Source organism: Cuculus canorus, chromosome 2 (assembly GCF_017976375.1).
Source record: "Cuculus canorus isolate bCucCan1 chromosome 2, bCucCan1.pri, whole genome shotgun sequence".
NCBI classification, from domain to species: Eukaryota; Metazoa; Chordata; class Aves; order Cuculiformes; family Cuculidae; genus Cuculus; species Cuculus canorus.
In genome coordinates, this window is record NC_071402.1 from 63478835 (window position 1) to 63623013 (window position 144179).

General features: G+C 43.6%; 2 protein-coding genes and 1 long non-coding RNA gene across 4 annotated transcripts; 2 read left to right on the plus strand and 1 right to left on the minus strand.

Annotated features, from left to right (window-relative positions):
• The first annotated feature begins 4479 nt into the window (after positions 1–4479).
• Positions 4480–9396, plus strand: LOC128851293 (uncharacterized). The gene is made up of 2 exons (XR_008448618.1): positions 4480–4708; positions 8355–9396. It is a non-coding gene; the product is annotated as an uncharacterized LOC128851293 (long non-coding RNA).
• Positions 9397–13740: 4344 nt separating this feature from the next.
• Positions 13741–21098, plus strand: GMNN (geminin DNA replication inhibitor). Its single transcript, XM_009564223.2, has 6 exons — positions 13741–13804; positions 15594–15692; positions 16065–16203; positions 17351–17433; positions 17509–17619; positions 19611–21098. The coding sequence occupies exons 1-6, from the start codon at positions 13748–13750 to the stop codon at positions 19806–19808; spliced, it is 687 nt and encodes a 228-aa protein (XP_009562518.2). The 5' UTR covers positions 13741–13747; the 3' UTR covers positions 19809–21098.
• A 5701-nt stretch (positions 21099–26799) lies between these two features.
• On the minus strand, positions 26800–97910 carry RIPOR2 (RHO family interacting cell polarization regulator 2). Of its 2 annotated transcripts, none has more exons than XM_009564222.2 (22): positions 97753–97910; positions 62416–62542; positions 60814–60969; positions 60148–60226; positions 59905–59928; positions 58798–58851; positions 55842–55991; positions 55285–55348; positions 50646–50689; positions 49230–49355; positions 47686–47834; positions 46103–46232; positions 43498–44187; positions 40302–40372; positions 38720–38888; positions 37101–37236; positions 36009–36170; positions 34869–35027; positions 33622–33824; positions 32085–32168; positions 30155–30245; positions 26800–28703 (listed from the first exon to the last, which is right to left on the minus strand). In XM_009564222.2, the coding sequence occupies exons 1-22, from the start codon at positions 97811–97813 to the stop codon at positions 28603–28605; spliced, it is 3030 nt and encodes a 1009-aa protein (XP_009562517.2). In that variant the 5' UTR covers positions 97814–97910; the 3' UTR covers positions 26800–28602. The 2 variants fall into 2 exon arrangements, with proteins under 2 accessions (XP_009562517.2, XP_009562516.2); XM_009564221.2 differs by lacking the exon at positions 40302–40372 and adding an exon at positions 40733–40917 and having other exon boundaries at positions 97753–97909.
• Between the last annotated feature and the right edge of the window lie 46269 nt (positions 97911–144179).

Genomic DNA, 144179 nt, shown 5'->3' on the forward strand with positions numbered 1-144179 from the left:
CTTGGAAAACATGGGAGAGTTTTGCTCCTGCTTTTCTGGCAAAACAGGTTTTAGGTATCAAAAATTTGGCGAGGTTTGTTTGGTTGTTTTTTTTTTAAAAAATAATTGCAAGACTAAGTTGCAATTTCAAACCTCTAAAACACCCTCCCCTCCCCCCAAAAAAAGCAAACCCCCAATTATCAAGTGATTTTCTTCCTCTCTCCAAACATTTTTTTCCCCACCCCAAGGTGTTTGATTAGTCAGGGTTAAAAGTTTTTAAGTTAGCAAATCTGGGTGACCGGGTTAAGAAGAAGGAAGGGGAAAAATATTTCCCCTCACGTTCTCTCTGGACAAAAAGATAACAGAAACAAACCAAAAAGGAATCCCTCCCTAAAACGTTCCCCCCACCCCTGTTGAGCTTAAGCAAGAGACGGAGAGGCTCGGGCGAGAGAGACCGAGGCGGTGTGGCGCTCGCTACCCGCAGCCGGCGGGCGCAGGAGGAGCAGAGGCGGCGGCGGCGCTGCTGGCAGCACGGGCAGGGGCCATGTCAAGAGAACGCCACCAAGCCGCCAAGCCCCCCCATCCCCGCCGCTGTGGACACGGTGACCGGGCCGCCCGCGCTGCCGCTGCTCGGCCCCGACCTCGTCCCCATAGTCTATCTCAGCGCCCCGGCGACGGGGAGCGGGGAAATGATGGCGGAGAGAGGAGGAGAAAGAAGCGACGACGACGGCGGGAGGAAGAGGAGAAGGACGCGGCAGGTCCCTGCGCTACAGAGGCTCCTACGGCGGGCGCGGAGACGGCGGTGGATGAAGAGGCTGGAGGAGAGGCGCTCTTCGCCCAAGCGGTCGCCCTGGAAGGTGGAAGGCAGGAGGAATGAGAAGGAGCGGGAACGCCTCGGGCTACGCCTCGTCGCGGAGAGCGAGCGCGGGCGAAAGCTGTGCGGCGTCTTCACGCACGGCTCAAAATGGCAGCGCCTGAGTCACGCGGGCGCCGCCCTGCCTGCACCGCGCGCGCGCCCCGCCGGCGCGTACCAACGCCGGGGGCGTGGCGGATCTGCGAGTATGAACGACTCTTTTCCTCCTTGCAGGAAAGGTCAGCGGTAATTTCGCTACGCACAGACACTCCCTTTTTAGTGAGAATAGAGTGAGAGTACAATAGGATCGGAGGACAGCCGAGTTTCCACCACGCCAAGAATCTAGGTCGCGCTTCTCCCCCCCACGACCCCCGGCGCTGTCACGCCTCTTGTCACCGCCCTCGCGCCGCACGTGATGCCGAGCTGGGCACTGCCCGGGGTCGCTGGAGCCTCCCGGGAACGGGGCGGATGGGGGGGGGCAGGGATGGGAGCGGCGCCCTAGGGCTCTGCCTCGGGGGGGTCAGCCTGGGACAGCCCCTCCGTAATGGCTCTTTCCCAAACGCAGACTTTCCGCTCCCTGCTGGGGTCGTGAAGCAGATAAATAAAACTTGGTTTGATTTAGCGTTGTGGTGTTTGCTGGGAAATCGGGATTTTTCAAGTGTTGCGGTGGAGCGTTGTGTTTAATTTAGTTCGCTGGGGGTTGTATTCGGCTCAGCATAGAATATTAGCATCGTTTGGTCGGAAGGGACGGTAAAGATCAAGGAGTTCAAGCCCCCTGCCATGGGCAGGGACACTTCCCGCTAGATCAGGCTGCTCAGCCTCATCCAGCCTGGCCTCGAACACCTCTGGGCATGGGGCGTCCATGAATTCTCTAGACAAGCTGTTCCATTGTCTCACCACTCTCACAGGAGAAAATTTCTTCCTAATATCTAACCTAAATCTCCCGTCTTTCAGCTTAAAACCATTACCCCTCATCCTATCCCTGCACTCCCTGGAAAAGAGCCTGTCCCTAGCTTTTCTGTAGCCCCCTTTAAATACTGGAAGGCTACTAGAAGCATATGTATGTTAAGTAAACTGTAAATAATAAAATAATCCAACATTTGCCTAAAAGAGCAGAGGGCAATGGTCAGCCTCCAGGACTGATGGTGCAGCAGCAACCAGCCTAACAATGTCTGCTCCTCCGACGTGCTCCTCACGCTTCTGCAGGAGGCTGCCTCATTCTAATGCATGAGGAATTGCTATTCCAGGGATACAAACCTAATCAGAGGAGAAAAGTCAGCATTTTTATTTCTGTGCTACACAGAAGAGCTCGTGCCTCCTTCCTTTCACATCTTTTACAGCAACAGAGAAGCCAGGACATGGGTAACCCTTAGCTGGGTTCTTTATATTGGGCAGCCAGAGGGGAGTAGGAAGAATCACCATCTTCAGTGCCAGACCCAGGCATTTGATGGCCCACTCTTCCTGTTTTCCCTGCGGTGTGTAAGGGAAAGCTTCACTGTCCACAGTTCCCAGAGGGAAGGTGCTGCTGAAACACAGGTTGGCTTAGTGCTACCCTAGAGCTAAGAGGATGGATGTTGACTCGTTGCTTTGTGCTACAGTGGGACACGGGCTGCCAGGGTGGATGAAGGCAAAGGCGTCTCTCCCATCTTCCCTCAGGAATCCAGCACCTGTGACTCACCAGAGCAGCAATGATATTGAAAAGATTGCAAGTAGAAGATAGGTACTGGTACCGTCTATCTCACTGGATTGCGTTTCAAAGCCGATGGTGATGGCACTTTAGTAAACTGCAGTAGGTATCGGTCTCTTTTTTTTTTTTCCTCCTTGGTCTCTGCTCTTACTTGTCTCTGCTGGTTTCTCTCCTGACGTTTGTATTAGTTATTTCCCTGTAGCACACCTTTGCTTTACACACTTCCCCTTGGACACTTTGTCAGCTCTCTTCCTACCTCTCTTGCCATAGGCAGCTGCCATGGCTCAGCCCTTTGACCTTGTTGTCTTCACCCGGCGTTAGCCAGGCTCTTGGATGCAAACACTCTATCTTGCCTTCCCTATCACAGGCACTGCCCAGAACGCTCCCCTGTTGTTTGAACAGGGACAAAGTAGAAACAGATAAACTACCCAGTTAGAGACTGCTGTTCACTTCTAATGGCAATGCCTATTGAAAATAACCCCGTATTTGGAGGCAAAAAGCAAGGCATCTAAGTAAGAATATCACATTTGCTCTGCCCTGCTGGGACTACTTTAGAATGCCAACATTTTTTAGCTGTAATATCAGTCTGGCCTTAACGAGACCTGTATTTTGATACCTGCTTTTTTTTTCAAAGTGGTTTGGTTTGCCGTGCTGCCCTGTACGGCATTTTATGCTGCAGTCTGAAATTCTCTCTTGTGCCTGCTGCTATTTTAAGCCGTGACTCACACTTGGCCTGTGACCCTCTTTGTGCCAGCACAGCCAATGCAAAGAAGGCCAGGCGTGGAAGGCCCTCGGAGGGAACTGGCGCCTTGCCTGCCTGCAGAGGAGAAAGGAAAGAGTTTTCTTCCAGCCCAGTAACTCCAGCTGCCCTCCTGAGTGCAGGGATGCAGCTACTGCCCTTTTGTCACGAGAGATTGGGCAGCTGCCCAGCCCCAGTTTGAGGAATGCATCCCAAAAATATTGTAAAATATAGTGCTGGCACAAGAACAGTTTTTCTTCTGCAGGACTTTCTAGAAGAGCTATGAGGAGAGGAATATATATATATATATATACACACACACTCTCCTAAGAGGAAACTGTATATATATACTTAAAAGAAATGGGTACAGAGCATTACATGTTAAGCAGCTACCAGCTGTCTTCTGCAAATTCAGGCTGCTCAAATCCTTTCGCAACATTTCAGAAGGGGACAGGGAACTGAAATCACTCCAGGTTCCTTGTGTAAAGATTGCTGCTCCTCCTTATATAGGCAACTACCTCCCTTACCAAATGCAGAGAAGATTTTTTTTCTTTTTGCTTATCGGCTTAGCAAAGAAGATATCCTGACAATATTTATGCAAATGAGTACATCAACCAACCAAAGTATGTTTATTATGCATATATGTTCAGAAATACCTGCATTATTAAAGCCATAATAGCTATCCTGTCCTACTTTTATACAGTTGTGCTTCTTTTCCTCTATTGTGCACAACGATGAAGCTCATATACTAGAAAAATATCAGCATCTTAGTTAAAAGATATTAGTAAGTAACATCTCTTACTGAATGGAGAGTTAAGACAGCAAAATAAATGTTTATATGCTATTGATCCATAATTCTCTTAAATAGGTAATTTTGCATTATTGTTATGCTGCTTACTGGTTATGCAATGTTATATCATTTATAAAAGAGGCTTGAAGGCCTGAAAGCTGGTGTGTATTTTACAGTTGTAACACTTGGTCTAATGACAGACTGCTCTTCTTCAAATCCAGTTTAAAGCAATATAAACTTTATCATTAAGGAGAGAGAAATGTGAGTGGTATACAAAAGAAACCTGACAAGTAGGTTGTAGTAGTATAAGCAAAATACGTAATAGTTCTTTTTTTAACCTTTAATCCCATTAGCACAGCAAAAATAGGTCTTTCTTGTGCATGATAAATCCAGGCTGAGCAAAACAGTCAGTAGAGTGGGTCAGCTTCTGCTTGGTTAACATAGCACAGACAAATAAGCTGGTGTTCTTTAGTCTTTCTCCCACTCAAAGTGAGGAGGACTTCGTACGCTACTGTGTAGCTGTACTCTTGTAATCATTCAGGAATCAAATGCATGCGTATCTCTAGGGACTTTGGTCTCTCCAGCGGGGGGGTGACACTGTTCAGCTGACATCTCTGAGAGATACAGCATCAGGCAGCATGGGCAATAGCCCATGTGAAGGTAGGAAAGACCTTGTCACAAATATGTATTCCTTGGGAGATAAAGCATTTGAGTAACGTAGTTTTGAGAAGATTGTAAGTTTAGAATGTCTGTTTGCTTGTATATGTTTTACTTTTCTGCTCTGAAAAACCTGTGTTTACTGTTCACCATTTTATTGTTTCCTTGCTGGTTTCAGTGAAGCTAAACACTATTTTTTTTTCATATTTCAGTTGCATAACAAGTTCGGTTACTTTCTGTCAATTTAAAAGTATTTATAACTTTATAGAAACAACTTAGGGTTTGTTTTTTTCCCCCAAATTGATGTGATTTCAGAGTCTAACTCCTGTTTTCAGAATTAAATATTTACTCATAAGCATGTTGGCAAGACTGTATTCTAGTGCCCCTGGTCTTAAGTTCCAGCCTAATAATTACTTAAAACTTAATAATTTCTAGTTAATAATTAGGTTTTAGTAGTGTAGCAAACTGATATGTATGTTATAGACACAGTTAGGAAGAGATGAGATGGATTCTGTTATCTTTCTTTATATTTGCCATGCATACTGTACTGGCTATGTATGTTAGGAGTAGTATCAGCCCTGAAGCTACTTGCTTCAAAAACAGAACTATGATTTATTCAGTGCCAAATGTTTATACATCAGACAAAAATAAATTAGCATTCCTTTCTAAGTTCAGACAAGACAAATTAGGTGGCAATTAAAACTCTTTCATACACTTCAGAGTATACCATGATTCACTCTTTCTGCCTTCAGAGCAAATATTAGTTTCCCAGGCATAACAGGAATGTTTTTGTGTAGAGAAATGGTAATGTTTAATGTGGAAAACATTCCTTGCAGCATGCTGTGGACAACCATACATCCACTGCACAGCTATCGCTACACTATTAAGCTTGATTCATCACTCCCTATATCCTGCCTTCTGGTTGTAGGTCTGTGGTCGTAAAGCAGACCATATGTTCTTTAGCACAGGATCCTGAACTTTGGCTGCACCACACTGGCTGTCTTGCTGGGTTTGTTCCATCTTAATAATTATGTGTGTATAGATATTTATCTGTAAATACACTAGATAGTGAGTGTTCTCATTTTTTGCTTCTCCAGGTTTTGCTTTCTTGACTTGTTTAGGAGTGCTGAGTATGTGCAGTTCTGATATCAAAAATAGCTAAAAATTCTCAGTGCCTTCCCTGAGGAGATAGCTTTCCCAAACACTGACACCCAATCCATTGTCTCTTTGAGTACAGTACTCACAATTTGTTGAACAGCTTGCCCCTTTGTATGGTATAACAAATGCACGCCCTGTCTCTAAAACTTTGCATTGACTCTGCATGTGTGTCAAATGCACGTTGCCAGCAATTTGTACATAAACCTACAATTCAAATTCCATTGGACAAAATGTTTTGGTATCAGGAAGGCTATGGACTCTTTGTCACTGTGCTGCTTCATCTTTAAGTTTTCGGTTAATGCTGTGCAAATGCATTTTTGCACCATATCCTGGACTGCATCCGAGGAAATGTAACCAGCAGGTTGAGGGAGGTGATTCTGCTCCTCTACTCTTGTGAGGCCTCACCTGGAGTCCTGGTTTCTTTTCTGGAGTCCTCAGCACAGGAAGGGCATGGATCATTAGAGAGAGTCCAAGGGAGGGCCACAAAGATAGTCAGAGGACTGGAGAACCTCTCACATGAGGACAGGCTGAGAAAGTTGGGTTTGTTCAGCCTAGAGAAGAGAAGACTTTATATGGAGACCTTATGGAGACCTTATAGCAGCTTTCCAGTACTTAAGCGGGGCCTACAGGAAAGCTGAGGAGGGGCTCTTTATCAGGGAGTGCAGTGATAGGATGAGGGGTAATGGTTTTAAGCGGAAAGATGGGAGATTTAAAGTAGATAATAGCAAGAATTTTTCTACTGTGAGGGTGGTGAGACACTGAAACAGCTTGTCTAGAGAAGTCGTGGATGCCCCATCCCTGTAGGTGTTCAAGGCCAGGTTGGATGAAGCTCTGAGCAACCTGATCTAGTGAAAGGTGTTCCTGCCCATGGCAGAGGGTTTGGAACAAGGTGACCTTTAAGGTGTCTTCCAACCCAAATCATTCTATGATTATATAATTTGCCTTTATAGACATATCTGACCTATCAAACCCAGGAACAGTTGTGTTCCAATGTAGGTTTTGTGTTTAGTCAACAGCTCATTTTATTTATTTAGTCTTCAAGTAACATTCTAAATACTTGTAGTCAGCAGAATTGGAAGGAGCTTTACATTAGGAGTTTCTAGCCTTTACAGAGAACGTTTAATTTTTAAATCTAAATGCACTACACAAATAATGGTTTTTTTTTCAAGATAATTCCATAGCTGAGAAGGTTAGGACCTAACTGGTTTAAGGGATGTCATAGTGACTCACAAGGTACTTAACTAGGGAAGAATTTAGGTGAGATGTAGATTTTTCTCTTAACCTTTCACATCTGAAGCACTAAGGATCACCATTCAGAGGGAAATCTTTTATTCTAATACACAAAAATTCCAGACTGTCTGGAGACTTTTAATTAATAACAGTGGCCATCTTAGAAAACTGGATTTTGTTGGGTACATAGTCCTTTATTTGGACAAAGTTTTATAAACATGCAGTCCTCCGTGATGAGCGGCCCAGGAAAACGAAGACAAATCATGAACACACCGTAACACTCGTCTATACTACGTAATACCCCAGAAACGAACGAGATGCGGAGGGAAGGAAAGCACGAGCCAACGTGATGCCACGCTGCCACCTAGTGTCACCCGGTGGGTTGCGGGGAGCCGTCTCATCCCTGAAATAAGTGGCCTTTTTATTAGAGAGAAGAGTCCAGAGAAAAGCAGCACGGGATCCTGAAAACCACAGTCCCTGATTATTGATTCAGGGACCCCAAATACAGCCTTCCTTCTCTTGGGGCCTATAGGAAAGCTGGGGAGGGACTCTTTTATCAGGGAGTGCAGTGATAGGATGAGGGGTAACAGTTTGAAGTTGAAATAGGGGAGATTTAGGTTAGATATTAGGAATATATTAGGAAGAAATTTTCTGCTGTGAGGGTGGTGAGACACTGGAACAGCTTGTCTAGAGAAGTCGTGGATGCCCCATCCCTGGAGGTGTTCAAAGCCAGGTTGGATGGGGCTTTGAGCAACCTGATCTAGTAGAAAGTGTCCCTGCCCGTGGCAGGAGGGTTGGAACTAGATGATCTTAAAGATCCCTTCCAACTGAAACCAAGCCCTTTTGCAGGGCTTGGTCTCACAGCAGGGCTGAGATAAGACATTCACATGCTTCAGAGGCATAACACTGCACTGCGTCCCTTGGCCCTCTCCTCTTGCAGTTCTCTGCATCTAAAATAGTTACAATAATTGCTTATCTTAAATACTAATAGATAACAAAGTATTTATTATATTTACATTAATAATGTAATTCACAAATACAAAGTTACCATGTATTTTACTTGCATGTAATGTAGCACAATAAAAATAAAGAGTCCTTAAGCACCCCAGAGCTATTATATCATTATCCGTGATTTACAATAAAGGCTTTGGCAAAAGGTACAATGTGACTGTCAAGTAGAAATACAGTTTTGCTAGTACTTGATCCAGATAGCCAAGTCCAAACTCCCTCTGTGTAATGCTTTGTAAGTTTCCACACACAGGTGTCTGAACAGGACTGGACTCGAGTCATCGGAGACTGGGCAGTGCCTTCCCACCTATTCCCACGTTCCCAGGCGCGTGAAGTCCTCTGAGAAGCTGATTTTCTTATTTGATATAAAAACTGGTAACATTTGTCAATAGCAGTGGATTATAGAAGCTTTAAAAAGTACGCATTCTCTACTGCCATGAATAACACAGCAAACTGGCTGAGCTGTGTGGGAAACCTTGGTGTGTTTGCTTAGGCTCACTTGAAGTGCAAATAGTCATAAGTATTCATGACAGAAAGTTTTATTTTTTATGAAACAAATGAGCTGAAATGCATTGTGTTGCACTGTATCTGAAGACACAGATTCTGCTAATTCGGGGTGGACAGATTTTTACATGTGAAAATGCCAGAACCTCTATTTAAATTTATCTTTCAGCCACAAAAATGGGAATTATTACAATAAAGTAACCTGAAACCTTGTTGTGAGATTTTTGTATAATTATACTGGTTTCCCACAGTTAAGAGTATGAATAAGCTTCTGATAATAAGTTCTCAGTGTTCTTTCTGATGCGGTGAAGGGATTCTTTACGAACCTTTCAAACTGAAGAAACTACTGAAGGAAAACTCTGAGACACGGTGGTTCATAACAGGATGTGTTCTTCAGCTGGATAAACTGAAGGAGTGGCACCTCCAGATTGTATCCCTCCAGTAAGGAACACATTAAAAGGAAAAACAAACAGAACTGTCACATCAGAGCCATCTCCCATTACGCTAGCTCTTTCCAGTTATCAGCATTTTCAAAAGCAGTTATTCAGCTTCTGAACTGTAAATCGACCTGAAAACTTTTTGTGAATTAAAACTGAATTTTGAACAGGTAATTTTTGATAAAGTTTCACTTGATAACATTAGTATTACAAAAATTGTATCACAGCCATAAAAAATACATATTGACATTTATGTATATCAATCTATGCATGCATAGAATGTAAATGTTTTGTATAGTGTATTTTATATCTCATGTTTATATTGTTTTATAACAATAAAAAATCATAAAAATATTAGTGGTTTTATACTGTGTTTGTGTATACAGTACCTGTATCTAGACCTTTCTGAAAGAAGATTTAATTCTGGTTAAATTTATATGTATGTTTGACCAGATTTTGATCAGAGTTTAGTGTATCTGCTAGTGTTTTGGAAAATGGAAATTTCAAATTTTCTTCTAGAATCAATACTAGAATTAGTATATACTAGTATATACTAGTTCATACTCAAGACCATGAACATTTTTTAGTAACAGAACAATAGTAATTTAGATAGACATCCCTGCATGTGTTATTTTCATTTTATTGATAGAAGATAAAGTTTACCAAGGTGACAGCTTGCTGATGACACTGTATTATTGAAGAAAATAGAGAGAGATAAGAAATTGCAGAAGGGCATTATGGAATTGAGAAACTGGCAAATATAGCAGTTAATGAAATTCAATTAAATTGAACGTAGATAAACATAAAAAAACATACATAGGAAAAAATCTTAATGTCACATAACAGACTTTGAACTGACTATCATTCAAGAATAAGATCTGAGTCACGACAGACATTTCCACAAGAATGTCAGCCTGATATTTGGGAGCAGTTAAAAACGCAAATTAATTGGCATACAGTTCATGAAAGAGCAAAAAGGTGTAACAGCTTTCATGTAAGGGATGGCCAAGTGGTTCTGGAAGACAAAATGAGAGTGGAATCTGAAAACAGTGGCTTAGGTGAGGACCAATTGTTTGTTTCTTTCAGTACAGGGACTGAGACACCAAATGAAGCTATGGGAATCGGGTTCAAATGAAATATAAAAAAGAAGAGGGTGTTCTTCAGACAACAGCTATTTGAGCTCTAGAAGTGCTTGCCAAAGGATATTGTGAACAATGAAAGTTTAAACGGGTCAATGGGAGACTGAACAAGTTTATGCAAGAGAGATCAGTTTTATTTCCTTATCCTTGTTTAAAGATTTCCTAATTCATCTCTTTCTTTTTATGTTCTGCCTTTCTTTCTTTCATTGGACCATGACACTCCCCTTAAGACATTCTCATAAGCACCATGCAGTTTATTTCCAGACAGAAGAGCGACAAAGTGGTGTGCTAAATAAACACTTCTCTCTGTAATTATCCTAATTTCTAATGGCTCCATCATATTGCTTGGAAAAAGTGTTGATAGCTGCTCTAAGCTAGCTAAGAGACCTTGATTGCAAGGAATGTGTCCTTCACAAACATCTATTCACTAGTCAGCAGAAGATAGTATTAGCATAAATAAAGGATAAATGTGTAAATATTTGCAAGAACATAATTGTAAAGTGGCCTCTAACAAACTTAACAACATACCTTACGCATAATTAATGGAAGTTGTAGTTGCCGTTGTATGTAAAATTATTGTTGTGTATCAGTTGGCATGGCCTAATGATGTTGTTTTTCTTCCCCAGTCTTGTAGAACGTACTGTATTTAGACAGGAGTGATGACAACGAAGTGGATACATTATTTAAATTTCATTTAGCACAAAATCTTTATAAAATACAGCAAGTAATGGAAGTGAGAAAGCAGTCAGAGAGGTCTTCTATCTAGTTTCAGGGAGATTTTGAATACGGAACCATAAACTTCCAATAACAGGCCAAATGAGCACCAGGCAATGCTTGTGTGCTTCATTTCCTACAGCTTCAGTTCAGGTGCCTCCTTCAGGTGTCTAGAGGAAACTGGGTGTATGTGTGTGTGAAGGTGCCAGGAGTGGGGGCGGTGGAAGGCCATGTGAGGCTGGCATATGCAGCTAAGGTGCTTTGTATTCCTGTGCTGTAGTCCCCTATACTCCCGGAGTTTTCCCACTCACCTTCCTCAGTATAAAATCTCTCCCCAGGCCACCTGAAGAGGTGTTGCCTGCCTGGCCCTGCATCCCAAGGCTTTTGGCTCCCTCAGGACCACTCAGTCCCCTCAGGCTGTTCCTCAGGTCCCTCATACCCTCTGAGCACCCTCAAGGCCCTTTCAGACCCTCTCTTGGGTCCCTCAGTCCCCCCATGTTTTCTCAGACCCCTCAACCGCCTCTGGCCTTCACAGCCCTCATAAGCACCCTTGGCCTGCTCAGGCCACTCATTCCACTCAGGTCCTCTCACACCTCCTCAAAGATCTTCTCAGCCCCTCTGGCCCTGTCAGGCCCCCTTATACCCTCTCTCAGGTCCCTCCACCCCCTCATGCTTTCTCAGTCCCCTCAGTACCTCTCAGTCACACCCCAGCCTCCTCAGATCCCTCAGTCCTCTCTGGCCTTCTCAGCCTCCTCAGACCTTCTTTTAGGTCCCTCCACTCCCTCATGCCTTCTCAGGCCCCTGTCAGCCCCTTCAAGGCCCTCTTAAGCCTCTCAGCCCCCTCTGGCCTTCTCAGCCTTAATAGTCACTCACTCTCAGCACCTCTGGCCTTCTCAGCCCCTCAGTCTGCTCAGGACACTCACCCCCCCTTCCCTCAGCCCCTCTCATGCCTCCTCAAAAACATCTTCTCCGACCACTCTGGCCTTCCCCACCCCCTCCGGCCCTGTCAGGCCCCCTCAGCCCCTCTCTCAGGTCCCCACACTTCCTCATGCCTTCTCAGCCCTCTCATGCTCCCTCAGCCCCTCTCTCGGATCCCGGGTCCTCGATCTCCTCAGCCATTCTCAGCCCCCTCGGCCTCTCTCTCGGGTCCCTGACACCCCTGACGCCTCCTGAGGCCCCTCAGGCCCCCTCCCGTGTCCCTGACGCCTCCTGAGGCCCCTCAACCCCCTCCTCAGCCCCTTCCGCCCCCCCCCGCCTCAGCTCTAGAGGAGCGCTGGGCGGCCATTGGCTGGGAGAGCTGCCAATCCGTTACGTGACTGTGCGCCCCGCCCGCGCTCGTTTATAGCTGCGCGCCTGGCGGGAGAAGGCGGTCGGCTGGGAGCGTTCGCTGAGGGGAGCGGGCGCAGGTGAGCAGGGCGGTGGGTTTTGGGAGGAGGAAGGAGGAGAAGGCGGCAGCGTGCGAGCCTCTTCTCGCTTGAGCCGTTGGGGTTGGTGTGGTTGGTGGGGGGGTGAGGAGGGAGCGTAAGGCTTTCACGGCCGCATTTGGGTCTTGGCGGGCTCGAGCCTCGCTCGCCCATTGGCCGCGCGCGCTGGCGGGGGCGGGGCGATGGCGCTCGGCTGGCGGGAGCGCGAGGGGCTCCCCGCCGGCCATCTTGGGTGCGCGTGGCTCCCCGGCCCCCCCCTCCGGAAAAGCGCGGCGTGGGCCGAGGGGCGGCCTCTGTGGTGGTGGCGCTGAAAATGCTCGTGAATAAACTGTTACTTGAGACTCCTTTTGTGAGTTTTAGAAAGCACGGGTCCTTTATCAGACCTGGGTAACGCGGGGGAGCGATCCCCATCCATCCTGTGCAGGGATATCCATCCTTGCATGCATAGGGATAAATTTTCCCAGAAGTCTTATGCATATTCTATTTCTAAGGACTGATTATATTATTATTACGAACTTCATAACTGTTAAAACCTTTCCTAATTTGGAGCCAGCTCTGTGCCCGACCATGCATTTGAGATGTGGAAAGGCTGCAAACAGATGTGATTGCAGAAGACACATCTGTTCAGGACAGATAACACAAGACGTTATCATATGCAAAGAATGAACGCTCCCTGGAGAAACAGTGTTTGAAAGAAAACGTGCTATTAGAGGGACATTCTGTCTTAACTTCAAAAAAAAATACAATTGCTTAGATGATATTTTACTTTAGCTTAAATAAAAAATATTCGACTTACTGTAATAGTAACTGCTTGTGTCAGTGGAGTAGAATGGCCACGACACAGGGTGACCCCGTAAGGCTTGACCTTTCTGGTGTCAGAGTCTGCTTGCAACATGTATCTGGGGGGGGACCCTGAGGGGGGTCCTCCACGGGCTTTGTCCACAGACAGCGTGATTAGTGGCTTAATCCAAGGGCTAACGGGTGTAAGTTGCTCCTGGGGAGATTCCAGTTGGATTGCAGAAGAAAATATTCTATCACAAGAAGAGCTGGGGCCTTGAGCAGCCTGGTCTAGTGGGAGGTCTTGAAGTTGGAGCTGGATGATGTTTAAGGTCCCTTCCTACTCAAATCATTCTATGATTCTATGAGACATTGGAATAATCTCCCCAGGGAAGTGGTAGATTCCTCTATACCCGATGCTTGTAAGACTCAGCTTGACAGGGTGCTGGGCCATCTCATTTAAACTCTGTATCACCTACAAAAGTTGAACCAGGTGTTTCTTGCAGTCCCTTACAACCTGGTATTCTATGATTCTATGATAATAGTTGGCAAGTTGGAATTGTACTACTCCAAAACTGGTGTCCCTGAACTTGAGTGGCAGCTGGGCATTACTACATTTCTACTTTTTTTTTTTTTTTTTGCAGTGATCCTATGAATTCCAAAATGAAACAGAAAGTGAACACAGAAAAATCATCAGGATCTCTGCAGGTATAGGCTTTAAAGTCTTAAAGCTTGAATATGGGAACAGATAAGTTTCATCTTCTGTTTTCTATCCTGTATCTCGAGCACAGAATTTTTGTTCAGAGGTTTATGCCCTGTTCTCTGGGAAATGGTCCCTCTGTCTTACAAATTTATTCCCTCTGAAGGAAAACAAAGGGATCTGTTGCAATGTGCTTCCACCTGGCTTGTGTCCTGTTGGCTTGAGTAACCTCCTGGCAGGCAGCATGGTTTGGGAACATTCTGTCCTGCTTGGGCATATGTGCTTATGACTACTTCTTATTGCTCAGCAAGTCCTTTTTAGTTTGACAGAGTTTGCTGTTGTTCCATATGATTTTTTTTTTTAGGTGTTGGCTACCTGCCTCAGTTTAATTACTGTATCAGCCTATCTGCTAAGGGGTTGTAGAGTAGGTTCTGTAGCCTGTCCTTTATAGGGATGAACTTACTAAGAGTTAAATTTGTCTTGAGTATTCTTTAATTGAAGTATTCAAGCAGGCACTTCTGTTTCTGAAGTGACCCTCCTGAACCATAGTTGCCTTGGAGTTGGTTGAAATGCTTAAAAGGATTTAAGTTTTTAAGAGATGACTAAGTTACTAAAGTTTGTACTTATTCCAGTTTTGGTACTAGACTCTTTTTATTAAAACTCTTAATGAAGTAACTCAGAATTATACAAATACCATATAAAGTAGAGGCTAGTAGACCTCTGTCATGAAGGGATAGTGATTGTCAGGAAAATTTCTGGTATTAATGAAAATTGCCTATCAATAAATTCGACTTAGACACATGGTAGCTTTGTCCTATAGTGACTCTAGGGCATAAAATCCTCACTGTAGCCCTTTCAACGGGTTAACTCAAGTATTGGTCAATAATTTCTTGGCAGAGTATACTTAACTCTGACCTTCAATAGCAACAAGCAGTGTCTGACATGGTATGATTCTTGTTCCCACAGCAGTTAGTGTTTGTCCTTCAGTTCAACAGTAAGGTAATTGGTGGCAGAAACTGCCGTGGGAAAGGCGAACTCTTGTCATATGAAGTATGGTGTGAATCAGTAACTTTCTCACGGTGGTGTGGCATTATGTTCTGGCTATTCTTGCTTGGTTGTCTGCCATTGTTTGCTATCCCATTGCAGTGTAACCAACCCAGTCAGAAAGCTTTAATGAAGGAAGTGAGTATTTATGCATGACAGGAAAGGTGATAACCATACTGTTTATAGAAAATAATAGCCTGTCTGGATCGAAGCAAGCGATCTTTAGATCCTTTCTGATGGATAATTGAAGCAACACATTTGTTTAAATGAACGCTACTTGAGGCCGTGTTCACAGGTAACAAAATAGGTACTGCCTGAAGTGATGTGTGTGATTTTTATCTAGTAAGCTTGCAATTGCCGTAACTCCTATCTCTCCCCTAGAGTCTAATACTAATGTTGTCAAATCTCACTTGGGGAGTTTCAGCTAGAGTTTACACTTGTTCCTGCGTTGTAACTGGCCTTGAAACCTAGTCAGAAGGCTTCTGCTGTAAGACCTACTTGGGTTCCTTTATGAAGGGTAAGGATTTTCTAAGAGATAGGGGCTGAGCATAGCTTTGTGTGATTAAGATCCATCTCTGCTACAGATTAACTACATCCCCTTCTTTGCACAAGCCTTAACGTAAACTAAAGTATCATCTTTTTTTCTTGTCAAGAAGAACCATAGGTTGCCTTAATGGAAGCATGACAGACCTCTAAGTCTCAGTTTACGTAGAGAGGAGTGGCAGTGATCTGAAGCTGTATTTGTCTTTTTAGAAGTACCTCACAGACAGCACATGCAGTACTGCCCCAAGACGGACTCTTAAAATGATTCAGCCTTCAGCAACAGGTTCTCTGGTTGGCAGGCGTAATGAGGTAGGAATTGGAAGAAAACCTGTGGATATGTAATTATTTTTACTTGCAGTGAAATGCTTTTGAGCTTTTAACTCTAACATTTGAAAAAATAGGGAGCCTGGTAATTGGTGTGACAATTATTTATTTTAGTAATAGTAATTATTTTAGTAGTAGTATTAAATCTAGCAATTTTGGAGTACTTCAGGAAAATTCTTGAGAGTTTTCTTTGGTTCAGCTTCTGGGTATTGAAGGTGATGTCTATAAACTACAATGTCCAGAAACTGGGGCTTAAAGACTTACTTGTGGTCACTGGTGAGCAGACTTAGTTTGTACTGTTTGGGGAAAAAAGTGCCGAAACATTGCTCTGAAGCTAAACCTGTCTGTTTTATGCAGAAGAAGTCTTCAGCCAAAAGGAAACTTTGGAATAACAAGTTCACCTCAAAGGCTTGTAAAGCAGGGGTGTCTGTGGGCAAAGAACAAGAAAATGAGAATATGAATGATGGCATTCAAGCTGTAGATCTCATGATAAAAGGTATGTGGTAATTCCTGAAATGATTTTTTTATTTTACATTTAAAATGCTGTTTCTATTGGAAAATAAAACTCTAAACGCAGTTCCTTTGTCAGTTAGATAAGGGCTTAGTGTTTTTATGCAATGCCTAATAGGAATTGATGATACTTATCCTTTGTGGTCTAGTAAATACAGTATACACACTGTGCAGCAGTGTTAAACACCTGTAGTTGGTTACTTTGGTTTAGCTACAAGCTTTCAAGTGACTGATTATGTTGAAGTATTTTGGCATAGTGTGCTGCATGTGTGGCTTCCTAGAACCAGTGTGAGGGTGTCAAGTTCAGCAGGAGACTTGTTAAGCCCGATGTGTGGACAGTGACTTGAGAATAAGACTTCAGTCTTCCATGAAGTGTGTATCAAGACTGGCAATCGCAAATGTGGCTATCATTTTGCAAAGCCTGCTGCCATGCTTGAGGCAGCTTCTTGGTGACACTGCCTTTATAGCCATTAATACACTTCCATTAATGTAGGATTTTTTTGTAAAATTATTTCTCTAGTTGTGAATTTGTAACTAATCTCTGGGAAAACACTATACAGAGTGAGTCCTCAGTGCAGGCAGGACAGATCTGTTGGAGTCCAGATGAGTGCCACAAAGATGATATGGTTGGAGTAACTACTATGTGAGGACAGCCTCAGAGACTTGAAGTTCTTAAGCCTAAAGAAAAAAAGGCACTGGAGGGATCTCATAGCAACTTTCAAATATTTAAAGAGGACCTACAGGAAAGCTAGATAGGGGGCTCTTTATCAGGGAGTGCAGTGATAGGATGAGGGGGAATGTTCTTAAGCTGAAAGAATGGAGATTTAGATTAGATATTAGGAAGAAAATTTTTCCTGTAAGGGTGGTGAGGCACTAGAACAAGAGAAGTTGTGGATGCCCTATCCCTGGAAGAGTTCAAGGCCAGGAGGTGGGGTGAGGCTTTGAGCAGCCTGATCTAGTGGAAGGTGCCCCTGCCCACGGGAGGGGGGTTGGAACTGGGTGATCTTTAAGATCCCTTCCAATCCAAACCATTCTATGATTCTGCGATTATCAGGCTTTATAGAAAACTTGTATGACAGTTGGGTATCTTCAAGATGATAGCAAGAATACTTAACTGTATCTTCTTACTTCAGGAAGCCCTTCATCTCTGTATTGGAAAGAAGTTGCGGAAGAAAGGAGGAAGGCTCTGTATGAAGTGCTTCAAGAAAATGAGAAGGTAGCTAATGAAGGACAACTGATTTCTTTACCACCAGCTATTGTACTCCTGTTCTAACACTTCTTTTGAATTCAGCTGCACAAAGAAATTGAACAAAAAGATGGTGAAATTGCCCGCCTGAGAGAAGAAAATGAAGAGCTAATGTCCCTTGCTGAACATGCTGGTCATCTGATGAACATGATTGAGGTACTTGAATTTTCAATGTTGTGTATGTTCAGTTAATGCTGACGAAGTGAGAAACTAGCAAGGATGTCTTTAATCACGGTTTCTGTTGTGTGCTCACACAACTCTGTTTTAAATTACTGTCTAAAATGTTTCCTGTGGGATTGCTCTAATCCAGAGGCATAAAGCCCCTTCTAGGGGATGAGCTTTTCCAGCTTAAAATCCACAGGAGTAATTAGAAAGTACTGAACAGGGATGCTTTCTTAAGGGAAGGTTCAACCTGTTGTCTTAACAGGCTTTGTGCGTTAGAGATGGTGACGTGGGAAGGAAAGATTAATTTGCACTTTCCCAAGGTGACTCAAATTCAGGTGTTTAATAGATTGTGTGAGGTTGCTGGGTAAATGAAGCATTTGTGCTGGCTGTGTCCTCTGAGGAACTAAGCTTGAAATGGGGACCCATAAAGTGAGACAGTGAGAGGGAGAAGGGAGCATCTGTGCTGCTTTGAAGTCAAGATTTCACCAGAGGAACTGCCACTTTTGTGGCCCAAAAAGGGTTAATGTACTAAGCATTCATAAACCTGTAATTTTGAAATGGCTTCCTCTGAGAATTCCTTGGGGGCAGGTAGAGTCACTGATTTTATGAAAGCAGGAGTAGATTGGCTGTAACAGTCTCTGAAGCTGTGACAAATGTATAGACATGGAACCTTGATACTGAGATGGTCATCCAGGTTGTTTTTGTACGAATTAAGTTCTGGGATGCAATACAAAGCTACGAGAACTTGATTAAGCTAATTTTTAGTGCAATTACTTAGACCAGTCTTGAAAGACTCCTCTATTTTACTACACTTGATTTTTTTAATTTTTTTTTTTAGTATTCAGGGAGTGCTGCTTGTTAATGGTAAGCCCACAGGCAGAAATTAAAGGACTTACAGGACTAATGTTGGGAGTTTTCCCCTGCAGTTCCTCAACAGTTATGTTCACTTATTAGTTGTAAGCTGCTCACTTCTGAGGCTTTAATGTGGCTTGAGTGAAACATCAAACAACCAGAAACCTCAAAAGCAGCCTCTTACAGTCCTGTTTTTCTTCCTAAGATCAGGTTAGGTGAGGAACTTTTAGTTTGATCATCACATGCTAGGAACTGCTGGATCTTCTAGTTCATCTAGACTTAAGGTAGCTTATTATCTCTGATTAAAAATTATGAACTCTAATCTGCTGCACAGTAACTTTTCTAAAATTAAACCTAAATAGTCCTCAAGTAGTATTTAACTTGGAAAGCTTTGTCCCATATCTATATTGGCTGAGAACTTGTCCTATTTTAGAATCGAAGGAAGACTTACACCACACCCAGTAGCCATCTGAGTTTAACTCAAGTGTCTTAAGACTTTTGTGACTGAGGAATGTTTTAATTGTATTGACAATCCCTAAATGAAGATAATTTGCTTAATTCAGTATGCACAGTCTTTACCTCACAGAATCACAAGGTTGGAAAGGACCCATTGGATCATCGAGTCCAACCATTCCTAACACTCCCTAAACCATGTCCCTAAGCACTTCATCCACCCGTTCCTTAAACACCTCCAGGGAAGGCGACTCGACCACCTCCCTGGGCAGCCTGTTCCAGTACCCAATGACTCTTACTGTGAAGAATTTTTTTCTGATATCCAACCTGAACCTCCCCTGACGGAGCTTCAGGCCATTCCCTCTAGTCCTGTCCCCTGTCACTTGGGAGAAGAGGCCAGCTCCCTCCTCTCCACAACCTCCTTTCAGGTAGTTGTAGAGAGTAATAAGGTCTCCCCTCAGCCTCCTCTTCTCCAGGCTAAACAACCCCAGCTCTCTCAGACGCTCCTCGTAAGACTTGTTCTCCAGCCCCCTCACCAGCTTTGTTGCTCTTCTCTGGACACGCTCCAGAGCCTCAACATCCTTCTTGTGGTGAGGGGTCCAGAACTGAACACAGTATTCAAGGTGCGGTTAAGTAGGGTAAGTATGAAGTTAACACTGTTTTGTTGTTTTCTCTAGAGTCTAACTGAGCAAGCCCCTAACAATCTTGAGACACTGAAGAATTCAGCTGTAGAGGGATCTGAACAAGAAAATGAAGAGCTTAACTGTGGAGATGATGCAGACAGCTCTTCTGAAGGGCCAGCAGAAGTATTGTATGGCTCAAGGGAGAGTGTATCAGATCTTGCTTCAGAGGAAACAAATTTGCAACTGGAATGACCATCTTCAATAGGCTTATGTATGTGGCTTTTAATTGCAGACTTCCTTTTGAAGGATATACTAAAACTTCTCAGGTATAGAAACTCTTGTGTAAGCATCACAGATTTTTTTTGACTGGAATTATGTAGCAGTGGGATTATCTAAATACTGCTTAGAAAACTTAACTACAGGCTGCATTTAGTTGCTTGTATCGAATGCAAATACTGTGTATTTTAAACTGTTCTGTAAATATCAGTTGGTCTGACATGATAAATGCAAATTGATAAATAAATATTTGCCTTATCAAAACAGCCTTTTATTGGGTGGGGAATGGCTAGTTCTAGGTTTGTGGGTCAATTGTGACTGCTGTAGAAGAAACTTTTCAGCTTTTAGGGAGTGCTTAGACAGTTTTTAACTCCTATAATCTACAGAATTCTGGAGAACACTGGTTTTAATGGATAGGTAAAGCAAAATGAAACTTGTGTGTTGTTGGTGAGGCTTCAGAAAGACAAGAATGGGTAATAAGAATCAAGATATAAAGTTTAGATTTATGCTTTTCGGGTGGTGTGAAATAATTGCCTCTGTCTTAAGGGAGCCTTTTCCAAGTTATATTGAGAGAACTTAAGTGTACAGGGTATCAGACAATCTGTTTTAGAAAGACTTTTATTGACTTAAAAAGAAAAGGTGGGGTGTTCTTGCTCCTCATAGCAGGTGTACTGAAAATTAAATGGAGACAAGGCAACTTACACTTCGGAGCTATTTTGAAATGAAACTCAATGTCTGTTTTCAAAATGCTGCTCTGGTATTTACTGAGTGATAAGGTACATTATTACTAAGGCAGTAACATTGTGAAGGGCTTACAGGTATACAAAGCATTCTTTAAAACTTTGAGCAGCCTATCTGGCATCCATATGGGGTGGAGAAATGCTTGCAGTTGAGAACACTTGGGTAGGAGGGAGAATAAGCTGAATACAGGTTTTCTGTTCCTGAGTGAACTCAGCAGTTTTTCTGTAAGTAACGTCTTCCCAAGGATAGGCTTTAAAAGATGATGGACATTGTGATGTCTGGTGAAAAGCTGAAAGTTGAGTGGCTTTCAGGAGGCAGAAATAATTGGAGGGATTCTGGTTTATGGATCTGTCAGGCCATAATGGCTGCTTCAGGGTATGTGTAAACAAACTTGTGGAGCATCAGATTGGCACCTTTAGGTTCCTTCCTTTAGGTTCTGACATCATAATTGATGTCAGTTGTGATATTTGGGGAATGTCAGAACCATCGTAGGAAGTAATATTCTTTGTCTCCATTTTGCCTTGAATCTGGTGATGGCAAGGCGAGGCATATTTTCCTGGGAGCTTCGTAAACAAAGATAACACCTTCCAATTTGTGCTCTAGATGGTGCTTAGATAATCCTTCCTACCATAGTGCAGGAATAGTGACAGAGATGTGCCTAAAGACAAACTACTGGATGCTGGATAACTACTTTGTAGAACAACTTTGGTGTTCTGTTCAAAAGAAATAGCTAATGCTGTCAAGTGACTTAAACTTTTCCTATCTCAGATTCTAAGCAATTTTCATGTCAAAGTAGTTACTCCAAAGTAATAAATGTGGATATGTAAAAAATAACTGATTACAGTAGTCTTTATGCAGTGCAGCTTAGTTTAGGTTATTCATAGTTCACAGCTCTTCAGAGATGGCTTTGATTTTAAGCATCAGGAGGATTTTGCATTTGCAGAAGCCATAGAAGGGAAGAAAGTGCTGCTGTGTAATTATCTGGTCAGGCAGACCAACCCAACTGAGACAGCAAGTGCAACTTTCCAGCACTTCACCCCCTGCCCTGTGCACTGCTGTAACCCAGGTGCTGCTGCTAGAACAAAGAACTGCCAGAAAGTAACACATCCAGAATTTACATGAGTTATCTGCATCTGGCTCTTAATTATTTTCATCAAGGTGGTCAAGAAGAATGCTTATTAGATTTAAATGTGCTTTTTCTTGATTTAATTTATTTAGATAACGAAGTCAAGACAGTCTCTTGCGTAGTTAGGTATGTCTGAAATGAGTTGCGTACAAAATAAATAATGCTGTTTCTTCATGTAGGCTGACATATATAGAATTTGGCACATGTGGAATAGAAGAACATCTTGCATTAAAAAGACATGGGCCACTTGCTAATTCATACTTTTGCACCAAAAGTCTTTGAACCAAGGCTGCTATGGTTTTAATAGCTTTAATTCATTAGCACAGTAGTTTGCTGTATAAACTCTTGAAAAAAACATGCTGTGGGAGAAGATCAGATAGGAGCATTGTGGCATAGAGCGTGCATTTGGATTTTATTCCTACCTGTCACAAATGTAATGGACCTTGATCAATCAATCTTCCTATGCCCATTGTATCAGAAATATTAGTGTACAAAAGTGTTGTCAGAAGTTTTCTGATGCTGTGTTAATTGCAGTTTAAAAATGTTCTGGAAGGGTCAAGTTTAATTTTTTTGTCCTGGAAATTCCTGTGTTAAAACATGCAGTACAGCTTACATACAAAGTATGGGAACTCTGTATGCATGTGTGAAAGGCTTTTCATGTGTAGAAATTATACTGAGATTTGTGTATTTAGTTCTTGCAACCACCATCTTCAATTTTTGTTTTAATTGTATGGGGGAAACTTACCACTGAAACATAGCTATGTAACAGCTGAAAATCAACATCACTAAAGACATTTCATATCCAGCTAAGTTACAAAGAACATGCAGTCTAGCAGAATAAAATCATCAGTTCTGGAACTTTACTGTGGAATGTGATTGTTTCCAAGAAGTTATAAATGCTTTTGTGCACCAACTTAACCAGCATGTTGACTCCTTTTCATTGCAGAGGCACTGGCCACAATCTCATCTTTCACTAGTATCCCCAAGATCCCTAAGGCTGCCTGGAAGTGGGATGTATCTACTGTGCTGTAGCATTTCTTCCATAAAGTGTGCATGCCTTAATGAGGCAAAATTTCAGGTTTGCAAGACAGGTGTGGGGGGACAGACCATTTGCAGGTGCTAATGTTTCAAGGAGGAACAGCTGTTGGGGGCAAGCGAACTGTAGGGAAGGTGGATGGTTTGTGTGAGGAAGAACTTGTATTTAGTTTAACAAAAACACTGATACTTGGCATAAACACCATGAGAAAGTGTAGAGGAGTGAATTGGATCATAATAACTACTTGGCTGTGAACCTGAAATCACTTGGTGTTTGTCATTGTATTATGTGTGGGCCTACAGGATTGTCACGTGTTGCAGCCTGTGCATAACTAACAAAGCTGGTCATATAATTGTAGAAACCCCCAAGTTGGAAGGGACCTGCAAGGACCATTGAGTCTGACTCCTGTCCCTACACAGGACAACCCAAACATTCATCCCAGGTGTCTGAAGGCATTGTCCAAATACTTATTCAATATTGTCAGGCTTGTCTGCTTCCCTAGGGACCCTGTTCCAGTGCTCCACCACTTTCTGGGTGAAGAGACTGTTCCTCATGTTCAACCTAAACTTCCACTGGCATATCTTCCTGCCATTCCCTTGGGTCCTGTCATTGGTCACCAGAGTACAGCACCTGCTCCTCTACCTTCCCTTGTGAGGAAGCAGTAAACTGCGATGAGGTCTCCACTCTCTCTTCCAGGCGGAACAGACCAAGTGACTTCAGCTAATCCTCATATGGCTTCCCATCTAAACCCTTCATCAACTCTATGGCCCTCCTTTGGACACGCTCCAGTGACTTGATATCCCTTTTCTTCTGTGGTGCCCAAAACTGCACAGTATGTGATGTGGGGCTGCAGTGGTGCAGAGTCACTTGCTGCTACATGGCCTTCTCAACTCTGCAGAGACTTGAGTTCTACATTGCAAGAATCTGTTAGAATTTCTGGGATTCACAGTACAAATTTCCCAGTTGTTAATCATGTCCAGCATGCAGTCCACCACACAGAAAGTTCAGCTGACCATGTCTCTATTTCAGATTTTATTTTGGAAACCAAGAATCTGAAATGTAGATGTTACACTTGCCAACTGCATCGATTCTTAGCTGGCTACCAAGTCCAAAGCCAAACACCAAGAAAACCTGACTGCTACTGAAAAAGGTAGCCAAAATACTTTTATCTTATCTCTTTCTATGTCCTTTTTGCATGCACACTGCAAATTCATTTACATTTCCTTAAGGGCCATCGGAGGCTGTTTTCAGAGCTGGTTTTGAGATTTTGAGCAGGCTTGCAAATTTGCCAAAGCCATGTGTTTCCAGAGCCCTGTTGTTCTTGAGACTGAAATGCATTGTTAACGTTTTGTTCAGCAGGAAATGTTTATTGTGTCTTGTTAATTTCTCTTTCCATTCTTGTAATAACAGAGTGGTTCAGCAAATCATAATGATGTCCTGAGAAACTTTAATTTGCTGCTGCTTTGTTGATCTGCCAACAACTGCCTGTAATGAAACGTGATTGGCCATGTTCAATACCAAACCCTTGGGAATGACGATGACTCTGTTTTACCTTGGGGCACTGCAGCCATTTCAAGGGGCTGTTGTGGAGCCTATCAGCAGGATAATTCCATCGCAAATCAGCAAAGCAGGGGTCTGTACATAAGATATGCAGTCCTGTTCACTCCTAATTTTGAATGTTTAAAGTCAGCAATAATCAGTATACACCAGGCTGGAGCACAGGGTAAAACTATAGTAGATGATAGCTTTTCTGAAGGTGTGCTGGTTACAGGCGGAGTCTTACCAATAGCGGCATGAAACTCTGGACAGCTGAACCTATGCTGCTGCTGTATCTGGAGTAGCACAGAGGCATGACGGGTTTGTATCTACTCACAGAATGCAGAGAGATGATAACAGTGTGGCAAGGATAGTTGAAACCACCACAGTTCATGATAAGCGTGAGGTAAGAATAAGCCACCAACAAAGACACCAGGCAAACCCCTTTCCCAAGCACAGTTTCCTTGGCAAGCTTCCTTTCTCTTCAGTCTCCACTGCTGTGGAATTACTTTGGTGCAGGAACTCTTTCCTAACGTACTTTTCTGGGATGGCCTGGACATTTTTGTCTACCTGCTGCAGCCCCTAAAGAGGTTTTATAGTTATTGCCTGCTGGTTCCTTGCTAGTCAGGAAGCATCCGTCTTGTTACAACCACCTCTGTGTGTCTGGTTTTTCCTGCTTCACAAAGGAGCAGGTAGGAAAGGGCAGCCTTACAAGCTCTGTGAGCATAAAAATGTGTAAGTTATGAGACAAACTTATGATTTGTTCCTTTTAATTCTCCTTCTGATCTGGGAAGCTGTAAGATTCATTCACTTTTTTGAAGATTTGTTACTTACGGGATTTTGTTTGGTTTTGTTCTTAATTTAAGAGTGTTTCTTTCTTTCCTATGTTGTCACGAATCATGTTAGGACATGATTCTTTGTTTTATTTACTTTTGTAAAAGAGTATTAATGCTCAAGTGAAATTTAGCCTCTATACATTTGCATGCCATGTTCAAGCTTGTCAGTCTTGGATACCACAATAAGAATGAAATTTGATACACTAAAATTCCTGTGAATTTCCTCAATGACTTTATTAAGACCAGATTTTGCTCGTATCTGATTTGTATGAGCTGTGTATGTGGCTTTTAATGGTTAAAATGATGTAGCAGATCAGCTTTAGGTTAATAAACTTCTCAAAGGGTGGATTTAAATGAGATGACACTAGATGTAAATAGATATGAGCACCATTTGACACGATACCTGTATACATGAGCAGCCTTATGCTTTCTGCAGCTGTCTGCCATAAGCCTGAATGTTTGTAAGAGGAGAAGGAGTATCTGAGATGAGTCTTTCTTCACAGAAGGGAACAAGTAATCAGTAGACATTTGGTAACAGTCCTGGGAGCCTCTCAGCATGTTTTCTGCTAGTTCATGTGGAGCCTTTCTTGATAAGTGATTTGAATGGTACAAAAAGATGTTTTGCTCTGAACTTAAAATAGGAGTAGATAGAAATGTTGGGTACTAGTGCTTGCTTGAAAGTAAATTCATCTCACTTGTTCCGAAGGGACAGTTCAGAATGTAGCACGCACAACCTCACAGCTTTTGGTTTAACAAATCGTGTTCCATGCTGTGATATGCAAACTACAAGCAAGCTCTTGATAGACGGTATGTATTACTGGTAGGAGCTTTTGACAGATACGGGAATATAAGAATGTTCTCATCTTCTTTTTAAATAGTGTATGCCTCTTGTTGATGCTCTGGGATGGGAGCAAGGGCCTGCAGACATGTTGGAGCAATTGGAGAAGGAACACTGAGAGGGCAGAGTCTTTCCATTGTTCCCAAAATAGCATTTTAGTTTAAAACTGGCTGTTTAAAAATTAGTTTTGGTTCACTTCACAGAGTTGAAACTAAGAGCAGTCCTTTCACTATAGTTTCATCCTTTCTCTACCTTTCCTTTGTAGTTTGTGTGTTTATATCAATAAATAAAATATTTTGCCACTTACTCCCTTGCCTTGGCCAGAAGAAAGATGAAAATGCTGGAGATGTGCATATTAAACTACAAGCAAGTATTGCACCATTTCTCCCACTGCACATGACGTTGCAGTTTTCGGTCCACCCTTGGGCAGCAGCCCTTGTTACTATTGTTCACTTGCTCTAGTTTAGACATTTTTGTAAGATCTTTAAGGAATGTTCTTCTAAGTCATAGAGTCATAGAATGTCCTGAGTTGGAAGAGACCCACAAGGGTCATTGAGTCCAACTCTTGTCCCTGCACAGGACCCCCCCAGCATTCACACCGTGTGGCTGAGGGAGTTGCCCAAATGCTTCTTCAATATTGTCACTTTGGCACCATGACTGCATCCCCGGAGAGCCTGTCCAGTGCCCCACCACCCCCTGGGTGAAGAACCTTTTCCTAATATCCCTAAATCTCCCCTGGCACATCTTCCTGCCATTCCCTCGGGCCCTATCATTGGTCACCAAGTCTTAACAAAGGTGATCTCGTATGCAATGCAAATTATTCCTGCACTGAAGAAATCTAGCAGACGACTTCATATAATTTAGTTAAAACTTTATTGTTGTAAAGTCTTGTCCTGGTGACTAGGCTTGAATTGAGTCCCTACAAGCCTTTCCCCTTAATATGATTAATCAACTCCCTAATGGTTTGCCCTAAATCTGTCTGCAAGGTGCTTTTATTGAGCCACCTATGGTACTGAGACCTGACTTCCATCATGTTTGATGGTTATATGGGCCTTACAGTGGAGAGGCTTCTGACAGAAAGACTGATTATACATATGAACTGATGTGCTTAGTAATTAAAAAATAATCTTTATTATAACTTAAATGTGATAGGAAATATGGTGAGTACAAATGCCACAAAGCTAAAAGCAAAACCAAAAAATAAAAAAAAAAAAACCAAAAAACAGAAGTCATTACAAAAGGACACCTTGGAAGAATTCAGCTGATGGGACAGGCATGGTATAAAAACCATAACATGGTTATTTCACCCTCTGCAAAAAGAGTCTGTATTCCTCAGTAAACAAGTAAGCATTTTGAACTGTACAAAATGTACTTTTTTAATTAAAGGAAGAATATATATATTTATAAATATACAGATATGTACATTGTAGCATTCACAGTAAAAAAACAAAAGAAAACAAAACAGCCCCTGCCTGCCAATGTGTTTGGCGCACAAGGCTTCCTTTTGATTGTGAATTGTTTGCAATCTTTTCTATGTAATCTATGCAAATTTGGATACTTTAATTGACATCTAATTAGCATTTCATGCATAATGAACACAGTACAGGAACACTCTTCTGTTAAATTCTATTCACCTCCTCTGTTAACTTAAGGCTTCTAATCAACAGTTTGAAGCACTTTCAGCCTTAGGGGGAGGGAGGGAATGCATTCACTTTGCCCTCTGTTTATTACTGCCTCCTAGGTCCACTTTAGTTTGTTCTAGTTCTTTATATTGAAATCACTCTATAGAAGGTATGATGCACTAATGAGAGTGTATGAAATCCAATCCTTCTTGCAACTTATAGGAACAAATGGCTTTGGGGACTCGCACAATTAGCTGTATTCATTCTTTCTTCTTGGAATAAATAAATGCACTTTACCTTTTCATTTAGTTTTTAGAAAGCTACGTGATTGTTTGATCCCCCTCACAAATCTCTGGATTAATGACGGCTTGTTGCTGGAGGGTACGAGAAAGGAAATAAAAGACCAGCGGAGGCATTTAGAGTGAGTCACCAAAGTGACACCTCCCAGGGTTTACATCATGCTGTTTCTGGAGGCAAAACTTGAAGAAACTTGCTCTATATTTCATTACTGAGACAAAATATATTTCATTATTGAGAGGTGTTTCCCACTGCTGGAGTGTTGCAGGGACACTGCATGGCAGCAGACGCTTAGCTCAGGGCTAGAGAGAAAGCTTCTTTGCAGTCCTACTCAAGTGGCGTCCTGCTTGTCCTTGTTACAGTATTGCACGTCTCAAGCTTTCACGACAACTTCAAGGAAGTAAATATAATACTCAGTAAAATATATGAAGATGCCAAGTTCTAAAAACTCACAGAATTTTGTTGAGGCTGAGTAACTGCAACTACATTATTTGTTACGAATCAGTCAAGAAAGTGTTGTTCCTCAGCATCCAACTGTTCCATCATGAGCTGCAAACAGGAGCCAAGAGGAACTCTTGATCTGGATTTTAGATTTTGCTTTTCCTTAAGAAGTCTGTAAATTGCTACATTTTGGGACATTCTCTTAGAACTCTTCAAAGCCTTCCTTCTGCTCCCCATGCTGAAATGCAGCTCCATCCTACTTGAATCACTCTGAAAGGTAGGCAGGTTCTTTTCCACCTAAAAAGCTGTGGCAGATTCAGTTCCACGGCGGCTTCCAACTTTAACAAATTCCCGGGGAAATTTGTCTAGCTGTTCATATGCCAGTCTTCCATCTTCACCTGAATGAAAAATGTCAAAGTATAATAATATATTATAGCATTGCCCTACAACATTGAAACCGGGTTTTCTGCTATTAGGAAGTACTGATCTGCTAGTAAGTTCTCTCCCTTCTTAAAATTTCTTACGTCCTTGAAGGCAAATCCAGAAATTACTTGGAAAAATTAAGTGTGCTCTGATTGTTCACATTACTTCTAAAATTTTCTCACATAGTTTGCTTCTTTTATCTAGAGCAAAACAGAAGCAGATGTGCCTGGCATGATTAGATGACAGTATTTATACACTTGTCTTACTAAACAGCCTATGGTGCTTGTCAAGGTCTCAGCTGCAGCTGTGGTGTGCTTGAGGCAGATGATGTTTACCCACTTCTGCTTTGAACAATATAAAGTTTACCCATTTCTCACTTCCTGGCACTTCAAAGAAGTGAGCCCAGCCACATCTTTACTTATATACTGCTGAAAAAGAAGCAGCAGTATGTTTGCTAAATTTAACTGTTTGGGTCTCTCAAACCTTTTTCTCTTAGGTACTGTCACCTATAGGCATCTGAAGACAGCACTAAGCCTAGTGTGTTGAATTGACCATTAGGAATCAAAATGTTCTCTGTATGTCATCTAGGAGAACGGCAGTACAATCTCCTAGAGTTTACAAAATTGCCTCTAGGCTAGTTTTGATATAACGTGAGCAACAACAGGTCCAGCAACAGGCTGAATTCCTGCTGAACTGGTGAATGAAAGAGAGCATGTTTGAAGAGTTTGCCTAACTACAATTACAGATGGACACATACCCATGGGATGGAAATTTGTGCTTAGCCTAAAGGCTAGATAAATACAATTTTTCTGTGCCAATGAACTACTGGAGATGTGAAACTGTGCAGCCACATTTGCCGTCGCTCACTGCTACACAGCCAGATCACAGGTTAAGGAACAGGGTATCTGCTGTCTCAAGGACAAACAAAGGTCAATGTGAGGTGCCTGGGGTACTGTGTGAAGGAGGACTTGCAGAGTCTCTCCAAATAAGCATATAAGAATAATTCAGATTCAACGAACACTTGGCAGTACTAACGGCACTTGACAGTGTGATAATGGCACTACAGGGGTGATAGGAGGGGCTCCCCAAGAGGAAGGGGTGTAATATGCAGCAGGCAGCATGCCAGCCCTGCCTCCTCAAGGCTGCTTGGTGCTCAAATTCAGTATGAATTAATTCTGTCTGTTAACTTCTCTTTTGCTGTTTTTCCTTTTCTACTATCTCCTCCCGACTAACACAATACAGTTTCTCTTTGTTCCATTTTCATCATTTTTAAAATTAATTATTTCTAAGAATATATGTTTCCTAATGTGTTATAATATAGTTATAATATTTTGTTTCAGTTGAGAGTCTCCCATCTGTATAACTTCGGTGTCTTACATGCTGCTCTGTTAAAAAAGAAAATTAAATACTAAAACAGGCAACTCACCAAGTGAAAGCAGGGTTTCGGACGCCACTTTTCTGATCTCTTCGTTGTCAGACTGGCAGAGCGTGACCAGCATTTTAATGCTCTCAGTAGCCTGGGAATTGTAAAAAGAACCACATTAGCACTGCACAGTACACTCTGGTTTTATTTCACAACCTTGCGTGGAAATAGTTACCAACCTATGCATTGACCTTTCTACTCCAAGCAGAGGGCCTTGGTGGGAACATGGGGAATGGGGTTTCCCCAAGAGGGAACATTGAGGAGCAGGCATATTTTCTGCTGTCAGCTTGGACCCTTTCTAATTTTCCTATCCTTTGTACTCAGTCACTTCACTGCGGGCTCCTTAACAAAACCTGCATTCACCAACATATCCACATTTTGCCTTGTCTCTTCTATTTTGGGAAGGAAGCAAGGAATAATCCTGTTCTGCTCTGCTACAAAAATGTCAGGCCTTTGGGGAGAACAGCTGTCATAGTATCTCCGGCAGGCTATTTAGTATGACAAGAAGAGAGATGAGTGAATGGAAAGGCAAATACTGGTCCAGCATGACACATGGAATAAGCTCTGAGCCACAGAGTCAGGATTTGTATGAGCCTTTTCAATCTGAGGGGCACACGTCTGGTCTACAAAGCTCTCAATCAGCACTTGGCTACCACAGCCACTAAATCTCACCACCCTGTGTTAAATGTGGTCGCTTGTGCTTGGCTCAGGGCAAGTCTGCAGCAGATGAATCCTGGTGACAACATCTTGAATGCTGACATGAGCAATAGGGTCACAGCTCCACAGAGATGGCTGCAAGGTGCAGAGTGGGACATAGTGCGGGTGATGCGTTTTGATGTGGATGAGACTGCCACTGGGTTAGCTTACCCACAGCCACCTGTCAGTCAGAGCATTCCCATCTTTTAAATACTGCCAGAAAGGCTTCACCGTTTATTTGAAGATCTCAAATGGCAGGCATCCTTTCCATCAGTATTTTCCCAGCAATTGCCATTCTTACCATTTAAGATGCATTAGAGTCATGGTGCTCAAGTTAAATCTCTCTAGCTTCACCTCCCACCACTGTTTCCAAGTCTGCCTTTCCTGAGAGATCAAACCCTTCCCTGTCCCCTGCATGCAGCAGAGGTGTCATGTTGCTTCTCAAGAGAGTCCTGCCAACATCTCATTCAAGGGCGAAGATGTTTTCCATATTTAAACAATACTGGACTATGCATTGGATGGTATCAGTTCTGGCTGGGATAAAGTTACATTTTAGAGCCGATTTCTCCAAGGGACATTTTTGAGGGAGAAGCAGTTGGTCCACAGTGGCTGTCTGATGGAACACGTATTTTTGGCCCCGTGTCCCATACCAATTGGCTTACACAGCTGCTCTTTCCCATGGCTCTGTATAACCAAAACAAAAGCAGCATTTTTCCTTCTTGTCATGTGAGTGCAGAAATGGTACCAGACACCAGCTGACGCTGTAGCACCCAGATGTACCAGCTACTTGTCTGCATGGTTTGTACTTGCTGTTACAGCTGCTCTGTGTGGTGTCAGAAAACAAACTGTGACCTGTCTCTCCCTTCCTCTTCTCCCGATGCAACCCATGTGCATTACAGCTAATTTTATCCTGGGAGAGGATGATTTCTTCCCCTCGCAGTCAGTACTCTGCAGATGATTCTTTTTTTCCTGTGATGTGGAAGTAAGTCTTCTAACATCAATATGAGAAGAAGGAAAAGATAAGCTTTGCCATTATCACAGAGCCTGGCTGGTTTTGAAATAAAGCTTCTAAATTGTTTCCAAACAGCATAGTATTTGTAAAAGGATGCAATGCAGCAATGCAAAACAAAAGCACTACTGCTGCTGCTATTGCAGTTTCTATTTTGTTGTTTGTACCTATCAGATGTCCCTCCTTTAAAGTAAAGCCAAGTGGCACAATGAACTCTGTGTCTCTTACCTTGAGGTATCTTAGAGCCAAGCAAGCTGCTTTCTGCAACTGGAGGTTGGGCTGGGTTAGGGCTTCACAGTAATAAATCAAGGCCTGAAAATAGATAAAAAAGAGCAGCAGTGTAAATGTCTGTGCCTGTATGGAGCAGAATAGTGGAGTGTAGAGGCATTGCTACCGTACTAAAGGGAGAGGGATTGCAGCCCACCTCCCTGACAGCGAGCGTGTGGGACAGAGGCACAGCCCCTGCTACAGGTAATGTGGTGGAATAATTCCCTACAACAGATCCAGGCCAGGTCACTAATCATACTTAGTAGTCTCAGGCCAGCTTTTGGTGAGGAAAAGTTCATATTAAAGCAAGAAGCACAACCTGGCAACCTTGAGGACCTTTCTGCATAAATTGCCAAAGAGTTTCAGATGGCCCTCGGCCTCTAAATAGCTCAAGAGTTGACCCTTGAGATGGTTTCTGTAATGTAGGGGTAGTAATGAACAGGGTGGGATGGACCCCAGGGGGACTGCAAATAATTATTACAAGGTTAGCATGAGCTGACAGACCAGCTTGGTCTTAGAAATTAGTAGTTAGTACTGAGCAAACAAAACCAGTGTGAGCAGCAAATCTTGATGGCAACTGGCTCTGCAATGAACTTGTCTGCAGTATAAAGCTGCGTAATGCTGTCATACAAGGCACCTCGCGGTCCTCCTGTAGGCAGTGAACCAACTATCAGCTACAGATGCCTGTCCAGGAAGAGGTAATGTTTTCCCTGAGATGCTGTCTCCAAGAAGCTGGGGGGCGGTGGTATAAGAAACCAAGAGCCTGCAGAAATGGAAGTTGAACTGAGAGGGCAAGCAAAGAGGGGAATGGATTGGCAGAAAAGAAGAATGAAGAGTGAGGTTCTTTTTCTCTTATTCCACCTTTCTACCACTCTGCCTCTTCCAAGTGCCTTTTCTTTCACTCCCTCCTGACAGAGAACAAGAAGGATAGTAGGGAAATGTCTGCCATGAAAGGGTAGAAGCCAACCCCTAATTTCTTCTTATTTCTCTTCTTCCTTCTCTTTAATATCTGTGATTGACTCAAATTTTAGATCTCACAGCTGAGTTGTTTTCACCCAAGGCAGCCCATCCCCTCCAGGAAAGGTGGGAGGTCCCAGATGCCAGCCTCCTTTGGGACAAAAATAAAACTCTCAGACAAATGTCTTCGCACATTGATGACGCTGGTGACTGTTGCCTTGAAGTCTTGGCCTGAAGTCAAGTCTAAGACAGGTCAGCAGAAACACTGAAGTGTGGAAGATAGCTGGAAAGCACAACACTTATATTTGCAGAGTTCTGGTTAGTACCTGTTTAGTGTAATGACAGGTAGAAGCAGACTGGCACGATGACAGAAACAGACCTGGATATTTGCAGAAAGATTAGACAGGAAATCCCTCTGGATCAGTTTAAATCAAGCTTGGAGCAATTATTTTATACACGTAGACATTTAAGACACACACGCAGAAAAAAATGTCATGATGATACAGTTCTCTTATACCATAGGTGATTTTCTGCCACTTACCTTCTCCCTGAAGTGCCTGTTTTCTGCAGTAGCTGTCAGAAGTGATGCCACGGTCTCACTGACTTCGTTTTTATTTTCATTGAGAAGTAAAGCCAAAGCTCTCAAAACTTCTTGCTGTGGTGGAAGGTTATTGGAGTTTATTTTGGCCACATTTTGCTGCAGTTTTCCATCTTTCACTGACTGCAGCACCTGAACCACAGAGGCTAGAAGTGCAAGAGGAAGGTCTTTGTTATTTTATTTTATCCTCTCAATATTTCATATTATTCCTTTCCCTGCTATCAATCCCCAATTTCTACTATACAGACAAATGACATGAAAAATCCCCATCTGAGCAATTGCTATGGGTCCATATTGCAGTGTATCTGCATGGGGAATTGTTTGGGCTTTAAGCTGTGCCAGTTTCTCAGATGTTCTACCAGAGGAGAAGATGAGTACCTGGGCTAGGTAAGACACTGCAGCACTTACACCTATCCGGAGTCAACGGCCTACCTGTCAAAACTTCACTTTCTGCTGGAAGATGTAAATCCTCCCTATAACAAGTGAAATCCAATATTGTCAGAGTATTGCCTTCCAGGGTATCTTTATGAGAGCTTTCCTAGGCAGACTGATGTCTGCCACCAAGTGCCAAGGCTAATGTGTTTCAGAGGTGGGCTGAAATGCCTTTTTCTTACCAGGTTTTTGAGAAAAAGCTCTCTGGTATGCCCAAATAAAAATGAAAACGAGGCAAGATTCCTCAAACTCCCCCTCAAATAGAGAAGAAAACTTGACTTGCCAGGGATTGCAGTTTAGCATGCTCTGTGGAGCATCTGCTTCTCTCTTTAGCTCTCCGTGGCAGAGCCTGCCAGAAAACACTGAGGTGCTGTGATCCCTCAGCTCCTGAGATCTCAGCGCTTCAGAAGGTCTCTCCATAAAGGATGGTGAAAGACCAGAATGTTATCCAAATCTTCCCAGACCTTGGGCCCAGCCCACCACCATCAGCCGCATCCTAAAAACTAAATCTTTTTCTCCCACTTTTTTTTTTTCCTATTCCAATATACAAATAGAAATGGCTGAAGGTGTGTCTGCATCTGCTCCTTTCCCTTGACACGCACAACTGTTCAGGTGCATTCAGACTTAGTATCCAAGGCATTTCCTTGTCTCCTTTCCTCCTTTCTTTTGTAAAATCTGCCTCAGGGCTGAACTGTTTTGTGCCAAGCTCAGGACACCGATCTACTCCCCTCTTAGCCACTAGAATTTATATACTCTACCTTCTTTTGCGAGTTGCAACAAATAGCTTCCAAGGTCATTAACACTGTGGCTGGCAAAATAGTTGTAATACTGAAAGACGGTAATGATCTCAGAGGACATGCTGGAGTAGAGGACAGGTTCCGTCCGGTCCAGGATCTGAGACACCAGGATCCTGAAGACTGCAGGCAGCCACAAACAAAGGGACATGTTAGTGAGAGAAAAAGCTGCAGGCAAAATGCTACAGCACATTTTAAAACCAGAAAGAAAGAAACCTATTTGCAAAGCCAGATACTCCTTAGTGTTTCTGACCTCAAAACAGGTTAGACCTTCTCCCTGTCTAGCTCTCATCATCAGAGGATATCTGTAAGGATGAACCTAGGCCAGTTTACACATGGTTAGTGCAGCTTCCTCTCTGATACATACCCTTTCTGTCCAAATGACACCCTGAATCACTAAGCACATATCCATGCACTCTCAGTTACATCTCTGCTATGCCACTGAAGTAGGGGAGACAAGCACAGAAGCTGGGTTTGGCTTTGCTTGAGTTTGTTAATGCGTGAACATGTAGCATGCAGAAAGGCAGTCTGAGGCACTGTCTGTGACAGCTATAGCACGGAGCAGGAATAAAAACATGGCCATGGATAGGCATCTGGGATGTGGGTGCCCACATCTGAGCAAGTCACCCTACAACCCCATTTGAGTCCAAGGAGAGCTAGTCAAAGTGGTACATCTCCCTCAAAATATGTTCAGATATGTTGTATGTTCAGATAAACTCACTTGGATATATATTAATGCCATCTTAGCAAACTGTATTCAGGCAAGAACATTATATAGGCACATAAAACTGAGAGGATTCCTACTTCAATGAATCACTGACACACCTGTATGTATTTGGGAATCGACTTACTTTCTGATTAGCTCATAAACCTTAAAACAATATTTTTTTTTCTGCTGACCTCATTTTTTTCCTCCTATTCTGATCTGATTATTTTGGGCCAAAACTGTTTGAAGAGCTGTAGCATTAGTTTTCAAATGAGATCTTATAGCCATGGCTAAATAGACCTCCAGGGGTTTGGAAAACAAAGCAATGAAAATTGGGTAAAGCCCAACACACAACTGCTCTCCACTTTGATGACTATTTTTTTTGCAGCAGTTGCTACCTGTTTCTGCCAATCCTGGACACTCCTCATTCACAGTGGTGGCAAAATTGATATCCAGTTGCTTCATCATCTTGTCTGCAGATGTGTGATACACTCCTGAAGGGCCAGTACACTTCATCCAAAAAGCCAGTAGTGATAGCTTCTTGTGGAACTCTGGAATTGCTGGAGGAGAAAACAAAACAAAAGATAAAACAAAGCTGTGCTTGAAGCATCAACTTCCAGAAGGGAAAAGATGGTAAGAGTGAAGGAAATCTCATCCCAGCCCACTGATGGACATTAACTTTTTGGTGAGTTGCCCTGTGCCATTACCTTCACAGCATCATGTGCTCACCCCAAGTTTATAACGTGTTATTTCCTTTTCCCATGGTAGAATACAAGAAAATTTGCTCATGATTCTGTTATGCACAAGGAGGATTCATCCTTCCAAGTACCACAAAATACTAGGAGAATAATGCAATTGGTCTGCACAAGACTGGTCCCTGTCCTAGCACTGCTCTGTGGCTTTTGGTAAGTCACTCAATTGTGCCTCAGTTTTCTGATAAACAAAGCAAATACACCATGGTATATTTACCTATTCTGCCAGAGTGTTCCAAGGATTAGCAACTAAGCGTTTGTCAAAATTCTCGAACGTATTAAAATAGACACAACAACACCACAGATATCTAAATAGTTCTCCACAGAAAAGCCTAAAAATAGTCTTCTGAATAAATTGTTTGAAGAGGTGTATTATGCCTTTCCTAGTATGAGGCAGATCCCATCTTTCCTCAGGAAGGAGAGGTGAAAGATTTTGGCTCTTCAGAGGTGGCAGCATGCCTACCCCACCGCAGCGATGACCTCTATGCATCTTCTGCATATCAAGCAGGATAAGGACAAGTCTTTTCTCATCTGCCAATTTCTGGATACCAGCACTGAAGATAGAATAAGGCCCCTGACCAGCTCTGGTGACTGCTATATCTGCTGGTAACTGCGAGACGACCTTACTACGGTGGCATCCCCTGCAGCGATGCTGAGCTCTGCACAACGATTATTTCAGCAGGCACACATGCCCAAACAAACCCATTCCGGAAGGAAACTCCCTAACTTGTCTCTTACCATCAGTAAGGGAGGTGACGTTTCCCAAACTCTCGGTGCTGATCTCTGCAATATTCTCCATCACGAGGATCTGCCTGGACAGCTTATCCAGGAGGTCTCTTGCTACAAATGGTGTTTTACTGGAGAATACAATTTGCTAGTGAAGACAAATGGGAAGAGAGGAAAAGGAGTCATTGCACAACAACACCAACAACAGAAAAAAAAAACTCAGAAGGGGAAAAAACCTCCAAAACATCTGGCACCTGAAAAAGTGCAATGGTAAATTCATTGCCTGGAAACATGCCATTTCCTTAACTTCAAAAGTTTTTTGTCTCTGGGATATTTTGGGGTTCTAGTTGATGCGCCTTGTTGCTTACATCTTTAATATCTACATCTAGATCCAGGCACTTGAGTATCTAAGCAGTCATTTGCATAAGTAAATTCAGATTCATACACTCAGCAAAGCTAAAGCAGTCAATCCTCATAAGCCTTAACGCCAGAAAAGAATATTAGTCTGACTTTCGCATAACAAAGGCCATGGACTTTCAGGACCTCACTTCCTGGAGGCAGACAACAGCTCACTCTTTCTCCACTCCATTTCACCTCTGATCAACTACTCAGGTGTCTTTATTAATTTAGCGCTTTTTCCTCCTGCTGACATCTACGGTTTCTTCAGCAGTCCACTAAAATAGTGTTCATATCAAATCTCACCCATGTTTGGGCATAGTCAGAGCTTGCTTCCCTGAGCTGCATATTTATTGTGTGCTCTTGTATTTAAGCCAAAACCATCCCCTTTTCTCCTACTTGTGAGTCAGCAGAGTGTCCAGCTCAGCACTAAGGGCGCTGGAACCAGACTTGCTCTGTATTGCTTCGGTGGGCTTTTGGGAACACAAAGCTAATTATAGCTAAGATGGAAGAGTCAAATATTAGTTGCAAAGAGGAAGCTCCAGTATGCTTTGATTTGTCAGGAAAACTGTGATGCCCTCACTTGCTAGAGACTTAAAATCACATTTGCTGTGCTTGGACGCTGAAAAAAAAACCCCAAAAAGGCTGTGCTAGTTAGGTGTTAGGATGAACAGATGATTTCGATGTCCGAGGCGGGGAAGGGACTGTTATTGTCTGCCTTCAATTCATGTGTCACAGACAATCTTTCCAGCTCATACACAGAAATTGGTTTCTGCACTGGAACACTGCTGCCTTGTCAGGGAGCCAGTCAAACAATGGGGCCATGGGCTTCTGTTTTACCTCTGAAGACAGGAACTGCCTTAACTGGGGGCTGATCTTACCGAGGACCTCCCGGCGAAGCCAGTGGATGTTTGTAACCCAGAGCAGGGGCTGCCCCTGTTATCTGCTGTGCTGCCCCTCAGCCCTGCTGTGTGGCACCTGTAAAGTGCCCTGTAGTTTGCAAGTCAGGTCTACTCTGAGATGAGCCAGGATGGAAACAACAGAGGCTTTTCCCATTGGGGAGAAGGGTGTCACCTTCCCACTCCAGCACAGTGGCCATCCCAGCCCTACACTCCCACTGCCTCCTCGGAATGGCACTGACCATGCTGACCTGCCCATACCCCATGTTGTGGGCATACTGGTGCCTGCAGGAAAATAAAATACAATATATGCCCTAAATGAGCCGGGCCCGGTACCTGAATGAGCTGCGTGCAATACTGCAAGTGCTTAACTATGGTTATATCGAGGCTGTCGTTCCCTGTGGTCAGGGGCAGGGGGCTGCCGGCCACACTGGTGCCCACGCCTGTGTCCTCGGTGAGAGCTTCGCTCAGGTGGCCTCTGGCTTCTGGGTGCTCCGTCCTGTAACTGGGGAGGGATGAAGGATGGTCAGTGCAGGGCTATCCACTGCAGTGGCAGACACACACGCATACACGCTCACCCAGGGCAATGAACAATGAGCATGGCAGGAGAGCTGAAAGCAGCCAGAAACCTTGCAATGAAGACATCATGTCATAAAAGAGCAGTGCTGCCCTGGACAGGTGCGGGAGGGCTGTACCCAGCAAGGGGGCAGCTCTCCGCACCCTGAAGAGTTTGCCTTACTCACCAGGAAGCCTTTTTAACCCCCGCCCCCCCCCTTACTGCCACATGGTGGTGACAGTATTTTCTCCCATATGTTGGTAAATCAGTATTTTCTCCCATATGTTGGTAAATCATCTCCCCCATCACTCTGGATTAAGGACCATTACAATTCGTGCTATCCCAAGCACCAAACTGCTAAGAACAGTGATTTCAGTGTCCTCCTAGTGCCAAATTTAATAGTCCTTGCAGAAGGAAAGGAAAACCACTGCTGCAGTAAGAGACACGATGTTTTCATATGCTGTTTTAGGCACGACATGTACAGTTTACTTTGTCAATCATTTCTGTAAGAGCGTTAAGCTAGTTTCACTGTGTTTTAAATCATTATTTCCAACATTGTCTTCTTGTCCAAATGATCCTCCCTATGTTTAAAAGCCTGAGGTCAGTCCCCAGATGGCAAGTGTATCTGGCTGCAAGTTTAGAAGTTTCAACACTTGCAGTCTTTGCACTGAGTCACACACTCGCACGTCTAAAAATGGAAGTGGGAATCTACATTGTCTGGGGATGAGCCAGAGGGAAAAGAAGGAAATTTTAAAGTCTACATTAACTTAAAATATTTTAGTTGCTTTCTAAGTTAGCTTATAAATAACTTAAACTTTTGCTACTCAAGTTAAATTTATGCTAAAGTGCCTGGTTAAAGCCAGATCCTTAAATCAACACAGACTGAACTGAGTTCAAAATGCCAGTTTAGCAAGCAACACCGTTTTCCAAGTTTTTCTTCTCAACACGTCTGATTCTGGAAAGAGGATATGCAGTAAGATGACAGGAACTACACGGTGGTTGCTTGTTTGAACACAAAGTTGTTTTAAACAGGCCATAATAAGCTGTGAGAAATACAGATTCCTAGTTGGAAAGTGTGGGGTGCGAGGGAACCACGTTCTTTTTTCTCACAGCTCTAGTGCTCCTTATGAGCCTGTTAAGCAATGTGGCAGCTCTGAGAATGCAAACATGATTTTAGGATCTAATGATTGAAACACAGCATCTTAAGGTCACACGACAATGGCAGCTCACGGCACAAACACCATAGCTTTTTTGTTTTGTTTTATTCTCAAGAAGTCCAAAAGTGATGAAAGAAGGGCAGGTAACACGCAGGGCCATGAACAGAGTACCAGTCATCACTCTTACATTCCAAAGGAAACCTACACCATGCTGCTTAAATCTGGCCCTGTGTTAGTGTTACTGACAAGCTTAATCCACTGCAAAGACTCATTCGGCTAGAGAGAAAAGACAAAGGGAGGGGGGAAAAACCACAGAGGAATTAGTAATTACATCCAAGGAAAGCCAGTCAAGGCTTCCTATGTCAAGGAAGAGGCTCTGCCAGTATTGACATCAGCTTAATTTGAGTTACCCTTCTCCTTTGGAAGACAGATTGTGTATAGTTGAACAGGAGAAAAATTATCCTGGAAGCTAAAGATTTTGTATGCAGCAGCCATGGGGAACCCTCTGACCCTATAAACTCATCAAGGATTAGTCAGTCTTCCTTGAATAATGCGTGCACCGGGATCCTCTGTTAGTGACAAAGAGCTAGGGTATCACTTTGGCATAAGCACAGCTGGCAGTTACTGCAAACTTACCTGTTCTTCTCCATCTCAGTATCTGAAAATACTGAGTCTGCACCTCCTCCACCATTACAAACCTCCACACCACCACCATCCTCATCATCAAAGTCAGAGGTGTTCAGGAAATCAAAGCTTTCTAAAGCACTTTCAACTGTTAGACTTAAACTGGAGGACCTGCTTCGGCTTACTGCTGGCTTGCACTGCAAAGGCAGAACGAACCAATGAAAACCCCAGATATTATCTACCAGTGAAGGAAAAAACAAAGGGATAAAGCTTAAAACTTTAAAATCCTTAATTTTATTTTTAAAACTTCATTTTATTAAGTGTGTCATTTCAAACCTTCATATTCATAGCATACACAAGCAAAGCCTGAGAACTTGAAAACCCTTCCCTTCTTCCTCCCTTCCTTATCCTTTCCCCTCTCTTCCCCAAAGGCAAACTCTAAAAGGCAAAATTCAGAAGTGTGTTTTATAGAAACAAGAAGGACATCTTGGATCCAAGTGACGCAGCTTTCGGCATCCTCCAAAAGAAGACAAGGCAATTGACACACTGAAAGTTGAAAAGGGAAGGCACATTCCATAATCGCTGTTCTAGCTACAGAAGCCATGCTTTACGTATGCAATGGCTCTATCGGATTTATTCTACATATAATTCCAACAGAGCTTAGCCAGGGATGTATTTGTTGCCATATCTGTAGATTTATACATGGGATGGGAGGACTTTGTGGCCTTTGTAGCCACACAGCTTATGAAGGAAAAGACAACCATGTGTTAAGATTCCTAGGTGACAGAGAAAGGCAATATTATAACTTGGAAATTAAGAGCTCGGGGCGGGGAAGATATCCCATCTCAGTGCTTGAAAGAAATGCGACAGAAGTCTTGCTGTTGCTGTAGGAACTATCGAAGGCCTTTGTCCCATGTGGTGATTTATCCAGATGTGCCCACAGAGTTGTTTCAAGGGCCACCTTGCAGGATCAAGTGCACCTCTGTCAGTTTGTGCAATGATTTCACCTTTCACGCTACATGATTATTTGATCAGAACCAGCCAGGACCCACTGGTGGTGTTCCACAAGCCCCATCTTCCAGGCTCATGCAGGAGCCAGGACTTTGTCTTGCTTGTAGAAAGGAATGCATTGGCCTTTGAGTTCAATCTTAGTACCAACTCCTCTGGAGCTGAGGAGGCTTGGAGTTTAATTTCCAACTTGTTTGCGCACAATAGTAATGCTATAATGGTCACATGTTAGCACTTGACACCTTAAGGTGTACAGTTATTAGCTGATCAAACACACCTCCCAACACCTCCGTGACACAGACGGGTGATGTATCCTGCTTCCTCTCCAGCACCAATGGCTTTAGCCTACCATTCCTTTCAGGGCCAGTATAGCTGCTTCTTCAGGCAGAAACACACAGCAACATGTGGGTTTCTCTTTCTGATATGGCCAAGAGAGATTCCTTCAGCCACAGCTGGATTCCAGCTCAATCTTTTTGCACGGGAAGCCCAGCACATCTGCTGGCAAGGCTGAGTGTTAGTCTGCAAGCTGATTAATAGAGAGTACGCAGACATAAAGCAGATCTGGAAAAGGCATCCTTTCCAATGTGCAGGAATCCTGTCTGCACACATCTGTCCTCTCTCTTTCTGCCCCATCCCATGTCTGTCCCTTTTAACCTCTGATAAAAGGAGTGTAAATAAACAGTCTCCATCGTCCCTGTGCTGTTTGGAAAGTTGTTCTCTTTGTACAAGCTGCAGAGCAGCCAAGAAGTTAAAAAATAATAGTAATGGCAGCTTTGCCTGCAGGAACTTCCTAGAGAAATAGTGCAAGAAACAGGGGCTGCAGGCTGTCAAAAAAGCACTTAATTTGGGAAAGTACCATGCAGCTGCAAACACCAATGGTTAATGCCTTTGGAACACCTTTCCAAAGGTGTTAACAAATTTTGTCTGTTCCCTCCTTCCTCCTCAGCCATGTTTTTAAATGATGAGACTTAAACGACTAGCAGACCAACTTGCATATGAATATGAAGCATTTGAAATTATTATTTCCCATATAATACTCTTCGCACAGTAACATGTCATGAGTCATCACTCATGGAAGAGACACAAGTCACAGTGGTTGGCAGTAAACATTAACAGCACACATGCAAACCCCTTTTCTTCTTTCTAATTTTCAGCACGTTATCCTGGTGTAATAACAGGATGTCTCTCATTTTAAAAATGGATGGGGGAAAAGGAAAAGGCTTGGAAAAAGACAGGGCAATGTGGAGACGGCAACCTTCAGTGAGACCTGTGCTTATAAACGTCTTTGGCAATTCAGAAAATTTAGCTCCTTTGGCTAGAAGACCTGATCCTCAGTTAGTGTAGTTTTGTACTGCTCCGGAGAGTTCAGGAGTAGCATGCTAAGCACACTCACTCAGGATGTGATCCACAGATTTTAAAGACAGAAGGTTGGATATAAAGTCATCTCTATTACGGTACAAGCAACAGGTTCCTAAGTGGTTTCTTGTATGATTTAAGGATATAATTTAATTACTCCTCTGCCACTGCACCTTTTTCTCTTTCCCCTAGGTTTCAGATACATTAAAAGATCTGTTGCTTGAGGATACAAGACTATGGTAAGCACTTTGCAGACAAGTTTAAAAATGCAACACTGTGAAAGGATGCTCCAAGCAGAAGCAAATCTAAGGAAATGATCTTCAAAATCCCTATTTTGATGTTTGTAGGGAAAGGGAGGAGTTACTACCTACTCAGATTTTCTTTAGGGTAGTATTTTCTGAAAATGTACTCACTTTTAGGATGTCATCTAGATGCATCACTTCTTGGTCCAGGTCCTGAAACTCTTTATACTGCTCTTTATGTGGCTCAAGAGCCAAAAGAAGCCCTTGCAAGGCTTCTTCAATGCTTCCATCAAGGTAAGACTTATATCCTTCTGACTCCCCACTAATCGATCCCTCACAGGGCAACCTCTCTGGGGTCACAGGTGTCTCTGCTGATGTAAGCCTTTTTACCAGCTGCTTTGTGATGTTGCCCTCATAGGTATCCAGCTCCACAGGCTTGAGCTCTGAACCTTCATCCGTGTCCTGCAGGAGAGACACTGGGACACTTGTCTCTATAAAGACACGATCACTCCCAGCATCAGAGGTATTTTGGCAAACTTCAGGAGCTGCCCTTGTGGTGGCTTTGTTCTCAACCACCGCTCCCTCTTCCTGGGATGGCAGGTCCTTCGGTTCAGCAACAGAGTCTCTGCGGGAGTCACTGCTGCTGCAGTCCAAGCTTGAGCTCTTGGAAGTCTGGAGAGCTTGGTGCTGGGTGGGGGTTGCAGTGATGTCAGGGCTAGAGCTGACGTGAGCAGAAGAGGACTCTGATGCATTGGCGGGGGGCACATGGTCTTCATAAGGCAGGTCGCCAAAAGTGAAAGAAAGAGGTCGCTTCTCAGTGGTTGCCGTTCCATTTTCAAAGACGTCATCTGGCAAATTAGACTGAAAAGATATTGGAGAGAGAGAGAAAATGGTTTTTTATGTAGCACTGGAAAGAGAAAAAAAAATAGAGTACGAGCCCAGGAAAGACAAATGCAAAGAAAAGATTAAAGAAGCATTCAAGATTTGAGAGATGGGGAAAATACTTCAAATCCACCTTCTGCTTTCATCTGGCATGGCCCCTGATTTCAGCAGGAAGAATACTGGAAAACTTGACTTCTAGGAAGCAAGACCTGGAACAGAGAGCTGAATTCTGCTTATCCTACCAGATTCCCTCAGACAGCATTTCTACTGCATTGCTCTAGTTCCTGCAGCATGTATCTTTTTGATGAAGTTCTACTTAAGCCACCTTGGCTGGATTTTTGTACCCATTACAATTTTCAGTCATATTTATTTTCTGACTTCTAAAATAGCAGTCCCTAAAATGTAATACCATTTGCTCCAAAAGTTTCTCTAGTGTCGTGGCATTTTAATGGTGATATTACTATGGTATTTCTTTTCTGTTGAAAGTATGTTCAGTGCATGGCATTCATCATTTAGGAAGCAAATCCAGTGTATACAGATGCAAAAATTATCACTGTGTATACATATGTTCATCTCTCTGACTGACCTATGGGGAAAAAATCACTATAGGAGTCACAACCTGCTTATCTGACCTACCAGCCTTGCTTTGTTATGTGACCAACTCATGGAAATGCACAGCACAGATGAAAGACAACTACCATTTTGCTGACCATTTGCTGGAAAGAACTGTAAGTATTCAGATGCTGGTAAGGTACAAAAGGTTAAAGGGTTCAAAACTTGCATCTTTTTCCCTAGCAATATTAGCAGCTATTTTCCATAAACATAATTATACTGAAAGGTTTACTTCTTCTTTCCCTTGACATAGGTATGCTTTTAGCATCTGGGAGTCATGTCACTAGGGAAATGTACAACATCAATTGGTGTAGCAGACCATTTTTAAGAATAACAGGTTGGCTCGTATTCACCCCCAGCTCTCCACCCACAGATAGTTGGGTTTTGATCATTATCCCTGTAGAAACCAAGAAACACTTTGAATTAATGTGAGCAGCATGGGCTGTCACTGCCAGGTTCTCTCCTCTAATTAGTCAGCAAAATGAGTGAGTTACAACAGAAAGTAACACATGAAGCATGCATGGGAATGGGGATGCCACACGGGGTCTGAAAAAATCCTCCACCAAACAAAAACCAGGACTCACATATAGCTCTAGCTCTGCTTTTGGGCTTAGCCTGAGCGATGGCAGGTCACTAAAAGAGCGACTGCGACGAAGCTTGTCAAAGAAAGTGTCCTGCAGAGCATCTAAGATAGTCAACTTTGGCCTGTCTTGCAGGGGATGCAGCCATTTCTTTAACAGTTAAAGCAAACGGGGTGTAAGGAAGGGCAAGTTAATGGAATGCTTTGTAGCAGAGTACTAAATTACCGGCATGGGATGCAGCACTTCTAAAATTCATATCCATACAGATGGCCTAATCAGCTTAATACACAGTCCTGATTAAGCATTCAGAATGCGATTCATGCAAATTGTAAGAGCACCCTGGGAATAGCTTCAGCACGGGGCAAATTTGACCATGGGATGCATTAAAAATACTAGTTCTATAATGACCGTTACTGTCACAAAATGAACACACATTTCATAAAAATTATGCAAGTATTACAGCAGTCAGGCAAGAAGGACAGGTATGCAATAACTGGCCACATAGTTCCAAAAACTCCAGGATCATAGTCACCTTTTAGGATTAGCAGCTAAGGATGCACTTGCTTTATAAGTGTTTGCAAGGGTAACCTGCTGGAACCAGGGGAAAAAAAGCTTAGACGTATAAAGCAATGAAGTGTTTGCCATGTTTGAACTGCTCTAGGGCTTCTCGTTACATAAACATGAAGTCAAACAGAGCTTACAAAGAATGAGTGATCCTTGAAGGTTGGCGTTTCTGGAGTGCCTTGGCTGTACATGGACATTCGCCTCTGGAGAGCAGATGCTTTGCTCACATTTCCTGTGGATGGGGTCAAGTCTTCAACATCAAAGGGGCTATGGACACACAAGCAGGAAAAGAAAGGTTGGGCTGAGTGAGAAGGAATTTCATATCCATGGAAAGTATTATTGAAGAGGTGGTTTATTAGCACTTCAAAACACAGAGCTAGCAAGTTTTAAACAGAAGTCTTTAAAAGAAAATGTTGTTAATTAGACAGCAGGCTCAGAAGTGTGGGTTTTGGTTCTGATAAAAGTATTCTACTCTAGGAAATCATTTATGTAGCATAGTTTGATGTTATACTGCTCACATGAAAAGTATTCTTGGATTTGAGCTGACAAGCATCACACATACTAATGAGAAAGGTGCTCTACTATTAATAGAGCTGTTGCATTACAAAGGAAAACAGTAGCTGTTACTGCTGACTTTATGTTTATTGCATTACAAGAAAGAGCATACATGACTATAAAAGCTAAAAGCATCAATGCATCAATGCTTTTTCAGAAATCACAGTTACCAGTTTTATTATGAGAATTAGGTTGGAACCCTAACACCATCAGCTTACCTATGATTACCAATGCAGATGGACAATGTTAAAGAGATTTCCCACCACCCTCAGGCCATGTATGAAGCCCAGAAAAGCCAACTTTTAAAGATGGGCCAACTTCTGAACTTGGCCAAGCTAGCATAAAACCAGGGCAACTCCATTGAAATTCAGACTGATATCAAACAAAAAATGACTATATAAGAATGCAGTTATGAATCTTTTCTTGTGCTTGGGAAAGAATTACTCCCTTTATACAATTCTATGGTCACTCATCACTATCTGTTTCACATCTCGTAACATCAGTACTCACCACTCCTATTTTAACAGCTGAAATAGCCAAAACTAAGAACCTATGTCCAACCCCATTTTCCACGTAGCAGTATTGTGGCTGACTGTGAACTATTTCTCATACCCCAAACTTGGGACACAATTCCTTCCCTATCTGCCTCAGTAGGGAGCAAAAAGGAGAGACGAGACCACATAGAACTTTTTGCTTTCCATGGATGCAGATCCAGGGGGCTATGCTGCCTGAGTGGAAAGACTTAGCTCTGTTGCTTCAGGCTTGCTGTGACGCGGTCTCGTGTCTCTCTGGAGATTTAATACTGTGTACTTTTTACTCCTTGTCTTATATGAATTCAAATTACCTATTTCTTAATGAAAGCCCAAACAGTTTACGTAGTCTGTGGATTTAACATATTCTTTTAGTGTTGCACAGTAGGCTACTGGCTACTCTTCAGGTATATCAGAGATATACCTACAGGAAAAGGGTTATGCCTACAGGAAAGCTGAGCAGGAGTTCTTTATCAGGGAGTGCAGGACAGGATGAAAGGGAACAGTTTTAAGCTGAACCAGGGCAGATTTAGATGAGATATTAGGGAGAAATTCTTCACAATGAGGGTGGTGAGGCAATGTAATTGTTACAACTACTTGACCAATCAACCAAGCAACCAAACAGCTCTACTTACTACCAGGTGATTTCAAGGTTCAGCTTTATTGTGCCAAGGTCATTAATGTCTACTGCAACCACCTGAGGCCGAGCTGCAAACAGATCTTTTGTCTCACAAGTAACACTTCCAACAAGGATGTGCGTAGCAAGTCCTTTAACTTCTGTGACCTGTAAGAGACAAGAACAGAATATGTAGGACTACACAAGGCATTGTAAGGATTAACTACAAGGCAATGTTTTTGATTTTCTGGCCTGGACCCTTTCCTAAAAGGCTTCTAAATATGTCTATGTTTGCAGCATCATCATAACTTAGGGCAAAATTCAGATATTTTTTTTAATAAAGGCATAGTTGCATGTGATCTTGCTTCTATGTTTTAAGTTTTTATGGGTGTCAGAAGAGAACCACACTGGCCGTGACAAAAGGGCTATGTGGCCTTGTATTTGGCCTTTTGCAGTGACCATAAGCAGAACTCAAGGGAAGAGTAGGAACAGGGAGAGCATATTGTATGTTCTCCTGTCTAATATTCTCTCAGCAACCGACAATGTTCATGTCAGGCAACCTTCTCTGTATACGGCCTACTTAGTAATTCCCAAGGGAGCCCTATTCTATGTACTCCTCTCACGTAACTCTAGGGCAATGACAGGATGAAGCAGTGATGAAGACTCTGGTTTAGGAGAAAAAGTCACTGCTGATTGCTGGGAGCTGCAAAAGTTGTTCTGTCCCTGGAGACAGGGCATGGAGTCAGAGGGACTACCTTTAAGAAATTTTGGGAACTGCTGTGCTCTAGGAAGCTGCCAAAGAGTTAGACTTGTTTTTCTACGTGTCCTCATCTTACTGTGAACAGAAACCTCACAGCACTGCTGTTGTACACAGTATGGTGAGAATGGACCTCAGGACACCATCCAGCTTATGCCCACTGGCACTGCATGTGTTAAAATGAGAGCATTATGCACTTCTCCAGATTAGCAGACGCTGCTCTCTTACCTGAGCAGCACAACCCAGGGAAGTGGTGGTGTCACTATCCCTGGAGGTGTTGAAAAAACGTGTCAACATGACACTTCAGGACATGGTTTAGTAGGCATGATGGTGTTGGGCTGACAGTTGGACTTGATCTTAGGAGATCTTTTCCAGCCTTAATGATTCTATGATTCTATTGAAAAAGTCTCTAGTAGAGGAATTTTTTGGTTTGGGTTTTTTTCATTGCTGTTGTTTTCCTGGATAGTGTTAGCAAACAGGTTTTTAGTCTTCCTTTGCATTGGTGTAAATAATCTGAGTTGCTGGAGAGCAATGTGAGGCAAAGGTTGTGTTACTATGGTTATAACACCCATCTGTGGAGAGTTAGGACAACCTCTCCCACAAAACTCTCAAACTGATTATAGTTTTGTAGGATCTAGACTGGACAATATAATAGCATTTCGTTCTAGTAGGTGTGTTGGAAGTACTAATGATGGCTCATTTCCAAAGAGTTTAATTATCTGCTGCTGCGTTTTTACTGATGATGCATGAGAATGTAGCTCCTTGACTCCTGCCTTGCTTGCAGGTAAAGGAGTTAGCAGGCGTACCTTAATGGAGATCAGTCCAACAATGAGAGGGAGGAAAACCATTTCTTCTCCATCCCAGCTTTGCTTGCCATTCACTTCTATTTTGCCTTTCAGTTTCCATCGCTGGCGACCATAACGCATGAAAATCTGAAAAACAATAATCCCCTTATTTTCTTGAGAAATCCGCTCACTTGATGCACAAACACAAGAAACAGAATTGGAGAATGGGTCTGTAGTAGGGTGGAAGAGTTAGTGGTGTAGGTACTGCCCTTTTACTTCCTATTGATCCAGAAGGAAGCTGCAGGAGTTTTAACTCTGTCTACAGGTACAGAGGAGGGTGGAGGTGGGAGATTTGGGAGAGCAGGATGAAACCCCCGGGTCCTTCCCTAACACCTACAGCGTCCTGCCCTTCCCAGGCAAGGGAGAGGGCAGGTGAGCTTTTGGCCATCCCGCATCAGAGGCCTCCCAAGCTGCAAGACTTTGGCTGCCTGGTGATGGAAGTGAATGAGACCCACCGTGTGGTAACACAATTTGAAGCAGTAAGAGCAGCAAGCCTATATGGGGCTGCAGGGCCAGCTGGGAAAGACCTGCACCAACTAGCTGGGCCCACAGAGGAACCACATGCTGCTTGTGGGCATGGAAGTGGCAGAAGAGATTTATCACAGGGAACAAGAGTGGGAACAAATGAATTGACAATCAAAACAGCTGGGAAGTACAAGTTGGGGGGAGAAATCCCTTATCAAGCCACTGCAAATTTCTTGCAGGGTTAACTCCGCTTTGGATAAAGCTGGAGGCTTTTATCTTAATCCATCTCCAATTAACCTGCTTTTCATATTCTCCAGCAGAACGCTGCAGCAACTGGAGATCCTGACACAGCCTCACAGCCCCTAATATCTGGGTCTCAAGAAATGGTTATTCTGTGTCTTTCTGCTACTCTGCTTTATGATGAAGTAAAGTCTAAACATTTGCAGGATCCTTGCAAAGACTTTTTCAATTTGCTCTGCGCGCATGGGATGGGCCATCTGTTTTTTTCCAGGGGAATTAGAAATGTTTGTCATGAACAAGACAGTGAGACGCATGCCCCCATTCCAGAAGACACTTAAAAGATAAAGGATTTTTGCTTGTGGGTTTATTTCTTTAATTAAATTTTTAAATAAATGAAAAAAAAAAGCTTGTAGTTCTTCAAATAGCCATCACCCATTGCTCTGAACATAATTTTCAAGTCTTCTGACAGATGCCCTGACATAAGGAGACATAAAGAGACATAAACCTTGCAAACTGCAAGGTTTTTCAGAGCATATACAGGAAAAATAATAGTTGTTCCTTGGGCTGCTCATGTAAAAAGGCTTTATTCGTTGTGATGTAAAAAGCAGCATAAATCTGCCTTCCTTTTGATTCTTTCATTATTAAACAAACCATAAACCATCTCAGACTTACCTCATACTGATCTCCTGGGCAGAGCCGAGCGAAGCCAGCCAGACCTGAAAAGGAAAGACACAGAGGGGCTGGGAGGGAACCTGGGCAGCTGAGCACGGTGGTGCCTGCCGTTGGGCTGCAGTGGGTTGCCTGGGGCCTCCCCTGTTGCCATGCTTGGAAAGGAGAGGGTGGCAGCTCCTCTGCTGGGAGGCATTCGTAATCCCCCTCTTCTGGCTGCCTCAGTGCCCTTGAAACCAAGACTACTCCCCGCCCCTTCCTCTTTTTCTTCCTCTTTCTTTTCTTTTTTTTTTATTAGTATACAATTAATAGAATCATAGAATGGTTTGGATTGGAAAGGATCTTAAAGATCATCCATTTCCAACTCTGCCATGGGCAGGGGCACCTTCCACTAGATCAGGTTGCTCAAAGCTCCATCCAACCTGGCCTTGAACACTTTCAGGCATGGCGCATCCACAGCTTCCCTGGGCAACCTGTGCCAGCACCTCACCTCCCTCACAGGAAAAAATATCTTCCTAATATCTTATCCAAATCTCTCCTTTTTCAGTTTAAAACCGTTACCCCTCATCCTATTATGCAACCCCTGACAAAGAGCTTTCCTGTAGGTCCCCTTTAAGTACTGGATGCATATAAAAGATTTGCACATTGCTGTGTTCTTTCCTACAACAGCTCCAGTTAGTCTACAATAATTACAGAAAAAGATTAAACAGCTTCCTGATGTTACCTGGGTTCAGAAACTCAGCTCAAAACTACTGCGACGCGTAGGCGATCTGCTGATTACCTCATAGTGCTTGCTGCTTAACACTAATCGGACCGAGCTATGCATTATAATAGAGATTGTATAAGAGAGTACCTCTTAATAGAAGCACAAGAGGACCTTCTTCTGTTTGGCGTTTCCATAACATCATTCCCATACTAGCTGAGTATTCAACAGTAATTACATCAAGAAATGTGACTGATGGGATTTATCCCATCTTTCCCTAGATGGGAAGAAGTGCAGCAAAGCACTGCTCGATTTTTTTTTTTTAGTTCTTTTTTAAAAAGCATGATGATGCTATTTCTATATTGGCACTGTGCATATGAAATGGAAAGTTTCCAGAGGCTTGTGATGATCCTGAAATCCCAGGGATATTACCATCCCTGTTCCAGCATTGTGACCCCCTGTTCTATTGGATGCAACTGGTTGTTTATCACTAACACAATCCTCTCTCTCCACAGAGGGCACCTCTCCTTTCTCACAGATCTCCTCAGCAAGTAGCTATTGCACTCATTTTGGTATAAAAATTTCCTTTTTTTTTTTTTCCTTCAGCCACTAATCCTTACTGTGGCCAAAGACATGCAGTGCCTCATGCTTGTCATAACAGCTGCCACAGCACCACCAGCCTGCAGGGAAGATTCGTCCATCCTGCAGAGTTCATACTCTTAACATAACCCAGCTTTGCCTGGGTAAGCCTAAAACTATGTCTGCAGTTCTGCAACACCTCTCAAAACCAGCTTTAGAACACCTATAAAGCCTGCGGCAGAGAAAGGAATGAAAACAAACTTTCCAGGGTCTTTGGGCTGCATTTATCTTAGAATGCCATGACTGAACATACATGAGTGTGTTAAAATCAAGGCAAATATGAACCCTAGTGTTGGCTTTATTTACCAGGTTGAATTAGCCCTGATAGCTGGACTGCAAGAGCAACTAGATTCCTGTATGCAGTCATGGCCTGTCCCTGGGATCTGCTGATCCCTCCCTTCCATTTCCTTGACCAGAAATGAGTTTTCTTCACTCATCTTACTGTTTAGCAGAACAAAGAGGCTCTTGCTCAGAGCTCATATTACCAATTCCTTTCTAATTTATTTACTGTTTATAAATAATTCAAGAATACTAGCACTCCACTGCTGCTTCTGTCTCTCCAGGCGCGCTTTTGTAAGTGAATTCGATCTCTGCTGGGACATGACTGGAAGTATCAGAGGATAATAAAAGACCTTTTCTTTGCTCAGTGGATGGGGTGTGAGGGAGAATGTGGCATAAAACGCCACATGGACACTGTCTGCAGTTGAGCTCTGTGAGCAGTGCCTTGCCCAACCAGGCACGGCTTTGGGCCAAGGAACATGGAAGGAAGTGGCAGGAGAACTGGAACTGAGCTCTTGCAGCAGTAGACACTGGTCAAGTCTCTTCAGCCAAGAGGAGGCTACGTGCTCACTTGATTACAGGGATAGGAACTTTCAGAAAAAAACCCAACTTTTTGGTAACTGAAAGGCTCTTGGGGACTAAATGTATGGCAGGAGCCAATGGCTCTATCGCACCATTTCAAATGTCACATCTGCGCTTGTAATGCAGGCCAGATGGGAGGTTGCTCCTGGGGTGTCAGCATAAGTAATTAGAGGATGGGATAATTACGTGGCTGTGGTAAGGTGGCAGGACACTAATGTCCTTCACTGCCAGGACCACCTGAAATTCATGCAGCATGTACATCTCTACTCATATGTAGGACGGTAGACACGTGGACTGTGGTTGCTGGTATTTGCCTCCATGTTGCAGAACCCCTGGTGCATCAGGTCAGTGCTCTGCTCTGCCTGAGCGAAGCAGCTCAACGTTTTACCTCCCGCTGTCCTGGCACTTCCAAGAGGTGTTGGGGCACTTCTGTATACAATTTAAGAAGATACACAGATTCCATACAGGGACTTCTAAACTTCCACACTGGGCTTCCCAGTTTAATTTCAACAGCTGCTTAATCCTGAGCAGGAATTTAAGCCTGCTGGCAAGTTTATCATCTTTATTTTGAAAAATTACTAGGATTTTTTTTAAGTGTTAGTCACAAGAACACAGTGTGGGTCCCCTGCTTCCTGACAACCCTGTGTGGGTTGGCTTGCTTTCAGTGTAAGTGACAGAGAGCACAAAATAAAAATAGTTTTCACTGGAATGGCTAAGAACAGATAAGCTTTAGGTAGAAGAATGCTTTAATTTTAAATTAGACCCTAAAGTTAGCTGGATATGCTTCAGTATAACATAAGGGGGAAGCTTGCCGCGTGATCTGTAGGCTTTTGTGCTAGACTTATTGTGAATTTTAGCAATAGCAATGGCTGGATTGTACAATTTAATTCCTATTCCTATGGAAAACTATCTAGATAGAAATCTTAGATGTCCTAATTAGAGAATACTAATGAAATAGCATTTCTCTCTGCTATCTTCTAATTTGGGCTTCTTTTTGTTATGAGAATTGTGTTCAGAAGTAGCTATTGTTCATGGTTTGTGCTTTGGTCCTGCACGTGAGCTCAGCACCTGGCTCCTTGAGAACCCTTGAGCTTTGCTGGAGGATTTGGGAGTACAAAAAAAAAAGGACCTTTTCAGCCTCACCATTTTTGATGCCATGATGACACCTTTTGCAACAGTCCTGTCGCAACTGTGCATTGCACTGCATTTACAGCAAATACGGAAATGCTCCTAGGGACCTTGATGCAATTCCCTTTCTATGCTACGTGACCTCGTGTTTCCTTCAGCATGTCTTTACTTCAGCTGTTCAGCTGCATTTCTTACACAGAAATATCAGTAACTGTCTCGGTCTCTGTGTGTCCATCTTGCAACTTCACATCTTTGCATCTTTGACTGCCCTTCCAATACCTAAGAGTGGGGCTTTCAAAACCTGAAGTTTGGTGCTGTGGGATGGAGCCAGGAGAACTGTAATAGTTTCTGCCGTTGTTTTCTCTAGTATGGAAGTTTGGAGTGACTATCTGAACTTGATCCAAGGCAGATCATATCTCATGCAGTGCAACCACTGGATACAACTAACTCACAGCTGTGACAGGGCAAGCAAAAGCAAAACCCTGTATGAGATTTGTGAACTCTAAAATTCCACTAGTGATACTATGGGATTTTTAAATGGGTGAGATTTCAAGTGAAGAATTAAGACTGCAGAAACGTTCAGATGCTGCTTTGTTTTCATGCCAGTGATTGAGGATCCCCAAAAGATATACCCACACAAGACATTCAGCCTTAAAGCTATAACAGCATTAACAATACCTGGTGATTCACCGAAGCTTCAGGTAAAACTGATTGTATTGTGTTGTACTCAAAGCTATCAAGTCCCCTGTCCTAAAGACAAGGCATAAAACTGAAAGGTGAATGTCATCACTGAGTTATCTAGGTGTTTAAATGGTAAACTACCCCTAGGTCTTTGCTTTTTCATGTTTGTTCAAACACAGTAATAGTCAGAATTAGCAAAAGTAAGGGATTTAGAAACAGCTGAAGTCAAATTAAGAAAGTATTTAGAACTTCGGCTCCACAAGTATTCACATAATTTTCCAGTCATCTTCTTAAAGGATTATGGAAATAGCGGCAAAAGGTACAGCAGCCTTCGAAATTGAATTGCTTTGTCTGTTGGGAGGAGAGTTTGTGGGAGGCAATTAGCCTTGAAAATAAGAAGCAGCATCTCAGAAAATCTCCCCGTAAGCTTTGATGTTCCTTGCCCTGTGATCCTTTCCACTGGGTAGGGGTGTAAGTTGGGGGTTTGAAGGCTCAGCAGTGGGTGTGGTGGGGGAAAATGACACCTATCATAAATACACGTCAAACTAGCTTGTCTCGATGCCCTCATTAACATGCACAGGGACCGCTACTGTTGAGGGAGAAAGAAGGGAAAGGTGAAAAAGCAATTACCTTTCATCTTGATGCAAAACTCTCCTAATAGGTTTTCCAGCTCCGCTTCTATGGTACACATGTTCTGTGTTGGAAAAGAGAACAGTAAGGTCAGACAAATTCTCTTCCTGCCTTTTTTTCTCCTTTTTTGTTCTTTTTTCTTTTTTTTAAGGTCTTCTTGGAAAGAAAGATTCTGTTACACAGTTAAGAGATATCTTGCAATAAAATCAATCTGCCAGAACAATCCTTACTGTTCAGCTAGGTCTAGTCCTAAGAACGGCAGCTGAGCTATGCCTGCTCACATCAGAGCTGAATGTAACCCCGTGCTCTTCTTCTGTTGCATTCTAATCCTCCTGCTGGCAGAGGGCAGTTGTGGCTTTTGAAGTGTAACCTGGTCACTGTCTGAGTCCTCTCCAGCCAGGACATGTGCCAGCAGCAGCAGCTCCATGCCAAAGTAGGTCTCAGCATGTTTTTAATCTCTCAAGAAATGGGACTACTTTAAGAAAAAAGATGGGGGGAGATGGGTACATGCCTTCAAACAGCACGAGAGTGAAAAGACTAAACTGATGAGGCTGTACCTCTGTGTATTCCTTGTAACTCCTGTTGATTTCAGTTAAACTCTCTCGAGCTGCTTTGCTGGCAGGAGACATTGCAAAGGCTTGCTTCATTTTGCTGGCACCATCACAGAGACGTCTTTGGATACAATAGGCTTCATAAAGCTCATCCACCTAGTGGGAACAATGACAGTGCATTGAAAAAAAACAACTGAGAAAACCCAACAAAACAAAACCAACAAATAATGATGTCATTTGCATTACAACAAAACTCAGCCAATGTGTTAGATCCAAGGGAAGAGGTGAGGAAATGAAGCTGTGACACTGCTATAGTCTATGAAAAAGAAACACAAGATAAAACCAACTTTCACCGTTAATTAAAAATTTAATTACAGCAACACCAGATGCTGCCAGCAATTCACATGCCTGCCCTGCATACCTTTAACCATTGCTACTCCCTTTTGCCCCCGTCTGGATTATGTACATTCATAATGGTAGGGCACGCATGCAGCAAGCTTATCAAGTACATTGGTATGGAAGAGCTCTTTCAAAGGAAACTTCATTGCTTTCACTGCCAAATGGGACTGGATGCGTTAAATGGCACATTCAACAGGTCCAGCAATGGCTTCTATATACCTAACACCATAGGCAGTAATGGAAGCAGAGAGTGGTTTTCGAACTCTCACTGCCCATCTTCCAGGAACTGGAAGTCAAAGTCAGAGTCACCACAAGTAAAAGACTTAGAAACAGCTGACGTCAAGTTAAGAAAGTAGTTTGAACTTCAGCCCCACAGGCATTCACACAATTTCCTAGTCATCTTCCTGAACTCCTTTGGCATGACTTAGGCACCCAACATTTCGTAAGCAGTCTGCGAGTTTTGCAAAACCTACTCACGCGCAGTTTCAAGTCTCACCTGGATCTAGCTTCAGAGGCAAATATGTCTCACACTTCGGTGAGACATAATTCCTGCATTCCTGCATCCATTTCCCCCCTAATTCCTGCATTAAAAGTATACATTTATGCCATCTGAGCTGTTCAGTGGGAGTTTACAGTAGTACAGCTTCATTTATATAAACAAGTCTGACAGATACAGGAGATGCAGGTTTTCTAACTTGACTTTATCAGAATGAGAAGGAAAGGAATAGAGGAAACTGTCTCCTCTATCTGCTTCCAATGTGCCTGCTAAGATAGGGCAGTATTTTTTGTACCCAAAATAACTTTTTTCTTTTGTTACCTCTGGTATCAAGTGATTGCCCTGTACCCCATGGTGCTTGTTGCTCAGTACTCGATTTTCACAGCAGAATTTTTTCTCTGTGAAAGCTTCCAGTGCTTTGGCTTCCTCAGTCTATGATTTTGTGTTGCTGCATTAGAGATGAGCCTGATGTGACAATCCAGGCATGTTTCAAATCCCATTTTCCAAGCCTGCTTAACATCTAATGAAATGCAGTCACTTATTTGTTTGGAGTGGGATTGTTCTTTTACAAGGCTAGCTTGGCTACCCAGTGGCTGAAGCCTCTTACTTGAGGGATCCTTGGCCAGAACAGGGACTACTTTGCAAACTGAAAGAGGTCAGCAAAGGGTAATAGAGGCACAGGTAGCATTTTGCCATTTCAAAGTTATAAAAAAAGCTTCTTGGAGTCATATCTACTGCTATTTCTCTTGCAAGTCAGCAAGCTAAAGACAGCTACTATCAATAGCTGTCACTTGGTATGTCCTTCTGCCATCTGGGTGGAGCGTTGGCCTAGTGTTGATGTCCTGCCTCTGCCCATGCAAGCACAGCTAGGGCATGCTCATCTGCACCCTAAATATGTGGGGTCTGCTGCTGCATATCCCATTTGCCTCACTTTGCTTCCTCTATAGGCTGATGACACGTAGACAGCAGAAAGCATCGCTGTGGCCCTGATTCAGTACAACTGAAAAATTGTTATTCATTAGAAACAAAGATGTTTCTTTATCTGCCCAAGCCCATACACTCTAACACAGCACAGCTCAGTTCCTTTTGTCTCTGTTGCTGTGGGTTACAGAATAAGAACTAATGTATTTGGCAAGCTTGAGTAATAGTGACCAGTGTTGCCTCTTGCGTTAGGTGCTTTTCTGTCCTATTATAATCCCAATAAACCACTAGCTCTGAGCAGGCTGGAGTGGGAAGGACTTGAATGGAAATGTTCTCAAAGCACTAATTTTGCCATTCAGGTTGCCAGCAAGAGAGAAGGTGGTTGTGGGAACATAATTTCAGTCTGTTGCTTGATGATTTATATTTCTTTTTTGGCTCCAAGAGTAAAAGAAGACCGAAATTAAAAGGTTTGGATGGGTTGTCACAATTGGAGCACTTCAAGCTGCGCAAACACTTTTCAAATGACTCTCAAAAGACATTTCATCTGTCAAAAATAATTCATTCTTTTGTCAGGCTCAAGAAAGCAACTAATCGCTAGCAGATAGGTTTGTAAGTAAGAGAATGCATACCATGGGTTCTGCCAAGCAGTAAAATGTATTAGTATAAATCACAAGTAACTCTACTGAATATTGTCACCAATGTAGTCATGTAGATGTGGTCCCCAAATCATGCAGCAGAAGTGTTAGCAGTGAAATCTAGGAATAAATCCAATCTAGCTGCTGTGTACAGTAGAAACAACTGCCAAATTAAATTACTTTCAGAAGCAATTCTCTCTCTACCTATTGTTTAACAACAAGCAGGCAGCAAGATAGAATTTTCCCAGCAAGCGCCTGATCCTATGTTCTCTCTGGACCTAAAAGTGGGTGGGAGTGTCTTGGGGCACAGCTGGCCTTCAAGGTCTACAAACCACGTGGAAACTCTTTCTTTGGCTTCAAGCACCAGCCCATCACAGTAAAAATACTGAATCTGGGAGAGGCTTTGTCAAAGCGGCCTCCACAGGGTGGAGAGGTAGCAGGAAGCCAAGGGTTTGTTTTCCTAATAACATAAGAGCAGATGCAGAAGAAAGATGATAGGACCGCTTGTTACCTTGCTGATGTGGAACTCCAGCCTTCTCATGTATCTTTCAACCGCTTTGATTTGCTGAAGGGAGAAGAGGCAGAGGGTGAGGCACGTTAAATAAATCAGTGAGACACTGCTGCGCCAGCTCGGGTAGCCCCATGAATCTGAGAAACTCCTCCTTAAAAATACACAGAGTTTTGTTGCCTGTGGATCTGGAATTAGCTGTCCCACCTTTCTGCCGCTAATCTGCTGCTGAAAATAGAGCTCACTGACTTCTGCACCTAATGTATTTTTGAACAAAAAAACCCCTTTCTCTTTGATGGAATTTCCTTAGGTTTTTTTAATTCTTAAGAAAGAGAAACAAATGAGGATCAGAGCTTTTTTAGTTCAAAATATAGTAGTTCAAGTACTTTGGAAACTTGTATTAAATTGATTGTTTTTTGCATTTCAAAATTTATCCTGTTCTTCAACAAACTGTTTTGGAAAGCAAAACCAAGTTTGGCATTTTCACTGAAAAAAAAAAAAAAAAGCCAGATTTGTTCAGAAAACAGTTTTGAAAGTTTTCCTTTTGTTTCACCAAACTTTCCCGCAGTGAAAAATATTTTCCATTTTTCAGATTTTCCTTCCCTAGAGCTGGCAGAGGCAGAGAAGATCCAGGGCTTGACCTGGCTCCCACAGCCATCCCTGGCATGCCCCTGCCAGCCTGCCACCCGCCTGGAGCTGGCACGGCGAAGCTGCACAAGGCAATCAATTTAGCACCAGGCAGCTGACTGAAAGAGGAGGTCTTGCTCCTCTGCCTTCTCCTCCCTTGACAGGAGTCTGCCTCCTTCCCTGGATCCATACTGGAGCCAGTTTAACTCAACAGATCCCAGGAAAGGGCTGATGGGATAAGTTTGATGCTGGGTTAGTGGACACAGCTGGCTGGTAGAGGTGCTTGGCAAGTATCAGAGCCCTTTGGAAGAGGAGGGGAGTTGGACTTCTTTCTTCGCAAATGCCAACTGTCAGGTAATTTCTCCCTCAACACTGTTGGCATGGCAAGTATATCCAGCTGAGAGAGGCTTCCCACGCCAGCTATGTATACCACACAGATACTAAGACTGCCTTGAAAAACTGATGTCAAAGGGAGTAACGTACCTTATCTAAGTCATAGAGGACTCCCTGCAACAGAAAACATGAAACTGTGATTAATTTTGCAACATAACAGCACTACAAGAAAGTACTGTTTGTCAGTCATCAGAAATCACAAACACCATCAGGACTGGAAGGGAAGAAGAGCATCTATGCATAGGACCCTATATCCCGCTCCCAACCCCTGCTTACTCCAGCACCTTGAGAGGGTTACTGTGCATTCACACAATGAAAAAGCATGACACGTACCAGGCGTGAGTTTCTTTTCATGTCTTTTAACTGATTAGTCAACTTATCCAGCTCTGTCTGGTGAACTTCCAGATACTCACTGCAAACACAAACCAGAGAGGGATGCATGAGCTCTGCAGTACATACTGAGCTGGCTGCTGACCATCCTGAAAGAAAATCTGTGCAACAAATGGCTTTCCTCATTGGATCTATTTTCAGACAAAGACTCATTTATATTGACCTGTCCTAAAAGCAGCTCTTTGCTGCCTTTTCAGGAATAAACAGGAGCCACTTATTTAGCTCTGTGTAAGAGCTAGGTATTATCCTTACACTAAACAACCAGTTTTGAGGAGTTAATCTGCAGCTTCATTTATGAGCTGGTGTCTTCCAATCGCTGCTCCTTTATCTGGCTGGTAAAAGCCCTGTTATCTTAATGGTGATACAAGCCTCTGATCGGAATCTAGGAAATTCAGAGTTAAAAAAAAAAAGGATGTTGAAATCCCAGCCTTTGAAAGCTTTCCTAGTAACGTGAGTGGAAATGAGATTCTGACCCATTTCCCATATATATATTTAAGATCCTAAGTGTTACTACCCAGGCTTCAAGAATTCCTGTTCCTATGATATGTTCCTCTAGGCTCTAAAACGTCACAGAAAGCTTCAGTCAACAAACAGAATAAAGCCTCTTACTCCAGGCCATTCTTCAGGGCTCGGTAGACCTCTTCCATCCTTTTAGGCTGGGGCTCTTTGGGTGTGCTGCTGTTCTTATGGCCCAAATTATGCATTTTCTTCACCTTTGCCTGCGGCCTCTTGAGTGCAGAGGAATTCTCAATAAAGGAGTTACACCTGCAAAATGAACATTAAAGAGGAGGAAACCCCTATAAATCATAATGATCTCAAAGGAGCATAGCTTGAAGAAATCTTCTGATATTATGCCTGCCAATAAAACCGAATCTGCTTCTGTGCCTACCAGTTAGACTGTGTATGTTTACAGGTTAAGAGGTCTGAGCAGCCTGGGACACATGCTGTCAGCTTTTAACATCCCAGTTTCCTTGCCAAGATACGAATACTGGTCTGGAAATGGTGGGCTGAGTCTGAGGCTCATCAAACATTTCTCTGTTTTATACCATGCCTGTCCTGCCTCACACTGCTCAGCCACAGCCATAAAAGGGCTGAGCTATATCCAGGTACTAAAACCAAAAAGGAGCTCAGATAATCTCAGACGTAAAGCCTAGGGCCTCCTAAGAAAAACGGGGGCTTGGTTAAGAGCGTGTCTCGAGGACAGCATCGCCATAGGTAGTTCTGTATGGCAAAGAGAGGAGAGCTGTGCTGCATATAGATGCCTCTCTAGTAACTGCTGAGGGAATCATAGAATCATTAGGTTGGAAAAGACCTATGAGAACATCAACTCCAACCGTAGCTGTCTACTACTATATCACGTACCCAAGCATGTCATCTACCGGTCTTTTAAACACCTCCAGGGATGGTGACTCAACCACCTCCCCGGGCAGCTGTTCCAGTGCTTGATAACACTTTCTGTGAAGAAGTTTTTCCTAACATCCAATCTAAAGTTATCTTGACACAGCTTGAGGCCATAAAAGGAAGGTGAGCACCTAACAACCATTGCTGACTTGAGCTGATGATGGGAAGCAACCCTTTACCTGACATTCCTCTTCGATGGCTAACTGGTGGTCTGGCACTCTGAGACTTTACACAAGTAAAGTAAAATTAATTGTAAAGTAGCCTCTGGGGGCATCAGGGACTGGCTGACTTGGTAAGTGCCCTACTCAAAGCCCTAAGTCCTATCTAAAGGGTGGTGTGAGGAAAGGCTCTGGAGCCAAGCCCTGCCCTATTTCCAGCAGGATGTGAAGGCAGTCCCACAAAGGAAACAGAGGTGTTTTGGATTCGTAGCAGCATGGCAACGAGAAAACTATCTTTTAGGTAGCAACAGTCTTAAACTGGGGGCGGTAGCAAGCATATGATGTTCCTGCACATTTCACATGTTGCAAAGATCCCTGCATAAGTTAGCAAATTAAAATGATTCTCTGAAATTTTCTCACAGCTCTGAAACACATGAAGAAGCTCTGCATAAATAGGGAAGAGGCAAAGAAGCACTTGGTAGCTAAGGCAGAGGGTAAGAGCTTAATGATACAAACAATACAGAGAGAGATTTCAGCCAAGAAGACTTTCTTCTGCACTGAGAGAGAAGGCAGTCCTGCCTCCCCTCTTTTTCACCTTGACCTTCTCCTAAGGCCTGATGTGTAAATTCCCCTTATAGAGCACAGTACTTGCCTGGAGCGTCTTTCCTGAAGCCCGCTGAAGCCAGCAAAGGACTGGCTTCTAATAATCCCATTAGGACCTCCTGGAGAGAATGAATGTGATCCTATTGACATGATTTCAGGGAGCCTGGAAGATATTTCTGAAAAACAATAGAGAGCAGGTCAGTGACAATGGGGGGTAACAGGCAATCAGTGAGGCTGGGACTGCTTGGTGCCCACCAGGCACGGTAAGGGGTAACCGGACCCTATCAGGGGTGGGAGCCAGGTCAGCAATCTGTTTGTGTTGCCAAATTGTCTCATCTCAGAAATAAAATGGTCCTATTTTCACTTCTGACTTAAGGCTCAGGGTCTACTGAAAATGTGTTGGAGACCCAAAGAGAGTCTGGATGTGGGACTAGAAACCACACGCTTCATTGTGCTAATCACAATGCCATCCCCAGGTTCTGCCGTGTCTGGCATGCTCCTCTCCCAGCCTTGCTGTCCCCATCTGCTACATCGAGGTGTCCCAGAGATTATATTGAGAGTGTGCAGAGCTCTTAGGGGCACTCACCATCACTGCAAAGTGTTATTACATATATTAAAAATAAAAAAGAGAGGGTTCATTCAGCATGAATCAAGTCCTGCAGCTCCCCTTTGATCCTTGCTCATTTTCCCCACGGCTGTTCCTGCCTGGCTGCTGAGAAGGAAGACACAGTGCATGTACGCGCAGCCATGTCATACTGTGATGAGAGGGATGCTCTGCACCACGACACGAGGTGAGCAAACAAGCTCCAGGCATCGTACACACTGCATTTCATGTGTTCAGCAGGGGTTCAGCACTCCAGGAGGAAGCACTTGCTCTCTGTGTGTTAATTTATACTGCCCAGCTTGGCGTATGCACCAAATTAAAGTGGTATCAATCTGCCCGTAAAGAAATAGCAAGCTAATGCTGTTGTTCACAACAGCCCCATCAGCTTACTGCTGCCACAAGGGGAGAGGAGGATGTCTCCCTCTTCCGTTCCTCCTTGCCCCACTGTTTTCCATGCCCCAATCCCAGCACTTGCTGCCCTCAGCAGACAATGATGCAGGTTTTTATACCGCCTTCGTTTTATGTTGCTTTGGTGAGATGAATGGCCTCACCTAAGCGGCCTCAGAAGCATAACAGCCAGCTGAAGCCAGGCAACACAGCAGGGAGCAGGAGGGGAACAGGGGATACTAGAGAAGAGGATACTGGTCCTCAGGTACTGCTGGGGACCAGCCCCGCTGTCCTGCAGGACCTGTCTTCTCATCACCTCCTTCTTTCCCAGGGTGCCAGCACAGCTACTAAGGCCATTGCACTGTGAAATGGATTAAGAAGCTAGGAGAGTTTAAAAATAATCTGGAAAAAAAAAGAAAAACTTTTTTTTAAATTTATTTTGAAAGCTGCACTTGGCCTGCCCCATGCCCTCAGTTCATTTCACTCCAACAGCTGAGCTGAGGGATGAGCTTGGTGCCAACGCAGGATGGGGTGGCAGGGGTTGGAGCTGCCTGCAGGCAATGGAGCTAATGCTCTGTGAAATAGCAACCTACTGGGCTAAGGGAGTGACTGTGAGTTTAAACCATGCTTTCACCCCCACAGACGAGGAATGATCACAAGTGCCCCAAAAAGCAGCTACTAGTGAAGGCCACAGATTTACAACGTAAGATTTCTCAACCAAATGTATTCATTAACAAGAAGCACCACTGCTACACGGTGCGTGCATGGCAAACACTCACGGGAGAAAGCAGATATATGGGGAAACATTGTTTGCTGTCCAGTTATGTTTAATTTGCAGTGCTAAACTGGGCAAATACTCCTTGAGGTGGCAGTAGATGTCATGGCAAGCTACTGCTTCTCTGTGGAGAGGACTGCATTGCCTGAGGAGTTGCTTTGTCAGAAATATTTCTGCAAGAGATCCACCAGTAACATTTCTTCCAGTCCCAGCATTGCCAGTACTATTCGCAATGTAAAGTTATTGCATTACTAAACCAGTGTAAATCTGCCTGTTTCAGAAGTGAGAGCTGCCCCTGAGACTGGACAGCCCTCAGAGATACCACACAGGCTGCAATTAAGACAAGCATTCTCCTCTGTTGTGGCCAGATAACAGTGCTCCATTATTCCTGTCCACAGCTGAGCTTGGGTCTCCAACTATTCCTGTTCAGCTAGCGGCCATACCAGTTTATTCACAGGGAGGATAAACCTTTGGGATAAAGAAATTGCTCTCGGGCAGACTGGAGCTGTGAGCATCCATCCCAGGCAGAAACCCAAGGCCAGGAGGGATGCAGGAAAGGGAGAGAGTGGGAGCAGGAGGGGCTCGGGAGCAGCAGCTCCTTGCAGGCTCAGGTGAAGCACAGTAAGGATGTGCTTCAGCTAACTCACACAGCGATAAACATACTCCAGTCGCAGCCACAGATAATTGAGTATCCAGTCAATGAGAGCCCAAATTTGGCCCTACACTCTCTAAGGCTATCAGCATGCCTCAGCAGGGATGAGCTCTGCTCAGGCTTGCCAATACCCAGATCTTGGCAGAAGCCACTTTGCAGCTTCCAGGGTCAAACCTCACATCTCTGTAGACAGCACAGTGTCTGCTCGCACCAGCTGACACCTAACAGTTCAAACACCACTAAGAACCAGCTCCCAAGAGACAAAGTGGAAATCACCAGATCGCAGTACCCCAGGAGTCTGCACAGCAGGTTCCCTTTGGTTTTGCAAATAATCTTAAGACAGTTAGGCTGTGTGCTGCATGCTCCCATTTGAAAACAAGGATTTGCATTAAAAATTGGGTCCAGAGTCCCAAGGAGCAGAAAATCCCTGGTTAACAGGATGATTAGCACTCCACCCTGGACAGCCTCTGGAGAGTTATGAGGGTAGAAGATAAACAACACCGGCAGGCAGAGGAGATTTAACTGCATAAACGTCAGCCGTTCCTCAGAAAATAAGGAGAATAAAACCAAACTTGAACTAGGTACTAGTCATGACCACACTGGCTACAAAAAAATAATTACTTTAGATTCCAAACTCTTGTCAAAATGCTAACATCTTCTACACGATGAATATCTTCTCTATTCACGTGAATGAAAAATGAATGTATTTTGCTTCAAACAAAATCTTTGTGTCCATCTGTGACCGGGTGCATGTGTAGAGGAAGTGTTTAGGTTTTCCTCTGCTTTGAGGTAACTTAAACAATACAAATTTTGGAAAATGAATGCATTTATTTATTTATTTTATTTATTTTTCTCAAGCACTCATGGCTTTGCAATGCTTTACTAGCTAAGCCTTTCTTCAACATATCAGAAGGAAGCGTGGAAGACGTGCAATTGAAATGCAAATTGAAGACCTGCCTGGAGCTACTTCTGCTTTGCTTTTGCATAAAATGGTGAGAATTCAGAGCCCAGATAGGCTTGTCCTCTCTCTAGAGATTATATATAATCTCGGTGATTAATGTATGGTTTCTTCCTGTACAGAAGAAAACTGTGATAAAAAGAGGTAACAGAGTCAGAGCAGATGAAATCTCCCAGTTCTGTTCAGTTACTTTTCAGTTTGTCAGGTTAGCAGTTGACTGTATTGCACAAACACAATCTGTTCTTATGATTTAAACTTATATTGCTGACATCTCAGATATTTCTAACTGACCTCACAAAATTGCACTGACTCTGCCCAGCAGCAGCAGCCCCTTATCCCAGATTCACACAGACAGGGGCTGCATGCAGACACCATGCTGATGGATTATTTATGATACTTACATCTAGCAAACACATTTTGAGCAATGAGTATTTGCCACGTTGTTGTAACATATTTTGTAGAGAAGGATTTATTTTCCTTTCTCTTAAACCATCCACAGGCCTCTGTGCTATTGACTAAATAAACCTATCTCTGAATTTAATAATACAATTGTATTCTGATCATACATGTAGATGTAGTCACTACAATAATTTCAGTAAGGCTCAGCCCTCAAGAACTTATCCATGTCTCTCATTGACCTAACGAGTCAGATGAACCTATAGACGAACGCTACTAAGCGGATGTTGATGTTACTCCAATGCAAGTTTCCAAATCTGCATTCAGTTGTCACCTGATATAATGCCATTGTCTTCTACACATAATACGCATTTTGCTCTCAATATAAAGCATACTGCACATCTAAAGCGGTATTAAATTCTTTTTGAGATCCGAGAGATCCGTCTCAGCAGTGGATGCAATGAGCATGCTTACATATAGCTAATGAACCACTGACATTATATTTCAGAGAGTCACCAGTCTGCTTACTGCTAACATAAGCATGTGCTGTGTAGGATCATAATTAATATAATTAGTATTGCTCATGCTAAGTGCATGGCAGATGAATGATGAGCCCATTGGCAGAGTCGAGGGATAAGGTGAAATCCTATCAGTACTCTTTCTCTGCCCTATTCACCGACAGCTTGCAGCAGGGAATGGCAGATAATTGAAGATGTCTCTGTCCCCAGGGAAATAAAAGTCCCCTCTCCCAGCTCTCCTTTCAGTCTAGAAATGGGGAAACAGCTGAGCCTGAGCTAATGAGAGGGGGAGGGACTGCTGAGCCCTTCACTTCCACAGGGCTGCTCTCTCTTCATCACTCTCAGCATGGACCTCCACCCCGCATAATGCTGAAATATTTGATAGACGGTGTGGACTTCAACCCAAGCTAAGAGAGGGGAAATTCAGTCAAAAAAAGTATTTGATAAACCTAGACTGACTTCTGCACAGTACTTTTTTTGTTTGCTTCTTCCCCATGACCAATGTCGAGACGACTTTTCTTTGTTCACCACATGATGAAGGGAAGTTGTTTTTGTTACAGATGTGCTAGCAACCATGTAAAGCTGCAAAAAATATATCAGTGGTGGTGGTGCCCTTGATACCTCCTGTTCTCTCCTTGTAGCAGCTGGAGTTATGGCTCTGCATCCAGGGTTTGCTGCAGGGTGTCAGGTAGCCTTCCGCAGGTGAGGCTTCATGGAATAGAGGCTTCAAGGACACTTTGGGATTATGTATAACCCTTGACTAAACGGGAATGGAGGGGACTCCATGACTGAAGAGTTCCTTGATAATCTTTTGTTCCTATCTTATTTTTTTGTGTCACGTGTTTCAAGGCCCATCCTGTACCTAAGGAGCTGCAATCCCAAGAGTGAAGTGGTTTGTATGTTGTCACCTTTACTGATCTGAGGTCTGCTGGTCCTCTCCTCTGGACCCATTCCAACAGTTCAGTATCCTTCTTATGTTGGGGATTCCAGAGCTGGACATAGGATTCCAGAGCTGGACACAGTATTCCAGATGAGGTCTCACAAGAAAGGAATAAAGGGGCAGAATCACCTCCCTCCACCTGCTGGCCACACTTCTTTTGGTGCAGTCCAGGATACGGTTGGCCTTCTGGGCCGCGAGTGCAGCACTGCCGGCTCATACTGAGCTTTTCATCAATCAGGACTCCCAAGTCCTTCTCTGCAGGGCAGCCCTCAATCACATCAACTCCCAACCTGTATTAAAACCTTGCACTTGGCCTTGTTGAACCTCATGAAGTTCTCACAGGCCCACTTCTCCAGCCTGTCCAGGTCCCTCTGGATGACATCCCCTCCTTCCAGTGTCGCAACTGTACCCCTCAGCTTGGTGTCATCCGCAAACTTGCTGAGGGTGCACTCAATCTTGCTGTCTCTATCATTGATGAAGATATTAAACAGCACTGGTCCCATTAAAGACCCCTGAGGGATACCACTTGTCACAGATCTCCTTCTAGACTTCGAGACATTGACCACTACGCTCTGACTATTCAACCAATTCCCAATCCACCAAACAGTCCACCCATCAAATTGGTATCTCTCCAATTTAGAGAGAAGGATGTGTGGGACTGTGTCAAAGGCTTTACAGAAGTCCAGATGGATCACATCCGTTGGTTTTCCTCTGTCCACTGCTGTGGTTACCTCATCATAGAAAGCCACTAGGTTGCTCATACAGGACTTGCCCTGGTGCAGCCATACTGACTGCCACTAATCACCCACCCATCCTCCACATGCTTTAGCATAGCTTCTGAGAGGATCTGTTCCATGAAAATATGCTAAAGCACATAGGGTAAGACGTGCTGGTCCACTAAGCTGTTGCAAGTGGACTCCTGCAGAAGTCAATTGATTCCGTTTTGCATGTTAGGAATCTTGCTTACCTGCAAACCTGGAGTATGTCCAACAAATGAACCGGTATCTTCCTGAACAACGAAAGAAGTGAATACATTCCTCTCTCACCTATGTCAACATCTATGTTCTGCTTATCAGACTAGCTGGCCAGCTTACAAAGGTAAAAACTTCCAATTGCAATACAACCCCATTTAGAAACATGCATCTCCAAAAGAATAAATCCAATAAGGGAAGGAACTGTTTATACTCTAGAAGCCATGTCCTCTTCCCAGCCGCCCCATTCTTTCTGCCTTGCACTCATAAACCCAATGAGCGTAATTTAATTCTAAAGTTACTAAAGCTCAGATCAATGCTAAGCTCATACAGTACACCTTCAGCTGGTGTCACTTCTTTTGTAGCCTAAAGTCTAGTAATTTTTAATATTCACTTGCCAACTTCTTCCTTCTGACATAATTAAATCACCCTGGCAATATGGGGCCAGCATGGCCAGTAGCCCAAATAACCACCTGGAATTTATGGTTTCAATGTTCCCTAGACTCCTTGAAGGTATAGAGGAATGCATCTTGGATGATAACGTAGACATTCTTGTGGATGTTTTTTTTTGATACAAAAATTTGACAGTGATATACGAATAAGAGCACTCGGGAGCATTATAAAGACTTTCACAAGAAACTTAATTATTTCATACGAGTTTTTATACTTCTAGGACAAAAACTCTTAGGTATTAGTGTACAGGCTCATAACTACATGTTCCAGGAACATTTCCATGGAATATATCTCCCGGAAGCACCTGTAGAAAGATGTCCTCTGTTCGTTATTGGATTACATGAATTTAAACTTTAATGGCACATTTTACATTCCCCAGTGATTGGGCTGCTACTTCTTCTGCAGGGTAGCATATGCCAGAGTTGTACAGACATGTGAGCTCCATCTGAAGAGCAATTCTTGGTTGCCAGAACAAAATCACGTGCATTCGCTCCATCAAAGTCCAAGGCTATGGGATATTCCTAAATAGCAGCATATGGCTATACTGACAAACACACTTTCTAAGCCTATATCAGTCAGTGAAAGGCCAGCAGAACTGTGACCTTCAAATGTTAATTTTAGTGTACAGAAAAAAAGCCATGTGTGATTACAAGTGTGGCTGCAGAGAATGCATTGCACAGAGAAGGAACTATAGCTGAGATCACTCCCTTTCCTTCCAATGGGAGATGTGGGAACACCAGGGTGGGCATCAAAGCCATTGGTATCCACATCTTCCTGCCCCAGCACAAGGAGGCAAACTTCTGCCCTATCTCCTGTAGCAAGAAGAATCTTAGTTTAACTCGCCAGTTTGTGCTACACTTGCTGATATCCTGAGATGGGTCTCTAGCCCCACTGTGGACATCCAAGCCTTGCCTCTCACATCACCAACTATTCAGTGGGACATCTATGAAGGCTTGTGTTCACTTTTCACTGACTGCTTTATCTGTGTTAGTGATGCTTGCAGTGATTCTTTATTAGTCATATTTCAATACCTTCAGTTTGGGTGCATTCAGTTTTTACAACACACAAAGAAGTGTTTATATAACTTACGTATCTTCTATAGTCTACTTAAGCCCGTAGCTGGGAGCTTTACTTGGTCACCCAGAAATCCCCGCAAGCGAGCACAAGGCGTCATCACCTTGTTCTAATAAACGAAAATGTTAGCTTTGGGTAATTCATTACCAAATTTCAGCTTTCATTTCAAATCATATTTTTTAGCAAGACTTGCCACTTATGGTCTCATTTCCGTAAAGAACATTTTTTATGTTGTATTTAAGGACATTATCAACTCAAATGCTAAAGTATTTGCTAGCTCATCACTAGCCACCCCGAGCAGAAACACGAGTTGTCTACCATCTGGAGTAGCTCACACTGTTTGATCTGCTCCTCCTACCCAAACGGGATAAAGTACATAAACCAAAAAGCAACAATAATACTAAGAAGAAAGCCAACAGTCCAGGTTAATAGCAAAATGGTAAAGAATACATGGCTGTAAATGTATAGGACCTCATGCTTGATGCTCCCGCTGCAATACAGCTCCACAGACCCAGTGAACATCAGTCGTCTCCTACACCAGTCTAGATGCCAAAGTCAGCATGGGGACTTTTAACTTCTTTTTTTACTGTTTTTTTTTAACTTCTTTTATTTTACTGTGAAATGTGCCTTTGTTTTGAACTGTCATTGCCCCACCAGCACAGAAATACTGACTGATGGTGGCTGAAACTGTCCTTTCCTCTATTTAACCTCCCCTCAGAGAAACACCCACAGCACCACTCCTTACCCTTGGTTCAAGATGTACCAGAAACATAAGAAAAGGGAAATGCAAATGAGTAATTTCAATGTAATAAAAGCATGGAAAATAAATCTGGAAAATAAAAATGGCTCCAGTGCATGACAGATGGGTTCATGTAGCTGACCTCATTTTTTTCACTTCTACCATTTGTTTGGTGCTGGAGCTGGAGTGACTGTGTGCACGAACCCCACACGGTGCCCCCCTTAATGCCATTCCCTTGCAGCACTAGGAACACAGAGCAATCATATTCAGCTGGCATTAGCACAGAGAAGTAAAATTTGGTCTGTAAGAGTATGTATGAATGTGGCTGAGCGATCAGAATCTTGCCATCTAACTGGATTTGACACTCACTCATTTCAAACCCACCTTGGTATGCAAAATTATATTTGATTAGAAGTCAACTCCAATTCTACTCATCATTGATTATTCTTCATGTCAGTTTAAGAATTAACAACAAAGCCTCCCTGCCATTTGAGCCCCAGTAAATCATATAAAGAAAAAGCATTTCTGAAAATCAACCAAGAACAATTATCTGTGCTTTAAACCCACTGTGCACCAAATTCGTAACAGCAGTTCAGTGTGAATGACCTGCGCGCATAACAAATCAAGCTGTCATTTCAGCAGCACTACACAGCAGCAAAGGTGGAAGGCTTTGTGCTGCTTTGCTATCTATTCCTATATTAGGAGATAAACTACAAGGAGCAATCGTGAGAAGCAGTAAGAGCAGCATGATCCAAAATGGGCTGGGGGAACTATTCTGGCTAGAAAAAGCAGCCTGGCTACTTCTCTGCATCTTCCGGCATGTGCTGCTGAACACTGCCTGGCTGTCCACACACATTGGGTGGAATTTCAGTTTCTCAGCACAGATCAGAAAAAGTGATCAATCTAGCCTGCACTTCTGCAAGCATTAGCTTGCAAAGGGGAGGCCTAGGAAACCGAGTGGTGCTGGTGGTGTTTGTCGTCCTTTACTGACCAACAGCAGCATTTGGATTAGCGCATGAATAAGATCTGAGAACAAGAAGGGTAAGTCAGCCCTGATGTCAAGAGACGCAACTCTGGTGGGAGCCTTTTGGCAAAATATATGCTGACTCTGAGTAGTGACCTAAATTTGCCTGTCAAGTGTAAGCAGTAGAGTGGCCTCACTTTCTCAGACTACATAAGCAACAATGATAAAAACTGTATCACTGGCAGGAAAGAAAGACAATGAACTAACCATTTTTAATATAAAATCATCCTTAAGAGTGATGCTTTCTTTCATTACTTTGCCCCCGTATTTCTGCTGTTTACAACTCTCTTAGAATGCAGACAGCAGCAGCATGGCAAGGACAGCAAGCTGAGGCTACTGCCTCTTTCCATCTGCAAGAAAGTAAATGCATCAAGTAAACACATGTAGGGTGGTCTAGGGAACTAGTGGGCTGCTTTAGAGATTATTTGATTTTCATTGGTGAAGGCAGACAAACTGTAGCTGTACACCGTATCCACTCCAGGTATGCTCTAATACAAGCACGAGCAAGCTAAATTAAACAAATAAGACAGGCTTTGCGTCCCGGAAAGGAAAGTAAAACATCATTGTTGTCAAATCCTTTCAGTCGTTAATGAGATACAAATGCTTTGCTGCTCCTCTTTAAATACGTGGGATTAGTGTGACTTAAAATGCCTTGGATGTTCATATGATCATTCTATTTCAGGGGGTGTCTTAATGGCACCTCACTCACTAAAATATTGTTGAAGAGGAGTCACTACGTGTTTTAGGATAGAGCATCTTTACAGCTGGACGTTCTTGTCCTAGAAATGGGTACTGCAGCAAAGGATTTATTTAGTCTTTTTGACACCTCCCAAGTGCAGCCATTTCGAGAGCATTGCCATAGAAGTCCTGCCTTACTTCATTTATATTTGGCTATAGCACGTGTCTGAAGCTCTCTCCTAGCACACCAAGTAGCTGAACACTGTCCATGTACAACCAAAAGAGGCTGTGTGCTCCGATGTGAATCTTTTGTCTCTTGGCTTCAGTTCATTTAAATTCAAAACTTAAATCTTTTGCTAGAGAAGATCTTACATATATGACTTTTAAACCCTTTATTTAAAGTTATAGCAGACGTTATCATTCTTCTGGCTCAAACCTTTTCAAGTTCATAAACCTTTAAAGTCGTAGAAGACAAGTTATCCAATACCACTAAACAGCCTCAACTTCCCCCAAACTACCATAATCTTCTCTAGCCAGAATCATTAAAGGAGCTGCAAGAAGCAACTGAAAGAGATTTGAGGATGGATAAAGCATTAAGTGGGGGTCTATGCTAGGTAAAGAGTCCCTGTTGGAAAAACTTTGTTACAGATGCTCGTACTGGAGAAGAGATCTGACAGGCAACGGGGCAGCTGAGCAAAACCAGGAAGGTTGTTGCTATGTGCAGACATCCAGGAGGCACAGGTATTCCCAGCTTCCTATCTCCATGTTGCTGCTTTACATGAAGCAGTTGCAGCCCAACAGTGCAAAAAGCAGGAGAGCTTTATAGATAAACAGTGTATACAGAAACTGCTTGAAAAAAACACGCAGATCTTTTTTGAGAACTCCTGTCCTCACCACCGCTTTCTGAAACCACATTTCATTTCAGCAGCTACCAAGTTTCTAAGGACAGAAAAGCTGTTCCCTCTTGAGCACGCAAGGCTTTCTGCTCCTTGGGGCAAAGCAGGTTACACTGCCTGAGCAATTGCTGGCTCAGAGTTGGCTTGGGCCAGGCAGCATCCCCACACACAGTCACCAGGCCTGGTTCGGGAAGCAGTCAGGGCTAAGGACTATTCACAAAGCAGTTTTCATGTTCTCCCCTCTTTTGGGGGACAGGGGTGTTTGATGCCAGGGATACAGGCTGGTCTGTGCCTGTTGCCATCAGTGCCTGAGAACCATCCCAAATGCCCGTAGTCTACTGCCACGGACACAGCCAACACAAACCTGATGAAACTCTTAAATATAAGTTAAGTCGATCTAGCCAGGTTAAATTGCTAAATTTAATCTGTAGTGAACATTTAAAAAAAAAAAATCTTCAGCCTAAAACATCATACGCTCCAGCGTATAGGATTAGTTACCATTTGAGTCTTTTAGACACAGAGACATCATGGATAAACTAAGCGTGGATTAAACAGATCTGACAGCGTTTATTGTTGCTGAACTACAAGGTAATTATCTTGCATAACTTTTCATTGCACAAATTAAGGCTGCACGCATCTCAGAACAGCCCTGCTTTTCCGCAGTCTGTCATTTAAAGGAAAAACCCACTGGGGCCATTGCAGGCTAATGAACAGCTTATGGGAATGAACCCGCCATTTGTCCTCTGCTGCCCTTCCACTCTTTTCTCCTTTCCTTCTCTGTTGAAATTTCTGCTTTTTTCCAGTCCACATCATAGTAATAGACCATCGTTCTGGATGTAGGAAAAGGAGGATATAATGGTTTTATATGACGATGGAAAACTATTTTGTCCTTTTCCCAATGGAAGCAACTGTCTTCCTCACCTGGTGACAGCCTGACGTGCCCACAATAAATACAGCAGCTGTAGAAAGCATGCATACAGCACTTGGTTTATGCTCACATAGGAGCTGTTACACTGGATCCACCAGCGCGGCCTTCTTTACTGCTAAGAAGGAGGATTATTTTCTTTTTAAGGTTAGAGCCAGGGAAGAATGAGGAAAAAGCAACCCCTTGTTGGATAATTGCAGATGAAAAGCTATCTAACCTTCAGGGAGCTTCTGCTTTCAGCATACACCATGGAAATCAAATAGATTGCAAGCACTTCCAGACCAGCACCTGTGTGCATAGAAACAAGGCTTTGTGGTCCTGCTGCCATCTGGGGAGATGACAGCAACATCTCCCTCTGATTTCAAAGAAGGCAAAACCTTGGTCTACGCAGGCAGAATTTTAAGCTGATTATTCTCCAGCCTCAGCTGAAGTCTCAGCATTTTTAATATGGCTTCGGTTTGGTTTTGTGTAGCACAGATGCCTCAGTGAGCATTTCCAGCTCCTGGTTTTAGTAATCTGAACATCTAATAAACTAAACATTCATCTCTGTTTACTTTAACAGATGTCTACTCCTATTAATAAGATTTTGTGTATATCTAAGTAGATGTGGCCTGCGAGTGTTACACTGAATTCAGGAAAATGCCTCATGGTTCAAATAGCACCTCACAGCCCATTGCTTCCTATCCCACAGTCTGTGTGAAAACCCAGGTCCTCCTTTGAACTAACAAAATGGTATTTTGCAGATGAGACAAGGAAAAGGCAGTCAGTCATGCAGGACTCGACACATTATACACTTAATTGAGCAGTGGCATTTTTTCAACAGCATCATCCCCTACAGTCATCCCTGCACAGGGATAGCTGTTGCAACTACAGTCTAGTGATGCTTGCAGTGGTGAGCAAAGAAAAAGCTGTCTTCACACCCAAAGACTACTTGCGGAGATGTTATTGCACAAAGCTGTTAATATTTGCCCCTACTTCTATACCACAATTAGTTTTAAAACCAAACATTTTTAAATTAAATACCAACAGAGGACGTCAACTTGCTTAATTAAGGAAAATGCCCTTTCCCTCATATGATATGATTAGAAAACACCTGTCGGACTTTGAGCTACATGGACTATCCCACCTGTCTGCCTGAGGCAGTACCACCGAACACCACCATGCCAGCCCCAAGCATTAGCCCCTCTCCTCAAGACTTATGAGGCATTTTAAAGAGATGCATTCTCTACAAACTATATCTTCTCTTTGTTTTGTCTCAGTCTTCTAGCAGATGCAAGATAAATTTGACAAAGAGGAAAGACACCTCACTGAGGGACAAACAGAGCTCTTTCGGCCACTCAGACGCAAGATGATAATTTGGGGAAAAGAGAAAGGAAGCTGCGGTGCTCAATCTTGCTGTTGAAACACGAACCTCCTGCAGCTATTTGCATGTGCTTATTTGCCTGTCTATCTCCCACATATTTCACTGTAAATTAGTTCCTTCCTTTGGTGAGCTGAAATAGTAAGGTTTATTTAGTAACAGATAGGGTCGGTCTAGCCTGGTCTTTTGTAGAGGTGAAGGTACAATCTAAAATCAGAACCTCAGAGATGACTAGATAGATTTTTCTCTGCTGCAGCTGCTTTTTGGATTTGATGGATGGCTTGAAGTTTTCCTGTTGGTGACGCTTTCAGGACAAAATCAAGTCTGACAAATCTCTAGGTGCTGCAGCTGACTGGGGTTTATTAATTAAACAAAAAAAATAAAGGTTTCTTGCAGAAGGGATTATTTGAAACAGATCTCATGTCACTGAAGGGCTAGCAGCAGGCTGCCTGACCTGGGAAGCTCTAAATGCTGCAGCTAATCGGGCTGTTTGAGGTCCGGGAGAGAGGGCAGGCTGTGAGCAGTGGGACAGCAGTAATGAGGTGGCTGGCTCTGCCAGCCAAGGTCAGCTTACTGGAGGCATCAGAGACTGGAAAGCTAACGATGCTTTTAAAGGGCTGGAAGATAAAATGTATTATTGTGACTACTTCATGTGTTGTGTTGCTTCCAGGGAACTGTCAGCTTCAATTTGTTCTTCCCATTGAAAAGAAGAAAGATGCTCACATACTTCTGTGCTAATCCTTCACTTCTTTTGTGCTGTTCGGGGGGTAAAAATTAAAGGACACCCTTGTAACGTAAAACTACATCAGCAAAAGACAACTTTAGAACCCCACACACGCACATTTAGAATACTTGTTTCTTATTGAGGCCACTGGACAGAGAGCTTGGATGCAAAGAACAAGGTATGGTCTATACCCATGGCTGCCAAAAAGTAATTCAAGAGCACCAAGGAACCTGCTCTTCTCGACACCTTCCAGGGAGCTGGGCAGGATGCACTGGAACCTTCTTTTTGATCATGGCTGGGATATAGATGGTTCCTGGAGACTCACTGCTGCTTCCTAATTAACTTAGCTCTAGTTGGAGAGGGAAATCCCCTTTCTTCCCAATTAGCACCAGACCCAGCAGTAAAGATACTTCAAAGGTACGTCTGGAGACCCAGTACTCAGAGGACTGAATCTAAATCCCCCCAATGCAGACCTGTAGCAATAGGACAAGGGGTAATGGTTTAAACTGAAAGAGACAGCTATTCAGACTAGATGTAAGGAAGAAATATTTTATGATGAGGGTGGTGAAACGTTGGAACAGGTTGCCCAGAGAGGGTGTAGTTCCCCCACCTCTGGAAACACTCAAAGTTAGGTTGAACAGTGCCCTCAGCAACCTAACCAGTTGAAGGTGTCCCTGCTCATCGCAAAGCGGCTGGACTAGCTGACCTTTAAAGGTCCCTTCTACTCCAAATCATTCTACGATTCTATGAAATCTGAGATAAAACTGCTGCCCACTTGCAATAAAACAAGAGGACAGGATGCTCTGGGGGGAAGCAGTGCTTGCCTACAGGAGGAATCTCAACCAGGTTTTGACATGGCAGCTGTCTCTAAGTTGCCAAATGGGTGTTAAACCAGCTTCCCGAGATTACCCAGTACCTGCCGCTTGCCTTCCGCTTCAAATACCGGCCTGAAGCAGCATCCAGAGCACCAGCTTTGCAGGACCTGAGTGAGATTGAGCCAACTTCAGTGCAGCCACACAGCCCACCCAGGCACAGGTAAATGAGGGCAAGAGCGACATTTGCACCAGGGAGTAGAAACAAAGCTGTTGAGCAGCTGTGGCCAGGAAAACATGTAGTTTCTGCTTTGATTTGAGGTATGCAGAGAAGGATGGTTGTGGGTCTCAAAGTGAGCTGGCTGCTGTGCCTTAACTAAATCATTCCTGAGATTTGGCAGAGATATACAATATGATCCTGTTTATTGCATCCAGGGATCGCTCCCACTTCCGCTTTCCTCCCCACCTTCTCATGGGGAACAGGCAAAGCCCATCCTTCCATTCCCTCTGGCTGCCAGCTCTTCTGTCCACAGACTACCCTCCTACTTTGCTCTGGCAAACCTAATTCTGAAGGATAGCAAGGGAAAACAAAGATGTTGGCAGCTCTGCTACAGGGAGGAAATTACATTCTCATTTACACTGCTGCACGTACAAAGTGGAGCCACCACAGTTTGTGGAGTCCCCCTGAGCAAAATTGCTTCTGCTGTCAAAAGACTGATTTTAAACTCACAGTGGGCCAAATTCTTTCTCTCTGCCTTCTAAAAGTTCAAGCACATCTTGGAGTCAGTGATACAGTCTATGCAAACCTGGTGGTGTTGAGGGGAAGCAGTGTATGCTCTTGCTCATTATTGCCTTGAAAATCTTCTACTGAGAAGCTTCTTTAACACACCCCCTCACACACCCACACCCTCACACACCCTACTAGAAGAGCAATGAGCACTGGAAGCTGAGTGAACACAACAGTGACCTCTGAGCTCCTGCTAAGAGGGAAAATAACCAGGTTTCTTAGTATTTTATTAATAGAGTCATCCAGGAACCACATAGCTTGGAAGTGATGTGACAGGCCCCTATCCAATACTAACTCATATCCTGGTCCTCTCTAACGAGCCTAGGTCAAAAGCACAGCTCAGGCATTGCTCTCCCCACTTCCTTCCCTTTCTGCTTTCAGCTGATGCTCTGTGCTGGTCAAAAGGCCACAGACACAAGCTATGCATGCCCCATCCCTGCTTCCAGCTTAGCTCCACTGATGAAAACTACTCCAGTTAAAGGGGTTGCCCACGAGCAGCTTGTCACTGCCACATGTACAGCATGAGGAAAAAAATAGAAGTCAGACCAGCCATCCCTTTTTTGGAAAAAGGCAATGCTGCCTTTAGTTCTTACTTCCACTTCTTCCCAGTAGGAAAGCAAGGCAGCGTCCTCCAGAACCGGACCTTTTCCAGCCTTTCCCAGCAGTGTGCTTTGTCTGGAAATGTACCTTTCTGCTTGCTTGTGTTTAAAAATATCAAAGAGCAAAAGGCAATCCTGCCTGGAGCGTAATGTGCTGCTGTCAGTTTTGAGGCTGTGCTCTGTACCACTCTTACCCAGAGTGTTTGTTCTGTGATACAGGTGAATAAAATGGTCATGTGCCTTGAGACCACAAGGAGGTAAAGCAACCTTCTCACTCAGCGATACTCCTTCACAAACCACACAGTTCTTCCCTTACATGTTACCAAGTGTTTAAGAAATATTAATATTGCTACAGAAAATAAATCTAAGACAAGACAGTACTGTCATCCTAGAGAACAGAGACATGGAAAGCTAATTGCTTTGTTCCTTAGGCAGGATACTGGAAAGACATTCGACCTGCTGTTTCTTAAGAAGAAAAATAAACAAAGAGACAAAAACTCCCAGTGCTCACACTTTGTCAAGGAAGTGCTGCTTGGATGTAAAAAGTTAAATCAGCGTTAGATTATAGACACTGGGTTGTTAAAAGTCCACACTGCACAAGTGCTCATCTGCACTTGCAAGCAGCACAGACACCATCTTAAGTGGCTGTCCTAGTGATTTAGTTACTGGCTGAGAAAATGCTGAATTTATGGAAGAAAAGATAGATTTTGCTGCCTTTAGACTCCCATGGTATACTATACACCGACCCACTTCTACTGAAGTGTGGAGCAATCTGTCAAGTTTGCACATTATGGTTATAAAGCAAGGCTCCTAATCTATCCCAGTGGATACCTTCCTCGAGTCTGGCCATAATAAACCAGATGACATTATACCTCTTCCTGGCGTGTGAAGTTCTTGGAAACAGCTAGGAAGCGAGCACAGAAATCTTCCAGGAAAGACACCTTCCGCCTGCCTCCCTCCTCAAGCCCCTTGTTGGGGTATGCTCCCACTTTTGTTTACTCAGAAGGAGAGGGATGCTTGGGAAACCTAATTAACCACTGGAGAAGATGAAGATAATGTTTCTGTTTGGGAGTGTGTTCCCTGCCCCGGGCTCCAGCTGCGTGACAGCAGCTCCACATGGTAATTAAGACGAGCGTGGCTGAATGTACGGCCAGATTAATGAATGCAGAAATTATGCTGAAAATACATTCAGCTCTTCCCAGGGAGATGGATGAAAGGGTGCAAAGGCACAACGGCCACACGCACACAAACGCACACACACAGCTTCCAGAAAGCTTTTTGAAACTTTGAATGGGAGACAGCAAAATGCTCAGTGAACACAGCAATAGAAAGACCAGTCACAGGATTAGGGTGACCTTTTGTAACCAGAGCATTCAAAGGTAAACCGAAGTGCAATGCCAGTGTGTAATATGTTTGCATCAGTTCTTGGGAATACGCCAGAGACTGGAAGAAGAACTTAAGAGGGTTTAAGCTTTCCTCCAACCTGTAATACCACAAAAGCTCACTGGAAATAGAAAAACAAGACCTGAGGAAGCGCTAAGACTTTTTCCTTTTTTTATGGAAACCAGGTTAAGCACTTCCTCGCACTGTAAGAAAACATTAAACCAGTTTCCCCGCACAGCTTTCCAGCGAACACCCACAACTAAGGCTATCTTCACATTCCCAGCCTAAAACCACCCACAGGAAGCCCTGCAGAAGCCCCTTCTTCCCTCCTCAAAACCCTGCCGACCCCTTACAGCCCCGCGACCGGGGCCGGGGGGCAGCGCCCCTGCCCCCGGGCTCCGCTCGGACACGTTCCCCCTCGGCAGCAGGAACCCCCCTGTCCTTCCCACGCGTGTTTCTGCCCCATCCCGAGCCCGGTGGGGTACCTGTTGCTGCCGGCGGGGCTCACAGCCCGCCCCGGGACGCCGCTCGCCCGCTGCCGCCGCTCCGCACTCCCCGGGTACCGCGGCGCCCCATCCCCGGCGGCGGCGGGGAAAACAACGGCAATTAACAGTTAACCGTTACAAAAAAAAATAAATAGAAATTAAAAACAAAAAGAAGGAAAAGAAGCGGAGACAGCCCGTCCGGAGACAGCCCCTCCGCGATCGCAGCGCACCGCCGCTCTGCCAGCGAGCGCAGCCCCTGCCGGCTTTTCCTTACGGAGATGCGGGAGGAGGAGGCGGAGGCGGCGCTGCGCGGGCGCGGTCCAGCCCTGCGGGCGGTGCGGGACCCCCCAGCCCCTCCGGCTCGTCTCGGGGGGCTGAGAGGCACACACGAACACACACCCACACACACACAGACCTCAGCCCGGCGGGATGCGGGACATCCGCCTTCTCGCTTCAGAGAGGTGCGAGACCTCCCTCCCTTCCCCTCACAGCTCGCCCCGACGGGATGCGGGACATCCCCACCCGCTCATCCCAGAGAAATGCGGGACATCCCCATCCAGCTCGCCCTGACGGGATGCGGGACATCCCCACCCGCTCATCCCAGAGAAATGCAGGACATCCCCATCCAGCTCGCCCTGACGGGATGCGGGATATCCCCACCCGCTCATCCCAGAGAGATGCGGGATCCCCGTCCAGCTCGCCCCGGAGGGGTGGGGGAGCCCCTCCATCTCTCCCAAAGAGGCACAGAATGCCCTCTAGCTCACCTCGGAGGGATGCGGGACCCCTCGACCCCAGCTCGCCCCGGAGGAATGCGGGACACACACACAGCTCGCCCTGGTGGGACGCGGGACATCCCCCCTGCTCGCCCCAGGGAGGTGCGGGATCGCAACTCAGCTCGCCCCGGTGAGATGAAGGAGCCTCCCGACCCCATCTCGCCCCGGAGGCTGGGAGAGCCTCTCCATCTCGCCCAGGGAGGTGCGGGATGCCCCCCAGCTCGCCCCGGCGGGATATGGTGGAACGGGCGCTGCCGGTGACTCCGCACATGTTTTGGGAGCGGCGGCATTTTAATTCGATGCTTGATGCCTCTCGGGCAGTTTGACCAAAAGGTGGGACATCCTCAAAATACCTCTGATCCCTTTCCCGGGGAATGGTGCAGGGAACGGGCCGGCGCTGCTCCCCTTCCCCTCGGCCCGTGGGCTGCTCGCTGCAGCTTGCGTTGCCTTCAGTAGTATGTGCAAAAGTAGGCTTTAAATTTAGATATTGGGAGTGATGAAGACAGCGGTTAAAGGTGAATATAAATGAAAGAACATCGCAATGAATGGCCCTTACGTGTTTCTGTCTTTAAGCATCTTTACTTTTGCTCCAAGAAAGAAAAAAAAGGCAGGGATGCTTTGTTTTTCCAGATATTGTCCTCCTTCTGAAATGTATAGTCCTATCTACTATAAATACATCTCTCTAGAGAGGTAAGGATTCTGCATATGTTTATTGCTGCCCTTAGGACTTATCCGTTTCTCTTCTGCAGCTTTTTTTCATAGTGAACTTTACATCAGGCATCACCCAACAGAAAGTACCAAATACCCATGTCATATTTTCTATATGATTTGCTATTCCCCTTCCAATATTTAAAACTGTTGCAAAGCCCTTCAACAAGCTCTCTCTTGTGCTTCTTAAACAGCTGGAAGTGCTTCTTTTAGGAAGGGGCAGAGGGAATCCTTGGCAAGGCTGTGGGGCTGGTAAATAGAATTTGGAGGCAATACTGATACTCTCCTTATATGCCTGTATCTTTTCCCATTTGAGTCAGGACAGGCTCTATCTATCAGGCTTTGACCTACCTTCTGAAGTCAGCAGTAATAATGAATGTGTTATTTATATTCTATGCTGAAAATAATTGTGTGCTGTAGCCTTAAGCAGTAGAAATGTGAGAAAACAACTCCAGATTCAGCAAAAGCAGGAATGGATGCTTTTCACACTGGCGTGCAGACCTCTGGGGCCTGTGGGCCGTTTCCAAGGTTTCTGAGTTCAGCAATCGCGGCGGTAGCATTTCCAGAGGCACACACTTCTTCATTGGAAGAAGTCTAGGGGCCGCTGCTGACACGGTGCTAGTGGTGTAGCTCCAAGGTGAAATTTTTAGGGTGACCTTTCCATGTCTCTGACTGAATCGACTACGCCTCCGTTTCATGTGTTTCACATAGGACGTGAACCCTGAGGCCAAAGCGGAGAAGTTGCTTTTTGGAAAAAGCAGCTGTGTGCTTTGGGCTATGGAATGTCAGGGGAAGAAGAGAGGGAATATTTGTGGCAATGCTGAAAGCTATAAATGTCTCATCATGCATACTTAATATGCTTTTGAGTCCACTTCAGCCTTTTAGAGGGTGGCAGCTCTGTGGAAGCCTCGTTAATTTGTTAAAGGTTTTCAGTGCCGTGTACTAATTGCAGCATCTTGCTTCAACCTTGAGCCTCCTACAGTAGTTCTCGGTGATTAGGCTATACGTAACCCATGTTACAAATTCCCTCTGGCCCTTTTGGTCTTATCTTGCAGGAGATTTTTTGAACTTAAGGTTGAAGATGCAAATACCTCATTCATTTGCAGCCTCTTCTTTCAAGGAAATATTCTTTATACTATGCAAATATGTATGTTAGGGCTGTATGAGCTGTTTCTCTTGGTTTCTCAATATAGTTTTGCATAGCAAACACAGAAAGCTGTTTCCTTCTCTCTGTCACCCCCAACCCTACACACATTCCCACTTCCCTGCTTCCAGTGATGCAGCTTGCTGAAACTCCTAGGAGACTGAGTAGGTTTACTGATGCTCTAGATAAAATCTTTGCCCCACTTAGTCCTTCCTAACTCTATTCATCCTGACACACATGCTTTTGAAAGGCTCAGGTCCACGTGTGTCTTGTTTTGCTAATTCAGTGGAAAACGCCAGAGAGCTCTGCCTCCCTCCATAATTACGCAGGAACTGAAGCTGCCGTTGTATTGTGGCTGTGATCATGCTACTACTTCTATCAATTATTCACTGTATTGCAGTGTAATCTGCTGTTATGTTAAAAATAGGTCAGCATGAATGTCTCCAGTGAAATTTCTAAGCAACAACAGCTCATTCTAGCTTTGTCTCCTGAAAACAGTGACCTCTCCAAACCAGTAATTGCCAATTATGCTGCACTTCTCCCTGCCAGCTCCAGTGCACCTGCACAAACACTAATTCCCAGCAGTGGTAACCCCACATTATACTTGAGAGAGCTAAGCCAGAGGTCCTAAATTACCTGCTGGGCTTTGCTGCAGCACTTTGCTTTCTATTAGCCTTTGCTCCCAGGCCAAAGAGTAAATCGGGATTATCAGAGAAGAGATTATAGTCTGAGAATACCTAAATGCTCCGCTCCTCCCAGGCACTCTCCAAGCTTCTTGCAATGGCTGAGCCGGATTTTCTGACTGATATGCATCAGTTACACACCACTCTAGAGGGTGGATATAATGAGAAGTAATTCAGTTTTCCCATTGCCCCATGGGCTCCGGCCCCCTGAATCCCCCAAATCAGCAGAGCAGGAGGGCCCCTGGGCTTTCAGATCCATTGCAGACATGTCATTTAGAGAAACCTGGAAAGGGGGAGTTGGACCCAGTAGTCTGGACAGAGGTCTGAGAGGAACCCTCTTTCCCCCATAAGATACTCTGAGGGAGGACTCTGTGAGGACTGCCATGAAAATGTGAGATATTGCTGCAATTTCTCTGCTTACAGATGGGATGTGTTTCTGTTTTGCAGATACAAAGACTTAGCCCAGTCCTAGGTGACTTCAGACACCTAAAGGTGAGGGTTGTTTGAGGTAGACAGCTGGGTGGCAATGCTAAGCAGACCATCCAGATGACAATTTGCATGGAGGTCTCTTGTTAGCATGTTTCGATCAGCGAGAAGCCAGAGAAGGTGGGAGGATGATAACTTTGAGCTTTGGATGTCTGAGGTAGATAAGGCCTGCCCTAGTCTTTAAGGAAGATAATTTGCATATGGGCTTTTCTGCTGTTTTTCTGCTGTCTCTCCTGAGGAGTTACATCTTCGCTGTATTTCTGTGGAACTCCCTTGCTCAGAAGGGGTTGCCTGGAAAAACACAGCATCTTTGTATTGCTGTTGGATGCCCCGTGAGATGTCTCCAGCAGGTATCACACCTAGGCAAGCTTCCTGAGGGAACACAAGTAGCAAACCTGAGTGCTCTTACCCGGGGGCTTTAGTCCAAAAAAAGAGGTGAATGATCAGACTGGAGAGTGAAGAGCAGAGCAAGTGCCAGAGCCATCAGCTGGAAAGGCTTTCAGATAAGAGGTAAAGGACAAGACCCTGACACCTGACATGAGCAATGTGGGCAAGATGCAAGCTTTAACTTGCTGGCCATACACAAGTTCACCATTACTGTTTCTGGCAAAACATATGAAGTATTGCCACAACTCTTCTATTTTCTACACTACACCCTGCCAGTGCTGCTTTTTGGGTTGACTCAGTTCCCATATATATACCTTCTCTGTCAGACAAGCCTGCCCTGTACGTCTGGCTTGCACTTATTGTCATCTTGTAACTCTTCTTGCCCTCCTTCTAAAAGCTTTTGGTACTCACTTGTTTTTTGCTGTTGACATCCTCTAACCACCATGCAATCATTTCCCCCCTTTTATTTCCCATCACTGTGTTGCTACTCCACCCTCAAGTTCCTCATTTCTCTTAATGTTGCTTTTGCTAAGCTTTCCACCTGCTGCTCTCAGGGCACTTTCGGGGAAAAAAAGCTACTTGAGCTGATCTCTACCATAATTTAGAAACAGATTCAGTTTTCTGGGACTTCAGGCCAGAAGCTCAGGGACATTGCATCTGTGGGAGTGGATGAAGTATAATCCAGTGATTGTGCCCTTTGGCATGATGGTCAAAACACACGCGGTATGTCAAGGAACAGCTATGGGCATGAAGGGAAAGGGCTAGAGACAGAAACGGGATTTGCCTTTAGCTTTTAATGTACCGTAAGAGAGAAAGCTTTCCATAGGTAATCCTTATTTTATCTCCCCTTTGTCCCACCTTGCTGCTTTTGTGCTGGTCTGAGATAGCTGCCTTCAGAGGATGAACACCTCTTACTGACAGCCTGTGCCTGTGGCAGCATTTGAAGATAGCAGCCTAACTTTGGGAATATTATGCATAAACATACCCGCTACCTGCCCTCACATGTATAACTTGCGAGAGCAGAACAAAAGAGCACCAACTGCAATTTCCGCCCCCCCCCCCCTCCCCTTGAACTGTCCCTGTTTCAATACCAGCTCTGATGAGTCTTCTGGGCAGGTTTTGGGTGGCAATGTTCATGGACGGTTGGAAGGAGCAGCACATTCCCGTTTCTGAGACTGCTTAGCAACCAAGGGTGGCTGAGCTGCTCTTAAATGCACGCCAAGTGTGTGGATGGCATGTCTAGTACTGCAGCTCTAGCCTTACTTTTTTCTCTCTCTCTTGTTTTTGAAAAGCATTCCTTGTTTTATAATTAAGGCACCTGAAAAACTGCTGGAAACTTATTTTTGCTTTCCTGGGCAGCTGGAAGTCAGGTATGCAATGCAATGATCAAAGCTATGGTAGTGATTAGAGATCTGAAGCGACAGGTATGGTGCTGTCAGCCTGCTTTTTGGGAGCGTGGCTGTCAGACAACCTCTTCCATGCTGTTGACTTGAAGTCCTGCTACTGGACAGCCTCAAAACCTTCTCTCTCACCTTGTCTGCAGGAGTGCAGAGATTGGGAATCAGTGCTTCCCTCAGATCTGCAGCGTGTGAGATAACTGCTTGGGGCTGCGTTTCCCAGTACAACCAACATGTATAACATCAAGGAGGCTCTGTTAGACCATCTCCAGGAGAGGATTCGGCTTTGTGGGCAGAAAGTTGATCTAATCCCAGCTTCCTTGTTGGGATCCTTTTCAATCTTTAGATCTCTTCTGGTTTTTTTGAATCTCTCAGATCTGTTTTTTTGAATCTCTTAGATCTTTCCTGATTTTTGGCTCTGAAGTGCCCAGACTCAGCTCCCTGTAACAAACTTCGTCTTCCATCACAACAGTAGGCTGAACTCCCCACCGTGTTTGGGGGTCTCTTAGAGACTGATGCCATCTCTACCCACATTACCAGGCAGTAATCTCTGCTGCTGAAACTTGCTTGTTAGATCTGCAAGGACTTCAGTTAAAATATGGATCTAGCCAATGTTCACCTCCAGACTCCTCTTCCAGCCTCACCTGCACTTGAGAGGACATATTTTGGGCAGAGAGGAGGAGAAAGCCTTTCTTTGTACACGCTCTAGCACACTCTAATTAGCAGTACCAGGCACGGCGAGCCCATTGCTAGTACGCCCCATGCTATGAAGGTCTTTGAAAGACCAAGGATCACAAAGGACAGTTATTATATGGGGTGAGACACTATGGAACATGTTAGCAACCACCAAAGGTATCCTAGGTCCATGATTGAAAGAGCAGGTCAGGAGTACCCAGGGCTTTGTCCTGCCTCGCTGTGCCCTCCAGGAGCAGCCTCTGCCTTCCTCCTGCTGACCATGTCCCATAGGTCATGGCAAGAAGAGGAGGAGCTGCAGGAATGAAGAGCATGATCTGGGGAAAATTATGCTCAGATAGGAGAAAGATGCAAAGACTGGGGTAGAGGGAAAAGAGTAAATAATGCCAGACAAGTTTCAAAATCAAGCGCCACATATAAACCCTGCAGTGCTGCACACCTCTATTCCTTCATATTCTTGACAAGGCCGTTTCATAGTAGAAACTCGGGAGGAGTCTTTTGGGGCAAAGACTTGAAGCAATTTCCATCCTCAGTTACACTAGTATAAAACCAGAGTTGCCGTGAAATAATTTCCACATGGACAGCGGTATGGGTGACCCATCTGGGTCCTCGGTTTGGCCAGTGACCCAAGCTGACCGTGCTTCTCTTTCCTTCTCCTGGGCCATAGTTCAGCACAGAGGATTGCAGCTTTGAGAAATTATTTTAATTCCCTTCCTGCCTCCAAGAAACTGCCACAGCTCTATTTTCCTCATCAGCGCATATTTCTGTGGCTTAAATATAGCAAATATAAAACAAGTGCAGCGCACATGAAATGCCATCCGGCAGAGTGCAATGAGCGTACTGCCTCTGTAATGTAATGAGCCTCAAATGCATCTGCCAAATATTTGGAATGAGATTCCAAAGGAGAGGGGAGATCCACAGCACAGAGAATCTCATGACCAAACCCTCAGGCCGGTATCCCTATGCATCTTTTGAGGGTATACCTGTTGCTTGTTGGTCCATCCTGCCTTCATCTGGACGCATTTGAACACTCACAGCAGTTATTTCCTCTAGGAAAGGTGAAGAACAGCTTTTTGTGCCACATCACTGGCACTGTGGGTAGATCTGAACATAAAAAATCTCATATAATATGTAATGTAAAGCAAATAAATAGTGTTTCATTAGGGGTGTGGTCTGGCTTTGTGGCTGAGGTTAAATGACACCAGTTAAACTATGGCAGTTTTTTAACATCTGACCCTGGTTACTATTTTCAGCTCAGTGATTTTTGAAGTGATTAATGACAACAGCTTGGCACTAATCGGTGGCTGGTGTTGCTGATTAAGCTAACTCTTCCTTGGCTCACAACAGGCATCAGGAATGGAAAGGGCAGGAAGCTCCCCAGAGTGACAGAAGAGGCAGAGCAGATCAGGACCTCCCGAGCTGCCTGCTTTTCCATGGGAAAATTAAAAAATGCTGTAACCATCCAACTCAAGAGCTGAGCTCAGCAGTGCTAGAGGCCTCTGCTCCTTCTGTGGCTTTGTTTTGCTTTAAGAATATTTTTATATGGACCCTGTTCAACATTCCTACCCACCTCAATAAAAAAGTGCCTCACTTGTTAAATGTATGGCAGTATTGCTAGAGTGGCACTCCTTGCATGTTTTGATAGGAGGACCTCAGAGATGCTATCTTACTTCAAGTCTACCTACACCTATATAATCTCTATTCTCTCCAAGGTGCTCAAGAGAAGGAAATCTGTTAGTTCAGTGTGAAGGCTGCACATTATGACCCAATCCTTCAGTCCCCATGTAACTTAAATTCCTCAAATCATTCAATTTATAAATTAGACTGAGTCTCCAGATGCCACTCCAGAGCTCGGGGTTCCCTAGTGGAAGCAGGCTGTGCTTGCTCTGCTCTTTACATCACCACCATTAAGAAACTGCAGTGACCTCTGACCTATTGGTGGTGTTTGAGACAGAAAAAGATTTCATTTGCTCAGTACTGCCTCTGTTAGCTCTATGACGTTTACCTGGGCCATGTCCTATATTTTTTTATTCTTTCTTCTCAAGTTAGGAAACGTAGTTGGTGGGACTCCAGAACTTACAGGGAGCTCTCATTTGGCAAACTGCACTTCTACACAGCTACAACCACCCTGCTAAAATGAACACAGTGCCTTGTAGGTCACATCCGTGTCCACAGCAGTACTCTTCTACTGCCTTGAGCTAGCAAAAAGTAAGAAGGATGTGGATGAAGCTCCATTTATGCAGTAGAGCCTGAATGTTGGCCAGCCTCAATAGCCACGGGCATCTTAATCACAAACTTTACAGAGCCGTAGAGCAAAGATGTAGGATTTTATAAGCTAATCTACAAGATGGACCTCCAGGAGTCCTTGAGAACTTAACATCTGTGGTAATGATAATATACTTACAGAGCTTTTAGTCATCCCATTGAGCTCCTCAGAGAGGCTGTCCCTGTCTCTTCTGCCACAGGTGGCTCTGACACCCCTACAGGGAAGTTTCTGGATCCTGCTCAGCTGCTGTGTCTCCCGAACCATAGGCATGCTCCTCAGGGGAGCCTAGGAGGCTTTCCACTCTGGTATTGCATGGCATGCAGATAAGATCACTTGCACAAAAGTTCATCATTGTGAGTGACTTTCTCCTGGGCTAGGCATAGGGCTGGCCCAGGGTGCAGCATGGCAAGATGAAAAGGGAGGTGTTTCCAGCCCCTGTGTGTGATGCTACACACACTTCATACAGTTCTGTCTGAGTTTCTGGAGTCGTTTTGGGTTTTTCTTCCCAAGTTGGTCATTTCACCATGGATTACGAGTTTGAGTATTTATGGCGCTAGGGTATTTTCTGTGTCTTTTCTTCTCTGTGGCTCATACGATGCTGTGATGTGGGCAGTAAAGGCTACACGTTGTTCTGCAATGGGTCTGGTGAGTGACGCTGCATGAGAAACTCATGCACTGAGCTCCCCCACAACAGTGAATAGGGAAGCACCAAATGTAGGCTGTTTAACCAGCAGTTGCACTGCTGTGCAACAGGGAAACCTAACCCCGGACCTGTGTCATCAGTACTCTGGTTAGAGTCCCATTTAGTGGCCAAGTACAAGTAGAGCATCACTTTAATGGTAAGCGGTTGCTGCAGCTTTTCCTAGCTGGCACCTGCTACCACAAAAATGAATCTACCTGGCTCCTGCAGTGGATCTGCCTCCTGTCACCCTGCCTGGGGACCAATGACCCCTACGAAGATGCATACTGCCCTACAGACACTAGCCACGTTTGTGCCCACTGCTTCCAGGCTAGCAGCAAATGACTGCCATGGGCAGGGAAAGAGCCAGGCTCTTCCAGCCGGTAATTAAAGAAAGGATCCCCATTTCTATGCTCTGAATTGGCACCTGGAGGGGTTTCTTGTTTCCATCGTTGTCCTCTCTCCTTTTCTCACATACAGCACACACACTCAATATTGTCTATAAGGGGAACGTAAGGAAGCCAGCTTGAAGACTTAGGACCTTGAATACCTGAGAAGGCTGGAATAGAAGTGATTAGAACTGCTTCAATTTGGGTGCAGCCAGATGTGTTTATCCCCTACCCTTTGGTCAGGCAGGAGCTGAGTTACATTGGGAATTTTCCAAAAATCTTACTTTCTCTCACTCTCTCACTCTCTGTGTGTGGTTTCCTTTCTTGCTGCCTCATGTCTTGTATTTCTATTCTTTTATCAACTATTCAAACTGTAGGCATCACTGCTGAGCTTTGGGTCAGCCCCTGTAGGTTATGCAGTGTTAAATCTATTGTGCTCAGGATTTCCATAGCGTTTTTGCTTCACCTGTTACCATTGCAAAAGACACAGGAGTGTCAGTGGCTCTTCACGGTGCAAAAGATTTCCTGTACCTTCTCCACATGATCTTTCTGGGGTGCGTGAATGTGTACATGTACACCCACCCCTTAGCAGGAGGTCTGTAGGGGGAACAGAGAATTTCAGCAGCGAGGAAGGGTTGCTTAGGTGACAGCCATAGTGGGGACCCTCTTCAAACAATTTCCCTGCTTTTAGATGTCAGATCAAGACTTAAAATTCTGCAGGGCCTGACAACTTCCTTTACCCCTCAAGCAATGGTGAGATGTAGGAGAAATCCTGCTATGGGAAATCATTCCACCATCAACATTTTAGTGCCTCTGTGACATTGTCAAGTGCTTGGTTACTCTCCCCCTTCTCTCTAATTCATGTTCTCAGACTGTCTTCACTCCTTACCTTTTAACTCTGCATTTCCTGACTTGGTTGTTTTTTGACAGTCACACCCTTGGTAACACCAACCACAAGGCTTTGGTTGCAGCATCCAGGCAGGTGGAAGCTCATTTCAGAGGCAGCTGAGCTGTGCCTCAAATTGTTAAAGGGGTCAATCTGTTTACACCACCAGCCCATGCTAGCCAAGCCAAGTTTACTTTGTGACTTTAATGGTGGGACTGGATGACAAAAATCTGGTGTTTCACAGAGCTTCCTACAGACACTGTCTAAAATCAGGAGGGGAAAAAGGGTGAAAAAGAAGGCAGTTTTGCTTTAGACTTAGGTGAAACGCTTGATTTGAAAGCCTAGAAGGCGACCCTAATCAGTGGTTTCTCTCTTGTACCTTCCTCTTTTCTCTGAAGGCTGGTTAAATGCCGCTTGTTTATTTGACCTGTTTTTTTCCCCTCACCGCTGTTACTATTATTAATGATCTAGAAATATTGTTGACAAATACAAACTTAACATGTTGCCTTCAAGACACAAAGAAGGAAAAAACAAAAAGATCAAAGATCTTTAATTAAAAAATAGGGACACAACAAATCAGAAAGTGTCTCCCATGTCACCCTTTTTTTAGTTTCAGGCCTCATGGACTATCATTTCTGCTTCAACTACGGAGCACCTGTTAAAAATAGCTCTCCAGCTGCCCCGGACAGCTGGAAGGGCTGGGTGGGCTAGAGCACTGCGGGTGGGTCAGTGTGGGGGCGTGTAGGGTGGGGACGGGTGCCTTGCACTGCTTCCTCCAACCACAAAAACTCTCTCACCCATCTACATAACTCTATATATGCTTTTGGACCACAAGCAAGAAGAAGCAGCTGTGAGAAGCAAGTGAGCAAAGTATTAAGCATAAACAGGAACAAGCAAAAACACTCCGTAAGAGAGCACCCTCTTTTCCATACCGTCCTGTCCAGCACGCTAACTGAGCCTGCCCACGCTCTTGGAGAAAGGTTCTTCAATCTGAGTTTACAGGCCAGACATCTCTTATTATGATCTATCTATCTGGCTGAAGCAGACACTGTTGCCTTGGTGATGAAGTAATGAGAATTCTCTTACTCTGGGCTGCAGTGAGTATGGCAAACACATTCTCTATCTCTGGGAATGTGAGATAAGCTGAAAGGACAGGTAGGGCTGGTGGGACCTGTAAATGTTTTTAGAGCAGTGATATGTAGTCTCTCAGCAGCCAGGCAGGAGAAGCTCACATGCTTAATACATTGCAAGGCTGCTCATCTTTACTACAGCCTTAACAGATACTAGACACTCATATGCTGGAAGAAGTAGACATGTCAAACTCTGTTTGGGGTGAAAACATAGGAAAAAAGGTATCTCTGTACATCCCTGAGGGACACGTCTGCTAGAACACTATACTGATATGTACACATGAACATCCTCAGAAGACATAATTTGCTTAAAGTTGCATCAATTTGATGCGCTCTGTGGGGAAGGGATATACATGAGCTGGGTCTCACCAAAGTGGGGCTGGCTGTGATTGGTGACTATCTAGCTAGCTAGGGCATGGAGAAAAGGGAACTTCCATGGGCAGAGAAAGAGCCAGGCTCTTTCAGCAGGCTAAGAGAAGGAATTCCAATTCCGTGCTGGTCCAGTGGGTCATGGACAAGCTATGACACTGAGCTCCCTGTGTGACTTTTAGACAAGTCACTGCAGCTGTATGTCCGAGGAAAGCCTAGTGTCTTCTGTTGCTTTAGGGGAAGAGAAAGGTTGCTTAACTTAAATTGTTACTGAATAAAAAACATGTCTCGACTTTAAGTTAACATCCAAGACTTTACCCTCATTTTTCTCTAACATCAGCAGCGATGTTACAATACACTAGGCAGTGCACATAACCATGAACAGCAGCTACCTTTCATTTCAGCTAAGCCTCAAAGCTGATCCCAAACCCCAGAGCTAAAACTCTGTTGAAAATGACAGGCAGGCTTTACAAAGATGTTGAGGTATCTGGTACAGTTTTGAAGCAGACCTTGAAATTTTGATGTAGTCACTGTACTGCTGGGAGCCTTGATGGGTGGCAGTGCTGGAGCATGCCCATGCACCCTAGCAGAATGTCAGTTCTGGGCAAGGAGAGGGCTCTGGGTCTCTGACACTGTGAAATACACCATCTAAAACAGTGCTCTGGTCTACCAAACTGGAGCACGCATTTATTTACTGAATATTATGAAAAAGAAAGCGTTTCTTTTTTGCCCTATACTTTGGAAACATGGATGGGATTTTGTGTCAGCTTTGTCCCAAGGGGCGGGTCATGGTTACGATGAGTACAAATAGAGGGTGCATAACAGGAGGTGGGATATGGAGGTGTGAGGAGAGGTCAATGTGGAACGATTGTATGAAAAGATCTGCAACAAATCACAACCTAATTTCTATTTCTCTCAGTATTCTCAGTTTGGATATGTTAATCACTGCTACCAAAATGTCTGGACCCACATGCTTGCTGTATTTGCTGAGTGCTTGAAAACTCTGTGCATGGATGTGTCTACACTGATCTAGCAGCTCCTGCTGTGCCAAGCCCCTGGCCTCAGTCCAAGGCTGTGCAGGGGAAGTGGCATTATGCCTCCACGTAAGTACTCAGTTCTCCTCCTTTGGGAAAGCAGGGAGAGAGCTGACCCGTGCCCAAATCTCCCTCCCTCCTTGGGCCTGGGAGCCACAGGAGCCTTCCTGGCTCCCTCAGCTTAGACATACCTAAGGAAAACCCATGCCTGCTTGACTGTAGTGATGAGAAGAAGCCTTGTGCTAGTAAAAGTGAATTTTTTTTTTAAATGAAATATAACATCACAATCTCAGGCACTTAGAATCACTAAAAATTAAAAAGCATTTTCCCAAAAGCAGGTCTTTCGACCTACCAAAGGTATAAAACTAACTGAAGTCACGTGCCTTGAATTAACATGGTGAGTAAGGCCATAAAAGAATCTAAACATATCACGCCTTGTACTTTCAAGAGGCTAAAATAGTTCCTTCTCTAAACTTTTGCATACTACAGCTGTGCCCTTTTAAACAATGCCTGTGTTGCAGAGAAGAGGATGTTGTGCTTCACTGAACCTAAGCACAGTCATTTGCAAAGTCTCTGGCAATCCTTTGAAGGAGACAGCACAATGTAAGTGCAAGGCTGCTATTAGGAAACAAGGAAATTAGCTAACAGATTTTCCTTGAGGATGAGCGTTTTCAAGCTTTGAATGCCTATTGCAAGAATTAGACTGATATTTTGTGAAGATATGTATGCTATCGTTTGCCACACCCAGCCCTATGACTTAGGTTTTCAATGTACAGTAAACAATGCTCTTGGGGCACAAGTAAATGAAAATGGCAGAATTATCAATAATGACGCAAAAAATACAGGAGTTTTTGACAAACTTCTTTGTTTGCATGTGGGAAAATATCAGTGCCAGCTTATGGCCTATATCAATGGGAAAGCATAATGCTTTTCCCATGTATCTTTGCCAAAGGAGGATTTTAAACTGTAGCTTTGGAAATAACTATTCAAGGAACTCTCTGTTGATTTTTTAAAAAAGCTTGAAACACCAGAGGATTTCCATAGAGTTGTGAGTGAAGGTAGTGTTACTAACGGTCCGATAGCCTGACAGAGATCCTGGCCTCGTTATGGAATAGATGACGTAGGAATCATACAGGTGGAATCAAAGGAGATGGAATGCAGTCAGTGGCACTCATTAATTTTAGAGAAAATAATTGTGCTGATAGTGTACCTAGACTTTTGTTAGAAATAAAATTTGTTACTGTATGAGATCTTGATTAAGAAATTTGAAATAGAGTAGATCAGTTTGGGACATGTTGAATAGATCTGAAACAAATCTGAGTGACAAATTAAACTTATCTGAAGAATTATCAGGCGTGCCAGTTTCTTGTAAGGACCTGTACAGGTTGGTTCCATCCCTATGGGATCTAACTCTTTTTATTACAGTGAGTTGAAAGAGAACTTTAAACAGTGACTGACCGAATGTACAGATGGCGCCGTGTCTGGGAAAGGGGTAAATCACTCTGAGATACTTGAGAAAGCGAGATGATTCATCTGCTTTTAGTGTGGATATAGCTGGGAGCAAAGGAGATAAGCCTTTACTTAAGATAACTACAGGATAGTGTTGACCCTATCCTGAGATATTTTGATGCTGAAAGACGTGCAGATTATAGAAGAAAATCTGATGAAGAGAAGAACATCATGTAATGCTGGGACCCAAAAGGACTCAAGAGGTCCTTGTACGTATTAGCTGATCCTTAAACTGATCCTGAAACTGATTGATTGATTGATTTATAAACCAATGAACAGATTGAACATATCTTGTAACTTCTGAATTTGTCCCTTGTGTAACAGTTTGGAAGTGGTGGGCTCCATGCTGATGTCCACACCACCAAGGGGATGCTCCCAAGAAAAACGATGAAAATGCTTAAAAGAATAAAACTCACTCTTTATGAAGAAACAGTCATTGATGGCAGGATGCTTGACAAAGAGTAAGAGCAGTTTGAATATAGTTTGTGGATAGTTATAAGAGATTCATATGTACAAGCAACAGTGAGTTCTTTGCTCTCCTGGATAAGAGGACAACCAACTTCAAAAAAAAATAGACAAATTAACACTAGAAGAAATAAGATGTAGCTATCTTTAACTGCGACAGTAACTAAGCACTGAGACAAGTTAAAAAGGTGGATGGGAGATCTGCCAACACTGCTTTCCAAATCAAGCCGGATGTGGAAAATAAAAAAAAAAAAAAATAGCCCCCACCCTAAGAGCTGTGGTCTGTGCTGAGCTGGGAAATGGAGCTCAGCACCTGACAAACGCCTCCATCTGGTCTGAAAATCTGTGACTAAGTTTTGGCTGGCGCCTAGGTCTCTGCAGCATGAGCGGGGTGGGGGCTGCCCTGTGACTGAAAGAGGCACTGCCTCTCCCTGCTCGGATCCCACCCAACTCCAAGGTGCGTGCTGGGTTGTCCAGGGTCAAAGGCACTCCAGCAACAGCAGACAAGACGTTAATGTTTCCCTGCTAAGCCCTTCAAGAGAGAGGAGAGAGGGCTGGAGGGGAAAGGAACTGTTTCTCAGTTGTTTAGGTTTTCCAGCTGGTAGGTTTGGGAGCCAACAGACCCTCTGGCTGAGAGAGCAGCTGAGGTAGATTTGTTCCCAGTTACATGCAGGCGACTTGAAGAGGCTGTCACCAGCTCATAGGTTCATAGGATAACTCAGGTGGGAAGAGACCTCAGGGTGTCATCCGGTCCAACCTTCTGCTCTAAGCAGGGGCATGGAGAGGTTTTTAAAATGTTCCTCCCTTTGAAAAGCCAGTCTCTTCCAGCTCTTGCTGGATCAGCCCTGCCAGAAACAACTAAGCTGAGAGACTGGAAAGGATTTCTTAAGCACTGTATCTTTTCATTCAGATAACACAATATAAATGTCAAATAACCTGCACACGTTCCTCTCCTTTCCATCTACATTTCTGATTAAGAACATAGGCTAGAGGTTTCAGGAACAGCAATAAAACCTGAATTCCACTGGCTTTTCAGAGCACTTGAAAATGTCATATTGAGTCAGAGCATGTGGCTGGTTATCCTAAGAAGCGGCATCCACCTGTGTGAGAGCAGGATGCAGGAAATGCAACAGGGTAATTTGAATGACAGTTGATTTTCCCAGTGACATCAGGTCTTCCCTGGGCTATCAGTAGTTTTTCCTGAATGCAAATGTTTTGACTTCTTCTCTCTGAAAATCTGTTGTCCTTCTCAGCCTGGACTAGGACACAGGGTGAGGAGCAGGGGCATATCTACATGACAAATGTATTTGAGTACAGACAATGCATCATTGAAACTGCTTTCTTTTCTGTGTTGATGTCTTTCACTGGGGCTCAGATAACTTGATTTGGCACTATTCACTGCTAGGTTTTCCATACCAACCACAGCTGAGCTTTGTTTAAATGAAGTTTGCTGAAGCTGTGCTGAAAGTGAGTTTAAAGGTTCACTGTCTTTGGAGCAGATCCAGGCAGTTCTTTGTGCCTTCAACTCCCTTGGAAACTGAGGAGGGCTAGGGGCCAGCAGAAGATTTGCATGAGCAAGATCTCTCCCCCTGCCCTGTCCCCCACTGGAGTGCAAAGGGAAGCAGCGAGCAGCAGCAGGAATTAGACACCATCGTCCGGATTCTCCATCCTTCTCTGAGTCCTCTTACCTGCATCTCTGCTATTTTGACCTACTAGCACTCAGTACACATGAAAGCAGCACCACAGGATGCAAGCAGTGAGAGATCAAGCTCCAGAAGTAGCAGTTTTAGGGATAAGAAACTATGGCACCAGCCTTGTGTCCTGGGTTTTGGCAGTTGGAGAGGAGGAGGCTAATTTTGCTCAGATAATTTAAGTAGCAAGTCACCTCCAGCCTCTGTAAAGAGCTCCTACTACTTTAACAACAGCTGCACCTGCAATGTTGAATACCCAGTGTGCTACATGCATAGTGCAGCCCTGTAGAAAACACACTTGGTGTCCCCCCAGCTTTCTTCCTCTGTAGTAACCTCCTTGCTGAGGAAGCAGACTGCTGAATGAGTGTGGAAGTTATTTTTATTGTGCCTGGGGTGCTTTTGTTCTCCATTCTCTTAGGAGAAAAAGAAAGTCTAGTCACCCTGTGACCTTGGAGCCCATAGACAACTTCAGATTTACCCAAGAAAGACCACACAAGCTAGAAACCGGTCTCTAGTCTGTGTAGGAGAAGGATTAGTTTAATAAAAGATAACTTTACCTTCCCCAAAGACATCATCTTCTTCTCCAGGTGCAGTCAGATCTTCTTGGGTGTGCTGCATCGCGGCAAGGATGCAGCTCAGGGAGTAGCCAGAGCGGAGTGCTTGAACTGGTTTCTATGCTACAGCTCGACTATTTCCTTTTACCGATTTCCTAAACATTTTGGTGGTAACAGCTTCCGCATCTGCACTTACGAAAATAGTCTCATTCATATGAATAACACTTCTTGTTTTTACAGAAACAGCCTTTGAGATGGTTTTTGAGGTGGAGTGTCTTACTGCCGAGAAAGAAGTTGATTTTGAGAGCAGAGGCAGGCAGGACGGGCTCAAAAAGCACCCTGACCTGTTGCAGTGAATGCCACTGCCCAGGGCAACTCTGTTAGCCCGGACTGTAGGGGGTTTGCATATGAATGTGAATCCTTTCTGGTGGCAGGAGTAGAGACAGGGAACAAATCACTCTGCTCGGTCTGCAGAGCAGTTCACTTTTACACTGAGGACAGTGACCAGTGTAACCCCTCAAGGCTCTCTCCATGCCACAGGTTCATGACATTCTATTTTTTATCTAGCATGGCAGCAGTGACAGCACATTCTGACCCACACTGTAGTGACCCATAGCAATGGACATATGGACAAGCTGGAAAGCCACAGGTGACACCAGATGCACTTGAAGGGACCTGATTCTTGCAGTTAGGTTTTCCCAACTCACCGTCTTTGCTGTGTTACCAAACCTACGGAACTTCCTTTTGATCAGGTGAACAATAGGAGAACATAGAACCATAGAATCAGAATCATAGAATAGTTTGGGTGGGAAGCAACCTTAAACCCCCCCCTTCCAATCCGCCTGCCACGGGCAGGGACACCTCCTAACTAGATCAGGCTGCCCAAGACCCCATCCAACCTGCCCTTGAACACCTCCAGGGATGGGGCACCCACAACTTCCCTGGGCAACCTGTGCCAGGGCCTCACCAACCTTATTGTGAAGAAGTTCCTCCTTATGTCTAGTCTAAATCTGTCCCTCTCCAGTTTACAACCATTGACCTTAGTTCTATCACTACAAGCCTTTGTAAAAAGTCCCTTATCAGCTTTCTTGTAGCCCCTTCAGGTACTGGAAAGTCACTATAAAGTCTCCTTGGAACCTTCTCTTCTGCAGGCTGAATAAGCCCAACTCTCTCAGCCTGTCCACGTATGGGAGGTGCTCCAGTCCTCTGATCATCTTTGTAGCCTCCTCTGGACCCATTCCAACAGCTCCATATCCTTCTTATGTTGAGGATTCCAGAACTGGCCACAATATTCCAGATGAGGTCTCACAAGGGAGGAATAGAGGGGCAGAATCCCCTCCCTCGACCTGCTGGCCATGCTTCTTTTGAAGCAGTCCGGGACACAGTTGGCTTTCTGGGCTGCAAGCACATATTGCCTGCTCATGTCAAGCTTCTCATCAACTAGCACCTGCAACTCTTTCTCTGTAGGGCTGCTCTCAATCACATCATCCCCTATCCTGTATTGAAACTGCAGATTGCCCTGACCCAGGTGTAGGACAAAAAGTAAAGTAAAGCAAAGCTTTCTGTAAATTATAGCCATATTATTTGAGTCACTACTAATTCCACATCACACTGATCTCTTCAGTGGCTGCATTTTCTAAATTTGATAAAGCAAGTTTACTCTCCTCTGCCAGGTTTCTCAGTTTATGAAAGGACTATACATACACATTAACTTACTCTGGACTTCCACAAAGTCAGAGACACTGACAAAGAGGCATTGGTACAGGTTGCCCAGGGAAGCTGTGGATGCCCCATCCCTGGAGGTGTTCATGGCCAGTTTGGATGGGGCCTTGTGCAGCCTGGTCTAGTGGGAGGTGTCCCTGCCCATGGCAGTGGGGTTGGAACTAGATGATCTTTAAGGTCCCTTCCAACCCAAACTATTCTAGGATTCCATGAAAATCACATTTGGGCCTCAGATAATGTCTAAGCCTTGCATAGCCCTGCTGACTTCGTGGAATCACTCAGGTGATACTTGTATGCACTTACAGGTGTGGCGCCTAATACTGGCAGTCCCTCACACCTCTGCTACCAGAAGTTAGTGTGAAATGACAGTAAACCTGTCAATTTTGATTACTCACTCTAGCAATTGCATGTGTCACCACACCCTTAAAAACAAGACTTCCAGCACAGCAGCAGTGTTCACCACAGCTTCCAGCAGATGAGTCACAAGGAGATATAATGAGCTCATCTTTAATTATTATGGCCTTTTTTTTTTTTTTTAATTGGGTTTCTGCAAGGCTGAACACTGAGACACCTGATCTCCTAGGCAGTGAGAGAGTTCATAACTTGAACTAGTCCAGCTGGAGAAGACAAGACAGAAGACAGGGCTGGTGGCCCATTTGGATCCCCTGACCTAACCTCAGCCCAGTTCTTAGAGACATTTTCATTAGCTCCTGTAGCAAATCCTGTACCCCAGGGCCTGCTGCCTTGTTGAGGGCAGGAAGCTGTGTTTTCCTGCCTGCTTGTGGTTCAAGCCAAGAATCTCCTAGGACCGGTGGGGCAGTGTGGCTTGACTGCCTGGTTGTTCCTCACAGCAGCAAGACTCCTTGAGGAACTTAATTCCTAGGAGGTCCCTCTTGTCGTTTGCGTTGCTTTAAAACTACACTTGTTTAAGTCCTTGTGGAGGAAAGATGACAGTTTGGCCGAGTGGGTTAGAGAGAGCACTTGTTTCTGGCCCTGCTGAATAGGCTTTGGGAAGTCACTTCTCCTCTCACTCTTTTTCCTGCCCTGCTTATTTGAAGCAATTTCTTTGGGCAAGGACCATCTTTGATCAGGTGTTACTTTACCCCAAAGCACCCAATGTGAGAGTCCCTCTGCCTCAGCAACGCACTCAAGCCATGGCGGTGAGTAGATGAAGACAGTGGTAAAAAGAGAAAACCACCATAATGGAGTGAGGACGGGAAACAGAGCAGAAGAGGGTATCAATAAGAAAAAAAGAGAGAGGTGTGAGAAGAGGATGGAGACATGAAAGCTGCAGAGGAAAAGCATTGCTGTGGAGGGAGGGGATGCTGCCGCAGGGGTGTGGCACCTCTCCAGGTGCTGTCTCCCAGAGTCAGAGCTTGAAACCTCTGATCTAGTGGAGACTGGCAGGGGCAATGTGAGAATATTGCTGGGGGTGAGGGGAAGAAGTGCTTAAGGCAAGGCAATCACAGGATGTACCTTGCATGAAAGCTTCCAGGCAAGAGCCACTCCCGGCAATGGGCAGCTACTGCCGTATCATTTCCTTGAAATAGCAGGAGGTGGATTGGAGATCTTGACCCCTTGTGAAGTCAGTAGGTGTTGTGGAACATGTCAGTCTCAGAGCAGTGGCATGGACCGGGAGAGGCTTCACTGTTCCTGCTGAGGAGGTTTTTTGGGCTTGATTTGAATAAGTTGCAAGATTAGCAATGTCACACATACAGAGACAAATGACCCCAACAAACATGGCCAGCCTAGCAGGAAGAAACTTGGAGAAAATATATGGCAACAGCAATGCTAACTTTCCTGTCTTTCTCTGCAATAGGAGCTCATTTGTAAATTGAGCATGGGAGGTTTCAGCTGTTTACCACTTCCTTCAGAAACATGAAGGAGCAAGCCACATTGTCCTGGTTGTTGTGGCAGCTCCTTTTTGTGCTGCATTTCCCTGAGACCTAAAGTTATTTCCTTACCCACTGTTTTCAGTCAGCCTCTCCGGATGCCTGTTACTTTGACAGCCCTTTTTTCTTTTATATTCAGGAATTAAAAGGCATCAAAAGCTGTCCTCTCTCCCAAAAACAACTGTCACCAGAATGAACACACCAGCCATGCTGGTGATGAATGATAATGACTCAGTCCCCATTGCAAATGCACAAAGAGGAGTTGCTTTGATTCGTTCCTGCTTGCCACATCATCCCTTGATGGCAGCCTCACCTACATTGCCCACAGCATGAGATGTTTCTCCTGAAACCTGTCCCCAAGGGAAGCACCGTGCTCTTCCCCTTGAGATGAGATAAATTAACATGGACAAAACAACCCACCTCTCTAGGATGCCCAGGGCCCCCTTTCTGCCTGCCCTGTCTTTGCATTAGGGGTGGCATAATTTTGCCTTGCCAGTCTGCATGCCCGTGCCTTTTCTGTTTACTGATCTCAGCCAATCAGCCTAACAAAGTGTCTTCCTCCCTACCTGATTTTATAGCATCTTAGCTTTCCCCCCCCCTGTGCACACAAGAAGAAGTTTTATCTGAGTCTTGTTGAGCTATTAAAAAAACCGGTAACTTGTCACCTGTTTGCTAATGAAGCCCTACACCATACCACCTCATCCCCACCCTGAAACAATTTTGCAGTCACTGTAAAGCTCTCACGTGCTTATTTTTCATGTAACCACATCTGATGCTGCTCTCAGTAAAAGACACCACCCATCCTCTAAGAATCTGTCAACAAAAAGTGAGGGAGCCTGGGGAAATGTCAAAAATAAGGGTGGGTCAAGCAAGAAGAGTCAGCTTTTAGAACAGCTCCTTTAAATCACCCTGACCTTACTCTTCTTCCCCTGGAACTTACTTTATAAGAATTTCTAACCCAGGAGAAAAATCAAGTGTTCTGATGTTTTATCTTCATATACAGGACTAAGACCTAACATATTCTTAATGAAAAAGAAGTGTTAAAAATTGTGCCATTTTGCAGGGTTGAATGGAGTTGCTTTAATTTATCTCTACATTAAATTACCAACATCCCCACAAGCAGCTGGAGAGATGAGTCAGCCCTTTGCTGCAGTGCTATGCTCTTTCAGAAAGGAGGTCTCTTAAACACTTTCTGCCCTATTCATATCTCTTCCTGCTCGAGCACAAGGATGATTCACAAGATACGGCAAATCGTGCCTCAAAGCCTTAGTTAGTCCCCAACTTTGCTCTGGAGCTATTATCGGGGTGCAGATTGCATTATGGGGAATAACCTACATGGGAAACAAGGCCAAAAAGAAAGAATTATAAAGGAAGGGCAGATGACCCTAAGGTAGAAACAGTATGAAGGAGAAGGTAGGAAAATGTGGTTGACACCAGTTACTGGTCAGTTTGGGAGCATTCACATTAATTTAGAGTACATGTAAATGTTTTGCTCCAGATATTGCTGCAGTTTCAATTCCCCCAGTAAACATCCTTCTTAGATAACCGAAGGATGGAGTTCCAATAACTAGTCGTTAACTTGTTTGCAAGTTACAAGCTCTCCAGAGACCTAGCTTATGTTTAGACAGTCTGTGTCAGTGACTGACTGAGCTTTGTACAATTTTTCCTTTGGCGAACTCTAGAAACTTTTTGCACTTTTTCCCCAATAATGAGGCTCATACAGACCTTCAGTTCCACACAAAACTTGGGAGAAGTTCTCCTTGTTACTGTTTAAAAGGACAGTCCTGCAGGCCAGGATGGTAGAAGACATGACTCACTCCACTAAGCTTCACAGACTTTAGGAGCCCTGTGCACAAATTTTGTGAGGTTATAAAATATACACTGTGTACTTTGGAGATCTGAAAAAAAGGGTAGGCTCCAGGAATCATTCACTGAGAGGAGAGGACAGTGGTGCTTGAGGATCCCCACACTGCATTAGATGGTGGAGATGAGCTGGGTGTATAATCTGGCCTCTGGAAAACTTAATTCTTCTGCTAAGGGAGTTATGATGCCAGTTTGGGATGTATCTCAATGTACTTGAGCTACGTAAAAGCTATGGCAGCTGAAGAACTGCAGGATGGTTCCTCTAGCCCAGCTGGTATCCATGTCTATCTTGGACACCTCAGTTTGGACAGCTTGGGCAATGTCTATCCGCAGCCTTATAGTCAGTGCCCCAGCAGACACATGTAACAGTGAGCAGGAACCACAACACATGTGTTGTTGGTGCTCTACTGTCTCCCTTCATGTTCCTCACCACGTTGTGTGCAGTGTACCCATCACATGCCTCAGAGGTGAGTTGTATGTGTGTCCATTCAGAGCTGTCACTGCAATCCGTAACACTTAGCACATTCCACCAGGCCTACGAAAGATAGCTTTGACTTTCATCTTCTGCTCTTACCCTGTTTTTCATTCTAGTATCACTTGGCACATGAAAGTAAATCTTTATCTTCTCAAAACAAAATGTTGTTTCAATTCAAAGGGAGGAAGCAAACCAGCTTGAATGAAACCTCTACAGAATGAATATAATCTGGAAAAATATCTTCAGAAAGTAGCTCACAATGGTTCATTAGCAAAAGAAGAGAGCATGGTCAAGTGTGATTTTGCAGGGCTCAGCGCTGGATCTGATATTATTCAATATATCTTTTAATATCCTAGATGGATATTAGCACACTTATTACATCTGCAGAAACCAGGCTGCACAGGAGCATATGCACACAAGAGGACGGAATCAAAATTCAAGCTAATATCGACAAACTGGAGACGTGGTCTGGAAAAAATTAAATGTAACGCAAGAGAGCAAGCTGTGAAGTACCATGCTCACGTAAGAACTGTCACCCTCTTAAATGCAGGCTGGGTAACAACAGACAACATGCTGTCAGGTGTGATCAAACACAGAGACACAAGGTAATTCTCTCATTGTGATGGGGGATAGCAAGGCAAGGACACGACTTTCAGGCATCTCAGTTCAAGGAGGATAAAGACCATTTGGTGACACTCCTGCGACGAGAAACCAGATTGCTCAGAGGGCTAGAAAATAGGTAGGAACCAGAACCACTTTGTTTTGGGGAGGCAAAATTAAGACAGGAGATAAAAAGCAGTTCTGAAGTCTTCTCCACATCTGTGGTGCACAAGGAATCATGGGCGTAGGATAGAGAACTGAGGAAAAAAATTAGGAAGCAAATTAGGCAGCATAGTAGCAGAAATGATGAAGAAGTAAGTTAGGAAAAAACTTTCTAACAATCAAGACAGTGAAGCAGCAAAAGTGAGTTCTTAGATGAGTCACTGCTGAGTGAATCAGAGTGCTGTTTTAACTTACAAAGCATCGTAGAGCTTTTGAAGAACAGAGCAGACAAGTAGCTTTTGGGAATAATATAAGAATAGATGATTCTGCCTTAGGAAAGGACAGTGGGAGTAGGGGATCTCTTGAGGTTAGACTATTTCACTAGAGCAGCTATTGAGTAATGCTAGATTTTGACTTGTTGGATTTATTTCTCGGTGACAGCTGTGTGCTAAGTTGTCCTACAGCTTCAGGGGTTCAGCACATTCCAGTGACTTTTGGCTGGGATGGGAATATCTTTGCTGTTTCAATCAGTTTAAATATTCCTACCATCTCTGTCCCTCTGTAAGAAATATTCACATCTGTTTGCTTTTTCCTTCTGTTCTTTCTTTCTAGTTACTTTCACACCTATTCTTCGGTGTACCAGTGAGGTCGTTGTCACCAGCAAAGCATAGATGATGGGTTTTTCATCCTTTGATGATTAAATCCCATGGGTTTCCCTCAGAAACACTTCAGATTTTGTCCATAAATTGTTAAAGAGAAGCAGTCTGAATACCATAATAACATGCAAAATAGCTGATGCCACTCCCAGTACAGCCAACAAATATTCTCAATCCCATTAAGCACGAAAATATTTTTATGTCTTACTGAGGGTTACACATGAATTGTGTGATCTTTTTACCAATTTGAAAATTGGCCAATTTTTTAGAATTTTTACAAATTCTGAAAGGTGTCTATTCGATATTCTAACGCCTATGCCAAAGCCACAAGACCTTCCCAATTTTCTTTATCACAGGATTTGTTAATTGAATTATTTTTTCCAATACCAATTTTCTTGGGTGTTGGAAGAAATACGTGGGAGAAATTAATCTCATTTTTTCAGCTATGTGTCTTCTATCCCAGGCAAAGTACATTCCAAGTTGATTCACAGCAATATTTCTCTGGTATTTCCATAAAGATAGAAATTCCCTTTCTTTCCCTCCAGGTGGACTATCAGAAATGGAGTGAAAGTTTTAGGTCATTAATTTTAGACTCCCAGGTCACACTGTCAAACAAATGGTGCCCATAGATGAATGAATTTCCTTCACATTAAATTAATTCTATTTAAAGACTATTCATTTTTGGGGTCTTTACCGCTCTTCACTGTGTACACACAGCTGTGTTTCCAGTTCCTCCAGCCACTGGAAGGAATTCGGGAATTGGCCTTCTCCCCTAGTCTTCTCTGCTTCTTTCGGATCCAACCAGCAGTATTTGTTCTGCTGCTATGTGATGGTTCTTGACAGTGCTGACCCCAGGCATTTTGCAAGACAATGTTTAGATTTTTTTCTGCCAAGGGAATTTTTGAGGACATTCTCCCATATTCCTGCAAACTGTGGGTAAGATGGGCTGCTTCAGTTGTGAGGTGGTCAGACCCTATTTGGAGGAGCTGCATTAGGGACGGGCATGCATTTCTCTAAGGCAGCCTGACTTAGCTGCTTCCATCACCAGGACACTGTCAAGTCTTGGCATTTTCCCCTCACCCACAATGCATTCTTTTCATCAGTCTCTTAAAAAAGCTATAAATTACTGTTCAGCACAATTCTGCAGCTCTCTTGCAGAGAACCACATAGCAGGGTCTGGCAGACATAAGGAATTCCTGCTGCAAATAATGTTCCAAGCAGAACTATGAAATTCAGGCCATGTCTCTACCTTCACTTTCCAAACTGTGTTATAGAGAGGGTTTAAACACCTCCTCTCTGGCAGGGTTTCCTCCACCAGGCTCTATATTTGCAAGAAGTGGCACAACTCTAAGCCTCGAAGCTCCTTTGCTCTGTAGGAAGGCATCACAGCCCAGCTCACATCGGTAACTGCAAAGCTGGTATGACATTGGCTTCACCACAGGTTAGAGGCACCAGCGAAGTAGTTTGGTTTCTAGTCTAGTTCGGTTCCTAAAAAACCTTTGCTGATACTGGTCCTGACTTAGGTGCTCCCTCCCAGGCCATGTGTCACTCCCAGCTGACACCAAGGCCTCAGAGTTTCTGAGCATTTAAGCCCAAACACAGTGGCAAAGTGAACACTCAAGTTTTGATCCTTCCCTAGCTGCTTGTTCCAAATCATGCACTGCAGTTGACCATGGCACAGTTAATATTGAAATCAGAGCATCTTGGTTTTAGAAAAATAAACAAACAGCTTGCTGCAAAAGATGGAAAGGTTCTGTTCTATGGCCTATTTCACATGTGATAGCAGAGGTGAACTTTTTTGTTAATGATGCTGAGCTGAGATGGACCTATTCTCTTCCGGCTTTCAGGCAACTTTCTGAGAATTTTTTCTGAAAAATGTCCCCACTTTGTACTTACAACCTTTTGGCACATTGCTGCCACTCTGGGATCAAGTTCTCCAAACAATTGCAACAGCAGAATTTACTTCTCCTTTTTCTGAAGCCCTAGAATAAAAGCATAGCTGAGAACGGAACCTGTGGTAAAGGACATCTCACCACAAGGGATCCCCACCCTGCTTGCCTTCCTCCTTGAGCAAGCAGTACAGGGCATGTGCAGGGGCTGGATGTGTATGAGGCTGGTAATAGCTCTCCTGGAGAGATTGCTTCATCTTTATTCCTATGAAGTAGGGCAGAAATTAGGATTTTTAATTTTTTTTAGCACTATATCTCACTTTTTTTGCAATTTGTTGAAGGGATTAGCTGCTCAGAAACAGTGTAATGACCACAGCAGACTGATTTGGCATTTGTGTTTTTGGTTGCTCTTAGATGAAGAGTAACACTTCTCCCTTCCCTGCAAAGCACAGAGGGTCAGAAGAAAGGATGTGGATTTGGGGATCATCAAACGAAAGAAGTGAAAAGCCACATCCATGTCTTCAAGAAAGGAGTGCTGGCAGTGTGGTGAACAAGCAATGATAATAGTTGTAAAGTATCATAAAATGAGAAAATCCCCGCAAATATTCACATGCCTCCGCAATTCCCTACACCACAAAGGTAAAGTGTTTTAAGAGGGAATGTGAAGAACTTTCCCATCTTCAAATGACAGATCAGCATGTGTGTAAACAGCTGTTGAACATGTCATCCTCAACAAATTTCACTTGTAAAGCATACCTAAAGCCTTCCACTAACTATACATGGCGATAATTTCCTGCTGCATTGCTGCACTTTCCTGGCTCAGGAAAAATCACCAACCACTGCACCAGTGATTCTTCAGCAGCCTTGATTTTCAGCCTGTCTTTCATCCTGGCCTTGTTTGCTGAGAGAGCTACTTTGGAAAGAGCCTAACAACACCGAGAAATAAAAATAGCAACAAGAGTTTCAGCAAAATCTGGCACTCTATGCTACTACTTTTTTTCCTGTTTGCCTCTCCTGAATTTGTTTTTCTAGCAAGCTTAGCTCTTCTCTAGAGACCATCGCTCACACACTTATGGAGGCTAATGAGAGGCTCTCCTAAATACCGGTGGAATATGCAGTTATCTTCTCAAAGTAAACAAAAAAATAGCCCAGTCTCAAGTACAAGTGTTAATGGGCTTTTGTATTTTACACAACAGGCAGTTCAGAAATAATATTAGTGGCTGATGATTGATAGAAAATAACATAAGCTGGCCAAAAGGAGAATCAAATTGATGGGGCCTTGGGCACCCTGATCTATTGGCTGTCCTTGCCCATGGCAGGGGGGTTGGAACTAGATGATCTTTAAGGTCTCTTCCAACCCAAACTATTTTATGATTCTATGACTCTGTGATTCTACGATTCTGTGATTCTACGATTCTATGAAATAAACTAGAATATCCCTTTGGGAAGGGTCTTTGTTCTAGTATGGAACAGTGCTGTAGTTGAGCTAACAGCCTTAGGACAGGCTTTGCTATTGCAGAGATTCAAGAAATTGGTGGTTGCAAAGCAGCAACTTACAGTGAGCAACAAAGCAGCTATTGTGGAAGACACACCAGCATGACCTACTTGATCTTCTCTGCATAGAGTGTGCCACAGCCTGTGAAAAAAGCTTTAGGGTGGGGGAGGGAAGAGTATATTTTGTCTCAAATTGATTTTATGCAGTCCACCTGGTTATGGAAACAGGCAGAGATACTGCCACTCAGGGATGGCAGATACCCTGGGCATGGGCTGTCTTGGAAGGCAGCAGTAGGCACTGCCCAGCAGAGAGCAGCTCATCTTTGCCATCACTGCAGTGTGAGGCAGACCCTTGGTGAGAGCCTTTTCCCACCTCTTACTGGGCAGCTGCCCCCTGCCACAGCACCCTGCCCTCCCACTGCACCCTGGGCAGGTTGGGTTTGGGGATGGTACACCTGCTCCTCTGCAGGGATTTGGCCAGGATGGGGAAAAAATACAAAGTCAAAAGAAAAAAGATTAATTTTTTTTTTTTCAACATGCATCTTAGCAACAGCACCTACGCAAAGATCTAAGTATAAGATCTTTTACCCCCCACCTTTCCAAGCAATTAGTGTGCTGAAATACTGGCAAGAAACAGGATGGCGGTGTCAAAACTGACATGTGGGAAGACCGTTTCCTTTTCATAAGGGTTTCACTGCATGGATTGAGCTGGCTGCGAACAATTTCTGAACCTTTCTCCTCCCCATGGAGAATTGCCTCTGCAGCAGCTTTGATAACCTTCCAAAATTGCCTGCTTCTAGTGACTGGTGCTCTCTTGGTAGTTGATGCCCAGAAGGTCTTGCATTTTCAAAGTAAGAAAACTCCTAACCCCATGGACTGCTCTCCAGTGAAACTAGGTTGCTCAAAAACTTCTGAGAAAGGTGGAAAACGAAGGCTGCCTGTTTGAAGTCAGCAGACTGTCTTTTGGAGCAGAGCACAGCAGAGAAGAAAGGCAGCTGGTGACATATTCAGTGCAGCGCTGGCTCCATCTGAGCCTTCTTTTGTCAGCCAAATTTTAAATTAATCTCAATCTGGCCTCTGAATCTTGCTGGCAAGTTCTCCAGTAAATTTAAGTCTTAGAAGAGGCTAAAGAAAGATGCTAGGCAGACATACTCATATTAGGGTTTCCAGGTGTGGCCAGCAGTGCTTGGGAAAGGAAACTATGCTTGCAAAACCAGAGGCTTCTACGAGAAATGCGGGGTCATCCCCTCCAGGACCGCATGCTTCCTGTGTGGGACTCATGCCCAGGGTGAGCAGGCCATGAACCAAACCAAGTTACACTCACAAGCTAATATTCAGCGCTTGCATTTCAAATAAAGAATTTAATGAGTCCAAGCCCTCTGCTTTTCTGCTTTTTCCCTCCTAAGAGCAAATGATGGAGGTTTTTTTCCTCTTAGTATCCAAGCAATGTTACTTGCAAGAAAAAAATTTGCTGTTATAACTCGCAGCTGATGAGCAGAGCAGACAAGGTGAGGCATTGTTGTGTGGGAAGATGTCATTGAAGGCAATACGGAAGCTGGAGGTGAGAAGGAAACAACCATGAGCCTCCTCACGCAAGGGTTTAAGAAACTGAAATCTCCTGAGAAATTTTTTCTTCAGTTCTTCATGTTTATTGAGATTTGCCCTCTGAGTGCCTTGTCTGACTGACAGACTGACTTTTATTCTCACCTTGCTCGACCAGGCTGGGATGATGCATGATGCCAAATCATATGAACACCTCTTCCCAGAGTGCCCACTTGTTTCTGTGCTGACTCTGACAATTTGTGATCAACTAAAGCAAGGCAAATGATGCTGTCCTGAAGGTTTTAGTGAACCCTACGCTAGTCCTCACCTACTTTTGCTGTTAGATCAGCAGTCCACCACCACTGCGCTTGCAGGCCTAGCTCTGTGAGTGTGCCTGATATTCAGGATGTTTCCATTTTCAAGACCAAAAATAGAGTTTTGAGGCAGGCAATAAGCCTGCAATTAAGCATTTCAGGTATACTGTATTTTAGAAAATGCAATAACTTGTGGGATGAGTCACCAAAATTGAGGTTGCCAGGCTGGGGTTTTTTTTTGTTTCTTTTTTTTTGTTTGTTTCCTCAGTGGTCAAGGTTAAGTATAATAAAAAAGTAACTCAATGTGGGAGGATCACAAAATATGTTAATGGTATAACAGCAACAGAAGGACTGACCTTGTATCAACAGATGAGAAGGCTGAGGTACTCAACAACTTTTTTGCCTCAGTCTTCAGTGACAACTACTCTCCTCACCCCTCCTGGATCAATGGACAACAAGATGGGGACCAGGGGAGTAAAGACCATTCCACTGTAGGTTTGTGTTCACCTCAGGACCCTGAATATATATAAATCTGTGAGACCTGATGAGATGTATCACAGAGGCCTGAAGGAATTGGCTGATGTGGTTGCCAAGCCACTCTTCATGATATTTGAAAAGTCATGGCAGTTGTGAGAAGTCCCTGGTGACTGGAAGAAGGGTAAAATTGTGCCCACTTTTTAGAAGGATGACCCTGAGAACTACCGACCTGCCAGCCTCACCTCTGTGCCTGGGAAGATCATGGAACAGATCCTCCTAGAAGCTATGCTAAAGCATATGAAGGACGGGGAGGTGATTAGTGGCAACCAGCAAGGCTTCACCCGGGGCAAGTCCTGTATGACCAACCTAGTGGCTTTCTATGATGGAGTAACCACTGACCTAGTGGCTTTCTATGATGGGAAAACCACTGACGTGATCTATCTGGACTTCTGTAAAGCCTTTGACATGGTCTTCCACAACATCCTTCTCTCTTAATTGGAGAGATATGGGTTTGACAGGTGAACTGTTAGGTGGATAAGGAATTGACTGGATGATCACATTCAAAGGGTAGTGGTCAACGGCTCGAAGTCCAGATGGAGATCCGTGACAAATGGTGTCCCTCATGGTTCCATACTGGGACGAGTGCTGTTTAATATCTTCATCAATGATAGAGACAGTGAGATTGAGTGCAACCTTAGCAACTCTGCGGATGATACCAAGCTGAGGGGTGCAGTTGTCACACCAGATGGATGGGATGTCATCCAGAGGGATCTGGACAAGTTGAAGAGTGGGCCTCTGTGAAGCTCATGAGGTCCAACAAGGCGAAGGGCAAGGTCCTACACCTGGGTTGGGGCAATCCACTGTGTCAGTACAGGAGCATGGCGTGATTGAGAGCAGCCCTGCAGAGAAGGACTTGGGGGTGCTGATTGATGAGAAGCTCAACATGAGCTGGCAATGTGTGCTCACAGCCCAGAAAGTCAACCATATCCTGGGCTGCATCAAAAGAAGTGTCGCCAGCAGGTCAATGGAGGCAATTCTTCCCCTCTGCTCTGCTCTTTTGAGAACTTACCTGGACTACTGTGTCCAGTTCTGGACATAAGAAGGATATGTAAGTGTTGGAATGGGTCCAAAGGAGGGCCACAGAGATGATCAGAGAGCTGGAGCACCTCTGCTGTGAGGACAGGTTGAGAGAGTAGGGGTTGTCAGCCTGAAGAAGAGGAGGCTTCAGGGAGACATTAGAGCAACCTTCCAGTACCTGAAGGGGACTTACAAGAAAGCTGTGGAGGGAATTTTTACAATGGCATGTTGTGACAGGACAAGGAATAATGGCTTTAAATAGGAAGGAGGAAGTTTTAGATTAGACATTAGGAAGAAATTCTTCACAATGAGGATGCTGAAACACTGGCACAGGTTGCCCAGGGAAGTTGTGGATGCTTCATCCCTGGAGGTGTTCAAGTCCAGGCTGGATGGGGACTTGAGCAGCCTGATCTAGTGGGAGGTGTCCCTGCCCATGGCAGGGGGCGGGTGGAACTGGATGATCTTTAAGGTCACTTCCAAACCAAACTATTCTATGATTCTATGATGACTGACCCAAACCTGTGAATTTGCTGGTTCTACTTTCTTAATTGCTTCTCTCTCACAGGAGCTAACAGAACAGCAACACACTGAACTTTTAGCCCCTGGTGTCCTGTTCCTTCATCTCAGTCTCAACTTCAGCTGCAGCCAAGTGACTCCGCCTGCCCTTAGTGAGCTTGAGCAAGCAAGGGTGAGCAACTCTTGCTTGCTCAAGCCCTCTTTTCTGAGAACAGGGAAGGCAGAGCAAAGCTGCGCAAGACAGTCTTACAGACCTGACTGTGGATAATCTCTCATCCCTTCATTTCTTGCTCCACCTCCCAATGAGAAAAGTAAAAGCTGTCTGAGACAGAGGTACATGTTCCTCAAGTTGCTGGCCTGTGCTGGTGGAGAGGACTAATAGAAGAGCTGGCAAGCTTCCTTGACCCGGTCTTTGACCCAGCCCAAACTACTCTTTATTAGCTGGCCTTTCCTAACACAGACACAGCAGAATAATTACATTCATTAAGAAACTTCTCACCGGCCAGAAGGAAACAGGTCACCAAACCAAAACACTCCACTGCACGTGCTTCTCTTTGGGGACAGGAAAAGAGAGTAAGGGAGCTACAGCAGACGCCAGTCATGCTGCCTGATGCACCCCTGCAAGGGCAGGCTCATGGTGCTCATGAACCTCAGCAGAAACTGCAATACAGCTCCTTGCATGCTTGCACACAGTTCGCTTATCCTGATCTTAGGAGAGCCCTTTGAATGAAGCACTTTGTGTAAGAGTGGCAGCCCATGCTGAACACCAGGGTTATCTTCTGTTTCATAGCCAATGCTCAGAAGGCCTCACAATGGGCGTTTGCACTGTCAGTGGACAGCGTTAACTCCTGAACTACTTGCAGGAAAGGCATTACAAAGCAGAGCTGGGCACTTCTCTTGCCTGAGCTGTGTTTAAAATGATGCTTTCTGTATTGTAAAAGAGAGAGGTTCCAAAAAGCACATAAATATATTATAAAGCAGCAGAATGCTCAATAATTAATTTTCAGCAAGGAGAAGATTTTATTTCAGCCAGAATGACATAAAAAGCCTTTTGGATTCTCCAATCTGAAAGTGAAAAGTTGAGGTGATTCAAACTAAAAGCTATCGTGAAAGAGGCTGAGCCAACATGCGGTGACATCCTGACTTCATTCGGGTGCAAATACAATTTTTTGTTCTGTTTCTCAGTAACAGAAGTACAGATTTCACCAAGTAGCAGATCCTGTTTCAGTCCACTCCTCTTACTTTTCAATTAGAAATGGCCTTCCAAACTGACAGAAATGCAGCATCCCAGAGGATCATTCCACTCCTTTTCACCAGCAGTGAGAGATTTGATCATTTGTGGTGTTGCTCACTTCTCATATGCAGACAAATGGGAGCTGGGAAATTGAGAATTTAAAGTGTCTTGGGGCTGGAAGAGGTGATGCATTTTATTGTTGTTACTTTGCATGTATTGTGAACAGCTAAATAATTCCTATGCTGAATTACCAAAATACAAATAGGAGCTCATGAAGGACTCAGCCTTAGGACAAATAAATCCAGTTGGGGACAAATAACTCTTTCCACAAGCACTTTGGGTGGCACATGGCAGCTTATGTCAGAAAGATGCCTATATGCTTTATATAGTTTAAGAGAAGAACCAGTAAAAGAGGAACGATTTGCTGAAGACACACAAAACCTTTATGACCAAGGAAAGTGCTACAAAGTTACTTACTGTGAGTACTTTTCTGCATGCAAATATGTATAGGATTCTGACTGAATGAATTACAAACCACCTATACTAAGTTTCGCTCTTCATTTATTCTCTTTATTAATGTCACTGCTCAAAATCCAGCAGCAGATAAATGACTAGACGTATGTAGTGCATTAATGCAGTTTTCTTTTGTGACTGGATTTTATATTACTTCCACACTTTTACATTGTTTGTCATCCCTTGCGAACCCTGGCAAGGCAGAAGCTCAGCAGGGGGTTGACAGTGGCAACCTCTTTCCTTGCACAGGTAACATCTCCCCACAGCACCCTTCCTCGGCTCTGCGCCTCCAGACCAGCTGTCAGCAGTACTTGAGAAGGTCAGAACCCCTTGTCGTCTAAAGGTCTGAGAAAGGCAAAAGAAAGCTTCAATGGCTGCGTAGCCTCAGCCACAATCTACAAATACCAATAAAAGCAAGGCGCACCGGCTTCTGGTTCTACTTATGAGGTTAAAGCTAGGAAAATTTCACATGAGGTTGGCACCTTCTCAGTGGTCTATCCAGAGGGTGTGGAAATTAGAGATCAGGAGGTTCTCCTTTGCTGAGAATATTGTAATTAAAACGTAGTAATAAAGGCCTAACTACTGCACAATTCATGGCCAGCAGCGAGGACTGAGGCTATCGCAGGAACAAGATGAACTCATGCCCATCACCAGCAAATCCACCAGCAGCACCATGAGTGAAGTGGCAGCCAAGATGCTCTGGCATTACTTGTTGACTCTTACTCCTGCTGTTTCTGTGACAGATATAATAGGGTTTTTTTTCCATGTTGCTAACAGCCCAAGGATGTTTTCGGTGGAAAAAAGCCCTTTCTATTTCATACCAGCCTTCTGTGATTTTTTATGGCAGCTATTTTAGAACTCATGTCAGTGAGTTTCCTCAGATTTCCCCAGTCTGAAATGCTACGTGTTCCTTTAATAAGGATGCCACTCATAGCTAGGAGGCATTTTTCATACATTATTTATTCGTTATTCTATCTGATGAATGTGGGAGGTGTTATGAATCTACAGTACGAGATGTGGAGGTGGAGTCATTTTCTTTGAGTACTACGTGATTAAAAGGAAACTCTCTGCTTGGGTAGGCAATGAAGGTATTGAATTTATCTTATCACCAAGATGGTGAAAAACTGGATTTCTTTAATTTGCTCCATCCAGGAAGCAATGACTGCCAGCACAAGCATACAATGCGATCTGTTCAGGAGATATACAGTTGCTAGACTAGATCTGTTTGCATCACTAGCAAAACAAAGAGACAAGAATTATGCATTTAAGGGATAAAATCAGATATTTAGGAGATAAAATCTGCACAGGGTATAAAATGAAAGTTTTAATCTGTCTCTTACCTTAAAGACCTGGGTTTGTCTTCCTGTCTACTATCTACTGCCCAAATCCAAATGAAACGTTAGAAGACATTATGTTTGAGTATCAGAATGTCAAGTTCAAAATTGCCTGGTTCATGAATGTTTTCACTCAGGGTTTTGTTTCTGCCTCTGACAGAAGTACAGACTTTCATGGCCTAGTGAGATGGACAGACGTTTGATTCAGGTTTAAAAGCATACATCCTTTTGGTTTCTCTATAGTCCTACAGTTTCCCCTTCTCCTTAGTACAAAAGACCCCAAACCAAAATACCATAAACCTCAGCCTCTTAAAAAAAATCAGCCAGCCGTTACTGAAGGTCAGTATGCAGGTGACGTTCAGGAGTTGCAGGAGGATAGACATTTCATAAAAATGATGCTGGTATTCCTCAGCAAGGAGGATGCCTGCAGCCAGTACCAAGAGTTTTATCTGGATGTGAAATACAGAACAAAAAAGATGGCGATGCTTAGAGCATCACTAGGACCTGCACAGTAGCTCAAAGCCACAAGGATGGAAGGAGCAGTTGGAATGGCATGACCCAAAGAGACAAGAGATGGCAGCTCTCCTAGACAGAAGACAGTCCTCCAGATGGCTGATACACCACAACTGTTTATGTATCACCATGAATGCATCAGCCATTGTCTTTTCTGAGGACAAAGAAGCAGTTCTGATCCTTCACCCACAGTTTTTGCCCTGAGTCCATCCTGGTGCTTGCAGATGCTAGGCAGAGTGCAACCTTCAAGCAAATCCCTTGGCTTGAAGCTTTTGAGGTCCCAGTGACATCCCTCAGGACACTCAAGCAGTGGTGACAGCCACGACAGCCACAGTGTGAAGCCTCACACACCACAGTGGTGAGGAGCAGTAGAGGCTCCTGAGTGTCAGGGAAGGATGATGGCTCTGTTCAGCTGCTTCCAGAGTAGCTTGTGGAAAGCCACGGCATCACACTTGCTCCTTCCCTGGAGCATCCACAGCCACTGGGTAGGAAATAACCTCGTGGTCAACAACAGACTGAAGGTTATGGCTTTCATTATGGTGGGAAGGGAGAAGGGAGACCACAAATAGTTGGGATATGTGTATCTTTAATCACCCTGGAGTAACTGGGAAATGAACCCTGGGAATCAACCCTATTAAAAGCAGTAAATGTTCAAACTATGTGAGAAACAAAAATAAATTGCTATAACATTCTGAACATATCTTCACTGGTACAAATTCCCTCCTCTACTATTCAAATAGTGGGAGATGGTGCTTTACTTCAATGGCAGAAATTGGGCTCCAAAGAAAAAAATTCTATTGCTACATTTTAAAAGGATGCCAACTAAAAAGCCTAACAAACAACAATAAAAAAGAACTGCAAAATGCCCAGGATGGGAATTCAGAGCTGTACATCTTTTTGGTCTACAGTTAATATTTTTATCTAGGCATATAAAGCATAATTTTCTTAAAAAAAAAAAAAGTCAAGTAGCTAATACAAATCCACTACTCTGGATGGCGAATGCAAATCCCATGAAATCACTGTGCTCTGCTCTGATGGTTGGTAGTTCGACAGAGCTTTGCTAACGCCCTGGCTATGACACCCTAGGAGCGACAACATCTCAGAAGGGGGCTATGAACATTGCCAGCAGCTCTGGCAGGCTCATAGGCAATTGGAGCATCTAAACAGAGCAGGACTGTGAGTGCAGCTTCTTACATTAGTGCACTCTCGTTAGCCAAATACCAGCTTGTACTGTCCATGAAATAGCTTAATCTACTTATGGGCTGGAAATATGGCTGTCAAGAAGAGAAATTATAATTTGTAGAAAAGTTATCAGGTTACAGAACTACACAAGGAAAGTCAGGAAGACCAATGGCTACCCCAGCAAAGCCATGGGTACATCTGTGCCATACTTTTCCCCTGAAGGAAAGGGAAAAGGGATAAAGAAGGAATTTTGAGAACTAGTCACGTAGCATCAGCTATGTATAAAGCCTCTGGCACAGCTGAGAGCTGGCAGCTGTGCAGGAGATCTCAGAGAGCCACTTCCTGCCAGATAGAGATGCTGAAGTCCTAATTAAAAGTTAAAGTTAACCTGAAGTTGAAAATCTCTTTCTTGGAGAAGATCCCCAGTTACTTTCTGACAGGAAAGTTTGTATTGCACAAAACCATCTCATTGAGGTTAAGCAGCTTTTAGTAGAGGCAGAAATGACTATCAGGTGTAATTTCCACTCAATCTGAGAACTGTGGTCATGTGTGGAGTTGGTAGGGCTTGTTTCACCAGCAAACACACAGCAGCCACATAAGTCTCATGAACACGTGAAAGTTGAGAAAACTTGGGCACAGACCAGGAAAATGCTTAACCAAAGTCAACAGACAAATCTATGGCAGAGAATGCAAGAGAAAAAATTCTTGCTGAAGCTACTTGGCAAAATGTCCTTTCAGCACAGCACTTGATTGTGGCTGAATGTCATCTCTGCCAGCACTATTACCAGGAGGTCCGTACCTGAAAACAAGCCCTCTGCCTCATGGAAAAAACTTTATTCTTCCCGATAGTAACTCAGTCTTTAAAGAGCAGGAAAAATGTTTAAAGATGACACAATAAAATAATTACAAATTATTGCAATATGTGCTTAGTTGCCTTATGCAAGTCCCAAGGTGTGTTCTACATCGTGTGCCCTCTTGTCTCAAAGTAAACCCTCAGCTCATTTCCTTGTCAGTAGATCTTTAGCAGCCAAGAAAAATAAAGTGCCACTAAAAATTGACAATCTTATTAATAAAAGGAGAATGTTTTGGTATTTGTGTTCATTTTTTGCTATAGCAAATGACTGATCATAAAAGCAGCCTGGCCAGGTGGTGAACACACCACTTGGATGTGGGCTCCCAGCCTGCAAAGCGTGGTGCAGACCAGTTCCACCTCCCCAGTAGATGTCGTTTCTGCCCCCATCACCATTTCTGCATCTCAGACAGGAGATAAGAGCCTGGGATCTCCTCTCATAGCTCTCCCTGTCCCCTTGGCACCCCACTGGGGGCTGCTGGTGGCTGCCCCCTAACACTGACAAGGTACATCAGCTAAGATCAGAGATACAGAGGAAAAGTCAAATGTGTAGAAAAATTAATATAGGACTGGAAGAGACGTGTAGAAGTTTATTCTCCTGCCTCAAAGCAAGACCACTCTAGAGAAATACTGGCCAAACTGTTCCTTAAGACCTCAAGGGATGGGGATCTGAGCCTTCCCCAGCAGCCTGTCCCGTTGTTCTGTGGTGTCCACACTTAAAAAGCATTGTCTAAAATCTAATTCAGCTCTATCCTACTGCAGCTTAAGACCAAACATCAAAGTAACATTTAACTTTTAGCAAATGTGTTGAATTTACGTACACTTTAAAGGAAATCTATGGATTAGGGTTTTTTCCCCCTTACTTTTCTTCAGCAAGATATTTAGGAAGCCTTTATTGACCATGATTTCAAGCCTTTCCCTTCAATTCCTTGTTCATAGTCATTTGTCAAAGGGATGATAAGAGAGCAAAAATTGGTTCATGAAACAAAAATATTCATGTGTCCAAAAATGTTACAACTTTGAGTCTAACTTCCCCTTTCTGAGGTAAAATGAATGCTGCAGTTTCACATCATACCTCCAATTTTACAATAGTAATGGGCAGTTTAGCAGGAACAGCTAGGCTTGTGGCAAGAGGTGGATGTAACGCGTTGGCTGGCTGGCTTTGGGATCCCAACTGGATGGGCAGCAGAATGATCCCTGGGGGTGAGTGAACCTTTTGCTGAAACCAAAGCACAGCTGCTCTGGATCCCACAACCTGGTGCTGCCTGGCACGCCCAAGCACCTCTCCCCGTCCCCAGCTCCTCTCTGTGCATCGCCAGGGGCTTCTCCCACACTGTCCTGCCCTGACCTCACAGCTGGGTTTGCATGAGGAAACCAAACCACACCTGATACTTAGTGCTGCCAGAAGGGGATGTTTTGGATGCTTAAGTGTTGCCACAAGCCTTGTGCTTGGCACTGGTTCAGCTCTGCTGGCCACTCGTGCTAGCAAGCATCTGATATCACACTCTACATGAGGTCTAACAGGGATAAAAGCTGCTGGAAGGTACAGGGCAAGACAGAGAGCAGCCATGTCTGGGTGAAGTAGTTTTGAACTGATCTTGATGGGGACAGAGTGTAAATGAGGGAATGCTCACCCATGATTGCAACACATGGTCCAGCAATCACAGCAGCCCCCAGGGGAGAAAAACTCTCCTAAATGAATGTTTTGCTTGCCTCCTTAGTATCACAGGGAGGTTTTGACACAGAGTCTGTCTGTGCATTCTCAAGGTGGTGGCTGATTTGGTAAAATGTTTGCTAAAACTTTTAAAAAGCTATTCCTGAATGTCATTTAGAGGCAGAACTCAGAATGACTATGAGGATGTTCCTGCTGCTGTGAATAGCTTTCCTCACTAGCATGTGGTGTGGTGGAGCTGTAGATGTCCTGCTATGTATGAGAATTTTCTTTAGCCTCTTGTCCAGTGACTGGTTGTCCATGCCATTCTCACCTTGCCATGGCCAAGTATCATAAGTGATCAGGAGCAGCAAGCTCAGAGGCTTCTGAGGTAAGTAAATAAAGCCCTCTGCTTTTACTGTGAGCTTTTATCTTGGACCTTAGCACCTCACATTCCGATCTGCTCCATGGAATGGTCAAAAGCGCCAGAGCTCTAAAGCTAGCTTTCTGTAGTTTTGTCAGCTTATAGTTTCTGCTTCCATCTATCTCAACATATCCACATATGTGCACTTTGTGCATAATACATCTTTTTGGTGTGTGAAGTGTTTCATTGATCCACGATATACTATGGATGTCCCTAAACAGCCATACTAGAATGTATACCTCCACTCAAGCATGCTAATCCTTGAATTTAACAAAGGTTGTTACAATAAGTCTTTGAGTGTGTGAGTACAAATGAATCCCCATGTTACACTACCTGAGCCTCACCAGGACAAGTGTGCCTTCCAGTGCCACACAGTGCTCTGTGCTGCTACAGGAGAGAGCCTGGATGTCCAAGAAAGAGGTCAGAACAGCAGGCAGTTCATGAAAGATATTTAAAAAATAAATCATCAAATATGAAATAATCCAAAAGTACACAAAGTTCTTTTCCTTTCAAGAAGAACAACCACAGGATCAGTACAAAAATTTGATGTCCCTACTCATTGCAGGGGGTTGGGTGGGGGTTGGACTAGATGACCTTTAAAAGCCCCTAAGCACCCAAACTATTCTATGATTCTATGATTCGAGGTGTTACATGCTGTTCTCTGGCTCTGAATTAATATGTGTGAGAAGCAAAGGCAGCATAGCTGTGCCAGAGATGCTACTGGTGTTTCCAAGCCTTGCGGCTGGGAGGCACCAATGGGAGCCGTCTTTCTTTAGCAGCACAGATGATGACTGACAGACAAGTTTGTATGAAGGAAGCTCAAACCATCAACGCCCTTGCTACACATGGCAGGCATTTAAACAACTGCCAAAAAGCAGCTGTTGGGGGAATTCCCTCAGGACACCCTGCCTTTACAGAAAGCTTTAAGGAATTTGGAAGGGACATTTGTTAACTGTTTATGTTATTGTATCATTTAAAGACAGTTACAACTCAAAACCTCTTCTTTATTTTATACCTGTATCAGCATGTCTCTTTTGGCAGAACTTTCCATCTTTTAGACTAGAAATATCTAGCAATCTTTAGTAAGATTTGTACTCCAAACTAGCAGAAGCTAGAGGTGTCACCCAGAGGTATAAAGGGTTCTGTTGAAGTTAGGTGAGCCAAATTCCAGGAGTTCAAACTGAAGCTAGAAAGTCTGTGTGTCTCCTCAAACTTAGTTACTGGAGTAGCCCTGGTATCTTTCTACTCCATTTTCATTAAATGTGGAGCTCCAGACTGCATGGTCTGTGTTTGTAGAGCCTGAGTGTAGTTGTATGTAGTTTTTGACTGTGACAGAGAGTCTTTAAAAACAAGATACATGCAGGAAACACAATGGCGATAAGATTAAAATAACTCAAATTTGGAACACTTGATAACTTGGCAGAGAATGTGCTTAGGAAGCTTACATGGCAGGGAGGAGTGTGATCCCCCGAATGCTGGGGACTAAATGTCCAGAATTACAGCAGGGATATGCTATAACAATTCCATAATATTTTGATTAAGAAGAAAGCAAATAGCATACTGCGGAATGCTGCTGTCATAGTACACCCTTTGGCAACACCCTGGTTAAAGAAGAAGGGAAAAAAAAAAAAAAAGAAAAAAAGGGAGTGGGGAAGGAAATCTTCCCATTGTTTAAAGATACATAGAGGTAGAATTCAACACTCCAAGAAGGCAGTTGCAGGCACTCCTTCCCTTACCACCATTTTTCTCCCTGAAAGCCATCAACCCACAATCTGTGTTTACAAAACCCCACTTGTAGCCAAGCAGAAAAACTCTTCAAGACTGTCACAGCCAGCGACTGTTTCTTTAGGATCTAACTAGTCTAGCAGGCTTTCTTCTCTTGTTTTTATACAAATCATTTACGCTGTTCTTTATTTCGGGTCCGTCCCATTAATTTAGCACACATTTTTCACTGCTGTAGGCTCTCAGACAGTGGCAAGCAGTGGCCTCTTAAAGTTTGGAGAGGACAACTTGTCTTTAATGATCCACTTCTAACAGTTTCGGAGTTGAAGACATTTGAGACTGAGGTTCAAGATGAAGCTATAGCAGGAATTGTTCTTTTTTTGTGGGCTGGCTTGTTCTTGTAATCAGGTTGCTGGGAGTTAAGTAGCACTATCAGTTCCTCTCTTATGGGTGCCCACCACATCACCTAAAATAGAGAAGTGTCCCAAAGGCCTTGTGTCTGCCAAGGGTACAGAAGGAAGATGGTTTGTCCAACACTGCAGTCTCAGCACTCTCTGCATGTGATTTCTGCTTTCATCCTGCAGGAACTTCCTTGCTGCAGGTCATGACATACCCTAAACCTAAAAAAACTAAGGTAGGGCCATAAAAATATTTCCAGAGCATAGACTGGGAAGTCAAATTCATAACTCTACTGATATTAAAAAATAAAAACTACAACAGAGAAATTTATTTCATGGCACACAGTAATTCTCCCACGTCTTATCTCTCTGTTAGTGCCTTAATGTAGTAACTACTGCTCTCCTGTCTGTATGACAGGGGCTGATGACTTCATCAGACTTTTTCTGTCTAGCACTCACCATTATTCCACACTTACAAGCCACCTTTTTCTCCTGAGATGTCTAAATGATTCATTAGTATTGTTAGGACAAACTCAGCAGTCTTCTGAAGCTATTACTTAACTCCCAGTACATGGCTCGTAGTTGAAGTCTGCTGCTTCCAACCTTCAGAAGATCTTCTGTGCCCAAAAGCATGTCTTCGCATTTTCAGTTATATCCGCTTGTTGAATAAATGGAGGTTCCCTTCAGTCTTGTCTTACTGCAACTATTCATTTGTTACTTTCTCTAATGACAGAGGTTTTTGAACCTCTTGATAAACATCATTGCAGGCATTGAATAGTTTTAATATGGAAACTGGTGAGTGTATGTCTATACATCCTGTACGGAGTCTTATTAGAGACAGAGCAACTACCTTGCAGTGAGAGACCTAGAAGATACTGAAATTCAGAATCGGGTTATACTCCTGACTCCTCCATTATACAGTTTATGTAACTAGATATAATGACATAGTTAGTACTTTGTGTCTGGCATCCTGTCCTCCCACAGACTCCTGTAATCTACTGCAACTTCATAGCTTTTCCACATTCTCCTCCCCAAGTACTCCTATTGCTAAATATTAAATGTCAGGAGTTAGCAAGTAAAACCACTCTCATATAAAGGATATTCCACCAGGATGCCTTCCAATCCAAAATAAGTCTTAAGTCTTATTCTTGACACCTTAAAAATGTCTTAGCAATGATTAATGTACTTGTAGTATGTCACTAGAAAATACATAGGTTACTCGTTATGCTATTTTTATATCATCTGCCAAAGATAAGAAGGCTTCGAAATCTATTTTACCAGTCTTGAAACCCTAATGACTAATCTTGCAATGCTAAAGGAGATGCAGAGGAAACAAAGAGGAGGGACAGTATTTTGCAGAATCACAGGGTTGTTACAAACATAAGTTTAGACACTTTATAAATGACGGTGAGTGAAGCACAGTGGTAAACCTAATACAAAGATCTCAGAAAGTACTGCAAACCCATAATTTCACCTGCTCTTCTCTGTGGTCCTGTGTGTTCATGCATAGTGGACAGACTGAAAAAAAAAAACACCAACAAACCAAACCCAAAACCCAAACAAAAAAAGAACAAAGCATTGTTTACACCTGCAGTGCAACTTGGGTGGAACCTCATCACCTCAGTCCACTGGTGGCATTGATACTCAAGGTAGCTAAAGCTCCTCAAAGGTCATAGGCATCAAAATTGTCACCAGTAAGTACACACGCGCCAGGTTTTAATACAGACTCCCAGAGAGGGTACCAAAGATCTTAGCACCTTTCAGAACTTCAGTGCAGCAGAGGAAGGCTTCTTTACAGGATAAAGCCATTTATGTGGGCCTTGTGGTGGTCCCATCCACCCTGCTGCTGACATCAGCAGTCATCTACTCCCATCATCAGCCTTTTAATAGAGCTCAGTCAGGAAAATCTAACCTACAAACCAATTCCCCAAAGCAGCTGGGTCTCCTGGCTGTGCTCGTGGTACTGCTAACACACACACTAGTGTGTAGTTTGGCACAGCACAAAGCAACTGTGTCACTTTATTGTTCAATATTTATGATTGTCAGGGACACTGGCCACTCTAAATCCTCTTGTAGCTCTGGGCTTTAATTAGCAACATGTTCAGAATTCTTCCAGTGCTTCTAGACCATAGCTATAGGTGCCTGCAGACAATGCTGAGTGATGCCGACAGTTCTGTCTGTAAAGGGAAATGTAGCTGGGTGTTAATGAGTGTCACGGGTACTTAGCATCACTCAAATATGCTACGGAACTAATTTCTGTCAACATCTCTATTTATAGCACCCCAGGATATTTAACAAAGGAATAAAAGTGGTAAGTAAATAACAAAAAAAAAATAGGAAGAGGAGGTGTTTCGACCATTTAAATCTTGTGTGAAACTGTTGTGGCTACTTAGCATGAAACCAGAAACAGAAGGTAATGAGACCAAAGTTAGCTTCCTCCGGATCATGCAAAGGTTTGACCACAGCAATAAGGAGGCACAAATCGAACAAATGTGGAGAAGCACCAGAGCAAATAAACCTCCAGCTGCATACCTGGATACATGAACTTTCCACCTCTGTAGAAAGCTTTTCCCTGTACAGATTCAGGCCAGCTTTTTCAGCTTCAGTTTATAATTGTGCTAATTATTCTATCTAAATTAAGCCACATAATGAGAGCTGTGAGGTGCTGGAACTGGTTGACCAGGGAGGTTGTGGCTGCCCCATCCCTGTAGGTGTTCAAGGCCAGGCTGGATGGGTCCTTGAGCAGCCTGGTCTGGTGGAAGGTGTCCCTGCTCCTGGCAGGGGGGTTGGAACTGGATGGTCTTTAAGGTCCCTTCCAACCCAAACCATTCTTTGATTCTTTGATAATGCTTAGGAGCAAAAAGCAGTCACATTGTGATGTATATTACAGACATTTTGAATAAATACTATGAGTAAATCCTTTTGTGGTGACTGTCAGCTGCCTATCTTGTAGCAAGAAAATAAGAAGGCACTGGAAATACGGTGGGAATTTTTTTCTCTGTAAAATCAGGAAACTTGAGTGGAGGGAGTTGAAGTTGGTCTACCCAGACAGAGTAGCTTGGAGTCTCACTATTGTTAAGGCTGTTGATGGCTTGTCCTCCTGTTTTCCTCAAACCTGTTTCTCTGGACTCAAGTCATGGCTCTGGAGGAGCACCACAGAGACAATCTCATCCCTTTGAATTAATAGGGGATGAGCCATCTGTGAGGAGACGGGCACGTGTTTTGAGCCCAACAGAGGATGAGCCTGTAATGAAAGTATTTTCTGCAGAGAACTCACTTTGGTGATCTCTCCTAGAGACCTATGGCTGAAAGGAAAGTCTATGTCAGTTTTGAGAGAAGAAATGCTTCCTTTTAATTTCTTATTTCGTGTGGCTGCAGAGGAGATACGCTCAACAGAGTACAGAGACTTTGGCAACAACATACTGCACGTGGGGTCTGACTTTGTCTTAATGAAGATCTAGCTCTCCTGTTGGTGGGCTTGATGCATGGGCTCCCTCAGAGGGTCGACCATGATCCTTGCTAAGGAGGTCACAGCAAGCTTAACCTTCGTCAGATAATCCTTAGTCCTCTTATGGCCTCACGAATGGGAGAATTGCACTGTTCTTCCTCAGCTTTACAGGGTGGTTTGTTTGGTTTGGGTTGTTTCTCTTTTGAGGACTTAAATGCCTAACAAATTGTACCTAATCCTGCATAATTTGGGGCAGCTGAGCATCAGATGTGTAGTGGTGAAAGCCATGCGTCCAGAGTATCTTCCTTTCTTTGGGCGATCTAGAGGGGAAGTTTTCCCTTGGGAGATTTTAGGATTTTGTGCTGCATCTTTGATGAGCTGATTGCAAGTCAGTGGCCCTCACTTCCAGCACCTGTGAGAGCAGGCTTGGGTCCTGTATAGGGGGTTGCATGGCTGTACGATGGGCAGGACTGGTTGCAGCATTTGCCCTGCACCCCTTCCTGAGGAAAATAAGCAGTCACAGTCTCTGGTGGGATCTGCAGGGTCTGGTAGGAAAAGAAAGCAAGTTTATATCACATAGCAGGGGGCATGGACCACTCAAACCTCTGATTAAGTGTTTGGTGTATCAAAAATGTGCCATCTAAGAGCTGTGACCACTAGACTTGCTCTATAGTGTATTAGTAGGGCAAGTGGATCTAACAGCAGATATAGATTAATCAAGCATACGACTTATTTTCATTTATTGAGATATACCCTGCCTCCAATAGGATAAGTGCAACATCAGCCTGAATACTTCTGTTTCAACATACTTTGTTTCTAAGTGACTGAACAATTGTCATGAAGTAATGGAGAATAAAAAAAAAATAATTGCCCCTTATTTTTGGCACTTTCTTACTATGGAGAGCTTGATTAGAGGAGGCTGGTATAATCAACTCACAATGTCTGCTCCAGCCACATTGTAAGGTTACCATGCAAAGGAAATCTTAAGCTTGACACACATTTTTGCCTTCAAGGAATAAATGCTCCCCCCCCACCATGCCATCTGCTGCCACAACAAAAGCGTTTAAAGCTTCTGCTTTCCAACAACAGCAAGAGGAAAACCTGCATAAGTGGGAAATTCAGAGCAGAAGCCTTCCACGGGTGCATAGGCTGCAGGATGAGCTATTTTACAGAGTGGAGAGCAACTTCAGGAGAGGGATTCTTTAGAGCTGTGCAGATGGGCATCTCTTCTGTTCCTCTCCTGCAGTGAGCACATCCACCTCGCTCACAGTACTGTCATAAGTACACACCGAGCCCATGCTGGAAGAAAACTTAAGCTTAGAAGATACAGTTCTGTTTGGTTTTTTTTTTTTAAAGTAAATTACATTTAGTGAAAATACCCGAGATGCGAAGTACCTTCTTTTCATTTTAATTAGCAATTATGGTAATAATTGTAACATAGTACAAAAGTAATGCACATACTTCACTGTAACAGAAAAATGAGAATCCTCCAATCACAGTTCGAGAAGAGAAAATGCTTTACTAATACCTTTATAGGGCTTAATGAGACGTATCTATGAGAGAGAAGAACTGTGTGCCTTTTTGTGTATGGTGCAGGACACTATGTTACGTAAGGATTCAGAGAGAGACCACAACAGTTCCTTTTCTTGGAGTTGCAACGTGGTTAGCCAAACAATCAGCCTCAAGCAGAATCACATTCCTTGTTTCCTTTTGTTTTTCAAATCTTCTTTGTCTTTTAAAGTATAATCTGTAATTCTGTTGGTACCACTTTTCTTTGCCTCGCACCTTCATACAGATATATCTTTGACCATTTACTCAGGGAAACACTCATCAGAGAAGACTGATTTTCTGCAACCTACTAAATAGTCTTTTTCTAAGAATAAAAGAAAGACAGATCCTCCACAAAAGCTAATTAATGAAGCATGACTTTTTGAATATATAGTCTAGCCATACATAAGTGTTGGAAGTGGCACAGAAGATCCTCAAAATGACTTCTAATTGATTAATTCAGTAGGGTAGCACAGTGGAAATGATTGATTTTAGTCTACCAGACCTCCCTCTGACCTTTTCAGAGACTCTGTTGATCAGCACTTGAATGGACAAATTTGAATACAAATGGCAATAGGAGGATAGCACCCAAATTCTTTAAAGCGAAATTTTCCCATCATTTTCATGTATCAAATTGACTTCAACAGGTTAAAGATGCTCCAAAGACCAAAGCATTTTTAGAATGGTTTATCTTTCAAATAGCGACAACATTAATGTCAGTAATAACGATGGGTCAAATGACTGATCTGATTGACAAATCACAGGTAATAGTGTTCTCCTTAGATAATGATGATGCATTTGTCTTAAACTTTAACAATTTGTTTTCTGGAATCTCAGCTCTTATTTATATATGTATTCAAAATCTCTCACCCTAGTGATTGTAATGTAAACTGTGACAGTAATCAAAGAATGTAACCAAACAGAAACATCTGCCCAAGCTAGCAGCTGCTTGAGAGAGGCATCAGTACAGACGTTCCCGACGAGCACCAAGCAGTCCTGTCTCTACAAATGCATGGTGAAGGGGAGAGAATCACCTTGCATACACTTCAAAAATATTTTGTAGCAAACGATCTAAGTAAATGGCATTTCACTTCAGAGCTACGAACAGCACCTCCCAGAAAACATCAGCTTTTTCCTCCACCAGCTGGCTGAGCAGCCAGGAGGGAAGGGCAATATGGCAGGCTCACACAGGACCGCTGTGGACTGGGAACGAAGTATCTCCCACAAGGCATCCTCCCTGCACATCTGCTGCCTTTCCCTGTGGCTGTTGGTCACTGTGCAGGGTGGTCCACATAGCTGTAATGCTTTTCTCCTTATCGTCTACCCCCTGACAGCTTAAAGCTTTTTGGCTGCATGTCAGAGGGAGCCCACGCTTGCTGGGCTGAACTGATCAGCTCTGCATCGTGACTGTGTATTGCACAGAAACGGCATTTCTGTGCAGTCCTCTTTTAGGTGCCTCCTGCTAGGGCCATGGCAGCACACCTCTCAGAATTCAGCATCTCTGTATTCTTGGGGTTACAATAATGCCTCTTTTTTTCTCCTATTACAGGCACATAGGAAGCACCACAAAAGTATATGCCCGAGTCAAGCTCCCAAGTGTTGTTAGTCCCTGTTAGCAAGCAGACATGATCATGAAATTCCATGCAGGGCAATTGGAAATGGCTTAACCAGGCCTCTTATCACAATGTTAATGAGCAATGGTTAGTTCACCGAAGAGTTGTGGGCTTACTTCAAGTGCTTAAAAAAGAATTGAGTTTCTAATATGATGCTGATTTTCATTAGAGATACCATCAGCTAATGCAATATCAAGAAGATGTTGCAGTTTTTCAGCTCCATCTGAAAAAACTCAATGAAGTATTTTGGTGTTTCTAAAGAGCATCTGGATATATTAAAAAGACTCCATATGCTTATGTAGGTAAAATATTAATTACTTCAGTTTTAAACTATATTGGATTTATCCAGCACTGTTGAACCATGAAAGCAGAGAAAATACAAGCAACTACAGGAAAACTGAATTGCTCCACTTACTTTCTTCTTAGAAGTTTTTTGTTCCGCTTCAAGGTGATTTGACATTTTTGGGTTAGACTTTGGGAACTCAGTGCGGGAGCCTGGTTTGTACTGTCGCTCCAAACAAGACATGATTCAATTATGCATCAGCCCACCCCTTCCCCAAAACTAAACCCTGTCAGATCCTCAACTCACTGCAGCACAGGTTTTAAATAGAAAGGATAAGTAGGGTAAAGCTGGTTGTGAGAGCTACTTTATCTTCCATATTTTCCATCAGATGATTCCTCTGGCCTGGCCAGGCTTTCAGGTCCCTGTCTGTGTTTTCTCCTGCCAGGAGATGCCAATCTCCTCATGCTCTGTGGATGATCAGGAGCAGGAAACAGAGACACCTGCATTGCAGTGTTCTCCTCCATAACTGTGGGTCTATCCACTGCTGTGCTGAGATTTGATGAATGCAACAGACAGTATTTTAATGTAAGGATTCAAATTTTATCTCAGATTTTATATTAAATGAAAGGACCAAGTTCCATTGAAGCATAATTGTTTAAAAACATTCTAAGGCTGTTCATTTTATACAAAAGGATGTAAGAGATACTCCTGCTAAGCAGTTTTGCAAACTTGGTAACAATCTTATTGCTATTATTTTACTGCACATTGCTTCCTTAATACTTGGCATATGTTTACCTTTTTTTCTGTTTTGTCTGAGTGGTCTAAAATCTGGATGTTAAAATCAAAATTGAAAATTTCAGCTAAATTTTTTTGTTATTTTTGAATATTCTAGTTTGCATCCAGAGAAGTTACCGCAGCAATTTGGCTCCTGTATCAGAGCAAGTGGTGAAAAATATTTGAGCGTGTCAGGAGTATGAAAGTTCCCTTTGGTGGGTATGGTGGAGACTAGCTGATATGAAAAATTAAAAATGAAGAGCTCACTTCAAAAAATTAGGCAACTCTCAGTAAAATGACATTTTTCAAATTTAGTAGTAAGATGGTACTATTTCACAGGAGGTCTGTATTCCTCCCAGAATTTGTGTGATGCATGCTGATATATCCTATAGCTATCCATCCCTTAGAAAGTAGCTGCTTTCCATTATTTAATACAGATGTTTCACAAATACTTCTGTAATTCCGTTTCCTCTCAAGAGAAACACTCAGCTCTTGGAGAGCTACTAGAGCTCAGCCGTGGGCAACTACAGCCCACGCTGGCTTTTGAAGGTGACTTCCAAAGAGGACTTCAGGATCTGGTGACTTTGATGGAAAGCTACCACCAGCACTCTGAAGCCTCGATAAATGCAACTGCAGCCTATGGCACCGGATCGTAATCCGCATGGGATTAAAAATCATTTCATCATAAAAACTGTGCCATAGTGTCCACCCTGACGACATATTTATCTTGCTTGAGTTTAAGTCTTCATCTGACAAGATCTAAGTTTGATTTTTTCTCATCTTTTAAAACATAAGTTACAAGCTTTTATCTGGACTTCTCAAACTAGATGCTTAGGATAGTAACAAATCTGTACCTGGTGACTCTACTACTGCTTTTAAGGCCCTGACGTGTCTTTTGCATTTCTTTAGCTGTGATGTCCTCTGCCCCGCACAGGCATAATCTTTGTTCCTTTTCATCACTTTCCCTTTGCTTTCCATCTTAGTTTCCCAACATGTCACTCCTTACTTAGATCAAAAGGATTAACAGAGCTAAAAAGCTTAAGCAAAGCAGTCATTATATTTGGCACAGGTTCACTAGTGCCTATGCTGGAGACATTGTAACCACTCTGTTTGAAGGACCAGCTTTGGACTAGTTCATTATTTTTTTAAGCTGACTGCTAAACACTTATCTTTTTCAAAATAATAGAAAAAAAAGATTGAAACTCTCTTTAGAAGATCACTACAAGGGGGATTTATCTTCACTAATTTTATCTATATAAAAGTTTTGGGACTCTTCTACTGATGTTGTTTCCAGGGAGGAGAGCAGAGGAACCGAGTACTTTAGAGGGGTAATTCAGCAGGAGGCAGTGGTATAGCCATACAAAATGTCTCGATTGTTCCATTCTCTTCATCTTCAGAGCAGGAGCTGAGGGTGTTATGCTCAGACCTGGAGGCTCGGCTGCACCCTCCACTTGGGAGAAAATGTCTTGTGCAGCATGCGTCTCAACAGTACAGTCCAAGTGGGATTTAAGCGAGATTGGCCCAAGGCCCACTTGGAGATTTAATCCCTCTGGATTTTATGTAAGCAGTTAGCAAAGCTATTTAGCACAAGGCATTAAGGTTATGTAGCCTGCTCTGAAGATGTGGAGCTTGTGGGTTTTCCAGATGTGCAGTGGAACAGTGAAGTCCTCGCTTTACAAACATAACAGTTTTAATGCAAAAAAAAAAAAAAAAAAGGGGGGGGGAAACTTTGGCTGTTGGACAGAGTTACTTTCTTACACTGCCCTAGTTTTTGGCAAGTATTGTTTTATCACCAAATGAAACTTGTAAGCCTCACAAGTGCTGGGAGAAGTTTAGTGGCTGAACACTTTCCTTTCATTCAGCAGTTGTCTCCTAAAGTCAAGGCATCTTTGACAAGTCTTCACAGGACATCTGTAAGATTCAATTGTATGAGTGAGGAGCAGTAGTACCATTACAACAAGAGCTATTGCACTAGCACGATACTTTTTAACTGATTTTGAGCATGAAACCACTATTGCTTTGTGTGAGAGTTATCAGACTTGCTGATAATTCAGCTGAGAACTGCTAAAATTTTGTTTTATCTGAAAGGATGAAATGGAGAGGAGTTTATATGGTATATCCAGAAAGCAGAGTATGACCCTCCAAAGGAAGGGGAAAACACAACAAACGAAATAACTATAACTACTAGTTTAACTTTAGAAAGTTTTCGTCTGTCTTGCTCAGCAATTCTAATTATCACCCATTTCCTAGGAAATCTTAATACTGGCATCTGTGAATTATTATTATACAAACACTATCTACTATATTTTGATCACCAACAGCCCTGCCAGGGATCTGCTGCAGCCTCACCGTTAAGCTGTCAGGTTCCCTGGCTGTAAGAAACAACGACAAAAGCAGTTCCAGCTTCTCTGAAAAATGAATGGGTGTGTGTGTGTGGGTGAAATTAAGAAAAACAAAACAAAACAAATCATGCGAATGTTCTTGAGGTTGTTTTCAAAAACTAACGGTGTGAAATTGTCAGTATTTTAACTGGTATTCCAAATGTATCTACAAACTCACTATGATTTTCCAGTCACTGAACGATCAAATTAGATCACCACTCAGGTCTAGTGCTAACAAAAGCTCAGTGGGAAGAGGTTTTGCACAGCAATAGGTTAACATTAGTCATACTTGCATATTCTTCTTTCCATACATTATAAGTCTGAGCAGACAAAGAGCTGTGCCCTGGATGGTTTGAAATCCATCAGTCTCAGTCAGTCCTGAATAGACCCCTCTGAGCGGAAAAGCTTTCTGCCCACACAAGCATCACAGTGCTTCATAGGGTGTCGTGCTGCTGGGTATGTTACAGTACGTTTTCCAAAGAACATTTCCTTGAGGTAAGAGGTAAAATATAGCTCTTGTATCTGATATTGCATAAAGTCTACTCCTCTGCTTGAAAGCAATCTCCTTCTCCCTTCCCAAACCAAAAACACCGTTTAAAGCTGCATTATTACCAGTAATGAGCAGGACAAACAACACATTTTTTTTATTGCCATTTAAGAGTAGTTTAAAGCCCAGCTCATCTATTAGCTTATGTAAGACTATTTCCATTTACAAATATGAACAATATTTCTGTACTGCTTTCCCTAACAACACTGACTTGTCTACTTTTCCCCCCCATGAACGAATTACATGTACCATGAAACCTGGTAGGTTTGATATTGTGTGAGGCTATGCAGTTCATGTACAAATTGAGGTTTTAGGATTTTTCTTTTCTAGATGACATTTGTGCTTCTGATTTCTTGCTTCTGTCTGAGTTTTGGTGGCAACAGCTATTTTTTTATTCTTTTTTTTTTGACACTTACAATCAAATCAAAATACACAGCAGACATTTTCCTGTCTAAATCGCACATTCAGTTTGGAGTAGAAATAATAAAGAGTTATTCACAATGTTACTCTAGTAGGACTTGCTGGAGAGTAGAAAAAGGGCCTAACGATGAATGCTTATTAAGATTTGATCAAAGCTTGTCATCGATTCTTTGCGCTAAAGGTTACAGGTTGTGAAAGCTACTTTACCACCAGAAGGAAATAGCTTTTGAGGTCTGCTCTTGCTGGGCAAATGCTGTGGCTAGACCGCTGATACCTAGCAATGCCCAAGGATGGATTTGTGGTGGTGACAGGCAGTGTGGCCAAGGTCTGGACCAAGAGCTGAATATGAGCTTGGACCCAGAACAAGAACTAGAGCCAGCATGGTGCTGTGTGTGGCTGGGGATGAAAGTGTGGAAGGGCGCTCCGTGCCTTGCCTCCCTGCCTGACATGGAATTACGGCTCTAAACAAGCCACTTAATGGTTCAGCTACAGCTTCCCCACCTCTTCTCTTTCACCAAAGGCTTACAGTGATACATGAAGTGGTATGGATGGGCCTGACCCAGCAGAATATCTGCAGAGACCATTCAAGACTGGGGACCTTGCAACCTCTGAGCACTGGGCTGGCATGGTGAGCCAGCAGTAGCCATCCAAAATGGTCTTCAGCCACAAAGCCAGTAGAATTTCCCAGTTTGCCCTCTTGCATTAGGGAAACACAATCCTTTTTGTCTGTGTGAAGTCTTCCATTTTTTTATGCTAACCCCATCTGTTAAACTTCAGGAAAACTCAGAGAAATCGCCTCCCCACAGATCCCCAGGGCTTTAACATGTGTTCCTGGCCAGAAGCTGAGTATATTTCAGGGAGTAGCAGCAAACAGCTGCTTTTCAGACTCCTCCCAACACAGTTTTAAGACTTGCTCCGTATGGTTATTACTAGCATGATTCAAACTCAGCTTCCAACCCTGGCAGAGCAAGACTTATTAACCTGCTTTCCCAAGGAAACATTGTACATGTAATGGCACTCTGATCATTAACATTTTTAACCTACTGGCCAGCTTCAATCTAACCTAGCAGCCAGGCAGCAGTCTTGGAGAACCCAAATTCCTACACGGTTCATAAATCATATGTGACTAGGCCAAGGGAAATGAAAGAAAAAGCAGGTAAATCTCTATAAAACCCCTGAGAGCCCAGGGAGAGGAAGATGCTGTGGATGCTCTTCTCCAGAAAAGGTTCACAACATTTTTTATCTGTATGGACACAGGACCATCCAGCAGGAAAACAGATTTCATTAGTTCCAGTATTGTATCTTACAGCAGTATCATGAACTTACGCTCTGTGTCCAACATCTCCCACAGTATTGGAACCAGCCCTCACTGACAAGTGAAAATGGAGAGTCAGTTTTACGAATGTCAAAAGCTTCTCAGTGGGCTTCTCTGGCGCGAGTTGCAGTTGCTTTCACTCAGCCAGAGGGTGAACCACATCCAGCAAGGAGGCAGCGAGGAAAGCATCGCTCTCCGTTTTAAAATGTGTCTTTGTTCAAAGCAGCATTTTTGCCATGAGCACACATGCCTGCACGGAGCTTCCTTCAGGGACTTGGTTGTAAAATGGGGCCACAAGGGCAGGCACAGGGGACCACAAAGTCCTCCGGCTATTCCTTTGAATGACTGCTTTAACAAGAAGGTACAGTGACAGGCTGTGCTCACAGGGACTTTGGAAAGCAGCCAGCAGTAGTTTCCTTGCTTTTTTTTTTTTATATTATTATTCTAAACTGCACATTTTTAAATGGAAAAGTAGCGTGTCTCCTGAAATAGCAGTAGCTTTGCTGCAGTGCCTCAGCAGAAGGCAGCTAGGGAGGATAAGCTGAGCCTGGACTTGCAAGGAGCAGGCCCATAAGACTGGCCTCAGCACAGATGCGATTTGTATTTTTCAGAATCATTAAGAAATAATAATAAAAAAATCTTTATCCCTCTTTTTCTTTCTGTTCAGTGCTTTAATGTTGCCCTAAGCCAGAGGCAAGATAAAAAGACTGGGTCTGAAAGATGTGCCAAGATAGTACCATTGTAAACCAAAGAAACCTCCTTCAATTATTCAGAGTATCTGCCATTCTCAAATTTCCCATTCTTACATCTTGAGCTAAGTGCTGCTGCATGCATTTGGCAGTAGTTCTTGTTAATTCAGAGGACAGACTAAGAAAAGAACATATGTATTCATAGGGTAATTAATGTTTAAGGTGGATGTTGTGGTAAGAAGTTTCTATATACATTCCTAGACTATCTGCCAAATACATATTTGTGAAGAACAGGGAACTTCAAATGGAAAAAGTAAATGTAGGAAGACATGAAACAGAACTGCTTTTTTTTTTCCTCCTTCATTAACAACCAGAAAACTGATTATAAAGCACACCAAAATACTCACAAAGCTGCAAGCATTGAAAACCAGCGAGCAACCCAATGCAGTCAACCGACAACTAGGAAAATCTGTCATTCTGATATCTATCAGTAATATTTTGAAACTGAAAGGCAAACTGGAGTTGAATTCATGACAAAACAATATTTAAGAAAGTAACTGTGAGAGCTTCACATCTATTCTGCAACGCTACGAGTTAGAAAAATTCAAATAGATCTTGGTACCACCATGGATAAACTAGGATAGGAAATGAGGTGAGCTTGGGGCAGAAGTGTTGACACACAGCATACTCTTTTTATCTTATGTATCCTTTTGCAGTGCACTCCAGACTTCCAAGATCCCTTTTAGAATGTATCACCTGCTTGATAGGAGAGAGCATGCTTCAGTTTGCCGGCCAGCCAAGATCATCCTACTGAGCTACTGCGTTGCATCTCCTCAACAGTGATTAGATGCTACCGCTGCCTGCACCAAAGAAATTCCTTGTTTACTCAGTTTGTCATGGATGCATTACCCTTGCTAATTGTCTGCAGAACCATTGGCAGCATTTGTCTCCAAGATGCCGGCTGAAATGGAGCCTGAATAAATCAGCCAGAAGTGGATGGATTTCTGTACAGCGGCACCCACTGCAGTGTATAATGTATGTCAAAGATGGTGAGTGAACTACCTCCAGTAAAACCATGGTGAAATGGTGAATAAAGTACCCTGCAACCTCCAGCAAGGCATGTAGCATATATAGCATATACAGCATACACATTAGCTCAGTGATGTGCATGGCTCCTACCAGATGGAGAAGCAGGAAGGCTCATGACATTTTCTGCACTGTGACATTTCACAAGCCACTGACTTTATTATGTTCCTTTCAATCAAACCTTTTTGGTTTGTGCAGCTGCTCAAAAAAAAAAAGAAGGATGGGTATTATTCTGCAGTTTTCCATACTTCCCTTCCAACACACAAACCATTCCCTCTTAAAACTGTTTTAGAAACGTGGAAAAGCTTCTAGGTATGTTCGGAAGGGACCATTTCTAACCAGCCTCTCCCAAAAGTGGTGCACCAGGCCTAGGGCTTGGCTCAGTGGGGCCTCCTCACCTCAGGGCTGTAGCGGATGGGCAGCCGTGCCTGTGCCCCCACCCTCCCACCATGTGGCCAAGCAAAAAGCCCTGGACCTGGGGAGGATGCACGTTGTGGGGGTTGTGGTTCCCCGATTCTGTGCTGGTCCCATCCACACGGCAGGGTGGGTGTGAGCCAGTGTGGGTGAAAGCATGGAGATGGGAAAGAGGGAAGAAGGCACAGATGGATCAGACGCAACACTTACTGCAGAACCGCCGCCGTCTGGCCCCAGGTCGCCAGAGCCGCGTTCGCACCCAGTGCAGACACGGGGACAGGTCCATGGCTCGAGGGGCTGCCCGTTCCCGGGGCCACCCAGGCTGCCCTGCTCCCCGTGGGGCAAACCTGCGGCAGCCCCGGGCCAAGCCCCAGGCTGCTGGGAGGATGCGGCGGGCGGCCGCAGAGGCCCTGCCGTCTCTCCGTCGCCATGCCATGTTTTATGCATGACGGTGACGGCACGTAATTTCATCCTGATTCTCTGCACCTGGTGTGTGCGTGAGCTCCTGCGACATGAAGGAGCCACAGCATTGGTCCCTGAGGAAAGCAAGCTCAGGGTGGGAGGTGAGGAGCATGCAGCGCTTCTGGAGTGGGTGAAGGCACCCACCGGAGAAACTGGGCAGTTTTCAGCCTCTGTGATATTGGCTGAGGTTCATTCTTCTGCAGGTCTACAGGTGCTGCACTCTGCATGGACTCCAGAGAGACAAGAGATTCAAGGATATCAGGATGCCCTAGAGAAACCCACGTGCACTCTGGTCAGAAAACTCTGGCTTGTGTTTGAAACCTCAGCCCTGCTACAGCGATGAGAGGAAACGGGCTGTGCTGAGAGTGTTTAAGCACAATAAAGGATTAGCACATCCATGTCAGTACTGCACTGGTAGGTGTGCTCACCATTTCTTACTTAAATTCTAATTTCACTTCTGATATTACAATAATCTCCAGAGTGCTGCTCATAATCCTGTCACTGCCCTCTGAGGCACTTTTTTCGTAATGTGACAAAACGGCCACTCCAACGAGTCGAGAGTTTAGGCCCCTGATTTCATACCTATAAGCTTTGCCTCAGCAAACACCTTTTCTTTTTTTAACCTTGAATGTTCCCTAGATCACGAGAAATAGGTTATCATACACACAACCCCCAGCACACCCTTTACGGGGCAAAAGCAAAGCTAAGGGGTGAGTCTGGAGCTCATGAGCTGTGTTGCAAATGCATAGGTAGTGTCCTCCCCTGTAGAACCTCTGATGTGGTTTCAATACAGGATGGGGTGTGGTGCGATTGAGAGTAACCCAGCAGAGAAGGACTTCGGGGTGCTGCTCAATGAGGAGCTCAATATGAGCTGGCAATATGCGCTCGCAGCCCAGAAAGCCAACTGTGTCCTGGACTGCTTCAAAAGAAGCATGGCCAGCAGGTCGAAGGGAGGGGATTCTGCCCCTCTATTCCTCCCTTGTGAGACCTCATCTGGAATATTGTGGCCAGTTCTGGAATCCTCAATATAAGAAGGATATGGAGCTGTTGGAATGGGTCCAGAGGAGTGCTACAAAGATGATAAGAGGGCTGGAGCATCTTCCATACGAGGACAGGCTGAGAGAGTTGGGCTTATTCAGCCTGGAGAAGAGAAGGCTCCAAGCAGACCATATAGTGGCCTTGCAGTATCTGAAGGGGGCTACAAGAAAGCTGGAGAGGGACTTTTTATAAAGGCATGTTGTGACAGGACTAGGAGGAATGGGTATAAAGTGGAGAGAGGCAGATTTAGATTGGGCATAAGGAAGAAATTCTTCACAATGAGGGTGGTGAGACACTAGCACAGGTTTCCAAGGGAAGTTGTCGATGTCCCTTCCCTGGAAGTGTTCAAGGCTAGGCTGGATGAAGCCTTGGGCAGCCTGGTCTGGTGGGAGATGTCCCTGCCCATGGCAGGGGGGTTGGAATTAGATGATCTTTAAGGTCTCTTCCAACTCAAACCGTTCTATAATTCTATTATTCTATGATTCTATACCTTTCCCTATGTGAGGTCCTGCTGTGAGACCACTGAAGGCTGGACTGGAAGGTGGCAAGCCCTGCCACATGCACCAGTGTAACTGAAGAGCAGTGGCTGGTGAGGTTTCAGGTGTCCTTACCACTGGAATCTTATAGTAAGGTCGTCCAAAGGGCCATTGTAGTAGATTTTTTTGTATCTGATGTAGGCAGGTAAATCTTGTACTATCACTGTAATGACAGATAAAACACAGCAGATGAATTTGAACTTCATTTTAAACTTTATTGGATTCATCCTGGTCTGGACTAAAAGTGGTATTTTGAATCCCTGTTGGGAATATGAAAAACTTGGTGATATTTGTCCCTGAAGTTTATGAAAAAGCCCATATATAGCTCATCCACATTGGGAATTCACATAGGATTCAGTACAAAAAACCCTGTCTGGAAATTTAAAACCAAAATGATAAAACACTCTCAAGGGAAGGTACAAAATTTCTCAGACTCCCATTACATTTTGCCAGACAACAGTCATGTCAGATTATTCATTTGGAGCTGATCAGCAATGAAAGTAATGGGTGGTGCAGAAATACTTTGAAAAAGATGAAGAATTTACTTTAATTCTTGAGTCATCTTGCAATGACTTTATTTTGAGACTGGTCAGAGTGAATTAGCCACATACTGTGGTGGGAAACATTGCTGGCATAGGAGGGAGCAGCTCACCCAGGTTAACCCAGGTTATTTTCTCCACTGACACGCTTATGATATTTCAATGGGCACCACCACCTATTTCTGATCTTTTCAAGAAGGACTCATCACATGACACTTTGGGTCTGCTGAAAGCATTGCTGTACCAGACTTGAAGAGATTCTTGGGTCACTACATCCAGTCTCCATGTGCCTTGGCAATTGCAGCATATTTCCAGTCTTCAATAAATTTTGTCTCAGAATTAGGCTTCTTGCCCTGTTTTACTTGAGGAGTAAGGAAATATAAGTTGAAGGGACTTTAAGTGACGAAGAATAACTTTTTTTTAATGAGAATTCAGCACAGCTGACTGACCTGCATGATTGTCACTTGCAGTGCCTCAGATGCACATAATTTACAGCAATAAATGAATTATAACAGCAGATAAGTGTGGGCTGGAAATAGGAATTAGATCTGAAATGAGAAAGATATGATGGCTCTCATGCATTTTATGCTTAAATATTGCTTATAATCTTCATTTTAGAATCATACAGAAAAATGAGTAAGAATACTGTAAGAGACTGGCTGCATAGCGTTCAATTTTCGTTGTTTAAAGAAAAATACATTACAATGGCAAGTATGTTTGTACTGATGATGGCTTGTTTTCTTCAGTATTTGATGTTTGTCCTCCTGCTTTTCTGTTCTTTTTTTAAACACAAACACACCTAAGCTTTGAATAATATATTTGTAGATATATTTTTACCTTAGTGTAGGCAGAAGTCATCATTTTTACACTTGATTGGTTCCAGCTCATTATTCTTTTCTTCATAACATCCTGGAAAATTTGCTTGCAATTATCTGGCACCAAAGTGCAAAGGAAACATTCAGAAAAACTTAATTATGCACGTCGTTTTTGACAACCCCCTGCTTCAGTTTTCCTCCAACTCACTTTCTGTAAATGAATGGCGACAGGTCAGAGTCACAAGGCAGGGTACACAGCACATGTGTTTTTCTGTATTTTACTTTAAAATCTTGGTGGAGAGAAAGAGACATGCAGCTACACAGTAGAAACAGGAACCACTGAGACAGGTTGCACCCAGGCCTGTTGTTCCTGTAACTCCAATCAGCAAGAAAAGACTTGGCAAGAGTGAACGAAGGCAACAGCCTTCAGTCATCATAGTTTCCAAGGTTAAATATAACCACTCAATGCTACGCTCGTCATTGGCATCCCAGAACAATGTGGTTTTCCAGAGGCTGCTGCTGTTCCTCAAGGAAGAGAGAGACCTCCTGCAGATGGTAGTGGCCACAAACTGGCGCCTCAAGCCCTGACATATGGCTCTACTAGTTTTTTCTCTAACATGCTGCTGATAAACACCGTTAAAGAACCTTTTCCATCAGCAGAGGAGATCTGTTGTGGGGCTATGTTTCCCCATGCCTCTTAGAAGCTTTGAGATGCTCTGATTGCAACACAAGCAACAATTTTTCAAATTTCAGCAGACCACAAGCTGGCTGAATGTCAGAGCATTGTACTTCAGTATGTCAGATGCCTATTTTGATCTACAGTGGAATTCAATTTTATTTAATCCTTGAAAGCAGTTGATAAGGTGTAGTGATGTTAGTGGTTGTTAAGAGAACACAGTGCACGCAGTGATGGAGTGACTCGCGTTTCAAGGAGGACTTTCACTTAAGCCACTCACTCCATGTGCTTCTGCGCAATGATTCAGTTAGTTAAATCACTGAGTGACAGGGTTTACAAATACTGTAGAGGAAAAAAAATAAGTCAGTGTTGATGGCTGAGGATACACCCCCGGTCATACTGCAGCGCAGTCCTGTGCTGTTCTTGTGCCACCTACTGACCAGTTGCTCCTAACTGTTAGTTCATCATTTCCCTTAATGGAACGTTTTCCAGTTTATTTTTAGAACCAAATATTTGATGTTGGATTTTGCCCAAGCAATTAGTAGCTAGTGAATACAGTCAGTCTTCATGCCTTGGTAATAAGCTCTAATTTAGAGCTGAACCACCCTATTCTGCACTAGTTGTCTCAGTAGAAAAAGGATGGGATGGGATGTGTTATCCAGCATGTCAGATCAGATGGTGCTTTCTGTCCTTAAATATGTAACTCCCTGCTGAAATCATTATGATTGTATAGATGTTCAAAACCAGAAGCTACCTAGAGAGTGAGTTTGCTGTCTGTCTATATGTGCTTTTCCTGACATGGCTGAGCTACAGCTAAGAGTTGACTTCTCGTTTCCATAACAGAGAGGTATCGAAATTACAGGCTGTAGGTCCTCACCCACTGGATGTACTAATGGAGAAGTGTTTTTCTTTTTGCTTTCAAGCCTCTGAAATCAGGAACTACATTGCAGAACTAAGAAAATTCTTTCAACCTTGTTATCAAAAATCAAGGCAATGGCTAAGTGGATGTATGTTGCCCACCTGGGACATTCCTGAAGTGCTTACAAGGTGGAAAACACATACCTTATTTTGAGCTGTAAAGCTTTCTGTTTGCACCTACCTTGGTCAGATAAACCCCAGACTGGCAGGCTCGCCTAACACTGTGAGTTGCTCTGCCAGCTGGCTTTAACAATCATTAGTAGGCTGGATATTGATAGCTGTTGTCTTTCCCACTATGAAGGGTTCAGGGTGGGAAAGAAAGAGTTATTCCAGCCCCCAACCCACAAGTGACTGAAATATGTAAATAGGGGCAAACTGATGTGAGAAGCCTGGAAGTATCTTAAATGACTGTGGCATCAACCAAGAACTTCTCCAGAATAAGAGCATCAGTGGGCTGTGCAGGCTGTTGTCAGAGCAGGTAGTCCTTCCAGAGCTTCTTGCACTGAAAAGGGTGATCAGAATGGCACTCTTTTCTACATATAATCTTAGGACTCTTTTCTACACATAATCTTAAACAATCACTTTGTTCTGGGGCCTCACAGCCTTGGCCTGGCCAGGGTGTGATACTGGAGAAGTTGTTTCCAGCTGCAGTTTCTGCCTCCCACTCATGCTGTCCTCCAGCTGCACATTTCAGTTGGGCCACGAACTCACTGTGTATTTCTTAAAATATGTGGAAAAAAAGCTTTCAGCTTTCTTTGTTACTAAATGGGCTGCCTCTTTCAATTTTTTATTCAGTAGAAAGGTAAAAAGTGGAAGATGGGATGACGGGCTTCTTCACCCTAATTTAAAGCATCGTGGAAATTTCATAGACTCTTTAAAAGGGATGGCAGAGGGATCATGCATAAATTTTGCATGATATTTTCCTTTTATTTATTTAAAGTTCAGTATACGGTCTTGATTAATTTTCCATTGCATTTTACTAGTGGCCTATGGGCAATTTCTTCTGAAATGAATTGGATTAATAATTCCAGAAATCTCAGCTGGATGATCACATAATTATTAAATATTTTTAGAAAAATTTTCAGATATTGGCAAGCATTGCGATTATGCTACCAAAAATCTTGGCATACAACTGTACTGGAAGAAATTTTCTCAAGTAACTGACAGCTTTCTTGTTCTGGGCTCAACTATCCCCCAGATACCCTCTCCAGATAGGACCGGCCTCAAAGTATCAAATATTTAGCATGTAGAAATAAACCAACATTTCCCACTTGTATACTTAGATTTGAGTCAGAAACGCTGCAGGAAGCCCACCTCTGAGCTTTCAGAATTGATTGCTGACCCAGAATAACAGCAGGAGAGAGAGCAGTCATACCTCTTGAAATATTTATTTTAGCATTTTCCCATCAAACATTGAAAATACAGCTGTACCACTTACAGGTCAATAAATAAATATTGTACTTAGGGCACAACACCCTGTTTCCTTAGTCTTTTCCTAAACTTCCCTGTTTTCACTTACAGACAGGTACCTGGTGCAGTAAAGCCTGCTCATCGAGCCAGGCTTTGAGGCTATCCAGACTTTCACCGGTGCGAGAGCTAAACCCTTTCAGACAGATAAACTCAAGGCAGATGGGATTGTGTTTCTCTAAAGGAGGATGCCTAAAATGGGAGCTGCTGTGAAAGTCGAGCTCATATGGAAGTTCCCAGTGTGGTTTTAACATTGAATTCCTTCTTAAAAAGGTGTACACAAGCAAAACATCAAAAAGTACACAGCAGACTTGTATCTGGTAAGAACATTTTGACACTTCATTATAATGATATTGCAGGTATGCTTTACTTAGATAAGAAGTAGGTTTTGCTATATAAGACTCTTAATAAAGAATAAGTAAGCATTTTAATTGATATGCGTTCCCAAATTTACTGAGCTACTTTCTGTCTTTTCCTTTGAAGCCTACTCCCTTACTTACTCATTTAAAAAGTATCATTTCTGATAGACCGTTTAATAATTCATTCTATTAATTTTGTCTCATGTTTCCTGGTTTTAGCTCTACTCAGTATTCTACTTTTTTTCCTCTTGTCTTCATATTCTTTTTAAATCTGTGCAGTTTGTGAATACATTGCTATTTTCTGAGGTCCTGACTATTGGTTTTTTATTATTCCCCATTCTTCTGCTCTTTGAAGTTACTTTTTGGCAGTTGTGACTCCAGCACCAAACACAGCACTCCAGGAGCTTCACGAGGACTATACAATCTGGAACTTTATGTCCTTTTGTGTAATGATTTCGCAAGCGCCTTGGCATATAGCCCCATATCAGAAAGGGACCCTGATTCGTTTTCAGTCTTCATAACTGGCCTTCTGTAAGTAATTTTATTTCTTAAGATTCTGATTTCATATTTATATATGTGATTATTACTCTGCTTTAAAAACT

Coding starts and splice junctions, on each gene's coding strand:
- GMNN (XM_009564223.2), top strand. CDS start 13,748: ATGAATTCCAAAATGAAACAGAAAGTGAACACAGAAAAATCATCAGGA. Junction 16,204..17,350: donor TGTAGATCTCATGATAAAAG/GTATGTGGTAAT, acceptor TTCTTACTTCAG/GAAGCCCTTCATCTCTGTAT. Junction 17,620..19,610: donor ATCTGATGAACATGATTGAG/GTACTTGAATTT, acceptor TGTTTTCTCTAG/AGTCTAACTGAGCAAGCCCC.
- RIPOR2 (XM_009564221.2), bottom strand. CDS start 97,813: ATGCAGCACACCCAAGAAGATCTGACTGCACCTGGAGAAGAAGATGAT. Junction 58,852..59,904: donor TCCTCTATGACTTAGATAAG/GTACGTTACTCC, acceptor TTCTCCCTTCAG/CAAATCAAAGCGGTTGAAAG. Junction 46,233..47,685: donor AACCTTGAAATCACCTGGTA/GTAAGTAGAGCT, acceptor GTGTGTCCATAG/CCCCTTTGATGTTGAAGACT.